This window comes from Salmo salar, chromosome 14, assembly GCF_965601325.2.
Source record: "Salmo salar chromosome 14, fSalSal1, whole genome shotgun sequence".
Lineage (NCBI taxonomy): Eukaryota > Metazoa > Chordata > Actinopteri > Salmoniformes > Salmonidae > Salmo > Salmo salar.
The window spans coordinates 11462971-11607149 of NC_138304.1; the positions used below are offsets into that span (position 1 = coordinate 11462971).

The following is a 144179-nucleotide window of genomic DNA, read 5'->3' on the forward strand; positions in this document are numbered from 1 at the left end:
AGTATTCACACCCCTGAGTCAATACATGTTAGAATCACCACATTTCTTCCATTAAACTCTGTAACTGTTTTAAAGTCACCATTGGCCTCATGGTGAAACCCATGAGCGGTTTCCGTCCTCTGAGTTTAGAAGGATGCCTGTATCTTTGTAGTGACTGGGTGTCACGTCCTGACCAGTAAAGGGGTCAGAGTGTCCGACGACAGTGCCCCGTCCAGAGTGTCCGACGACAGTGCCCCGTCCAGAGTGTCCGACGACAGTGCCCCGTCCAGAGTGTCCGACGACAGTGCCCCGTCCAGAGTGTCCGGCGGCAGTGCCCCGTCCAGAGTGTCCGGCGGCAGTGCCCCGTCCAGAGCTTCCGGCGACAGTGCCCCGTAGAGAGACGGCCCACAGTCCGGAGCCGAGAGAGACGGCCCACAGTCCGGAGCCGAGAGAGACGGCCCACAGTCCGGAGCAGAGAGAGACGGCCCACAGTCCGGAGCCGAGAGAGACGGCCCACAGTCCGGAGCCGAGAGAGACGGCCCACAGTCCGGAGCCGGCGCAGCGAGAGTCGCCCTACAGTCCAGAGCCGGCGCAGCGAGAGTCGCCCTACAGTCCGGAATCGGCGCAGCGAGAGTCGCCCTACAGTCCGGAATCGGCGCAGTGAGAGTCGCCCTACAGTCCGGAATCGGAGCAGCGAGAGTCACCCTACAGTCCGGAATCGGCGCAACCAGAGTCACCTACAGTCCAGAATCGGCGCAGCCAGAGTCGCCCTTCAGCCCGAGGTCTTCAGCGATGCGCCATAGCCCAGAGACTTCGGGAAGGGTAACATTTAATAAGTATTTAGCGGGGGTGGACAGGTTAGGTTGGGGAGTCAGGCCGGAGCCTAAGCCACCTCCATAGTAGGTGGGTTGGGGAGGGGGGGTGTAGCACAAGAACCGTCGGTGACGGTGGCCACCCTCCCTTCCCTCCCGTTAGTTTGGGATTATTTTTGTTTTGGGGTTATTTTTGTGTTTTTTTGTGTGAGGTGCATCCCGGGTCTGCACCTTTGGGGGGGGGGGGGGGGGTACTGTCACATCCTGACCAGTAAAGGGGTTATTTGTTATTGTAGTTTGGTCAGGACGTGGCAGGGAGTGTTTGTTTTATGTGGTTCGGGGTTTGTTTGGATATGTACTTATGTAAGAGGGGTGTTTGCTTTATGTGTTCCGGGGTTTGGGGTTTTTTGGTATTGTTCTATGTTTTGTATTTCTATGGTTTTTCTATGTTGTGTATTTCTTTGTTGGCCTGGTATGGCTCTCAATCAGGAACAGCTGTACATCGTTGTTGCTGATTGGGAGTCATACTTAGGTAGCCCTTTTTTCACCTGTCTTTTGTGGGAAGTTGTTTTTGCACTGCTGTGTTTAGCCTGCAAGACTGTTTGTTGTTCGTTTGTTTTCTTGTTTTGTTATTAAGTGTCTCAATAAAAGTAAATATGAGCACTCAACCCGCTGCGCCTTGGTCTACTCCATAAGACGATCATTACACTGGGTGTATTGATACACCATCCAAGTTGTAATTAATAACTTAATTACAACTATGTACTCAAAGGAATATTCAATATCTACTTTTTTTATTTTTACAATCTACCAATAGGTGCCCTTCTTTGCGAGGCAATGGAAAACCTCCCTGGTCTTTGTGGTTGAATCTGTGTTTGAAATTCACTGCTCGACTGAGAGACCTTATAGATAATTGTATGTGTGGGGTACAGAGATGAGTCCATACAACTTATTATGTGACTTCTTAAGTACAGTACTTATACGCAGAACGAGACAGAGCTCAGTTTGTTGTTTTGGAAAGTTAGTCGTTTTGAATGTCTATTGAAAACATTTGGTTACTAGCTACTTTTTGAGTTTGGATCCTGCAACATCGTTGGCATCAGTTGCTGGGACCACTACTATCTGTCCAGTTCTGAGGAGCTGTTTGGCATAGCAGCTAGCCTCTCTGTCACAGGATTGTCATTATTGATTGTCAACAATATTTTTCTCCACGTCTCCCACACTAACTTAACAAAATTCAAACTTGTAATGCTTTTCTTTCATTATTTGTTTTTTTTATGCATGAGTACAATGGCTCACTGTTTGGTGTTGGCACTTCCTGCCTAAGTTTACCCACTTTGCGAATGAAGTAATCATTAAAATATTGGCAACATCAAATGTTTTTTTCATGAATAAGCCATCTGAGTTGATGAAAGATAGAGATTTCATTTAAAGTACTCCCTTTTTTTCTATAATTCTTTATATCATATGGATCTTGGCTTCATAATACAGTTTATTCTTATTTTTGTTTCTCATTTCTCAATTTGCAGTAAGTCAGCCAGTAAGATTTGCAGCCAGACTTATTAGTCACTCCTTTTGCCCCATCTCTTTCAACCATCCCGTTTTTCAATTCCTTATCAATCAATCCTTAACAGTTATAACAGTCCGTTTCTTAACAGGTGCATGTTTATCAATATTTGAAAGAAGCAATTTCATAAATGTATAACGTGCAGCGTCTGGATGCTCCTCATTAATCACAACAGACCAACAAATATTTTTAACATCGTCCACATAAGAGTCACCAGCAAAATCTTTTGTATGATCTCTTATACACGATTTTAGGCCCAGCTTTTGGAACTTTGCCTTTCCTGGATATATTGTGATCACTGCATCCAATGGATACGGATACAGCTTTAGAACAAAGTTCTACAGAATTAGTAAAAATGTGATCAATACATGTGGATGATCTTGACCCTGTATTGTTTGTAAACACCCTGATAAATTGATTAATAACCTGAACCAGATTACAGGCACTGGTTACAGTAAGAAGCTTCTTCTTGAGTGGACAGCTTGATGAAAACCAGTCAATATTCAGGTCCCCAAAAAAGTAGACCTCTCTGTTTACTTCACGTTAGAGGTCGACCGATTAATCGGAATGGCCGATTAATTAGGGCCGATTTCAAGTTTTCATAACAATCGATAATCGGTATTTTTGGCCACCGATTTGCATTTTTTTTTATTACACCTTTATTTAACTAGGCAAGTCAGATTAAGAACATATTCTTATTTTCAATGACGTCCTAGGAACGGGGGTTAACTGCCTTGTTCAGGGGGGATTCAGGGATTCGTTTTTGCAACCTTCCGGTTACTAGTCCAACGCTCTAACCACCTGCCTTACATTGCACTCCACGAGGAGCCTGCATGGCAGGCTGACTACCTGTTACACGAGGGCAGCAAGAAGCCAAGGTAAGTTGCTAGCTAGCATTAAACTTATCTTATAAAAAACGTTCAATCTTAACATAATCACTAGTTAACTACACATGGTTGATGATATTACGAGTTTATCTAACGTGTCCTGCGTTGCATATAATCGATGCGGTGCCTGTTAATTTCTCATCAAATTACAGCCTTCTTCGACAAACGGGTGATGATATAACAAGCGCATTTGTGAAAAAAGCACTGTCTTTGCACCAATGTACCTAACCATAAACATCAATGCCATTCTTTAAAATCAATACACAAGTATATATTTTTAAACCTGCATATTTAGTTAATATTGCCTGCTAACATGAAATTCTGTCACATCTCTAGCGTTCATTGCACGCAGAGTCAGGGTATTGTCACGATTCCGTAAGGCAGGAGGAAAAGGCAGAGTCAAACGCAGGAGACGTAGTCCAGTTGTGCCGTAGAACGGTATATTTATTTCACCGAAAAAACCACTCGGCGTAACAAAAGGGCATAGGGTGTGCCCAGAGACCACACGGGAACACAGTTAACCCCGAGAAAACAAAGACACGCACGGGGCGCAGCCCGGCAAATACAACATTCCTCTAGCGAGAATCCGCTGGGAAAAAATGTGCAAAAAACACAAAACGTTCACAGACCTGCCCGCTGACGAATAAACAATCCCGCACAAAACACAAACCACAAGGAACAAACTAAATACCCCCCCTACTAATTACAGAAACGGAAACAGGTGCGGACTTAAACAGACACAACACAACGAACACAGAACATAGATCGGTGGCAGCTAGTAGACCGGCGACGACGACCGCCGAGCGCCGCCCGGCCGAGGAGGGGCACCATTTTCTGTGGATACTGTGACAGGTATATGCAACACTTTGGGCCGCCTGGCCGTTGAGAACTAATTTGCCAGAATTTTACGTAATTATGACATAACATTGAAGGTTGTGTAATGTAACAGGAATATTTAGACTTAGGGATGTCACCCGTTAGATAACCTGTCTGGGCAAGGGGGCAGTATTTTCACAGCCGGATGAAAAACGTACCCAATTTAAAACAGGTTACTACTCTGGCCCAGAAACTAGAATATGCATATTATTAGTAGATTTGGATAGAAAACACTCTGAAGTTTCTAAAACTGTTTGAATGGTGTCTGTGAGTATAACAGAACTCATATGGCAGGCAAAAACCTGAGAAAAAATTCAAGCAGGAAGTGGAAAGTCTGAGAATTGTAGTTCTTCTTTTGATTCTCTATCGAAGCTACAGTGTCTGTGGGGTGACGTTGCACTTCCTAAGGCTTCCATTGGCTGTCTAAAGCCTTCAGAAAGTGGTTTGAGCATTCTCCTGTCACTGGGCAGAGTATAGGAGCTCATTCACTGAGTGGTCTGCCTGGCAACAAAGGGATTGGATATCCGCGGTCACGCGAGCACGCCGTTCCTTCTTTTTCATCTTGAATGAATATGCTTTTGTCTGGTTGGAATATTATCGCAATTTTACGTTAAAAATACCATAAAGATAGATTTTAAACAGCGTTTGACATGCTTCTAAATACGGTAATGGAACATTCTGACTTTTCGTCTCTCGTTCCGCCCTCGCACGTTATGCCTTTGGATAAGTGATCTGTACGCATTAACAAAACAGAGGTATTTGTACATAAATATGGATTATTTGGAACAAAAACAAAATTTCTTGTGGAAGTAGCAGTCCTGGGAGTGCATTCTGACGAAGATCAGCAAAGGTAAGAGAATATTTATAATAATAATTCTGAGTTTAGGTTGCCCCGAACTTGGCGGGTGTCTGAATAGCTCACCGTGATGGCTGAGCTATGTACTCCGAATATTGAAAAATGTGGTTTCTCCGTAAAGCTATTTTAAAATTTGACACAGCGGTTGCATCCAGGAGTAGTCCATCTATAATACTTTAAATAATTGTTATATATTTTGTCAATGTTTATGATGAGTATTTTTGTAAATTGATGTGCACATTCACCGGACGTTTTGGTGGGAATACATTTTCTGAACATCACGCGCCAATGTAAAATGCTGTTTTTGGATATAAATCTGAACTTTATCGAACAAAACATACATGTATTGTGTAACATAATGTCCTAGGAGTGTCATCTGATGAAGATCGTCAAAGGTTAGTGCTTCATTTAGCTGTGTTTTGGGTTTTATTGACACATGTCCTTGCTTGGAAAATAGCTGTGGGATTATTTTTGTCTATGTACTCTCCTAACATAATCTAATGTTTTGCTTTCGCTGTAAAGCCTTTTTGAAATCGGACAATGTGGTTACATCAAGGAGAAGTGTATGTTTGAGAATGTTGAAATATGAGATTTTGTTGTTTTTGAATTTGCCGCCCTGATATTTCACTGGCTGTGTCCCGCAGCCCATAGAAGATAAAATACGAAACGGTTCCGTATTTCACTGAAAGAAAAAAAACGTTTTGTTTTCGAGATGATAGTTTCCGGATTCGACCATATTAATGACCTAAGGCTCGTATTTCTGTGTGTTTATTATATTATAATTAAGTCTATGATTTGATAGAGCAGACTGACTGAGCGGTGGTAGGCACCAGCAGACTCGTAAGCATTCATTCAAACAGCACTTTTGTGCGTTTTGCCAGCAGCTCGCTGTTTATGACTTCAAGCCTATCAACTCCCAAGATTAGGCTGGTGTAACCGATGTGAAATGGCTAGCTAGTTAGCGGGTGCGCGCTAATAGCGTTTCAAACGTCACTCGCTCTGAGACTTGGAGTAGTTGTTCCCCTTGCTCTGCATGGGTAACGCTGCTTCGAGGGTGGCTGTTGTCGATGTGTTCCTGGTTCGAGCCCAGGTAGGAGCGAGGAGAGGGACGGAAGCCATACTGTTATACTGGCAATACTAAAGTGCCTATAAGAACATCCAATAGTCAAAGGTATATGAAATACAAATCGTATAGAGAGAAATAGTCCTATAATTCCTATAATAACTACAACCTAAAACATCTTACCTGAGAATATTGAAGACTCATGTTAAAAGGAACCACCAGCTTTCATATGTTCCCATGTTCTGAGCAAGGCACTTAAACGTTAGCTTTCTTACATGGCACATATTGCACTTTTACTTTCTTCTCCAACACTTTGTTTTTGCATTATTTAAACCAAATTGAACATGTTTCATTATTTATTTGAGGCTAAATTGATTTTATTGATGTATTATATTAAGTTAAAATAAGTGTTCATTCAGTATTGTTGAAATTGTCATTATTACAAATAAATAAACAAACCGTCCGATTAATCGGTATCGGCTTTTTTTGGCCCCCCAATAATCGGTATGGGTATCGGCACTGAAAAATCATAATCAGTCGACCTCTACTTCACGTACACTATAAAAAATAAAAAAGCATTGCAAGTTTGATTAGTGTGGTAGAGGTGGATAAAAATATTGTTATCGATCAATAATGACGAACCTGGCATTGACAACTCAGATGGAATGCTACTGAGGATGGTAGCTGACTCTATAGCCACTCCTATCTGTCATATCTTTAATCTGAGCCTACAGGAAAGGCTTTGTCCTCAGGCCTGGAGGGAAGCCAAAGTCTTTCCGCTACCCAAGAGTGGTAAAGCGGCCTTTACTGGTTCTAACAGCAGACCTATCAACTTGCTGCCAGCTCTTAGCAAACTTTGGGAAAAATGTATTACAAATTAACAACAGACTTTCAGCATGCTTATAGAGAATGGCACTCAACATGTACTGCACTGACACAAATGACTAATGTGTCACGTCCTGACCATAGTAAGATGTGATTTTCTATGGTAGAGTAGGTCAGGGCGTGACAGGGGGTGTTTTGTGTTTTTCTATGTATTCTATTTCTATGTTCTTAGGTTCTAGTTTTTGTATTTCTAAGTTGGCTTGTTTGGGATGATCTCCAATTGGAGGCAGCTGGTCCTCGTTGTCTCTAATTGGAGATCATATTTAAGTAGTTTTTTTTTTTTCCTGGGTTTTTGTGGGTGATTATATATTTTGAGTAGGGTTTGTTTCTCTCTACGTCACGGTTTGTTGCTTTTGTTTATTCAGTTATTTATGTTTTGCAAAGTTTCACGGATTTAATAAAATGTGGAACTACAACCACGCTGCACTTCGGTCCGCTCCTTTCGACAGCCGTGACACAATGATTGTATTGAAAGCAATTGATAATAAGAAGATTGGAGGAGCTGTACTGTTCATTTTCAGTGCAGCCTTTGATATTATTGACCATTACTTGTTGTTGAGAAAACAAACGTGTTATGGCTTTTCAATCTCTGCCATATCGTGGATTCAGAGCTATCTATCTAATAGAACTCAAAGGTTTTTTTTATGGAAGCTTCTCTAATGTCAAACATGTGAAGTGTGGTGTACTGCAAGGCAGCACTCTAGGCCCTCTTCTATTTTTTACCAATTAACTGCCACTGGCATTAAACAAAGCATGGTTGTCCATGTATGCGGTTGATTCGACCATATATGCATCAGCAACCACAGCTAAGTCACTGAAACCCTTAACAAAGAGTTGCAGTCTGTTTTGGAATGGGTGTCCAGTAACAAACTGGTACTGATCATCTCTAAAACTAAGAGCATTGTATTTGGTACAAATAATTCCCTATATTCTAGACCTCAGCTGAATCTGCTAATGAATGGTGTGGCTGAACAAGTTGAGGAGACTAAATTACTTGGTGTTACCCTAGATGGTTGTAAAGATGGAAAGAGGTCTGTCTGTAATAAAGAGATGCTCTGCTTTTTTGACACCACACTCCACAAGTCCTTCAGAACCGAGTGGCACATCTTGCTCTTCATTGTAATTAGAGGGCTGATATTAATACTATATATGTCAGTCTCTCTTGGCTAAGAGTTGAGGAAAGACTGACTGCGTCACTTCTTGTTTTTGTAAGAAGCATTAATGTGTTGGAAATTCCAAATTGTTTACATAGTCAACTTACTCACAGCACTGACACACACACTTACCCCACCAGACATGCCACCAGAGTTCTTTTCACAGTCTCCAGGACCAGAACAAATTCAAGGAAATGTACAGTATTATACAGAGCCATGAGTGCAGTGCATGGAGCTCCCTTCCATCTTATAAAGCACAAGTGAACAGCAGACCTGGTTTCAAAAAAACAAATAAAGCAACACCTCACGGCACAACGCCGTACTGACATGTATGTGTAACTGATAGATGCACACACGCACGCACACTACATGTTAATGTTTTTACATGTATGTAAATTGTGAAGTATTTTGTCTGTAATGTCTTTTTCCTTATGTGTTGGACTCCAGTAAGACTAGCCTTCAACATTGGCGTCGGCTAATGGGGATCCTAATAAATCAAATCAAATAACAAAGTGATTGAATACTTATTGACTCAAGACATTTCATCTTTACATTTTTTATTCATTTGTAAAAATGTTTAAAAAAATAAAACATAATTCCACTTTGACATTATGGGGTATTGTGTGTTGACCAGTGACAAAACATCTCTATGTATCCATTTTAAATTCAGGCTGTAACACAACAAAATGTGAAAGAAAATTCAAGCGGTGTGAATACCTTCTGAAGACATTGTAGAAAGGTACCATTATTATTAAGAGACAAGCTAACAGCAGAGCTACTGAGGCTAGAGTCCTTAGATAGACAAAGTAGAAGAGCATACTGAGTGGGTCCACTCACACGTAGTAGTTGAGAAGAAAGACGTCTCGCTCAGACTGTGTATGGATCCAAAAGAGCTAAAAAAGTATGTGAAAAGGGAACAGTTTCAGCTACCTACCAGGGGGAGATATTCAGGGACATAGCAGGGGCTAAATTCTTCTCAAGCTAAATTCTCCTCAGGGTTTTGGCAGATCAATCTAGACAAGGAGAGTACTTTGTACTTTCAACACTCCTTTTGGTAGGTACTCATTTAAAAGGCTCCCGTTTGGTCTCACTTCAGCACCAGAAGGCTTTCATAGGACAGTCCAACAGATAGTGTGAGTGTGCCATGCACAAATATGGGGTCAGACCCTTGAATACACAACACAAGGTTGAAAGCAGCATTTGATCTAGCCAGAGCTAATGGGCTAAAGCTAAATGCAGAAAAATGTGAATTCAGAAATAACCTTCTTGGGTGAAAACCAACATGTGAAGGTGTTCAGATAGACCCGAGCAAAGTGACAGCCATCAAGAACATACCACCGTCAACCGACAAAGAGGGTGTACAAAGGTTCTTAGGTATGGTTAACTATGTGGGAAAATGTGTACCTAATCAGGCAACTCACACACTGATGAGAAGACTACTGTGTAAAACTATCGAGCGGTGTTGGAACAGTAGTCACCAGAAAGAGCTCAAGGCATTAATCATGCAGGCTCCAATACTGAGGTTCTACAGTATGATGAAAAGCGCAAAACCAAAATCTCAGCAGATGCCTCTAAAGCAGGTTGAGGGGCAGTGTTGTTACAGCAGTATGACACTTGATGGCGCCCAGTCGCATATGCCTCAAGGGCTCTGCTCAGATTGAGAAAGAGGCATTGTGACTGACATTTGCATGTGAGAAATTCCATTTGTTTATCTATGGTAAGACAGTGTGGGCCGAAACAGATCATAAACCTTTGGTTACTATTGCAAAGAAGGGTCTAGCATACACACCACCAAGGGTACTGACACTGTTTCTGAAACTTCTGAAATATGACAGGCCACAAGCCAGGGAAGGAATTGTTAGTAGCAGACACATTGTCCAGAGCTTTTGACAGCTCAGAACCAACCCAGATATATGAACGGGACGAGACCATACATGTAAACCTTATCAGAAAGAGTTGCTCAGTCTCAGATGAAATGTGGACAGTTATTTCATGTGCTGCTGCAGAAGATGAGTGTTTGCAAAACGTGATTGAAGCCTAACATGCGGGTGGTCTCTACAATCTATACCACACCCTTGTGGTCAATACAGGAATGAGCTATCTGTACTTGATGGAATTCTGTTTAAGGGTCCAAAATTGTGATACCAAGTGTTAAAGAAAAACATGCTGATCAATATACACAAGGGCCATATAGGCATGGAAAAGTCAAAACGACGTGCAAAAAACTGTGTTATTCTGGCCCAAGGTGAATGCTGATATAGAGCAGACAATCGGAGCCTGTGAAACATGCCAGAAATACAGGTCAAAACAGAGCAAAGAGCCAATGTGAGTTGAGGAAAACAAAGTGTTGAAACCATGGGGCAAAGATCTATTTGCGCTTGACGGCAAGAACTGTATGAACTACTGATGGAGTATTACTCTCATTACCCAGAGAGCTTTGCTGAAGGACACTACTGCTAGTCAGGTGATAACTCACATCAGGTCATTCTTTGCTCGCCGTGGAGTCGTAGAGGTAGTCCGTACGGACAACGCCTCACAGTTCAGCTTTCAGTGATTTTGCTAAACTGTACGGGTTCAAGCATGTCACATCCAGCCCACTGTACCCACAGTGCAATGGGTTCGTCGAGAAAGGTGCCAAAACAGTAAAACTACTGCTTAAGAAAGCTCTCAACTGGAGGACAGATCCGAATCTAGCTTTGTTAAATTACAGGGCTACTCCACTAAAACATGGTCTGTCTCATGCCGAGCTGTTGTTCAAACAGGAAACTCAAAACTAGGTTGCCAGTACCCCTAGAAACAGAGAAGGATGACAAGGTCATTCTTAACGAACAGAGAGAAAAGAGTGAACGGAAAAGGTACTATGACAAAGGGTCCAAGGTGATCAGTGCACTCAGTTCAAATGATGGAGTAAAAATGCATGATGGTGAAACCTGAAGCGTTGAGGCTCGTGTGGTGAAAACCGTGACAACCATACAGGAGGAATAGGAGATGCCTGTGACATGTACCTGAGTGTGAGCAAGCAGACAGGCAAGAGAGTGGCATTACAAGTCAGACAATGTTAAGCCCAGACACTTCTGTGTCAGACCCACCAGGGCAGCCTGTTGAAGTGAGACGGACAGGGAGAGAAGTAAAAGCACCTTAGAGGCTGATTGAGGAAGAGTACATTTGTTATTGAAATGCAGTGTTCACTATGCAAAGACTTGTAACCGGGATTTATAGTGATTTGTTATTGTTTTATCTTATACGGAAAAAGCATATCTTGATAAGGGGGATGTGGCATATTGTATCGGAGGTAATACATCAGTTGAAGAGCGGGATATTCCAGCTCAATGCACTATACTGTATGGCTCCGGTTAGCTTGAATAAAGAATAACTTTTAAAGATAAATCGTTTTCTTTAGTATTTCTTAGACAACAAGTTAAAACAGTTGTGCCTTTAGATTGAGAAAATTAACAACTAAGGAAGAGTTTTTCAATTCTCTCATTTACTTATCAAACCCCAAACCCGGCCTGGTCTGGTTGGTTTGTTTCGCCAGCATTCCCGGATGTCTCGTGATGTTGAGCCTCTGGGTTTAGAAAATCTGTGGCTCTATTTTAGGCTGGCTTTAAGGCGGCACTGGTGTCAAACGCACGTTCGTTGCCAATTTTGACCCGTTAAAGCCAACGCTCTGCTATTTTCAAACTTTTGCACATTCGTAATTTACCCGTTTTATATCTGCTCACTTGCGCTCAGACGGGCGGGGTGGAAATATTTGAGTTGTGTCCTTAAAAACGTGACACAAAGTGCTAATTTCAGGCAGCACTGGTAGGCATATTTAAAACCAACCAGAAGCTGGTTGATGCGGTAACATGGTTGATTATGGAATTAATTTTGACAGCAGAAATGCAGCCTATCCAGCCATGACGCACACTGCCCAAAAGCACATGGAACAACAATAATGTGCTTTTGGTGCCTGAATACTTCACATTTAGGAACATAAAATAATGTTTTTCCCATTCCTTTTTATTTGATTAAAAACCAAGCATAGCCTCCCCTCTCAATGAAAACTGTTTTGTTTTTTTTCCTACTCAAGCTTAATCGCCGAAGCTCTATTAAAAGATCAAGTTTGATAGGAGTAAAACAGTGAGCTGACATTCCCTTTTTATCTACGTATTGTAGGCAGGCCTACAATTATTTTAGCCATGCAGCTTCCGTTTTGGACGTGCATAAAAAACCCTCCTTGACGTAAGCTACATGTATCCATGCCCATCGTGATAGGAGAGATGAGAACCTCTGTGAATACCAGTGAACCTCGTATTTCTAAGTTATTTTCCTCTAAACAATTACTTGTTTTCCATTTCATATGTTCAAAACCCAAGCCCTCCGCATACAACAGCAATGCGTTCTTTTTTTTATCCTGACAATTTTATGATATCATTACATTTTACATGTATTTCTTTCTGTTGTTGTTTTTTAAAAAAACGGATTGGTTTTAATACAATTAAACGAAAAACCAGCAAACTTATTAGAATTATTCACCGTCCTGGTTTTATGGCGAGAACGTCCGTGGCGTGCCAACAATTCAACTTCTAGAAAAGTGTGAACACGATCTGTAAGATGGTTCCAATGTGTTTATAAAACGTTGTAATTGGCAGCAGTTTAACAGAGTGGACATTCCCCCTTTCCCTTTATATTGGATCTTTATCCAGCTCCTGTGAAACGTTAGGATGTGTGAACAACCCTCCATAGTCTACATGGCCTTGTCTGTATTATACGCCCACGGGGAGCAATTATAGTGCCTGGAGCCTAACTGTTTTGAGACATAGCCTATTTAAAACAATGTGCTGTTTCGTTTTTATTAGAATTTGATTGGAATTATACATCTTTTTAGGCCTCGTCAATAGCCTAGTGAATTTAATCTTGCTTATTGACTACGTTTGGCATGTCCATGTCCAGACTGCAATTACAGCAGGCCCCTATATCAGTGTGAATGCTATAGCCTATGTTTAACAACGTCTTTCTTTCCATACTTAAGCAATGCAACTAGAACAATGTGGACTGCAAAAATGTTCAACATATTTTGCAAATATGGGGCAGGCTATTTAAGGTCGATGTCCACGCCCCTGCAAAATCTAATTAGCACAATAATAATATCCCCACCAAAATCCGTCAGTTTAAGATAGAGATATCTGTTTATTTGCATTGGATGCATCTCAGTCCAGTGCATCCGGCCTATGTCGCACTTCCACATCTGCGGTGAAAGGTGATAGCGCTAGAGCGCTGTTTTGTCAGACCATGCGACATCCCGAAAAAACGGTCTTCTCACAAAGTCGTCTGTAGAGTCCGAACGGTTTGAACTATAAACTATTATGACCCCTCTATGGAAAGATGCGACTCTCACCAACGCATGTTCTCCGTTTTGCTCTACGACCTCCAAAAGCGTCTTGGGACTCATCTGAAGTCGGTACAGCCGATCTGCCAACCTCTGTCTGTAGTGTCCGAACGGTTTGGGCTGGACACTAATTTGACCCCTCTGTGCAAAGGTGAGACTCTCACGAACACGTACATCTTTTTCTCTAGTACGCCCACAGACCTCACAAGACTCATCTGAAGGTCCCCCAGTACCAGTTGAAAAAATGTATGGAAGTATATAAGGACTGTAAGGACTGCCAAAAATAAGATTTACAAAAAAAAAAAAAAAAAAAAAATCCTGATCTTTCTTATATCTATAAGTTAAAGGACAGATACTTCAGAACAAACTACCTCTAGATCATTTATTTGGGGACTGTTGTTACATATAGTGAATCTGTTATTCAATGCGTTTGTATGGGCTAACAGCAGTAATGCCAAATCAAATGTTTCATCAAATAATGTTTTTATATATTTTATACTTCAAGGGGTCTTAAAATGCAATATCAAATAGCTAAATGATCCTTGGTATGACCTTCTTAAAACAACACCCCCCCCCCCCCCCCACCCCCACACACACACACACACTTAGACAGGGCTTAGACTCTGTTAACGACCTAAGCTGTAACAGACTAACATTCGAATTGGAGTTGATGACAACTCATTGAATACAATACATGAAAGACCTTAAATACACAACTTGAAGCAACCACATATTTAGCCCTGGAGCAGGTTCTGATTGGCCAATGAGAGGCTAAGCCGCGACACACCCACAACTTGTTTATTCATCAAAACTCAGCCCTTTCCGGCCAGCAACTGAGCCCATAATTATGGTTGTGAAAATAGCAACAATATTTCTGACACACCCCTAACCTATAGAGCTACTGCCAGCACTTAGATTTACCATTTGCTTTACGTTTGTTAAAATACAGCCCCAAGTTTAACAAAAGTAAACCTTGAATTTGGAGGTTTTAAATATCACCCTGGTAGCCAAGTTGATCTATTTTAAGAAATGCCATTGGTTGGTGGATATAAAGTCTAAGATCTTTGATAGGCTGATGTAAAATATGTTACAGGAAATTAACACTGCCCCCTTGTCAGGTTAGCATAGAGCTAAATATGCCAGGTTATGTAATGGGAACAGCTAACATGTAGCGTATTGTCACGTGCAACACTGTTGACAATTTTAATTGGCTGATGTGCATTTTGAGATGGAGAAAAACTTTTTCTAACGTTCGCAAGTATAGACCCAAGATGTTCCCCTACTGTTAATGGAATTTCCATCAGACCTTCACACACACACACACACACACACACACACACACACACACACACACACACACACACACACCTTACTTCTGTGGAAAATAAGCAAAGTGTTGTCTGATAGGCATGAGACACACAGTTACACACAGTCACACATGATTAAGTCCCTCAGTTGAGCACCTGATTCCCCTTTTTATTCAAGCTGGTCTGACGTACATTTTGGGTACGCTTTCATTCTATTAGTCACACATCCCTCTCCGAGGCTTCATTCACACTGTGATATATACATTCACAAAGGGGACAGAGACCACAGACTCCACACCATAACTCTAATTTCCCCCATTTATGTTAACGTAAAGATTTATTTACTCAAGATTTGTGGTGTCATCTGCTCCCTCAGGACGAATGCTAACTAGAGAACCCTATGGATCTGTGTGTGTGGTTGGCATTTTGGCACAAAAAAAAATCCCATTGACAATGAAGTCCATGCATGTTTTATGGGACAGGTTTATGAATCTAGAGAAGATGAATAATGTTCTTGTTTCTCCTTTCTGCTGTTGTTTAGCTTTGCGGTCAGAGGCCATTGTATGAGTGCTAATCGGCTGTCTGGTGGTGAAAACAGTGTTTTCCCCTTGATCGACCCCAGAGTTCACACGGGCCATTGGATTTATTTTTTTACTTCAGCACTGTGGATGTTTTTTGTTGTTCAGTTTTCTGGTATTGCAAACCACACGCATCCTTAGTTTTAGGCAAACAATATATTATTATGGGGAGGTGTGTCCCTTTCTGTCCAATGAGGTAATTTATGCGCAAGATTTCTGTCCCTTTTGGGCAACAATTCTCCCAAGCAACATTTCTGTAAAGCATCTTTAAAAACGTCACTCTAACCTTGCTCACATTTTTCTGCAGTTAAAATTAACCTGCATGAACATTTGCAAATAAACAACTTTATTTTTTACAATAGAAAAACAGATTCTCCGGATTACAATTAGTCCAATGATTTGAGTCAGGGAGAATACCCAGATGTTGGATATAGGACAAATAGTCAAAAGCCCCTAGACACAAAAGCCCCTAGACAAATAGTCAAAAGCCATGGAAATTCTTACAAGTGTCAAATAGGAAGGGAAGGATTGTATGAGCATTAGTCATTGATAGAAAAGAGGGAAGTTGGAAGAGAGACAAAGCCAAAGCTGCGGGTAGATCAAGAAGAGAGGGCCTACTAACTAACTTGTCGTTTTGGAGAATGTGGCTGTATCCTGAGCTTAGCTTCAATGTGGACCATGGGTACTTGGAGGGGCTGGTACGAGGACTGAAGGCCGGGATACTGACTCGGTCCGACTATCACAACCTGGCCCAATGTGACACACTAGAGGGTAAGCCGAGGTCTTTGTATCGTGGACAGTTTTGATTACCAATTATAACCCACTGTGGCAGTTGCAGTATTTGGCTTTACGTATAGTTTGCAATTACACAGATATCCATATATTGAGTAAGTCAAGTGCAATGCGATGTTTGCACATTGCGGTTTGTTTGAATTCCGGCCTAAACTGTGGCAGAAATGTGTGCGCGCGTGGGTGCGTGTGTACATGGAAGCAAGTGTGTGTGTGTCTCCTCGTTAGTCATCCTCCTCCCCAAACAATGGAAGCGAGTTATGGGCAGTTTGACAGGGGTCAGTAATAGTCTTAAAAATAGAGTGATAATGACCCATAACCTTTAAAGGTTAACTTCCAGTCAACAACTGGAATTGACTGGAATTACAGATTTGGACAAACAAAGTCAATGTGACTTATGAAAGACATAAAACGTCATTTCACAGTTTTACAGACAAATAGAAATGCATACATTTTTTTATGTGTCTCGAAATATTTAGAATTCCGTCTTTGTCGTTGACGAAACGCGTTATCATTCTGCAATATTCACTTTTGGGTTTGTTATCATTCACCAACATTCACTATTGAATTGGCTCTAGAATAGTGAACTGGACCAAAATAGTATTTAACGCTTACGGGGGGTGCTATAATTAATATTGCTACACCTAGGGGTACTCAGATTGTTATTGGAGTTGCCAGCACCAAAAGGCACCCTCATGGAATCAATAGTTCAATCTCCTGTCCACATATGACCTGTGTCTTTTAACAATATCTCAATGTAGACATGAAGCTGCACCTGCAGAGTACAGACTACGGCAGCCTCCTGACCGCTGGGAACGAGGACCTGACCGTGTCTCTCATTGACCACAGACTGAAGGAGAACATTCTGACTGAGTTCCGCTGCCTACGCGCTCACTCCCTACCGCCCCTCTCCACCTTCCTCGACTACATCACGTAGGAGTGTTCTAATATACCACTTCTGTCTGGCCATCTATCTGTCTATCTCTGTAGGCCTGCCTGTCTGTCTGTCTGCCGGAATCTATACACCTTCCTTGACTGAATACCTTCCTTGTATGCCAGTAATCTTACAGCCCCAAATGTATTACACATTTTTACAAATCTGAAATATGCGAAACAACATAGCATTTGTACGTCTCACATGAAGTATTACTAGGGGTCAAATGTTTTACTTGTTCTATACTTCATCTCACCAAGTTCATTTCCCCCATTTTCCTCTTCTCCTTCCTCTTCCTGCAATCTATTTGGCCGTCACTGAATATTTTCTAGCGATACATTGAAAAACGGAACAAAAATATAAGGTGTTGTTCCAGTGTTTCATGAGCTGAAATAATCGATCCCAGGAATTTTCCATGCGCACAAAAAGCTTATTTCTCTCATATTTCCTGCACAAATTTGTTAACATCCCTGTTGGTGAGCATTTCTCCTTTGCCAAGATAATCCATCCAACTGACTGGTGTGGCATATCAAGAAGCTGATTAAACAGCATGTTCATTACACCACTACAGCTTGTGCTGGGGACAATAAAAGGCCATTCTAAAATGTGCATTTTTGTCATACAACACAATGCCACAGATGTATCAAGTTTTGAGGGAGCGTGCAATTGGCATGTTGACTGCAGAAATGTCCACCAGAGCCGTTGCCAGAGAATTCAATGCTAACTTCTCTACCATAAGCCGCCTCCAACGCGTTTTAGAGACGCAGGCCTCACACCAGCCTACAACCGCAGATCACGTGTATGGCTTTGTGTGGGTGAGCAGGTTGCTGATGTCAACGTTGTGAACAGAGTGCTCCATGGTCAATGTGGGTTTATGGTATGGGCAGATATAAGCTACAGACAGAGAACACAATTGCATTTTATTGACGGTAATTTGAATGATCCCGAGGCCCATTGTCATGCCATTCTTCCGCCGGGCAGATTTTATTGGTCACATCCACATGGTTAGCAGATGTTATTTTGAGTGTAGCGAAATGCTTGTTCTTCTAGTTCTGACAGTGCAGCAATATCTAACATGTAATATCTAACAATTCCACAACAAATACCTAATACACACAAATCTAAATAAATAGTCATAAGACGATATAAATATAAATATATGGATGAGCAATGACAGAGCGGCATAGGCTAAGATGTAATAAATAGTATTGAATACAGTATATACTGTACATATGAGATGAGTAATGCAAGATATGTAAACATTATTAAAGCAGCAGCATTAAAATGACTAGTGATCCATTTATTAAATTGGCCAATGATTTCAAGTCTGTATGTAGGCAGCAACCTCTCTGTTAGTAGTTTGCCCCTGGAAATGCGTTGTGCAGACCGCGCCACCCTCTGAAGAGCCCTGCGGTTGTGGGCAGTGCAGTTGCCATAACAGGCGGTGATACAGCCCGACAGGATGCTCTCAATTGTGCATCTGTAAAAGTTTGTGAGGATTTTAGGTGACAAGCCAAATTTCTTCAGCCTCCTGAAGTTGAAGAGGCGCTGTTTCGCCTTCTTCACCACACTGTCTGTGTGGGTGGACCATTTCAGTTTGTCAGTGATGTGTACGCCGATGAACTTAAAACTTTCCACCTTCTGCACTGCTGTCCCGTCGATGTAGATAGGGGGTCCCTCCTTCTGCTGATCATCTTCTTTGTTTTGTTGAAGTTGAGTGAGCAGTTATTTTCCTGACACCACACTCCAACAGCCTCACCTCCTCCCTGTAGGCTGTATCGTCATGTTGGTAATCAAGCCTACTACTGTTGTGTCGTCTGCAAACTAGACGATTGAGTTGGAGGCGTGCATGGCCACGCAGTCATGGTTGAACAGGGAGTACAGGAGGGGGCTGAGCACACACCCTTGTGTGGCCCCAGGGTTGAGGATCAGCGAAGTGGAGGTGTTGTTTCCTACCTTCACCACCTGGGGGCGGCCCATCGGGAAGTCCAGAACCCAATTGCACAGGGCAAGGTTAGACCCAGGGCCTCAAGCTTGATGATGAGCTTGGAGGGTACTATGGTGTTGAGTGCTGAACAGCATTTTTACATAGTATTCCTCTTGTCCAGATGGGATAGGGCAGTGTGCGGTGTGATGGCAATTGCGTCGTCTGTGGACCTATTGGGGCGGTAAGCAAATTGAAGTGGGTATAGGGTGACAGGTAAGGTGGAGGTGATATGATCCTTGACTAGTCTCTCAAAGCATGTCATTTAGTTCAGTTACCTTTGCATTCTTGGGTACAGGAGCAATGGTGGCCATCTTGAAGCATGTGGGGACAGCAGACTGGGATAGGGAGAGATTGAATATGTCAGTAAACACGCCAGCCAGCTGGTCTGTGCATGCTCTGAGGATGCGGCTAGGGATGCCGTCTGGGCCGGAATGCCTTGCGCGGGTTAACGCGTATAAATGTCTTACTCACATTGGCCACGGAGGAGGAGAGCCCACAGTCCTTGGTAGCGGGCCATGCCTGTGGCACTCTATTATCCTGAAAGTGGGCAAAGAAGGTGTTTAGTTTGTCTGGAAACAAGACGTTGGTGTCCGTGACATTGCTGATTTTCCTTTTGTGATTGTCTGTAGACCCTGCCACATACGTCTCGTGTCTGTAGACCCTGCCACATAAGTCTCGTGTCTGAGTCGTTGAGTTGCGACTCCTCTTTGTCTCTATACTGACATTTAGCTTGTTTGATTGCCTTGCGGAGGGAATAACTACACTGTTTGTATTCGGCCATATTCCCAGTCACGTTTCCATGGTTAAATGCAATGATTCGTGCTTTCAGTCTTGCGCGAATGCCACCAGCCATCCACGGTTTCTGGTTAGGGTAGGTTTTAATAGTCACAGTGGGCACAACATCTCCTATACACTTCCTTATAAACTCACTCACCGAATCAGCTTACACGTCGATATTATTCTCTGAGGCTACCCAGAACATATCCCAGTCCGCGTAATCAAAACAATCTTGAAGCGTGGATTCTGATTGGTCAGACCAGTGTTGAATAGTCCTTAGCACGGGTACTTCCTGTTTGAGTTTCTGCCTATAAAGTCTTTTGGTCCATGAGATGGAATGGGCTGTTCGCAGTATGAATGTACTGCCAATCTGCAGCAACTGCGTGATGCCATCGTGTCAGCATGGACCAACATCCCTGTGGAACGTTTCTGACACCTTGTAGAATGCCACAAAGAATTCATGCTGGTCTTGAGGCAAAGGGGAAGAGACTGCCTTAAATTTCGGCTTATTTTGGCAGGGTGGAGTTTTAGCCTGCTTGGTGACATCACCTGGCGGTAAATTTGTTAACAGACCAATAAGAAAGAGAGTTCCAAACCATTCTAGCAATAACAGCTAGTTTCAGTTTTCTCCTCCCCACTCCCAGACAATCCTAGCAAAATTCTTGCTTGATAAATTGCTCTTTGCTAAGAAGCTATTTTTGTGAATTGTTTACCATTTTAATTGAAAACAATCCTAGTAAGGTACTTAGTTGTTACCCAGAAATGTAATATTTAATATTGAGATAAAAACGGCTGCATTGGACCTTTAAGTAAATCAGGTGATACATAAGGTGAAAAGTGGACTGGAGTGCGAATTTAAAGCTCAGTAGTCATGGGGATATTCGAATAGTACAGTAGCAATGTTTGAATGTTTCTCAAATGTATCCTTACCTTCTCCCTTCATTGAGGTCATCACTGATCTGTATTTGATTGGATAAGTGGAGGTAAATGTCCATCATAACACGTCCACCCATCAAAACTTAGCAGGTTAAAATCAGGGAATTACGAAAGGTTGGATGGAATTACGAAAGGAGGAAAATTAATCATTTGAAAAGAAGTGGAACGAGGTCCACATTCTCTCCCCTGTCTGTCCTTATCTCCTCCATGTTGCAGCTACAGTTACATGATTGACAACGTGGTGATGTTGATCACCGGTGCCCTGAAGCAGAGGGACGTGGCAGAGCTTCTGCCACGGTGCCACCCACTGGGAATGTTTGACCAGATGGCAGCGGTTGGCATTGCCCGCACACCTGCTGAGCTCTACTGTGCCATCCTGGTGGACACACCTCTGGGTAATCACTACAGTGGGCATATTCTGTGGGCATCATTGGGCATCTGTGCCAGTGGGACTGACTAATAAATATCAGATTGACTATCTATAATGTAAATATCTATGAAAACCTACTTTGAATATCTAGTGTAATATGAATATGAAATCCAAAACATGTTTCATGAAAATTATGTTGGTAAAATACATCAAGCTTTTGCTTGTATTTGGATTCTTATCATTATGCTTCATTATTAATAAGCTATAAGTCATTTATTGACCAGAATGTCCATTCACCTAGTTTTCTAGATCTTACCGCAAGCAATGCATTAAAAGGCAACATGCTTGCATTATTTAGAAGTGAGTAGCCTTCCCCTGAAGAGAGTACGTAATAACTCAGAGGATGGCGTAACATTGCCTCCTGCTGCTCACTAGTATCAACTCTGTGGCTGTAACGTCTCCTATTGTTATGAAGGTTTATGGACGTGTCAGTGTTCTGGGGCTGGGTTTATTACCATTCCATCTATACACTCTCCGAAAAAAAGGGTTCTTTGGCTGTCCCCATAGGAGAACCCTTTTGGGTTCTATGTTGAACCCTCTGTGGAAAGGGTTCTACCCGGAAACAAAAGGGTTCTACCTAGTCACAAAAAGGGTTCTACAAAGGGTTCTCCTATGTGGACAGCCGGAGAACCATTTAAGGTTCTAGATGGCACCTTTTTTTCTAAGAGTGTATGTGTGCTACTTTGTCTTTTCAGCTCTGTTCTTCCAGGATGCTGTGTCTGAGGCCAACCTGGATGAGATGGGGGCCGAGATCATGAGAAACAAACTGTACAAGGTGATGTGGCATCAAATCAATTGAATGTAAAAACATCTCTACATTTCCTCACATTTTGAGCACTACCATACACAGGCATGGAATTAATCTGATCTCCAAAATGTCATGTAAATCAAATCAGATCAAATGTTATTTGTTACATGTGCCGAATACAACAATATCTTACAGTGAAATGCTTACTTAACCAACAATGCAGTTTTAAGAAAAACAAATAGAAATAACAAATAATTAAGGAGCAACAATAAAATAACAGAAGCGAGGCTATGTACAGTCGTGGCAAAAAGTTTTGAGAATGACACAAATATTAATTTTCACAAAGTTTGCTGCTTCAGTGTCTTTAGATATTTTTGTCAGATGTTACTATGGAATACTGAAGTATAATTACAAGCATTTCATAAGTGTCAAAGCTTTTATTGACAAGGACATGAAGTTGATAAAAAAAGTCAATATTTGCAGTGTTGACCCTTCTTTTTCAAGACCTCTGCAATCCGCCCTGGCATGCTGTCAATTAACTTCTGGGCCACATCCTGGCTGATGGCAGCCCATTCTTGCATAATCAATGCTTGGAGTTTGTCAGAATTTGTGGGTTTTTGTTTGTCCACCCGCCTCTTGAGGATTGACCACAAGTTCTCAATGGGATTAAGGTCTGGGGAGTTTCCTGGCCATGGACCCAAAATATCGATGTTTTGTTCCCCGAGCCACTTGGTTATCACTTTTGTCTTATGGCAAGGTGCTCCATCATGCTGGAAAAGGCATTGTTCATTTCCTAACTGTTCCTGGATGGTTGGGAGAAGTTGCTCTCGGAGGATGTGTTGGTACCATTCTTTATTCATGGCTGTGTTCTTAGGCAAAATTGTGAGTGAGCCCACTCTCTTGGCTGAGAAGCAACCCCACACATGAATGGTCTCAGGATGCTTTACTGTTGGCATGACACAGGACTGATGGTAGCGCTCACCGTGTCTTCTCCGTACAAGCTTTTTTCCGGATGCCCCAAACAATCGGAAAGGGGATTCATCAGAGAAAATTACTTTATCCCAGTCCTCAGCAGTCTAATCCCTGTACCATTTGCAGAATATCAGTCTGTCCCTGATGTCTTTCCTGGAGAGAAGTGGCTTCTTTGCTGCCCTTCTTGACACCAGGCCATCCTCCAAACGTCTTCGCCTCACTGTGCGTGCAGATGCACTCACACCTGCCTGCTGCCATTCCTGAGCAAGCTCTGTACTGGTGGTTCCCCGATCCAACAGATTAATCAACTTTAGGAGATGGTCCTGGCGCTTGCTGGACTTTCTTGGGCGCCCTGAAGCCTTCTTCACAACAATTGAACCGCTCTCCTTGAAGTTCTTGATGATCCGATAAATGGTTGATTTAGGTGCAATCTTACTGGCAGCAATATCCTTGCCTGTGAAGCCCTTTTTGTGCAAAGCAATGATGACGGCACGTGTTTCCTTGCAGGTAACCATGGTTGACAGAGGAAGAACAATGATTCCAAGCACCACCCTCCTTTTGAAGCTTCCAGTCTATTATTCAAACTCAATCAGCATGACAGAGTGATCTCCAGCCTTGTCCTCGTCAACACTCACACCTGTGTTAACGAGAGAATCACTGACATGATGTCAGCTGGTCCTTTTGTGGCAGGGCTGAAATGCAGTGGCTCTTCCTTGCTGAGCAGCCTTTCAGGTTGTCGATATAGGACTCATTTTACTGTGGATATAGATACTTTTGTACCTGTTTCCTCCAGCATCTTCACTAGGTCCTTTGCTGTTGTTCTGGGATTGATTTGCACTTTTCGCACCAAAGTACGTTCATCTTTAGGAGACCGAATGCGTCTCCTTCCTGAGCGGTATGACAGCTGTATGTTCCCATGGTGTTTATACTTACGTACTATTGTTTGTACAGATGAGCAGCTGTAAAACATTTTGAGGATCTGAGGACCCATGCCAAATCTTTTCAGTCTCCTGAGAGGGAATAGGCGTTGTCGTGCCCTCTTCACGACTGTCTTGGTGTGTTTAGACCATGATAGTTTGTTGGTGATTTGGACACCAAGAACTTGAAGCTCTCAACCTGCTCCACTACAGCTCCGCCGATGAGAATGGGGCGTGCTCGGTCCTCCTTTTTATGTTGTCCACAATCATCTCCTTTGTCTTGATTAGGTTGAGGGAGAGGTTGTTGTCCTGGCACCACACTGCCTACCACTGTTGTGTCGTTGGCGAACTTAATGTTGGTGTTGGAGTTGTGCCATGGCCATGCAATCATGGGTGAACAGGGAGTACAGGAGGGGACTGAGTACCGACCTCTGAGGGGCCCCTGTGTTGAGGATCAGCGTGGCAGATGTGTTGTTACCTACCCTTACCACCTGGGGGCGGCCTGTCAGGAAGTACAGGATCCAGTTGCAGAGGGAGATGTTTAGTCCCAAGGTCCTTAGCTTAGTGATGAGCTTTGAGGGCACTATGGTGTTGAACGCTGAGTTGTAGTCAATGAATAGCATTCTCATGTGGGTGTGCCTTTTGTCCAGGTGGGAAAGGGCAGTGTGGAGTGCAATAGAGATTGCATCATCTGTGGATCTGTTGGGGCAGTATGAAAATTGGAGTGGGTCTAGTGTTTCTGGGATAATGGTGTTGATGTGAGCCATGACCAGCCTTTCAAAGCACTTCATGGCTACAGAAGTGAGTGCTATGGGTCGGTAGTCATTTAGGCAGGTTACCTTGGTGTTCTTCAACTGCCATTGATAGAGAGTAGTGGATCAGTAGCCCCTGCAGTCTCCTAGCCAACCAGGCTTCATCATGGCCATGGTGGGAGGTGGTGGCACAGGCTAGCTCTGTAACGTAAATTAAAAACAATAAAACATTAGAAAATACCCACAACTGGGCGTGCAGTTAAGCTTAACATTAAATAAATGAAATGCCTCCTCCAAAGGTGCACGTTTGTCGACCCATCTGTTGAGAGCTTTCTCCCAGACAATCGGGAGGAGAGATCAATCGGAGTAAGGATCTAATCATCAATAAGGGGATAAAAATGTTTGTGTAACGTAAAGAAGATTCGTCTTGTGTGTCTCTGTTGAATAGTAAGAAATTGTAAAAAACAATCTGATTTTGACAGAAATAGGCTGGCCGGTCGGGAGGGCACGGCGCTGCCGAGAAAATTCAAAACAAAACAAGGTCAGTCTCGCAAAAATAAGCGTTCTTGCGTTCTAACTACCCGCTATTCAAAGTGCTCTGAACAAATGAAGGGAATCGTTCACAGACATTGGCACATTCTAAGATCCGATGATAGTATCGGTAATGTGTTTTTCGGACCTGCCCTTGGTCGTATTCTCGCGGGGCAGAAACCTCAGAGATCAATTGGTAAACTCTGATTTACCACCCTCAAGATATCCCTGCACAACGTGTATTTGCGTCCCTACTGGATGGAAACTACAAATGTAATGGCTGTGCTCAACGCAATGGCACTTATAAATGTAGATCCTTCAAACACCCCCAAACAGGGAAACAGATCCCAATTAAAGGTGTTATCACGTGCTCCACTAAGGCAGTTATTTATCTTATACCTTGTCCTTGTGGTAACAATTATGTGGGTAAAACAAAGCGCGAATTAAAAGTACGTATCACGGAGTATCGTAGCACCATTAGGTGCAAAAACTCGACTTACCCAGTTGCGGCCCACTTTTTGGAAGAAAACCACTCGATTTCGTCTCTACGTTATATTGGCATCGAACATGTCACCCTCCCTTGGAGAGGGAGCTGCTGCCTGGATCTTTAATTTAAAGACCCTTGCTCCCTTCGGTCTCAACGTAGACTTTGATCTGAAGCCATTCTTGTGATTATGCTATTGTAAATGTTTGTAGGCTTATGTAGCCAAATTGTATCTATGATCGTACGCTATCCATTTATGTTTTTTGTATGCTATTTTAATATATGAGAATTAACCAATGATATCAGGCCACACCCAGCCATGATTACAGACACCTGTGTGTGTCTTTTGACACTATATAAATGAGTCATCCTGCAGTGTTTGTCATTACACCCTGATGAAGACATTTACATTTAAGTCATTTAGCAGACGCTCTTATCCAGAGCGACTTACAAATTGGTGGATTCACCTTATGATATCCAGTGGAACAACCACTTTACAATAGTGCATCTAAATCTTTTAAGGGGGGGGGGGTTAGAAGGATTACTTTATCCTATCCTAGGTATTCCTTAAAGAGGTGGGGTTTCAGGTGTCTCCGGAAGGTGGTGATTGACTCCGCTGTCCTGGCGTCGTGAGGGAGCTTGTTCCACCATTGGGGTGCCAGAGCAGCGAACAGTTTTGACTGGGCTGAGCGGGAACTGTGCTTCCTCAGAGGTAGGGAGGCGAGCAGGCCAGAGGTGGATGAACAGCTTGTCTGTCAAAATGCTGGACATAAATATTTTTGCATCTGAGCTCCTAGAGTGTGCGGCTCTCATTTTTTAAGAAATGGTTCCTTACCTCCTTTTTCTGTTCAAAGACTTAAACTGATCCAGCCTTGAGACTGTTTGCTAGTCAGGGGTGTTGTGGTGGGAAGTCCTGCCACTGACCCACCTTTCCTCCGGCATGGAGAATGTTCCATGGGAAGAAGAGTTGGAGACGGACCCTAAACCAGCCCAGAGAAGGGCACAGCTATGGGGCTCAGAGGAGCCAGCAGGGAGGGGTCAGGCTTGATGGTGGTGGAACCAGCCATGACGTCCATATATCTACTCCTGACACCTGTAACAAAAGCAAACATTTTCAAGCCTTATATTGCTCAGAAATAAACTGACTGAATCATTGTAGCTGACAGAATAAGAAAAGCAGAATTCGCTCAACTCCAAGCACTTACGTTACTTGCTCCCACTTTTATTTAAAAGAATAAAACATGAATCAGCAGAACCACTTCCTCCAGGGGGATCAAAACATTTACATTTACATTTACATTTAAGTCATTTAGCAGACGCTCTTATCCAGAGCGACTTACAAATTGGTGCATTCACCTTATGATATCCAGTGGAACAACCACTTTACAATAGTGCATCTAAATCTTTTAAGGGGGGGGGGGGGGGGTTAGAAGGATTACTTTATCCTATCCTAGCTATTCCTTAACGAGGTGGGGTTTCAGGTGTCTCCGGAAGGTGGTGATTGACTCCGCTGTCCTGGCGTCGTGAGGGAGCTTGTTCCACCATTGGGGTGCCAGAGCAGCGAACAGTTTTGACTGGGCTGAGCGGGAACTGTGCTTCCTCAGAGGTAGGGGGGCCAGCAGGCCAGAGGTGGATGAACGCAGTGCCCTTGTTTGGGTGTAGGGCCTGATCAGAGCCTGACGGTATGGAGGTGCCGTTCCCTTCACAGCTCCGTAGGCAATCACCATGGTCTTGTAGCGGATGCGAGCTTCAACTGGAAGCCAGTGGAGAGAGCGGAGGAGCGGGGTGACGTGAGAGAACTTGGGAAGGTTGAACACCAGACGGGCTGCGGCGTTCTGGATGAGTTGTAGGGGTTTAATGGCACAGGCAGGGAGCCCAGCCAACAGCGAGTTGCAGTAATCCAGACGGGAGATGACAAGTGCCTGGATTAGGACCTGCGCCGCTTCCTGTGTGAGGCAGGGTCGTACTCTGCGAATGTTGTAGAGCATGAACCTACAGGATCGGGTCACCGCCTTGATGTTAGTGGAGAACGACAGGGTGTTGTCCAGGATCACGCCAAGGTTCTTAGCACTCTGGGAGGAGGACACAAGGGAGTTGTCAACCGTGATGGCGAGATCATGGAACGGGCAGTCCTTCCCCGGGAGGAAGAGCAGCTCCGTCTTGCCGAGGTTCAGCTTGAGGTGGTGATCCGTCATCCACACTGATATGTCTGACAGACATGCAGAGATGCGATTCGCCGCCTGGTTATCAGAAGGGGGAAAGGAGAAGATTAATTGTGTGTCGTCTGCATAGCAATGATAGGAGAGACCATGTGAGGATATGACGGAGCCAAGTGACTTGGTGTATAGCGAGAATAGGAGAGGGCCTAGAACAGAGCCCTGGGGGACACCAGTGGTGAGAGCGCATGGTGCGGAGACAGATTCTCGCCACGCCACCTGGTAGGAGCGACCTGTCAGGTAGGACGCAATCCAAGCGTGGGCCGCGCCGGAGATGCCCAACTCAAAACAACAGGAACCTGTAGATGTTCTTGGTCCAGAGTCGGTAACTGGCTGGTCTGGAGTCTGAGTCTTGTTTCCCTGTGGAGATGATTGGTCCAGAGTCCGCTTTTTCTCTACCAGGGTAGACGATTGCTGGCTGTCTTAGCCAGGCTGTCCTAGCTAACTGTAATGAGAGAGCTCAGTATTCCAATTCATTTAAAAAAAAAAAAGGAAACAAAAGAATAGAATAGAAAAACTTTGTTGGAGTGGATCAAAAATAAACAAATGTTGCCAAAGACACAATACTCACACTAATACAGAAATGTTTCACAGAATCTTAACCTTTATATAGGGCTAGGAATGAGTCTGTTCGCTCTAAAAACATGTTGCCAAACAAACTATTTAATAAGGTCCTGTTTTCACATCATAACATTTTCAATCCAAAAACCTACAGTAACCTAGTAGAGAAATCTGTGTGTGTGTACAAAGTCAAAGTTGAAGCAAAGCAAATTTTTTAAGCATACACTCAACTAACAGACGTCACCAACTAGCTTCCACAGTAGATCAAGGATAGTTTAAATCACAGTGTTAAAAATAATTGAGTTAAATTGACTCTACTGGGAGTTATCTTAACCCTCAAGAGAGTGATACGCACCCTGGAGTTAATGTTGATAACTGGAGTTCATTGAGGCGGAATACTTTTTAACCAGAGACAGGGAGTTAAATCTATGGAGTTGTCCACAGATGTGGGAGGGGCCTCAGTGTTTATATTTCCCAGCATGCTTTGTTGCAGGTTGATTTTTAGAATTGTTTCTTTCAATATCTGTGTTTTCGCATTGATTGTTTTTTAGCTTATGCGGCACAAAAATGAAAAACATACATTTTTCTAAACTAATCCAATCTGTAAGTGGTTGGATTTATAACAACCGTTAGTGGGATAGTTGTTTCAGTTAATATTGTATAGGTCAATAATCGCCAACCTTTTCTATGTCAAGATCACTTTTGCAGTCAAAAAGCAAGCTGAGATCTACTGTTCAGATTTTTTTTACCTCACACAAGCAGTTTTATAGGAATGAGGTTTGGTCAGTATGCCTAATACATTATCACAGCATATTGGCTATATGATTGGCCTGACAATATTGTTAATCAGACCATATTATATTTAAAAACTCCAGCTTTGATAACAAAATAGATCAGTTGGTTTAGCACTTGTGAGGCACTGTGGAGCATGAATTGAAGTAATTTGCCTTTTTATTTTACTGGATTGATGGTACCTGCATCTGATGGTCAATGAGGTAAAATCACCACGTTAGTGATCGCTCTGTCATTTCTTGTTTGCAAAAATTATACACTGTTCGCTCAATTTCAGTTTATGTGAGAAAACAAGCACTGAATAGTGTAGGGAATCATTTTACCATCTAAATCGATGTGAAATACTGTATAACAATAATAACAAAATGTACAGCTATTTGATGCTGGTGGGCCAAAAGTAAAAGGCTAGTCTTTGCTATGTTACGGGGAAGTGTTTGCTGTTGCAATTCACCTAGCTTCCACATAGGGGAGAAATTCTAGGTGTAGTACCTTAAACTCATTACCAGAGTAAACACAAAATGGGGGTGGGACCATATAAACCCCAAAATAGTGTTACATTTGAATTAAATTAACTCTTGCGATTTTACTGTGTAGATCCTAAACTTTGATTTGATTTATAGTCAAGCACTGCTAAAATGGTGATTGCTCTTAAGCTTAGTTTCATGACTGTGATCATGTTTATCGTTTACATCATCATTGAGAAAAGTGAATAAAAGGAACAAACTTTTGTTTCTATGGTTTAGATCTGAAAGTGCCTTTTAATTTTAAACAGGCTTATTTGGAGGCATTCTATAAATTCTGTGATGAGAGTGGAGGAGCCACAAAGAACATCATGTGTCCTATCCTGGAGGTATTGTAAACCATTCTTTCCTCTTACCTGAGATATTACCAGTTACAATTCAGTCGTTTTATTGTGTGTGTCTGTGTGTGTTTTGAGAGTGTATATGTACTGTAAACTTATACTGCATGTGTTACCCTCTCTATTTGTCTGTGGTCTATTTGTTTTACCTTTATATGTGACCCTTTATATACTGCTCAAAAGAATAAAGGGAACACTTAAACAACACATCCTAGATCTGAATGAAAGAAATAATCTTATTAAATACTTTTTTCTTTACATAGTTGAATGTGCTGACAACAAAATCACACAAAAATAATCAATGGAAATCCAATTTATCAACCCATGGAGGTCTGGATTTGGAGTCACACTCAAAATTAAAGTGGAAAACCACACAACAGGCTGATCCAACTTTGATGTAATGTCCTTAAAACAAGTCAAAAGGAGGCTCAGTGTGTGTGGCCTCCACGTGCCTGTATGACCTCCCTACAATGCCTGGGCATGCTCCTGATGAGGTGGCGGATGGTCTCCTGAGGGATCTCCTCCCAGACCTGGACTAAAGCATCTGCCAACTCCTGGACAGTCTGTGGTGCAACGTGGCGTTGGTGGATGGAGCGAGACATGATGTCCCAGATGTGCTCAATTGGATTCAGGTCTGGGGAACGGGCGGGCCAGTCCATAGCATCAATGCCTTCCTCTTGCAGGAACTGCTGACACACTCCAGCCACATGAGGTCTAGCATTGTCTTGCATTAGGAGGAACCCAGGGCCAACCGCACCAGCATATGGTCTCACAAGGGGTCTGAGGATCTCATCTCGGTACCTAATGGCAGTCAGGCTACCTCTGGCGAGCACATGGCGAGCGCTGTGCGGCCCCCCAAAGAAATGCCAGCCCACACCATGACTGACCCACCGCCAAACCGGTCATGCTGGAGGATGTTGCAGGCAGCAGAACGTTCTCCACGGCGTCTCCAGACTCTGTCACGTCTGTCATGTGCTCAGTGTGAACCTGCTTTCATCTGTGAAGAGCACAGGGCGCCAGTGGTGAATTTGCCAATCTTGGTGTTCTCTGGCAAATGCCAAACGTCCTGCACGATGTTGGGCTGTAAGCACAACTCCCACCTGTGGACGTCGGGCCCTCATACCACCCTCATGGAGTCTGTTTCTGACCGTTTGAGCAGACACATGCACATTTGTGGTCTGCTGGAGGTCATTTTGCAGGGCTCTGGCAGTGCTTCTCCTGCTCCTCCTTGCTCAAAGGTGGAGGTAGCGGTCCTGCTGCTGGGTTGTTGCCCTCCTACGGCCTCCTCCAGGTCTCCTGATGTACTGGCCTGTCTCCTGGTAGCGCCTCCATGCTCTGGACACAACGCTGACAGACACAGCAAACCTTCTTGCCACAGCTCGCATTGATGTGCCATCCTGGATGAGCTGCACTACCTGAGCCACTTGTGTGGGTTGTAGACTCCGTCTCATGCTATCACTAGAGTGAAAGCACCGCCAGCATTCAAAAGTGACCAAAACATCAGCCAAGAAGCATAGGAACTGAGAAGTGGTCTGTGGTCACCACCTGCAGAACCACTCCTTTATTGGGGGTGTCTTGCTAATTGCCTATAATTTCCACCTGTTGTCGATTCCATTTGCACAACAGCATTTGACATTTATTGTCAATCAGTGTTGCTTCCTAAGTGGACAGTTTGATTTCACAGAAGTGTGATTGACTTGGAGTTACATTGTGTTGTTTAAGTGTTCCCTTTATTTTTTTGAGCAGTGTATTTTCTCTCTCTCTGTCTGTGTTTTATACCTGTGTATGTGTGTGTGTTTGCCAGTGAGCTTCTGTGTTTACCCCTCTGTGGGTATTTGTGGTTTACTTCCTGTGTGTATGTTGCAGTTTGAGGCCGACCGGCGTGCGTTCATCATCACAGTGAACTCGTTCGGGACAGACCTGAGTGGGGGGGGGAGGAGCGCCCTGTACCCCTCCTGTGGGAGACTGTACCCCGAGGGGCTCCGTCTCTTGGCCAGGGCAGAGGACTACGAGCAGGTCAAAGCTGTGGCTGACTACTACCCTGTGAGTTTCAAAGCAATGGAAAAATGTCAATAAAATTACAATGGAAACCCAAACTAGGCATTACATATAGGACAACTCTAGGCAGTCCCTCCCTGTTTCAGGGTTCTTCTGTTCGGTGCCTAATGAACACAACCCTCATCAGTTGGACTACTACTGTACAATTAAAGTCAGATTTATAATGCAGGGTTCAACTTGACTCGAGAATTAGACCGTTTCTGCTTTCATGGACTTATTATAATATTTGTTTTATTTCTATACTCTCTGTGCTACTGCGTTTTGTATGACTACACCCTGTTTATGCAGTGAATCAGACTACTACAGCATGGTTTAATCTGACTACAGTCTGATACTATGTTGTATTAGATATATCATGTCTTATTATAGTTATGTCTTATTAGTTGATATGATTTTGATATCCTCCAGGACTATAAACTCATATTTGATGAACCTGAGGCAGGATCCTCCAGAACCCTGGAGGACAGATTCTTTGAGCGGGAGGTAAGATTAATCTCATTAAGTATTGTATGCAATACATTCAGACTGAGGATGTGGTCTATATGCACATTCTACACTACCGTTCAAAAGTCTGGGGTCACTGAGAAATGTCCTTGTTTTTGTAAGAAAAGCATATTGTCCATTAAAATAACTTCAAATTGATCAGAAACACAGTGTAGACATTGTTAATGTTGTAAATGACTATTGTAGCTGGAAACAGCTGATTTTTTTATGGAATATCTACATAGTTATACAGAGGCCCATTATCAGGAAGCATCACTCCTGTGTTCCAATGGCACGTTGTGTTAGCTAATTCAAGTTTATCCTTTTAAAAGGCTAATTGATCATTAGATAACCCTTTTGCCTTCATGTTAGCACAGCTGAAAACTGTAGTCCTGATTAAAGAAGCAATAAAGCAACTAGTCTAAAACTTCTTTAGACTAGTTGAATATCTGGAACATCAGCATTTGTGGGTTCGATTACATGCTCAAAATGGCCAGAAACAAAGACCTTTCTTCTGAAACTCGTCCGTCTATTCTTGTTCTGAGAAATGAAGGCTGTTCCTGCGAGAAATTGCCAAGAAACTGAAGATCTCGTACAACGGGGTGTACTACTCCCTTCACAGAACAGCGCAAACTGGCTCTAACCAAAATAGAAAGAGGAGTGGGAGGCCCCGGTGCACAATTGAGCAAGAGGACAAGTACATTAGAGTGTCTAGTTTGAGAAACAGATGCCTCACAAGTCCTCAACTGGCAGCTTCATTAAATGGTATCCGCAAAACACCAGTCTCACCGTCAACAGTGAAGAGGCGACTCCGGGATGCTGGCCTTCTAGACAGAGTTGCAAAGAAAAAGTAATATCTCAGACTGGTCAATAAAAATAAAAGATTAAGATGGGCAAAATAACACAGACACACAGAGGAAGATTGTAAAAAAGTGTTATGGACAGATGAATCTAAGTTTGAGGTGTTCGGATCTCAAAGAAGAACATCCGTGAGATGCAGAAAAAATGAAAAGATGCTGGAGGAATGCTTGACGCCATCTGTCAAGCATGGTGGAGGCAATGTGATGGTCTGGGGTGCTTTGGTGGTGGTAACGTGGGAGATTTGTACATGGTAAAAGGGATCTTGAAGAAGGAAGGCTATCGCTCCATTTTGCAACGCCATGCCATACCCTGTGGACGGCGCTTAATTGGAGCCAATTTCCTCCTACAACAGGATAATGACCCAAAGCACAGCTCCAAACTATGCAAGAACTATTTAAGGAAGAAGCAGTCAGCTGGTATTCTGTCTATAATGGAGTGGCCAGCACAGTCACAGGATCTCAACCCTATTGATATGTTGTGGGAGCAGCTTGACCGTATGGTACGTAAGAAGTGCCCATCAAGCCAATCCAACTTGTGGGAGGTGCTTTAGGAAGCATGGGGTGAAAGCTCTCCATATTACCTCAACAAATTGACAACTAGAATGCCAAAGGTCTGTAGGGCTGTAATTGCTGCAAATGGAGGATTCTTTGACGAAAGCAAAGTTTGAAGGACACAATTATTATTTCAATTAAAAATCATTATTTATAACCTCGTCAACGTCTTGACTATATTTCCTATTCATTTTGCAACTAATTTCATGTATGTTTTCACGGAAAACAAGGACATTTCTAAGTGACCCCAAACTTTTGAAAGGTTCTAGATTGTTCTCTCCTCTCTCTCTCTCTCTCTTTCAGGTGCAGCTGAACACGCTGGCCTTCCTGGAGCAGTTCCATTTGGGCGTGTTCTATTCCTACATCAAGCTGAAGGAGCAGGAGGCTCGCAACATCGTCTGGATCGCAGAGTGTGTCACACAGAGACAGAAGTCTAAGATCAACAACTACATCCCCATCTTCTGAAGGACGAACACGCTGTCTGTAGTAGCAGTTACACACCTGTTTGTATTAGTAGTAATATTAGCAACGGTTGTCAAAATTGATAAAAAGTAAAAAAATACAGTTCTGATAAATGTAACAGCTGCATAGATACTCAACTCTTTTTTTTTATAAACAAAAGGCTTCAAATATTGACTCTATTATAGCACATGAACAATTGTATAATGAGTGACAGAACAATCTATGGAATCCAGACATTTTGGTGGGACTTCAGGTATACAATTGAATGTCAAATATATAAAAATAAAACAATTGCAAATCAAATCAAATTGTATTCGTCACGTACAGTCCTAACTCCCTCAACAATGCAGCACATTAGTCAATATCAATAATAACAAAATGAGTCAAAAGTAACAAGTGATAGAAGTAATAGGAGAGGACTGTATTACACTGTATTTACAAATATAAAGTCTGTAGAATATATAGTATATAATAGAACTGCAGCGTTGACTGTTTATGTGTGTGTGTGTGTAAGGGTTGGATGTGTGGGTAGTCAGTGCCAATAATATTTAGGTGTAGATAGTCTCTAAGGTGTAGGTCTGTCCAGGGAGACAGCTAGGGTTAGCTCGGCAGTCTGATGGCCTGGTGGTAGTAGCTGTCTTGGAGCCTGTTGGTCCGAGACCTGATAATCCGATACCGCTTGCCAGATGGTAACAAAGTGAACAGTCTTGGCTAGCTCGGGTGACTGGAGTCCTTGACGATCTTTCAGGCCTTCCTCAGATACCGTGTAGATGTTAGATGTCTTGGAGGGCAAGGAGCTCACCCCTAGTAATGTATTGGGCTGTCTGCACCATCTTCTGTAGAGCCTTTCGTTTAAAGACAATGCAGGTGCAGTACCAGGCGGTAATGCAGCCGGTCAAGATGATTTCGATTGCGGAGCTGTAGCACTTCTTGAGGACCCCTCGGGTCCATGCCTAATTTCTTCAGTCGCCTGAGGTTGAAAAGGTGCAGTTGCGCCTTATTCACCACGGTGGTGTGATTGGACCATGTCAGGTCATCTGTGATGTGCACGCCAAGGAACTTGAAGTGTTTGACCCGGATGCAGTTGCAGAGGGAGGTGTTCATGTCGAGGGTCTTGAGCTTAGTGTTTTTTTAAATGACATATGCAGTGGTGGAAAAAGAACCCAATTGTCATACTTGAGTAAAAGTACAGATACCTTAATAGAAAGTTACTTAAGTAAAAGTGAAAGTCACCCAGTAAAATACTACTTGAGCAAAAGTCTAAAAGTATTTGCTTGTAAATATACTTAAGTATCAAAAGTAAATGGAATTGGTAAAATATACTTAAGTACCAAAAGTAAAAGTATAAAACATTTCAAATTCCTTATATTAAGCAAAGCAGATGGCACAATTCTTGTTTTTAAAATGTACGGATAGCCAGGGGTACACTCCAATGCTCAGACATCATTTACAAACGATGCATTTGTATTTAGTGAGTCTGCCAGATCAAAGGCAGTAGGGATGACCATGTGTTCTCTTGATAAGTGCGTGAATTGGAACATTTTCCTGTCCTGTTAAGCACTCAATGAGTACTTTTGGGTGTCAGGGGAAATGTATGGTGTAAAAAGTAAAAAAAAATTAGTAATGTGGTGAAGTAAAAGTCAAAGTCAAAAACATAAATAGTAAAGTACAGATGCCCAACAAAACTACTTAAGTAGTACTTTATTTGTATTTATTTTATTTAACCTTTATTTAACCAGGTAGGCAAGTTGAGAACAAGTTCTCATTTACAATTGCGACCTGGCCAAGATAAAGCAAAGTAGTTCGACAACATACAACAACAGTTACACATGGAATAAAACAAACATACAGTCAATAATACAGTAGAAAAATAAGTATATGTACGATGTGAGCAAATGAGGTGAGATAAGGGAGTTAAAGGCAAAAAAGGCCACGGTGGCAAAGTAAATACAATATAGCAAGTAAAACACTGGAATGGTAGATTTGTAGTAGAAGAAAGTGCAAAGTAGAAATAGAGATAATGGGGTGCAAAGGAGCAAAATAAAATTAATAAAATAAATAAATACAGTAGGGGAAGTAGTAGTTGTTTGGGCTAAATTATAGATGGGCTATGTACAGGTGCAGTGATCTGTGAGCTGCTCTGACAGTTGGGGCTTAAAGCTAGTGAGGGAGATAAGTGTTTCCAGTTTCAGAGATTTTTGTAATTCGTTCCAGTCATTGGCAGCAGAGAACTGGAAAGAGAGACGGCCAAAGGAGGAATTGGCTTTGGGGGTACCAGAGAGATATACCTGCTGGAGCGCTTGCTACAGGTGGGTGCTGCTATGGTGACCAGTGAGCGGAGATAAGGGGGGACTTTACCTAGCAGGGTCTTGTAGATGACCTGGAGCCAGTGGGTTTGGCGACGATTATGAAGCGAAGGCCAGCCAACAAGAGCGTACAGGTTGCAGTGGTGGGTAGTATATGGGGCTTTGGTGACAAAACGGATGGCACTGTGATAGACTGCATCCAGTTTGTTGAGTAGGGTATTGGAGGCTATTTTGTAAATGACATCGCCGAAGTCGAGGATCGGTAGGATGGTCAGTTTTACTAGGGTATATTTGGCAGCACGAGTGAAGGATGCTTTGTTGCGAAATAGGAAGCCAATTCTTGATTTAACTTTGGATTGGAGATGTTTGATGTGAGTCTGGAAGGAGAGTTTACAGTCTAACCAGACACCTAGGTATTTGTAGTTGTCCACATATTCTAAGTCAGAACCGTCCAGAGTAGTGATGCAGGACAGGCGGGCAGGTGCAGGTAGCGATCGGTTGAAGAGCATGTATTTAGTTTTACCTGTATTTAGGAGCAGTTGGAGGCCACGGAAGGAGAGTTGTATGGCATTGAAGCTCGTCTGGAGGGTTAACACAGTGTCCAAAGAAGGGCCAGAAGTATACAGAATGGTGTCGTCTGCGTAGAGGTGAATCAGAGACTCACCAGCAGCAAGAGCGACATCATTGATGTATACAGAGAAAAGAGTTGGCCTAAGAATTGAACCCTGTGGCACCCCCATAGAGACTGCCAGAGGTCCGGACAACAGGCCCTCCGATTTGACACACTGAACTCTATCAGAGAAGTAGTTGGTGAACCAGGCGATGCAATCATTAGAGAAACCAAGGCTATTGAGTCTGCTGATGAGGATGTGGTGATTGACAGAGTCTAAAGCTTTGGCCAGGTCAATGAAAACGGCAGCACAGTATTGTTTCTTATCGATGGCAGTTACGATATCGTTTAGGACCTTGAGCGTGGTTGAGGTGCACCCATGACCAGCTCTGAAACCAGATTGCGTAGCGGAGAAGGTGCGGTGGGATTCGAAATGGTCGGTAATCTGTTTGTTGACTTGGCTTTCGAAGACCTTAGAAAGGCAGGGTAGGATGGATATAGGTCTATAACAATTTGGGTCAAGAGTGTCCCCTCCTTTGAAGAGGGGGATGACAGCAGCTGCTTTCCAATCTATGGGAATCTCAGACGACACGAAAGAGAGGTTGAACAGGCTAGTAATAGGGGTTGCAATAATTTCGGCAGATAATTTTAGAAAGAAAGGGTCCAGATTGTCTAGCCCGGCTGATTTGTAGGGGTCCAGATTTTGCAGCTCTTTCAGAACATCAGCTGAATGGATTTGGGAAGGAGAAATGGGGAAGTCTTGGGCGAGTAGCTGTTGGGGGTGCAGTGCTGTTGACTGCAGTACGGGTAGCCAGGTGGAAAGCATGGCCAGCCGTAGAAAAATGCTTATTGAAATTCTCAATTATAGTGGGTTTATTGGTGGTGACAGAGTTTCCTATCCTCAGTGCAGTGGGCAGTTGGGAGGAGGTGTTCTTATTCTCCATGGACTTTACAATGTCCCAGAACGTTTTTGAATTTGTGTTGCAGGAAGCAAATTTCTGCTTGAAAAAGCTAGCCTTAGCTTTTCTAACTGCCTGTGTATATTGGTTTCTAACTTCCCTGAAAAGTTGCATATCACGGGGGCTGTTTGATGCTAATGCAGAACGCCATAGGATGTTTTTGTGTTGGTCAAGGGCAGTCAGGTCTGGGGAGAACCAAGGGCTATATCTGTTCCTGGTTCTACATTTTTTGAATGGGGCATGCTTATTTAAGATGGTGAGGAAGGCATTTAAAAAAAAAAATAACCATAAAGTATTTTTACCTAAGTACTTTACACCACTGCAGATATGGCCCTTTTACATGTTTTGTTTTTATATTGATAGAATAATAACAACTCATTTTCATATACATGTGGGCATAATTTAATAAATCAGTATAAAATTACTCTATCCAACTAGCTCTGAAGTTTATCTCTCCTTCACTTTGAGCAATGAGAGATTTACATGCATATTATTAATGTTACCTCTCCGTGTACATTTGTACATTTAAGGGCCAGCTGTGCTGCTCTGTTCTGAGCTAATTGTAATTTTCAGAGGTCCCTCTTTGTGACCACACGACTGAACAGTAGTCCAGCTGCGACAAAACTAGGGCCTGTAGGACCTGCCTTGTTGATGGTGTTGTTAAGAACGGAGAGCAGTGCTTTATTATGGACCTAATTATTATCATTTGCTATTCCTTTTTCCTCATCCCTCTCAACCATGCAATTTTTCAGTTCCTCGTCAATCCACAGCGATTTAACAGTTTTTACAGTCATTTTCTTAATGGGTGCATGCTTATTAGTAACTGGAATAAGTAAACTTTCCACCTTCTCCACTGCTGTCCCTTCGATGTGGATAGAGGGGTGCTGCCTCTGCTGTTTCCTGAAGTCCATGATCATCTCCTTTGTTTTGCTGATATTGAGTGAGATGTTGTTTTCCTGACACCACACTCCGAGGGCCCTCACCTCCTCCCTGTAGGCTGTCTTGTCGTTGTTGGTAATCAAGCCCACTACTGTTGTGTCGTCTGCAAACTTGATGATTGAGTTGGAGGCTTGCATGGCCACTCAGTCATGGGTGAACAGGGAGTACAGGTGGGGGCTGGGGCACACACCCTTGTGGGGCCCCAGTGTTGAGGGTCAGCGAAGTAGAGATGTTGTTTCCTACCTTCACCACCTGGGCACCGCCCGTCAGAAAGTCCAGGACCCAATTGCACAGGGTGGGGTTGAGACCCAGGGCCTCTAGCTTGATGATGAGTTTGGAGGGTACTATGGTGTTGAGTGCTGAGCTGTAGTCAACGAACAGCATTCTTACATAGGTATTCCTATTGTCCAGATGGGATAGGGCAGTGTGCAGTGTGATGGGGATTGCGTCGTCTGTGGACCTGTTGGGACGGAATGCAAACTGAAATGGGTCAAGGGTGGCCGGTAAGGTGGAGGTGGTATGATCCTTGACCGGTCTCTCAAAGTACTTCATGATGACAGAAGTGAGTGCTACGGGGCGGTAGTCATTTAAATCAGTTATCTTTGCCTTCTTGGGTACAGGAACAATGGTAGCCATCTTGAAGCATGTGGGGACAACAGACTGGGATAGGGACTGATTGAATATGTCCGTAAACACACCAGCCAGCTGGTCTGCACATGCTCTGAGTACACAGCTAGGGATGCCGTCTGGGACGTTTAAATGTTTTACTCACGTCAGCCACGGAGAAGGAGAGGGGGGGTGCAGTTCTTGGTAGTTATCCTCAAAGCGGGCAGTCCGTGATTTCCTGTAGACCCTGCCACATAAGTCTCGTGTCTGAGCCGTTGAATTGCGACTCCACCTTCCCTGTACTGGCATTTCGCTTGTTTGATTGCCTTGCAGAGGGAATAACTACACTGTTTACATTCAGTCATATTCCCAGACCTCTTTCCATGGTTTAATGCGGTAGATCGCGCTTTCAGTTTTGCGCGAATGCCACCATCCATCCATGGTTTCTGGTTAGGGTAGGTTTTAATAGTCACAGTGGGTACAACATCTCCAATGCACTTCTTTATAAAAACGTACTCACCGAGTCAGCGTATAGGTCGTTGTTGTTCTCTGAGGCTGACTGGAAACATATTCCAGTCTGCGTGATCAAAACAGTCTTGAAGCATGGATTCCGATTGGTCGGACCAGCTTTGAATGGTTCTCGTCACTGGTACATCCTGTTTGAGTTTCTGCCTATAAGACGGTAGGAGCGAGATTGTGTCATGGTCGGACTTGCCGAAGGGAGGGCAGGGGAGGGCTTTGTATGCATCGCAAAAATTAGAGTAGCAGTGGTAGAGGTTTATAGCCCATGCGTGTAGCGCAATCAATATGCTGGTAGAATTTAGGTAGCCTTGTTCTCAAATTTGCTTTGTTAAAATCCCCAGCTACAATAAATGCAGACTCAGGATATATGGTTTCCAGTTCACATAAAGTCCAGTGAAGTTCCTTGATGGCCGTCTTGGTGTCTGCTTGAGGGGGAATGTACACAGCTGTGACTATAACTGACGATAATTGTTTTGGTAGGTAAAATGGCCGGCATTTGATTGTAAGCAATTCTAGGTCGGGTGAGCAGAAGGACTTGAGCTCCTGTATGTTGTTATGATTACACCATGAGTCGCTAATCATGAAGCATACACCCCCGCCCTTCCTTTTCCAAGAGGTGTTCATCTCTGTCGGCGCGATGCATGGAGAAGCCCAGTGGCTGAACCGATTCCGACAACATATCCCAAGAGAGCCATGAAACAGGGAATGTTACAATCTCTGATGTCTCACTGGAAGGCAACCCTTGCTCGAATTTCGTCTACCTTGTTGTCAAGAGACTGGACATTGGCTAGTAGTATACTCGGGAGCGGTGTGCGATGTGCACGTCTACAGAGCCTGACCAGGTGGCCGCTTCGTCTGCCCCTTCTGCGATGCCGTAGTTTTGGGTCAACTACTGGAATTAGATCCATTGTCCTGGGTGGTGGTCCGAACAGAGGATCCGCTTCGGGATCGGCTTGTTAAACGTCCCACAAAAAAATATTCTGCCCTCCGCTTTATGAATGCTATTCTACACATTTTTCCCTTGGTAGCAGTTTGTGATTCCGTTGCCGACCTATATTAATTATCTTAATACAATATACTGGAGGATATGTGTGCCGTTTCTGTGTTCTGAAGGGAACAGCTGTAGAGAAAGGTCAATGGCACTCGTGTGTATTCCTACGAGTCAGGTTTTGAACCCAGAACTGAAAGTCAGACAAAGAACTCCTGTAATGGGTGTTAAGGGGCTGTCTGTTTTGTCACTTTTGACATCCTTTGATTTGGTTCAAGCAAGAGTGCCCGATTACATACACTGTTTTTCTTGGGTGGCAAGAACTATGATGTCGTTGTGGGTTAATAGTAAGTACCACAAAATGACTTGGTACATAGAGAATGTGTCATTCAATATCCTTCTCTGCCTTCATCTGGCCCAGAATGTGAGGAACTGAGGCTTATTGGGGATGCCCATGAAAACGTGTAAATCATTTTGGTTGGAGAAGGCACTACCACTTTACAGGAAATAAATGATGGAAAATGTGATGTTTGAATGTAAAGACACCTTTGAGGCTCTGGCGAAACCCAAACGCACTGTAAAACATGTTGCAACATCTGAGGGTGTGAGTCCTTTAGGAAGACCACTCATCAAAACAGTAGAGGAAGCCGATTTCCTAGCATTGTGTAATGTGACTCTAAAGAGACTAAAAGAGTGCTTTTTTTTTTAATAATGCTTTCGCTGTAAATAGGTTAATTGTAACAGATGTAGGAACTGGTTCCAGTTTAGTTTTTAAAGCACACTTACTTCTCAGCAGTCCCAAACCCAGAATTTCTAACCTGTGGGGTGAAATCCTGGGACATGTTACAGCCATTCCCAGCTTCTGAAATAAAACAAAAGTGTTTTGTTTTTCTGTGCGAAAGTTGCATGTTGACTATATTGTTCGATTTCTCAACCACTGAGGTAATCACATGAATGAGATTTAGGACAAAACGTACAACAGCATATCCATGACGTATGACCCAAACAGCTTGATCAAATGTGAAGCAGAGCTCGAAATTAGACTTGGCTTTTTTTCCATCTCTCTCTACCATTCTTCCAGAATCTTCCCAAAGTAAATTTTCAGCCGTTCCAAACTGTGCATTCTTTTTCAACATGGCTCTAGTACCTAGGTCATTCACAAAGCTTTACAAGTAGGCTAAGTGTAGACCTACAGGCTGAGCTGTTAACTGAGACAGAAATGTACATTGTAATATTTTATGTAACTCATTGTGTGCATTGCGGCCTAATTAGCTCAGTTGATTGCTTCCTATGCTTTTTTGTTTTACTCCTCGTCTTTAGAAGGTCGGATCTCAGCCTCAGAATGTCATAGAGATGAACCAAAGACATCCCCATGTGCATAAGAATCACGTCTTTGTCGTCATGCTTTATATTATCAGGAACCAATTTTTCCTCTTCAAAATCTTAAACTACTAACAAGGGGTATGCTTTTTGCCCTTTTAAGGGGAATTGCATACCCTCCACAAACCCCATCCATTTGAGCCATGGTAGTAACACAATTTCTGAAGTAGCAACACACTTCCTGTAGTATTAGTAACACACTTTTTGTAGTAACTTAATACTTTTATGGTTTATATCTTTGGACATCAACTATTTGGTGCAAACCTTGAAGTGCAAATTTAGATGATGAAAACCTGTCACATTTAAGTGCAAATGACTTGTGTCTGCAACCAACTTTTAATAATTCACAGATGACTATACAACATTTTGGTTTAGAGATACATTCACCATAAAACATTTAATATCCAACAGATTAAGGTTAAAGGGGCAATCTGCGCTGCTATTTGTTGTCGTTATAAATTAATGATAAACCCATTGATTGTTGAAGAATATAACTTAAATGTCTCATGAGCTTAGTTCAACTGTCGTACACCATCAGAACCCAAAATATAAGCTCGTTTTACTCCAATGTTTTGTAAACATTGTCCTTTCATCCATATAGCTCTGTCTATGAATTTGAGAGTGGTTATATTTCTCCAGCCCATCCCTCAGCTTTTTACAGAAAAATAGACGGGTAGAACACTTTGTTTCAACTGATGATTGGCCCTTTAAGGAACAATGTTTAATACTCTTTAGGATTGTCCACTTTATTACCACATTGACGAAGGTTTCATAAATGTTACTATCTAAACAAAAATGACTGTACATAATTATAGAAGGTACACAAAAACATCAGCAGTTTTACAAGACAAAATAACATGGTAAAAAAAACTAACACAATTGCATAAAGGATGTTCAAGTGGGGTGTCCAATCAAAGACATCTTTCGACCGATGGGTAAAATAATGTTTATTGTGTACCAATGGTCCAAACCCCATGTCTCTATCCCAATCCATTCAAAGTTATTGGCGTTTTTACTCTTGTAGGATGGCCCGAACTAGCGACTAAATCAATGGTGCCCAGAGAAAAAGTGGTCAAAAATCTGGAAAATTGCTTTGCGTTAGCTAGGCTGGATTCTGTGCAAGAATTAAGGCTACTGGCTACCTGAAAGGCTCACTTTCACGTTAAACTTGTCATCTTTCTTCTGAAATCCGCAGGACATAAACCAGTATAGAGGTGGCAGGTAACCTAGCGGTTAAGAGTGCTGGGACAGTAACCCAAAGAGCGCTGGTTAGAATCCCAGAGTCGACTGTGAAAAATGTGCACTTGAGCAAGGCACTAAACTTTAACTGCTCCTGTAAGTCACTCAAATAACTAAGATGGATATCTATTTTTGTTCTTTTTTAAAGATTTCTCACAAAAACAAGTGTATCTCGGTGAAATGTCAATAAAGCACTGAGCGTATGCCAAGCTTTTTACTTTCAAAGCCTTTTATAATTTACTTTAGCTCGTGTCATGCAATTTTTTTTTTTGTGACCTGGGTAAACAACTTTTAAGACGACGCCCACAAAATGTTAAATCCTCAAAAGTTGTTAAGAGAAACGTGCATCACAATGTCAGATGCATTAGGTTACAAAATCGGACTTTTGGGATATAATGATATGTTAGAGAAAGAATCCACTGAACGATTCAGAACATGAATAATCATATTTGTCTTGGTAAAATGCATTTTATGACAAAGAAGTGAAATTTCATCACCAAAGTGCATTTTAACCCACTCTGGACACCCTACAAAAAGCAACAAACATAATTGCAGTACTGTTAAAGATGGATGCCGCAGTAGCGTCACTGTCTGCCCCACCGCCGTTGTTATTATTTTGTTGCCTAAGCGGAGGTGTGGAGCCTCACACATATTCTGGTGTTCTATCGCGCTGCAATGATTCCTAAACTTAATCGTAACTTGGAACATTATGGAAGTGCCTCATACTCGAACTGAAAAAAAGAGAAAAGAAATACAACCTAAGAATAGCATTTCGCAATATAAGGTTATTATGTATTGTCATAAGACCGTGGTTGCCAGGTTATTCCAATCCCTCGTCACTGCAACTATGGAGTTTGCTATACATCATACTTACTGCATTGAACAGGGAGCTCTAACGGGACGTAGTTTCTCTGGCAGAGGTATACAAAAGCAGCAGCTAGCTTACAGGCTGCTCCGGAGCGGCCCGAGACAGAGCCACAATGGCTTCTCTCACACACCGATAAGAACTGGCCTGGGTCCACCTGAGAGAGAGGGCGAAAGAGAGCAAGAGAGGAGAGCGAGAGGTCATGAGCAGATAAGCTCCCGCATTTTTCAGCATGTTTTTTTTTTTTTTTAAAGATCAACTTGGATTATTTGGCAGAGACATATACAGGATGTTACCCTCCACAACATAACCTTCACTCCAAATCAAAACTTCAAACCTACAGCCTGATTTGGACGGAATTACCTGGAAGCTTTCCTACTACGAAGGATTATTATTCCCAAGCTATACAGCAAATGCTCTGGCAAACAAACAGAAACCTGAAAACACCCTCCAACCTGGAACTGAGTGAGTAATGTTCAGTCTGAAGCTATTTTTTATTTTAAAAAGACAAGAAAAATGGATTACAATGATATATTTTACTTTATAAGTTCTGAATGCTAAGATAAGGCTACCAAGCTTGCTAGGACAAAGAGATACAACTTCAATTAGCACTGACGTGAATTGAGATGTCAAAGCCCTTGAGCCCAACAATGGCAGAAGAGTCACACAGTCTACCCCAACCAAATGCAGAGGCCTTTAAAGCCGCCTCCTGCTGTTCAGAGGTAATTAAAATACAGTACCCTCAAATTGTAAAAAAATAAAAAAATTATAAGCCACGAAAAGAGTACAAAATGAAGCTCCTTATGGAAAATCAAGAGACACTTTTTGCTGACTTATAAAAATGGGAACATCAGCAAATTCATCTTCCACACAGACCATCCCCTGGTATGGCACAGTGCTATATTAACACACTACCCATCTGTTAAGAGGGCGGGTGTTTCCGATGGGTGGAAACTCAGGATACTAGACAACGAGGACTCGGGGTCAAATAATGTGAACGTGTACAAATCTGGAACAGTAATGGTACAGGGAAACCCCAAACATTTTCAGCTGGACTTTCGCATTAACAAAAAGATAGCTCAACAGGATCTCTTGAGAAAGATACCCCGAGCTTGTCAGACCAGACCTCTTCATTAAACAACCCCACAGACGAGCAACCCCAAGCAGAACGTCAACCTCCCAGCACAGAGTACTACTCCCTCATTGAAATTAAGGATAAATTCACCCAGCTGGAGGTAAGGCAGGTGGTCCTGGAACAGGAGGTGAACACACTTCAGTCAGCACAAAAAAATCCTCCAGCTCAACAACACCCCCTCAACCAGACCCGGAGAGAGACATATCTGCACTCTGGACGGTGGTGAGACAACATCAACGGGAGAAAGAGCAGGAGAAGAACAGAGCACTAGATGAAAGGATCAGAGTGCTGGAGGAGAGGGTGAGGGGGATGGTGTGTGACAGAGAACAACCCATTAGAGAGGTGGCCACCACCGCAGAGAAGCCAGCAGAACAGCCCACCTCAGCTCCCGACGAAAGTCTTGACACCACAGCAGGACAGTCCACCCCAGACCCTGACCATAGTGTCAACATCACAGCAGAACAGTCCACACCAGACCCTGACCATAGTGTCGACATCACAGCAGAACAGTCCACACCAGACCCTGACCATAGTGTCGACATCACAGCAGAACAGCCCACCTCAGCTCCCGACGAAAGTCTTGACATCACAGCAGAACAGTCCACCCCAGACCCAGACCATAGTGTCGACATCACAGCAGGACAGTCCACCCCAGACCCTGACCATAGTGTCGACACCACAGCAGGACAGTCCACCCCAGACCCTGACCATAGTGTCGACACCACAGCAGAACAGTCCACCCCAGACCCTGACCATAGTGTCGACACCACAGCAGAACAGTCCACCCCAGACCCTGACCATAGTGTCGACACCACAGCAGGACAGTCCACCCCAGACCCAGACCATAGTGTCGACACCACAGCAGAACAGTCCACCCCAGACCCTGACCATAGTGTCGACACCACAGCAGAACAGTCCACCCCAGACCATAGTGTCGACATCACAGCAGAACAGTCCACACCAGACCCTGACCATAGTGTCGACACCACAGCAGAACAGTCCACCCCAGACCATAGTGTCGACACCACAGCAGAACAGTCCACCCCAGACCCTGACCATAGTGTCGACACCACAGCAGAACAGTCCACCCCAGACCATAGTGTCGACACCACAGCAGAACAGTCCACCCCAGACCCTGACCATAGTGTCGACACCACAGCAGGACAGTCCACCCCAGACCCAGACCATAGTGTCGACACCACAGCAGAACAGTCCACCCCAGACCCTGACCATAGTGTCGACACCACAGCAGAACAGTCCACCCCAGACCATAGTGTCGACACCACAGCAGAACAGTCCACACCAGACCCTGACCATAGTGTCGACACCACAGCAGAACAGTCCACCCCAGACCCTGACCATAGTGTCGACACCACAGCAGAACAGTCCACACCAGACCCTGACCATAGTGTCGACACCACAGCAGTACAGTCCACCCCAGACCCTGACCATAGTGTCCACATCACAGCAGAACAGTCCACCCCAGACCCTGACCATAGTGTCGACATCACAGCAGAACAGTCCACCCCAGACCCTGACCATAGTGTCGACACCACAGCAGGACAGTCCACCCCAGACCATAGTGTCGACACCACAGCAGAACAGTCCACCCCAGACCCTGACCATAGTGTCGACACCACAGCAGGACAGTCCACCCCAGACCCTGACCATAGTGTCGACATCACAGCAGGACAGTCCACCCCAGACCCTGACCATAGTGTCGACACCACAGCAGAACAGTCCACCCCAGACCCTGACCATAGTGTCGACACCACAGCAGAACAGTCCACCCCAGACCCAGACCATAGTGTCGACACCACAGCAGTACAGTCCACCCCAGACCCAGACCATAGTGTCGACACCACAGCAGGACAGTCCACCCCAGACCCTGACCATAGTGTCGACACCACAGCAGAACAGTCCACCCCAGACCCTGACCATAGTGTCGACATCACAGCAGGACAGTCCACCCCAGACCCTGACCATAGTGTTGACACCACAGCAGAACAGTCCACCCCAGACCATAGTGTCGACACCACAGCAGAACAGTCCACCCCAGACCCTGACCATAGTGTCGACATCACAGCAGGACAGTCCACCCCAGACCCTGACCATAGTGTTGACATCACAGCAGAACAGTCCACCCCAGACCCTGACCATAGTGTCGACATCACAGCAGTACAGTCCACCCCAGACCCTGACCATAGTGTCGACATCACAGCAGTACAGTCCACCCCAGACCCTGACCATAGTGTCGACACCACAGCAGAACAGTCCACCCCAGACCCAGACCATAGTGTCGACATCACAGCAGAACAGTCCACCCCAGACCCTGACCATAGTGTCGACACCACAGCAGGACAGTCCACACCAGACCCTGACCATAGTGTCGACACCACAGCAGAACAGTCCACCCCAGACCCTGACCATAGTGTCGACACCACAGCAGAACAGTCCACCCCAGACCCTGACCATAGTGTCGACATCACAGCAGTACAGTCCACACCAGACCATAGTGTCGACATCACAGCAGAACAGTCCACCCCAGACCCTGACCATAGTGTTGACACCACAGCAGAACAGTCCACACAGACCCTGACCATAGTGTCGACATCACAGCAGAACAGTCCACACCAGACCCTGACCATAGTGTCGACATCACAGCAGAACAGTCCACACCAGACCCTGACCATAGTGTCGACATCACAGCAGGACAGTCCACCCCAGACCCTGACCATAGTGTCGACACCACAGCAGGACAGTCCACCCCAGACCCTGACCATAGTGTCGACACCACAGCAGAACAGTCCACCCCAGACCCTGACCATAGTGTCGACACCACAGCAGAACAGTCCACCCCAGACCCTGACCATAGTGTCGACACCACAGCAGAACAGTCCACACAGACCCTGACCATAGTGTCGACACCACAGCAGAACAGTCCACACCAGACCCTGACCATAGTGTCGACATCACAGCAGAACAGTCCACACCAGACCCTGACCATAGTGTCGACATCACAGCAGGACAGTCCACCCCAGACCCTGACCATAGTGTCGACACCACAGCAGGACAGACAAATTAAGAACCCCAAGCCCAGGGGATCCAATCCCCGCTCCTGACAACACCCACTGAGGACATACACAAGCCACAGATTGTACTCCTTATGGACTGAAATGGGAAATATATACAAGAAAATAAACAGTGTCTAAACTCTGGTGTCCAAACACCCAGTGCGCCCTAGACCTTCTGGCTGAGGACCAACTAGGGTCACCCAGCCACATAATAATACACACAGGCACAAACGACCTGAGAGCACAGCAGGAAAGGGTGGCCACAGCACTAAAGGGAGTGATTAAAAAAAGCTTCTTCTACTTTCCCCGACGCACAAGTGGTTATCTACACCTTGCTACCACGAAAAGACTTCCACCCTGCTACCATACAGCAGGTAAACTGTGCCTCAAAACCAAATACCTGGCCCACCACTCCATTCTGGACTTGAACAGTCTTTACGACCAGGTCCACCTATACAAGGCAGCAGTGCGCACCTTCGCCCAGACCCTAAATGAAATTGCCCTCAAACCAGCCCCAACACTTCACACAGGAGCAACAGATCAATAGACACCCCGCCCAGACCAGCAAGACACTCCCCCCGGACCTACACCTAGAGGACCCACGCCGAGAAGACCCACCTCAAGACCACAGCACCACCAGCCACATCCATACCCCAAATTTAGGCCCCCTCAGATCAGATCTATGCCCCTCCTGCCCACCCAATTTCCCCCCCACTCCCGCAAAGAGGGCCTCAACATGGAAGTCACACATACGCCCAGGCCGTGAGCAGGCATACAGGCCCAACCCCCACTAGCCCAAGCCAATGGCATGTACCAGATGCTCAGCAGGCTCTTCTCACACTTTCTGGCCTGAGGCCAAACCACACGACCAACAACATTAGACACTTTATGGAACACAAAGCCTTCACCATCTCATCCTGGAATATCCAAGTCCTGAGGTCATCTGCCTTTGGCCTAAAGAGCAGGAACCTGGACTTCATCCTACAAGAAATATGGAGGAGACGGACCCACTGGTTGCCCTATAGGTTACAGAGAGCTGGTAGTCCCATCCACCAAACGTAGAACAGGGAAGGGACTCGCAGTATGCTAATTTGGTATAGAGCAGACCTAACTCACTCTATTAAATCAATCTGTCACGTTTGTTGGAATGATCGGACCAAGGCGCAGCGTGAGTAGCGTTCCACATAATTTATTAGAAAGTGAAAATACAAAACAATAAACGAACCGTGACGACAATGCAACTACACATAAACAATATCCCATAACCCACAAGTGGAAAACAAGCTACTTAAGTATGATCCCCAATTAGAGACAACGATTACCAGCTGCCTCTAATTGGGAGTCATACACAATCACCAACATAGAAAAACAAAACCTAGAACCCCACATAAACTAGACTAACCCCCCAGTCACGCCCTGACCTACTCTACCAGGACGTGACACAATCAAAACAGGAACATTTTACATTTGGCTAGAAATTCAAAAGGAAATGATCTTAACAGAGAAAAATGTCCTCCTTGGTGCTACCTATATCCCCCCACTAGAATCCCCATACTTTAATGAAGACAGCTTCTCCATCCTGGAGGGGGAAATCAATCATTTCCAGGCCCAGGGACATGTACTAGTCTGTAGTGACCTAAATGCCAGAACCGGACAAGAACCTGACACCCTCAGCACACAGGGGGACAAACACCTGCCTGGAGGTGACAGCATTCCCTCCCCCATGTGCCCCCCTAGGCACAACTACGACAACATAACAAAAACGGGTCACAACTCCTGCAGCTCTGTCGCACGCTGGATATGTAAATAGTCAATGGTAGGCTTCGAGGGGACTCCTATGGTAGATACCCCTATAGCTCATCTCTTGGCAGTAGTACTGTAGACTACTTTATCACTGACCTCAACCCAGAGTCTCTCAGAGTGTTCACAGTCAGATCACTGAAACCCCTATCAGATCACAGCAAAATCACTGTCTACTTAAACAGAGCAATACTCAGTAACCGGAAGGTTGCTGGATTGAATCCCTTAGCTGAAAAGGTCAAAATCTGTCATTCTGCCCCTGAGCAAGGCAGTTAACCAACTGTTCCCCGGGCGCCGAAGACATGGATGTCGATTAACCCTCCTGTTGTGTTCGTTTCATGTTAGTTAATTCTGTGTTCCCAGTCCAAAATGACAGCCCAATTATAGCTGATTATAAATCCATAATAAGAGATATCATCACCTAACGTAGTGTTAGATCTTTTTATCAACTTAAGTTCTTGTGAACATTAGACGTTTTGAACTTCTATTTGCTATGGAAGCCAAGAAGGGGAGTGAGGCGCGTGCCTGAACTACATTTTATACACTAATTGGAGTCTCACCCATTCATTTCTAATGACTGGTCATTTTTGACTGGAAACACCATAGGTGTACAAAAGTTAAATAAAACACCCAAAATGTTATGAAAATTATCAAAATGTATTTTGTGTGTTCAGATGCCCTGTGTGGACAAAGTCATGGAACCTTATGACAATCAGATTAAATGAACTACATTTTCCAGAGAGAAAACTTGGAAATCGGTCCAATTCAACCAGAACACAGCAGGAGGGTTAAGTCAGCCCCCTGCACCTCTCTGATTCAGACACATTTCAATTGAATACATTCAGTTGGACAACTGACTAGGTATCCCCCTTTCCCTTGCTCAATCATGAGGCATCAAAGCCAAAGGAACTGAATAATATTAAGAAATGCTATAGACAGAAGGAATGTAGTGTGGAAACCTACCAACAAATTCAGACAACTTCCTGGACAAAACATTCCACTGTAATAGTGAAGGTGTAAACTTGGCAGTAGAACATCTAAACAGTGTATTTGACCTCTCAGCTTCCCTATCAAATCTAAAAATGTCAAACAGAACACCAAAGAAAATTAACAATAATGACAAATGGTTTGATGAAGAATGCAAAAACTTAAAGAAATTGAGAAACCTATCCAACCAAAAACAGAGACCCAGAAAACCTGAGTCTACTCCTTCACTATGGTGAATCAGTAAAACAATACAGAAATACACTACGGAAAAAGAAGGAACAGCACATCAGAAATCAGCTCAATGTAATTGAAGAATCCATAGACTAACCACTTCTGGGAAAATTGGAAAACACAAAAAAAATAACACAAAGATTTATCTATCCAAAATGAGGATGTATGGGTAAACCACTTTCCAAATCTTTTTGGCCCTATAACAAACAATAAACAGCAAAAACATATACATGATCAAATTAAAATCTTAGAATCAACTATTAAAGACAACCAGAACCCACTGGATTCTCCAATTACATTGAATGAACTACAGGACAAAATACAAACCCTCCAACCCAAAAAGGCCTGTGGTGTTGACGGTATCTTCAATGAAACGATAAAATATTTAGACAACAAATTCCAATTGGCTATACCTAAACTCTTTAACATCATCCTTAGCACTGGCATCTTCCCCAATATTTGGAACCAAGGACTGATCACCCCAATCCACAAGTGGAGACAAATTTGATCCCAATATCTACCATGGGATATGCGTCAACAGCAACCTTGGGAAAGTCCTCTGCATTATCATTAACAGCAGACTCGTACATTTTCTCATTGAAAACAATGTCCTGAGCAAATGTCAAAATGGTTTTTTACAAAATTACCATACTAGAGACAATGTACTCACCTGCACACCCTAATTGACAAACAACCAAACCAAAACAAAGGCAAAGTCTTCTCATGCTTTGTTTTTTATATATATATTTTTTTACCCCTTTTACACCCCAATTTCATGGTATCCAATTGGTAGTTAGTCTTGTCCCGTCGCTGCAACTCCCACATGGACTCGGGAGAGGCGAAGGTCGAGAGCTGTGTGTCCTCCGAAACACGACCCAGCCAAGCCGCACTGCATCTTGACACAATGCCCGCTTAACCCGGAAGCCAGCCGCACCAATGTGTCGGAGGCAACACCGTACACCTAGCGATCGTGTCAGCGTGCATGCGCCTGGCCTGCAACAGGAGTTGCTAGAGCGTGACGGGACAAGGACATCCCGGCCAGCCAAACCCTCCCCTAACCCGGATGACGCTGGACCAATTGTGCACCGCCCCATGGGTCTCCCGGTCGCGGCCGACTGTGACAGAGCCTGGACTCGAACCAGAATCTCTAGTGGCGCAGCTAGCACTGCGATGCTGTGACTTATACCACTGCGCCACTCGGGAGGTCTTCTCATGATTTGTTGATTTTAAAAAGCCTTTGACTCAATTTGGCATGAGGGTCTGCTATACAAATAAATGGAAAGTGGTGTTGGGAGAAAAACATACAACATTATAAAATCCATGTAAACAAACAAGTGTGTGGTTAAAATTGGCAAAAAAACACATTTCTTTCCACAGGGCCGTGGGGTGAGACAGGGATGCAGCTTAAGCCCCACCCTCTTCATCATATATATCAACGAATTGGCGAGGGCACTAGAGCAGTCTGCAGCACCCGGCCTCACCCTACTAGAATCTGAAGACAAATGTATACTGGTTGCTGATGATTTGATGCTTCTGTCACCAACCAAGGAGGGCCTACAGCAGCACCTAGATCTTCTGCACAGATTCTGCCAAACCTGGGCCCTGACAGTAAATCTCAGTAAGACAAAAATAATGGTGTTCCAAAAAAATGTCCAATTGCCAGGCGAACAAATACAAATTCCATCTAGACACTGTTGCCCCAGAGCACTCAAAAAACGATACATACCTCGGCCTAAACATCAGCGCCACAGGTAACGTCCACAAAGCTGTGAACAAGCTGAGAGACAAGGCTAGAAGAGCCTTCCATGCCATCAAAAAAAGATTTTGCTACTGCTTGACTAAAGAAATCTCGGTCGACCAACAGCCTATCGACCAAACAATCGACCAGTGGACTAAACGGGGTCAGCCCTAGTTATGTTATACATTATACACCATTACAATTGTTTCATGAACAAGAGCCTGATTAAAGTGTGTTTGTGTAAAGCTGTCCTCACCACTCGGAAGCAGGAGCCCAGTGGAGAGTCACGGGCAGAGAAGAGAAAGTCACAGCTCAGAGAGTCGGCAGTCGACTTAGAACAAGGCTCTGCTATCTGTGGTTCACTGCCACACTCAGGACTGATCTGTCAGCACAAACACATGAGAATGAAAAGCACATTCATACATTTTATTATTTATGTAGGCTGCTATAACTGTAAAGCCATAATGTGTCAAATGTCTTGTCCTACCTGCCAGCTGTGCATAAAGTCAGCCATGTTGTCAGCCTGGGAGCCATCAGGAAGAGGGAAGTCATTTCCTGCTTCATTGTCATTGGTCCCTAGGACACCAGTGGACACACCTGCATAGACAATCAAAGACAATGAATGACATAGAGACAGTGAAGGGGTCACTAATTACTTCTGCTTGAACTAAATACTAGTACCATACACCGGAATAAATATGACATGGGATTCTTTGAAAACAAAAGCTTTAGGTGGAAGTCTGTACTCAGTAAACCAAAACAGTAATTATTGTTATCAAAAGGTTAATGGTGCGCAAATGTCTTCTTTTGAATCACGTTCATACCATGTAGCCAGCCATCCAGAGTCAGGCTGCACAGGTCGAGCGATAGGTCACATGACACCCGCACTCCATTCCGATTGGAGACCTCGACAACATTCCCCTCTTTCCTGATGACCAGTCCATTATCACTGTAGGATGTCTGTGTGACATGACAATTGAATTTCACCTGCAATAGTAGAAAAATAATACATGTTTTATCAAATCATCCTTTTGAAAATGTAATTATTTGAAATAATGTATAGAGAACAGTTTATTATAAAGTCCTGTACCTCTCCATTGTGGTGGATGGCAACAGTGCTGTTATTCATCCGCACCAACAGAGTGCGCTGTGAGCTGGAGTCTGAACCTAGCAGCACAGTGAAGGATTCATCCTGAGTGACATCGTGGGCTAGGATGACTGGACACGGGCCTGGCAGCTCATATAGGTGGCCGTCGAACGACACCACAAACTGGTTGGCCACCAACAGAGCTTCATCTGGTGGAAGGAGGGAGGGACGGAGAGAGGGATCAGCCAATATCACCAAGGATGGATGTGACCAAAGATGCATTTTAGAGGTATTATAACAACGGCCCAATAAATACACAAATTCTCAACGAATCTTTCCTCAATCCCTCGCGTCCTGTCTCCTCACCTCCTTCTCAACGCTATTGGAGGAGAAGGTCCAAGGTTGGCAAGAAGATGAGGCGAGAGAACGCAAGGGAACATACATTGAGAAAGAGTCCACAGCTCCAATCCCTATTCAAAATGGCGGCCTAGCTCACGGCAGAAGGGGCTGTCCGTGATCTTCCGTTTCAGGCGGTAGAGCTCGGCGGTGGGCCTGAGGGAGGTGAGGGCCTGCAAGGGCCTGAGGAGCCACTCCTCCAGAAGGACCTCCACCACCCCAACCTTCTCCATCCTGGACCAAGGGCCCCGCGCCAGGGGCAGGGGTATAGTTACGGACACAGAGCAGTCACTGGGGGAGTAGAATAGAATGAAAGAGATACTTTCTTGTCTATTTTTGTAAGAACAGAAATGTGTCTTCTGCCTGTCTCAACAGAAACATGCAACAATCATGTTCCTTGTAGCTCAAGTACATGATAAACCCAGTCCAGGAAATGTTTAAGGGTATTCTTTAATTTAATACAAAAATAATATGGTTAACAAACAGAAACAGTAGCTCGGGTAGAGTTCATACCTTGCAGAGAGTTTGTACACAGAGGCCAATCGTCTTCTGACCCCCGCCAAGGCTACTGCCAACCTCAACTCTGCCCAGTGGCCAGTCTGATGGCTCACCTGGTACAAATATGCAAGCGTAAATTGCCAGAAATAAACTCCTTCGTTACTCCTACAACCACACAGTTTTCTACAAAATGGCTGCCATAGCAATCGAGTATTCCCCTTATCTAGTATTGTGTCTCTCTCCACCATAAACTCACCACATCCAGGACAGTGCTGAGGGTAGTGAGGGTGAACTGGGCTACTGGTCTAAGATGAGGGTTCTCCTGTAGGGAGGGTAGGAGCTCCACCAGTCTGTCAGTCCACATGGACACAGCCTCCCTCCATACAGAGTCTACCTTCTGGCCTGTCACATCATGGTACGCCCCAGCTATAGTGGCCAGAGGTCCTGGGAATGGGCATAATGGAGGTGGCAAAGTTAGAAGATGTAGGTATGTACTGTACACACATATGCACACACACAGACACAGACACAAACACTCATTCACTCACTCACTCACTCACTCACTCACTCACTCACTCACTCACTCACACAGAGACACTGAACCTTCATAAACTTCATAAACAAGTGAGTGACATTACCAGACTGATAGCATAAACCCTAGTGGTTAGGTAAAGATACGTTCATGACAGGGTTAGACTCCTAACAATAGGTCAAAGTTCACTCACTCCTGAGCTCATGCTGTCCAAGCTGAGAGGCGTGCTGTAGGAGGAGGAGGAGGTGTGGCAGACTGTGAGTCAGAGCGTGGCGTAGTCGGCTGGTCCTCCAGGAGCCCCACGCTCCTCCCTCTCTCTGCCCCAGCAGGGCCTCTGTTCGCTGGGTAAAACGTAAGGCTGCGCCGCTCAGCTCCTGAAGCAATTCAATGTCCTTAGACTAGTAGCAGGAGGATGACAGGGCATAATCGTTAGAAAGCTGTTTAGAAACATTTGTGGATTAATCTACGGAGTATTAACATTTGATTTTGACAGATGCTCTTTTCCTGAGCTACTTAATAATACCACTAGGGCATTCAAGTAAAGGGCTGTGTATTTAAGTACTCAAGTAAGTCATATACCACGGAAGTAAATTAATTTCCAAAGCAAACCTGCCGCCCGAATTCTGTCAGGAGATGCTGTAACGTCTGCACTCTCTCTAAGATCTTCTTTCTCATCTGAGAGCCCAAATGGTGGACCTGAGCCTTGAGACGGCATTGAAAGAGTGGGATAATCAAGAAACTGGTTTCAGGAAGTCTGATAGGATGTCTCGTGTTTTCATGAGACAGATCAACGGTCGCTTTCTATTGGGTGTAAATCTCTTACCTCCACTGCCAATAGGCTCTCTGCACATCCCCTGGCCCGTAACAACAGGCTCTGATTGGCTGTGCCCACGGAGACGGATGTGAGTGACTCAAGCAGAGTCCCGTCCTCTCGTCTCAGTACTTCAAGGGTTAGGCCTAACTTCCGCCGGCCCTCCAGACACAGTGCCACTGTGAGGTCCTGATCTGGTCCTATACCTGCACACACACACACACACACACACACACACACACACCACACACACACACACCAAACACACACATACACACACACACACACACCAAAGACACAATTATGAGCACCAAAGTCAAGTAAAATCTTAGATCATGACATGATCTATTGAGATGAAAGCCCAATATTTCCAGCCACAACTTATTTTGTCCTCAATCTTCAAGCCTACTGTATATTACCGTTCCCATATCCAGCTGTGGCGTGTAGACAGCGTCCCTCTAGCGCCCCCCTCAGCCACACCTGCTCACTGTGGTCGAGTCTGACCTGGATCTGCAGCCCAGGACCCAGCAGGGAGGAGAGGGTACTGCCCCCTACCTTCACACTCCAGTTACCCACCTTAGACTACAGCACAGACAGGCAGACAGACGGACAGACACACACACACACAGGTAAAAAGGTAAATACTTTTCACGGTGCAGACACAGATGGCTATAACCTCCAATGGTATGAACACATGACCTTGCCCCATGCCCTTGCTATAATACAGTCATGCATATTTAATATAACAAACATACAATGCCCATAATGTACATATTTTGCAATAACGTCAGTGCTCACCTCAGTTACCAGTGATATGTTGGTGCTGTGTGCGGTAGAGGAGTTGGTGAGAGCCAGGGTGAGGCTGCAGTGTGGCTGTCCCGCCAGAGAGAGACGGGTCTTGGTGTACAGCAGCTCTGTCCCTATGTTCACTCTGTGGTACCCAGACCAGCCAAGAGACTGACATATAGGTACAGACACACACACACAAAAGCTAACTGGTTGTACTAAGTGCTTACTCTGTCTCTGTATAACAGTATAATAATTAAGTTAGGTCGACGATGACCTAACACGATGACATACTCACCAGGTGCGGGGGACAGAGGCCCACCTGTATGTGGTGCTCCATCCTGTCTCTGAGGTTGGTGTGGAACTGGGCCAGCAGGGTGTGTGAGGGACAGGGGGCGGGAGACACGTTCTCTGCTCCAGCCTCCAGCTGGAGGGTGTGTAGTCCTGTGGCACTCCACTGCGGAAACACACGACACACACTCTATAGACTACACCATTAACCCTTTAAATGGAACAAGAGGCATCGATGATTTGCGTCCCAAATAACCACTCGTTATGTGATCCAGATTAGCGATTTCTCGGCACTGATCACGTGAAGAAAAAATAAATGGCGTGCCTCTATTTAACCAGGGAAGTCACAGAGAACACTTGATCTTTTACAAGAATGACCTGAATTCAGTACCTGGTAGTTCATGCTTTGTCTGAGGCTCTTGTCGCCCCACTTCAGCTCAGCATTCTGGGAGTAGGAGTTCCCTTCCTTGGCCACTGAGACACATCCCTCAACAGCCACCAGGGAAGGGACCACTTCCTGTAGGTCACACACGCGCATACACTCCAGGTGAGCTCCAGATGAAAGATTAGAAAAAGGAAACACATCTTGGGTGTAGCATTAAAATCCTCTTATGTCGAGTGTTGTTCACCCACTGCCTACCAATCTTAACGTTTTGGGAAATGCATCCCTGTTCAACCTTTATTAACCAGTGGGAACCGTCAACAACAGATGGTACTAGAGTGGGAATTTGTACCCGCGGGCTTAAATGGGACATGACATTGTATGTCTATGGTTGTACCTGCGCAGGAGAGAAGCGGGCACAGGCCTGCCCCCTGCTGAAGCTGTCCAGCCACTGCTGGCTGAGGGTGAGGGAAACATTCACAGGAGACCCACTGTCCCAGGAGACATGGGTCTGAGCTCGCAGAGAGAGAGAGAGAGAGAGAGAGAGAGAGAGAGAGAGAGAGAGAGAGAGAGAGAGAGAGAGAGAGAGAGAGAGAGAGAGAGAGAGAGAGAGAGAGAGAGACACACACACGTCAGAAATCAATTATATTGATGCGTGCGTGTGGTGTGTGCACGTGTGCATCTTGCCGGTACCTGATGGTTGCTTCTTTGCTCTGTGGCCGAGGCGTGTGAGATTGTGTGGAGGTAGAGTTGGGAGAGTGTTGGGGTGAATGGCTGTCTCAGCTCCATTGTTGTCTCACTACTCTCCCCCTGACCCCTCCACAAGGAGAGAGCTCGAACCTGAACAAACACAGACACCATCAGGTCCACAATAACACATTCCAGAAAGACAAAACAAAGCACTACAATCATCCTATACAGGCAGATAGGATGAGATTGTCTCCTTCAGGCATCCTCTCTGGGGATTTAAGGTTGCAAAATTCTCAAAAGCTTTCCTAAAAGGCCCTGTTATTTCAAGAATCCCAGTTGGAGGATTCTCCTGCAGCTTGAAAAACCCTACTGGGGATCAAACAGTATACTCATTCATTCATTCACGCATCAATTCATTCCAATGATCCAATACATTGTTGACTCTCAGCTCATAGCTCAGTAGTGTAACCAGTCTCACCTCCTCCTGTCTTCCATGTCTGTTCCAGCCCAGCACAACACTGTCCAGTCTACCATGGAGGGAACGCTCTAACGCCACATCCAGACTGCACCCGTGACGCAGAGACGCAATCTGAACTGAGGACAAGGAAACATGTCACATAGGTAAAGAGCGCAGGTATAATGTTTTCTAAGTTCTTATAAGTATATAAGAGCCTCGATGATGTCTTATAATAAGGCATGATGTTATTATTTATAATGTACATTCCAACAGACTCAAAATGGCTGGTATTTAGTCAAGTATTATTATAACGTGATTATAAGACATTATAATCGGGTTATACACGTCTGGGAAACTGGCCCATAGTGTATAGTACCCTTGAGTGTGCGGTCTCCCAGCTGCGGTCCTGGAGGGGCAGAGTAGAGGCCTGCCATGTTGAACTCCTGACTGCCCCACACGGCCCAATGCCGCAGCTGGTGGCTCCAGTTCCTTGCCTCATACAACACTTTCACCGCAATGTTCCTGGGCAGGGGCTTCAGCTAACAACACAACCAATCGCACGGTCAAAAACATTTCAACGGAGGAACGAAACTGATATTGCAATTTCATCTAATGTTCCAGTGACACTGAGGTACATTTGAATTTCAGTTTAACCTCCTGAATTGACTGAATTGAAATAAAAACTGACCTCGACACGTGGTTTTAATGTGTGAACTCATAACCAGGAGACCGCTAGTACGGTGAATGAGTGCCTACCTGTGGGTAGGTGTGGTTGAGCTCCAGGGCTTGACGGTAGCCGCCCTGAGTTACAGCCAGCTCCCCCAGAGCCCACAGCTTCCTCTTGCCCGACTGCAGCTCCACCATCCCCCTGACACTGGAGCCTGACTGGTTCAACTGAACACAGAAACAGGGGAACTCTGTTAGACTAAGCCACATTTGTCAAACACAAGGCCCGCGGGCCTTCCATTGCCGCCCGCGACACGCTATGCTACAAGTCCCAGCAAGAACGTCCAGCGTGCTGCACACCAAAGGCAGTGCGTTGCCATACACACACACACACACACCCCTCTTCCCAGACCAACCCACCTACGAGCCAGCCAGTGTGCTGTATCATATCGTTACTAAACATTTGCAGCAGCCCAAGTGTTTAAAGACAGTGCTACCCATTTTCCTTGGAACTTTTCTACCCTAAACCCTAAGGCATTTTTATACTGAAACAGGTAAGGGTCTTCCCCAAACTGTTGCTACAAAGTTGAAAGAGCAGAATCGTCTCGAATGTCATTGTATGCTGTAGAGTTAAGATTTCCCTTCACTGGAAGGGGCCTAGCCCGAACCATGAAAAACAGACCCAGACCATTATTTCTCCTCCACCAAACTTTACAGTTGCACTATGCATTGGGGCAGGTAGCGTTCTCCTGGCATCCGCCAAACCCAGATTTGTCTGTCAGACTGCCAGATGGTGAAGTGTGATTCATTACTCCAGAGAACGCGTCTCCACTGCTCCAGAGTCAAATGGTGGAGAGCTTTACACTACTCCAGCCGACGTTTGGCATTGCGCATAGTGATCTTAGGCTTGTGTGTAGCTGCTCGGCCATGGAAATCCATTTCAATAAGCTCTCGACGAACAGTTCTTGTGCTGACATTGCTTTCACAGGCAGTTTGGATCTCGGTAGGGAGTGTTGCAAGCGAGGACAGTCAATTTTTACATGCTACGCACTCAGCACTCCCGTTCTGTGAGATTGTGTGGCCTACCACCTCGTGGCTGAGCCATTGTTGCTCCTAGACGTTTCCACTTCACAATAACAGCACTTACAGTTGACCGGGGCAGCTCTAGCAGGGCAGAAATATGAATCAACTGACTTGTTGGAAAGGTGGCATCCTATGAGGCTGACACGTTGAAAGTCACTAAGCTCTTCAATAAGGCCATCCTGCTGTTAATGTTTGTCTATGGAGATTGCATGGCGGTGTGCTCGATTTTATGTCAGCAATGGGTGTGGCTGAAATAGCCGAATCCACTCATTTGAAGGGGAGTCCACATACTTTTGTGTATATAGTGTTTACTAAGCAGGACGCTAGATACTCTCGTGCATGCAGACAATATCGGAGAGTAAGTATCGAGTGACACACACAGCACTTGATTAAATGTTATCTGCTGGTGATGAGCAGGACTCGCAGGAGGTACAGTATGTTTGTAAATGATTTTGATCGAGCTATGTAGCCTATTGATTCCTTCTTGATGAATAAATAAAATGAAAATGTTTTGTCGTTTCTCTGTAATACTAGCCACCTAGCAATTTTATGAACTTTACTTTAGGTAACCAGCTTTTTAGGTTCCCAATATCGCAACCTCATAACTAACTACCAAGCCAAGTTCAGAAATGAGACACCGCGTAGAAATATGTTGAACCATTTATTAAAGAAAGAATCATGCAAGTCTTGGCAATATAGGCTCTGCTCCTTCAGGGTAGCTCACTGCCCAAGCAAAGCTTCAATATATAAAATGATCTACAAGCAGTGAGTGCGGTAAGCTATACCAATCCCCCAGCAGGAAAACAGAACCTAACAGGTGGAGGCTGGGGTGGTGGTGGGAGCAAAAGAAGCAAACGCATACTAGCAGTAGCAGCAAGCGGCAGAAGGATGTGTGAGCAGAACCGGCCAGCTTAAATGAACCGCCAAATATGGTAGGTGTGATTGCTACTAGCATCGAATTGATGCAATCTCAGCTAATGAGTCTGATCTGGCTTTGCTTTATTGAGAGTAGCTTGTCTAACTATCTCAGCTGGCATGCCTGCTAGCAAGGTTACTAGACTTTAGAAAATACAAAAATTGCTTTAATTCTTGGGTTATGATACTATATACCATTGTGGCAGTTGTACTAAATGCCTAAGGCATAAAAGTTCTTAAAATGACAACTAAACAGGTCAAGAGGTATGCTTAGATAACCTATGCAGAAAATAGACATATTTTTTTACATACAATTAGGCACAATGATTATGACTCTAGATTGCAGGAAAAAGCTGTTTCAGGTGTTTGAAAAATGAAAAATGATCCGGCCAGCCCCCTCCGGAAATGACACTAGGACACACACACACACACGAGTATAAATAAGTCAACAGTTGAGCCTACTTTAGGAAGTGACAAGTATGGTTAAATGCATACTTGGAGTGTGTCTCAAAGTGGGCGTGACGAAAGAAGTGGGTCTAACATCAGCGCTCCGTTATTGGTTAGACAGTTTTGATTGAGTGGTTTGTTTTTTTGCTGTGCAACTAGCGAACCACGAGAGTTAGTTTGGACTTCTGTTTTAAAGCCAGAGAATGAGTCAGTCGTATTTCACTGTTAGTAATAATTGTAGATTTTCACATAGTTAAACAGATTATTATTTATTTTTATTAAAAGTACTGATGCTCGTATGCTTACTGTGACTGTCACCCGGATATTGGCTACACTGGGTAGCTACTTTCCACGCCGTTGTAGAACAACAGTCCTTGGCAAGCGGGAGCAAAGGACACTGTCGGTGTCGTTTCTGTTCATGCCCTCCCCATTGAGTAGACTGTATCAAGGTGACAGCTAGATGGTTATCAATGTTATTTATTTCTTGTGTAGGCTGCTATCCTACTTGAAATAAAATAAAGGGTGGGGGGGAATACATTTTAGCTACCAAAGGCGACACCGTTGCTGCCCAGTAGGAAGAACCTCTATGCAACACCAGTACTTGTCACGGGTATCGTCGGTGAACGAGGACCAAAATGCAGCAGGACTGTGTTTGTTCATTTTCAACATTTATTAAATCAAAATGAAACACAAAAACAAAACGAACGATCCACTGACAGTCTGGCAAGGCACAAGGCTAAACACAGAACAATTTCCCACAAACACACAGACAAACCCACCCAACTAATATAGGACTTCCAATCAAAGGCAACACCACACAGCTGCCTTCAATTGGAAGTCCACCCCAATTAACTCCACATAGAAACACACTTACTAGGCTACACATAGAAATACATAAACATAGACCATAAACCAAAAACCCGGAAATACTAAATCAAACACCCTTTTACCAAAACACCACCCCGGACCACATAAAACAAATACCCTCTGCCACGTCCTGACCAAACTACAATAACAATTAACCCTTATACTGGCCAGGACGTGACAGTACTCTAGTTGCCATGTTAGCTAATGTTACCAACGGCAACTCTGTGATAAAGCTGCCCAGTGGGAAACCTCAGGTCGGCAGGCACCTCCATAGAACACCAGTGCTCTGGTTGCCATGTCAGATAATGTTACTGCCAGTGGGAAGGAGCTCAGGTCGGCACTAGTCATTCACACCGGTTTATCGACTTGTCGTGCAACCCAGTCAGTCATGCAAAACGGTCTTCAGTGGCAACAAATCTGCCCAATTAGCTAGTTCGCATTTCATACACCCACTTGTGTTGATCCTCCCACTTCTTTCGCCACGCCAACTTCCACACTCTATGTGCGCAGTTACCCATGACTCTAATTTTACAGCCTGATGCATCGGTGTATTCAACATCAATTGCGCTGCTTACAGGGGTTTTGACGATATAAGCCGGTACTCTCCTAGCTATGCTAGCATCACCCTAATGTGGGTACTAACAAGCTGTCTGCAACACTTGTCCAGCCTGGTGTAGCTGTGGCTCTCCGGCAGACATTTGCCAAAGCAGGCTTGAAAGAGCAAAGAATTACATGTGAATACTGTCCATTTTTAACGTTGATCTACTGTATATAGATTATGTCAACCCTTATTTCTGTGTTTGTATACATCAAATCACAGTTTTGTCCTCCAAATATAATTATGACACCATGTTTTAATGAATAAAGTAGACTGCCTAGTACAACCAGTATGAGGAATCATTCCAGTCTCCCTGCTGATGCCTGGGCTGGGGTCAAAGGCCATTCATTCAGAGTTGGCACTCAAACAGGTATAGAAAAACAGCACATCAAGTAACAATAGCCTGCCGACAGGTGTCATTTGAGCAACTGCTAAACAAATGGTTGGACTGCTTAGGATACGCATTTGAACTGGACATCTATACAAATTGCTCTGTCCATATGATCATACAAATGGATCGTACAAGGGGTCAGGTCATGGGCAAACAGTCATTTCTGGGACTACAAGTGTAGCATCCAACATCTGTGCTTTTCATCTAAAAACAAAAGAAGAAGATTAGGTCTACACCAGCATCCTACCATCAACAACACTCAATAATGATTATTGCCAAATACTATTAATAATTTGACATTGACATTTTAGTCATTCATCAGACGCTCATAACAATGATAAAAAATGGAAAAATCTTACCATTCCATTTCCTGATGCGCCAGCAGGGTATCTCAATGGACAAGTGTCTTCCTCGAGTAAAGGATTTCTGCTGAGGACCCCTCAACTCTATTTAAATCATTAAAGCGGTCTCTGGTGAAATCAACATGACATGGTTTCTGATGAAGAGGTCTCATCCTGGCAAACAAATGTCAACCATCTGCAATGTGCAGCGGGGAGTCGAGACACACTCCGAAACAACCAACTCTTTTACAGTTTCCTCTTTGATCAAACCCTTATTTCTGAGCTTATGCCTTACAGAAAGGTTTTCGATTTTAGCTGGAGTTGCACTACAAAACTGTCTAAACGCAATCTCTCTCTAGCTAGCATGACGGCGGTGAAAATGGCAGCAGCAGGTGTGAGAATGAAAGCTCTCACACAAACACACACACACACACACACACACACACACACACACACACACACACACACACACACACACAAACACATTATACCACACACACACACACACACACACACACAAACACATTATACCACACACCTGAGATCTGGTGTTGAGTTGAGTGGGCAGATAAAGCAGCAACTGTGGGATATTCTGGACCACCTTCACCATCAGCTCCTTACTAGACACGAGCACAACCATCAACCAAGCGCATGTTACTTTGTGTTTGTGTGTCCGTGTGTGTGTGTGTCATCATACCTGTCTGGTAGATGATGTCCCTGAATGATGAGAGCCACAGAGGAGCTGAGCTCAGGGTTCACAGCTACAGAGCACCTGAGCTGAGAGTCAGTCAGTCTTCCCCAGGCCTCCACCTGCACACAGACACACAGACACACACGTGTCAGTCTACCTTACCAGTACGTCTGTTAGCGAAGCATTGTGTGTGTGTGTGTGTGTGTGTGTGTGTGTGTGTGTGTGTGTGTGTGTGTGTGTGTGTGTGTGTGTGTGTGTGTGTGTGTGTGTGTGTGTGATGTGTGTGTGTGTGTGTGTATCAGACAGCCTACCTGTAGAATAGGGCTGGTCTGACCCTGTAAGCTGTGTTGTATTGTGGCTCTGGCCTCCCTGGATCCTCCATAGCTTCTCCAGCCCCTCAAATCCCCAACAAAACGTACCCGTCTCCCCTTACAGTGCAGGTCCACTGACACACTCCTCATGGGCCCTATGGAGGGGAATGAATTAGGGCACTAAGGAGAAGTAGGCTAGTGGAGAAAAGGCATAACTGTGTACATTCTGAACTTCAAGGAGATTCCAGACATGTCACAGATTGGTTATGCCAGAACGTTACATAGGACATGTTTGACCGATAGCGAACGTTACAAATAGGTCCACTTTCTGTCATTCCGTGACGTTAGCTGGGTTAGCGTGCTAACCTGTGAATTGGGCGGTCAGGGCTGTGTCCAGACTATATGGCAAGTCTGTACGCGGTGATGAGAGAGGGGTCAGAGAGAACAGCATGGCTAGATGTCCATCGGCTACACTGACGTTCAGGCCAAGGCCCAGCAACCTGTGACCATCCACAGAGAGGTGAGCCATGGACCTCAGCTGAGACAGCACCCTGTGTGTGGAGCATTGGGCCTGGGAGAGGGAGGAGAGGAAAAGGGGAGGAAAGACAGTGGGGTGGGGAGCAAGTGAAAGGGGGTTTGATTACACCAAGGATAGATCATTAGACCAAGGATCCTTGTCTTCTTTCCTTCTTCTGCACTGTTTTCAGGGCCAAGTTTCCCGAAAATCATTAAGCATGAAGTTCATTGTTTGTTTTTGGGAAACTCACCCCTAATCAGTAAAGATGAAGATAATTGAAATGTACTGCAGGAACACCCACACAGGCAAATACACTCAATTCACCGAAGATATCGGCAGAGATATTCAGACTGGGCGTAACTCTTTACCTCCATCGTCTGTGGAAAGCCTCTCTCTTGAAGCCAAAGCCAACTGTGCCACAGGTTGCCTCTCAGTTCAGTAGCCAATGGACTGTCCTTCAGCTGAAGCCCCAGTCCTGCTAGCTGAGCTCCAAATTGGGACTGAATGTTCAGGTTCCTCACCTGTCCAGAACCAAGCTCTAGCTGGAAGCACAGCAAAGGCATCATACTGAATACTTATCTAATAAGATACAGTAGAAAAACAGATCGATATATAAGCCAAGGAATCTAAACCTCTAACCCACTTTTTACACTAACATGCCAACCTGAACCGTACTGTGCTGGCTTGGATCTAGTTTTTTTTTCTCACATTGTCCTTTCCAGCCCGGTTCCAGCAACTATGGTCAACCCAGTACAGCTCGGCTCAGGTTGGTTTGGCTTGGCTCAGCAATCTGACGTCTCTAACCTGGATACTGTTGTTCTCGGGCAGTCCCCAGTTCTTCAGAAGTTCCATAGTGTGATTGGCAATGCTCTTCACCCTCACCATCCCTTGGCTCCTCTCTACGGTCATCTCCTCAATGAACTAAAAGTAAAAGTGTTTACCATAAAGACGGACATGTACACATACCAAAGACACGTGAAATTGGCTAAAATGAATCTGGTGGATAATCATTATATTGCATTCACTATTACATTCATAATGACTACAAAGAAGGACACATCTTAGGGTACATCTCAAAAGTGGAAAATTGCTCCTTTTGCATTCTTTCCCTGATGTACGCTGGTATAAAAAAAAAAGATGCAATGTGTTTACAGACCAGTGCAGATGAAGGAGAGGAGTCTAGGAAGCGACTTTAGACTATTGGGGATGCACCCCGCCCACCCCCTAGTCTACAACAGGACAGTTTTCTCCGTTGAGATACAATATCATACTTAGGGCCCTGTGTTTTGCGCAATTATGTGCCATGCCTGGATTTAACCTTTATTTCAAGCTTTTTTATCTAACTGTTCCCTTTTCTTTTGGTCCAGTACCATCCTCAGACAATTGCTATATTTTTTGGGTGAAATTCTCATTTTTGGATAAGGCTTAACATGCAGGATAAAATATTGATATGTCACATGATTGCGCAAAACACAGGGCCCTAAATAAGTGTTATATTTAATGATGTGGTTTCCTCTCTAAACAGCCGCTGTTAATCAGGTTACCTGTTGGCTACCCACGATGCAGTGGAGGAGCCAGTGGTAAGAGCCGTTGCCATGGCTCTCTGAGCGCGTCGCCATGGCAGAATTGGCGGGGAGACCCACCCTTTCTAGCAGGGGCACAGAGTGGTTGAGATGGGCTGATGCTTCCTGCCAACCCTGGCAGACACAAACAGAAGTAGACACAGTACTTGGAATGTGTTCATTCATCTCTATGTTTATCAGTCAATGGACATGCATTGTTCGGAAGAGGCCGTTCGGAACACTGAAATGTTTGTAATTGTGAAATGTACGGAAAAAACAGTAGCCTACCTTTGTTGTTTTCAGTGCCATCAAAGCCTGTAGTTTCTTTTCATCCATCGCCATGGAGACATGGGTGTCTAGGAGTGTCTGGGTGATGACGAAGGACCAAGAAACTTCCATCTTAACTGGACTACCCCATTCCTATAAAATATTCGGTATACAACATTATAGACCAACAAATCAAACCTTGGTTGAAAATGTATGAAGAGTTAGTAGTTATTAACATAACAGTGTGGGATTAAGTTGCACCTAAGAGCTGATCTATGTTCAGGTTCGCACTTTTCACCCAAATAGTTCAGGTTACGACATAGGGACGGGAAGCTGATCCTAAATCTGTGCTTAAGGGAAATCTGTACCCAGTGCGAGACAGTGCCAAAGCTGTTGGTAGTGGAATAGAATAGAATACTTTAATCAAAATGTGCCGGTACCTGTAGTGCAGTGCAGTTGTTGTGGTACACCATTGCCCCCTTCAGGTTGTCCCTTGTCATCACCGTCGCTGAGCCTCTCACAGCACATTCCCCCAGCTGTAGCTCCACCTCTGTATCGTAGCCCTGTGAGTCTGCCCTACCACTACCGGTCACCACTATCCTACTCTGGCCCGGTATCCCCTCAAGGGCCGTGACGTTGTGACTGAGGTGTCCCTCTAGCCTCAGCCCAGACCTGGCCCCTGCGGTCAGCCTCAGGGAACCCCTCTGTTGCCCCTCCACACTGGCATCCAAAATGGCCACCCAGACATTGTGGTCATCTGTTCCCACAGAGCCGTTAAGGTGGACCTGGGAGGGGAGGTCAAGACCCTGGGGAAATAAAAGTTGGATGGGAGTGTGATTTAGTGATTTAACTGCATGGATTTCTTCGGGCATGGCTATTCAGTAAGAGAGTGACTTACTTGCTGTCCCAGATCTATTTGTAGGTGTTGGCTATGCAGCACAAACAGATATGGGACCAGGCTAACTAGATTAGGCTACATACAGTAAGTTGGATATGAAGACTACAAACTTTCAACATGAAATCAAACCAAATGTTATTAGTCACATACACATGGTTTGCAGATGCTAGTGCGGGTGTAGCGAAATGCTTGTGCTTCTAGTTCCAACAGTGCAGTAATATCTAACAAGTAATCTAACAATTCCTCAACAACTACCTAATACACACAAATCTAAAGGGATGGAATAAGAATATGTACATACACACATATGGATAAGCGGCATAGGCAAGGTGCAATAGATGGTATAAGGTACAGTGTATACATATGATTTGAATAATGTAAGACATGTTAACATTCTTAAAGTGTCATTGTTTAAGGTGACTAGAGATCCATTTATTAAAGTGGCCAGCGATAGTCCCTATGTAGATAGCATCCTCAGCCCCTCTGAGTTAGGGACTGCCGTTTAGCAGTCTGATGGCCTTGAGATAGAAGCTGTTTTTCAGTCTCTCGGTTTCACTGTTGAAGTCATAGGCATGCAATGAGGATCCTCTCTGTATAACGTGTTGCATTTCAATATTTGAAAAAAAAAGAGGATAGCCTACCTGTAGCAACGGACAATCTGACTCCGTAGCCCACTGTGTCCGTCCATTAGACCCCATGTCTCCTTTAGCTCTGATATGACACGAGTCAGCTTTAATCAACAGGGCCCCAAACTGTCCGGGGCCCTCAGGGGCCCAAGCCTCTATGCTGGTCTTCAGGGGGAGGCCCCTGGTCCGGAGCCCAGGGAAGGAGTGTGTCAGGGAGCCAGAGAGGTGTGATGCCGGACTGCAGGACTGGCCCAGCTCCAGAGTAAGATCACGGTTGTCCAGCTTTAGAGTACAGTGAACGGCCAGCTGGCAAGGGACCAATGAGAGGAGGCCCTGGAAGGCCAGGGATGCAGGGAGTCCTGTGCTCTGTGGAGAAATGTACATATATGGACATGTGTGGCTCATGCGCATGTAGACACACAGGCATGTTCACGTGCACGCACATACACACCCGCTGTAAAACACACATGTGCAGTTCCTCAAAGTATATACACACAAACCCTATCTCTAACCACACATGCCAACACTATAAAGCACTATCATGAATGCACACTTCCCAAAAACCCCTGCAGTTTTCAATTATTCTAACAAACAAACATTTTACAACACAAAACCTTTCTTCTATCCATACTGTCGACTCAAGGCAACCCCTCTCCCTTCACTCTCACTCCCCCTCTCCCTTTACTTTCACTCCCCCTCTCCCTTCACTTTCACTCCCCCTCTCCCTTCACTCTCACCCCCTCTCTTTCACTTCCCCTCTCCCTTCACTCTCACTCCCCCTCTATCTTCACTCTCACTCCCCCTCTATCTTCACTCTCACTCCCCTTCTCCCTTCACTCTCGCTCCCTCTCTCCCTTCACTTTCACTTCCCCTCTCCCTTCACTTTTACCCCCTCTCTCCCTTCACTTTCACTCCCTCTCTCCATTCACTCTCACTCCCCCTCTATCTTCACTCTCACTCCCCTCTCTCCTTTCACTCTCACTCCCCCTTTCTCTACCTCTCTTCTCTCCCCCTCTCCCCATCCCTCGACAGTAAACAAAGCAAAGCCCTCTTTCCAGCTGCATCCACAAAGCTCTGTCAATCACACACATACGAACACACACACACACGCACACGCACGCACGCACACACACTGCTCACAATTAGAGACAAGGAGCTCCCGCTGCTAGTACAGACACCACGGGCCACTGATCCAGACAGAACACATATGGTCTCGCAAACCATCCTATGGGCTACGTCCCAAATGACAACCTATTCAGGACACTATTGTTAACCAGCATTCCCTATATCGTGCGCAGCTTTTGACCGCGTTAGGGTGCCATTTGGGACGCAGCCTTGGTGTTCTATCACAGCGACACCCAGTTAAAAATGAGCCCCCGAGGTTTGCCTTTGATGAAGACTCCTTCTGAAGTTCTTCAAAGGAGACGGGTGTGTTGATAATTTATAGGCACCCCCCTATTATTATCAAAACCATCTCTTAGCTGGGGTTCCAGCTAGCACAATCGAAGTGGTCATAACTCAGATATCAGGCTGTACCATAGTGGTGATTAATAGCTTAGTCAATGTTATTGTAGGGCGTGGTTATAACCGTAATATTTGCGGTAGACAGAGAGAAAGACTTTGTTGATGCATCAGGGTTGGGGTCAATTCCATTGAAATTCCAGTCAATTCCGGAAGTACACTGAAATTCCAATTCCAATTCTCTTCAATGCATTTCAATTGGGAAAATGTGGAATTGGAATTTGGTTTACTTTCTGAATTGACTGGAATTCAAATGGATATTGAACCCAACTCTGCGGTAGGTAGCCTAGTGGTTAAGAATGTTGAGCCAGTAAACAAATGGTTGCTGGTTGAAATACCAGAGCCGGCAAAGTGGAAGAAATCTGCTGTTCTGTCCTTGAGCAATGTAGTTAACCCCCAATATCAACTGGTCCTGGCGTGTGCTGATGATGTCGATTAAGGCAGCCCCCCGCACCTCTCTGATTCAGAGGGGTTGGGTTAAATGCGGAAGACACATTTTGGATGAATGCATTCCGTTGTGCAGCTGACTAGGTTTCCCATTACCCCAAAAGCTGGCCAAGGCAGAAACATGCAGGCACTCACAATGGAACTTAGCCCAGCACTAACACATCAGATTCCACTGATCGGTAAGCGGAATCAGATTTGTTTGTGCTCTCCTAGCCAGTGTGTTCTTTACCTGTAGTTCTGGGCAGTAGTGGGTCACATTGACGACCCAGTTAGCCTTATTCTCCCCAGAATCAGCCCTGATCCGGCACTGCCCCAGCTCCAGCTCCACCCCTACCCCAGGGCGTTCACCAGTCGAGATACCCAGGACCAGGGCACTGCGAGGGGGGAGGCCCAGGGCATGGAGCCCCACCAGGGAGTGACGGATGGAGCTCCTGAGGCTGAGCTGGGGGAGGCAGGAGGATAAGGCCAGGCTGGCGGCCCCCCTCTCCTCTCCCCCGGTGTGGAGGTGTGTGTCCAGACGCGTGGTGCAGCCGGAGCGGACCAAGGAGCCGTTCACCGAGAAGTACGGAGGGAGGAGAGTCTGTGGAGGAGAAACCAAAAGTCAGCAACGACAGCCAAAATATCAAATCAAAGTTTATTTGTCACGTGCTCCGAATACAACAGGTGTAGACCTTACAGTGAAATGCTTACTTACAGGCTCTAACCAATAGTGTGAAAAAGCTATTAGGTGAACAATAGGCAAGTAAAGAAATAAAAACAACAGTAAAAAGACAGTGAAAAATAACAGTAGCGAGGCTATATACAGTAGTGAGGCTATAACAGTAGCGAGGCTACATACAGTAGTGAGGCTATATACAGGCACCGGTTAGTCCGGCTGATTGAGGTAGTATGTACATGTAGATATGGTTAAAGTGACTATGCATATGTGATGAACAGAGAGTAGCAGTAGTGTAAAAGAGGGGTTGGTGGGTGGTGGGTGGCGGGACACAATGCAGATAGCCCGGTTAGCCAATGTGCGGGGCACTGGTTGGTTGGGCCAATTGAGGTAGTATGTACATGAATGTATAGTTAAAGCGACTATGAATATATGATAAACAGAGAGTAGCAGCAGTGTAACAGAGGGGTGGGGGGGGGGGGGGGGGGCACACACACGCTGAGCTGTAGTCAATGAACAGCATTCTCACATAGGTGTTCCTTTTGTCCAGGTGGGAAAGGGCAGTGTGGAGTGCAATAGAGATTGCATCATCTGTGGGTCTGTTTGGGCCGTATGCAAATTGGAGTGGGTCTAGGGTTTCTGGGATAACGGTGTTGATGTGAGCCATGACCAGCCTTTCAAAGCACTTCGTGGCTAAATAAGACAGTCAAATTTGCAATAGTCTTATTTTGTGTGTGTTTTTGTGCTGAATTCAAATCATTCTAAAAGATACATATGAACTGACACATCATCAACAACATCACACACCTATATAGCCTGTGTATATAGCCTCGTTATTGTTATTTTATTGTGTTACTTTTGATTCGATTTTTACTTTAGTTTATTTAGTAAATATTTTCTTAACAATTTCTTGAACTGCATTGTTGGTTAAGGGCTTGTAAGTAAGCATTTCACAGTAAGGTCTACACCTGCTGTATGTGGGCGCATGTGACAAATAAAATGTGATTTGATTTGATTGGTCCTGGGTTCTAAATGTGAGACAGCATTACCCCATGTGTCAGCGATATGTCATGCTGTAAAGGAAAGCGGAGGCTCATCTTTCTGGTGAAGATTCCTCACTTCCTGCTTTCTGTCGCTGGCAAACATGTTTGAGGTCACTTGTAAAATCAATTTGATTGATTGATTTCCTGTTGCCGCCATGTTTCCACCGCTCTACTCATAGAAATAGAATGACTTTGATTAGAATGGGTATGCCCGTTCTAGTAATTATATTTCTATGTCTCTACCTTAAGTAGGTTACAGCGCTGACGGACAACCAGGGTCCATGTCCTTCTGTGTTCCCCTCTATGTAGATTAGTCCCGTGGGTCAGCATGGAACACGTATCACTCTCCAGCTCCACCTGTGCCTGAGTGGGCCCCGCAAACACGCTCAGGGTGGCGTCCTCTGGTATCCCAGCATGCTTTAGGGTGGCAAGGTCATGTTGGAGGACGGCCCTGAGGGCGGTGTTTGGGGATTGGCCGAGGGGCTCCCAAGTCGCCGTGACGTCCAGGTTGGCCGAGTGGGCGTCCAAGGAAACCCGGGCGTTCCCGGAGAGGGAGGCGCGTCGGAGCTGGGCTGACCCGTGCAGGTCAACACTTTCTGGGATGGAGGAGGCGGAGAGAGTGGCCCATTGGTGGTGGAGGGTCCAGCCCAGCTCAGCCCGGCTTTCTCTCAGTAGCAAGGATAACAGGCAGTGGAGAGAATCCTGGTTCTTTTTAAGATCCACAGTACCCCTGAGGCCATCTTTCACAGCACTTCCTATTATGGTCATAGATGTCCTGCCTGGTGCTAGTGCCCCTTCCCCTTCAGTGATCCGCACCCAGGCCACCCGCACCTCTCCCCCGCACTGTGTCGACACCACCAGGCTGGATCTGACCGAGTCACACACCCCGCTCACTTCCACCCATAGGTAACACCACCGCTCTGCCCTAACACGACCTCTAACCTCGGCCTTGTGTGTAACATGAGGAGTCCCATACTCAACCAGGCCGTGCCATGCATAGAGCCCTGCCGCCTCCTGCCTCAGCCCCCCACTAAGGTCCACCCTCCAGGGGCCAACCACCAACCCGAACCCCAGGCCCCATCGCTTTGGCCCAGGCCGGAGCAGAAGCCTGAGGCTAGAGTGGGAGGGTAGCCCCAGGGAGAGCTGCAGTAGCCGGGAGGAGTGGGTGAGGTTAGCCCTGAGCTCGGCCTGGCCCGTGGGGCTGTAGCAGCCTTTGGCCTGTGCGGTGATGCTAGGGTAGGCTAACGCTAGGCCGTAGCAGAGCCTGCTGCTGTGTGGTCTCTCGGAGCGAAAGGCGCGTACCTCCACAGGTCGACCGGCGACGCTTCCGGAGCACTGGGCCGAGAGGCGGTCATTAGCGGCACCGTTGGTGGCGTACCCCGTGCAGCTCATCTGTGAAAACAGAGACCCCGTCGACACAGTTTGTTTATTAAAGGGGGAGCAGTGGGAGAAGATGGAGGAATTTAACAAAGGCAGTATGGCACATGAGTTGGAGCGCACGGTTCCTATTCTTCCTTGGAGTGAAAACAACTCTGATATCAGAGGCTCTTCACTACAGAACTAGTAGCAATTGAGCAAATGCATTTGCCCTTTTCAAGTCAAATTTGCATGGCTTACAAAAGTGGCTACTTGACTACTGTAGAAACACTGTTGGTATGGTACTGAGGGATTATAGAAATGGAATACAATTATGCTAGAAATGGAATACAAGTGTTGTGATATTTGAATTTGTTGCAATGTTGTAAATGTGTTTTTGAGTGATTTTCCAATGTAAAAATGTGTTAGTCACCTGCAATGATGTAGGTATGATTCCTTTGAGTTGCCTCAGGTGGTGAAATAGAGACACAGTCAGGTTGGCAGCGTTGTTCCCCTTGCCAGCTTCCACTAGGACGTCCACCTTCTTGTGCTCTTCAACTGCTATGGCCAACCCTGCACTCAAACGCTCTGTCTCCTCCTACAGTCAGAGGTCATGAAAATACATTTGCTCATTAAATATTCAACTGAAAATACTGTAGTACATAGAAGTAAAGACTGAATTATGAATGTCTTTCATGGCTTGAAACCTCAAAATCAAATGAATTTCTATTCTTATAATTATAAAAGCCTTAGCTTGAAGCATCTTTGATACATCTTCTTCGATATCTTTATAAGTTATCTTCAGGAATATGTCCAAAATCAAGTTCAATGCAGCATTCTTAACAACAATAGAGTAGCGAGAAAAAAGAGAAAGGATGAGGAAGAAGAGGATGAAGCTGCACCTGATAGTGCCCTGTAGCCTGGATGGAGCTGGGCAGGCCTCTTTGGACCAGGGCCTTGCTTTGGTGCTGTACCCTGGTTTGGAGCTCCCATCGTGGGGAGGCCCCGCCAGTCCTGGCCCTCTCAAACTCAGCCTTCAGGCCATGAGCCCCGGTCTGTAGTTCTGCCAGCATTGAGAGCCTGCCCTCCTCCTGGGTCCAGCTCACCTGGGCACTGCTGTTACCTGGTATACCTAAAACATTGGTGACAGACAATGGTACACAATGTATGTGTGCGGATTTCTGTCATTTACCAATACTTGAAAGGGTATGTAAGACTTATGATAAACAGGGCATGTGACACATTCTTTTTTTTACAACAGATTACGGTTTCATATTATCATATTAATTGAGGACATCTAAGGAGACAGAAAGTGTGGAGGTGAAAGGAGCATAGAAGGACATCTGAGGAGAGGGAAGAGGGAATGGGGGAGTAGAGACTTAACGTAACTATAATCTGTGACGGACGGAGGGGGTCACCTGCAGTACGGAGCCAGCGGGAGGAGTGAGAGAGCTGGGCGTTGACTCCACCCCTCGCCTGACTGCCCAATCGGCGGCTCACATTCACACACAGAGACTCCTCCCCTGCCCGAGCGCACAACCAATCACTGGCCGCGTCAGGCTCTTTCCCCAGCATGCCATCCTCTTCCTCCCAGGTGTCTCCTTGGTCCTGTTGATGACTCAGCTCCACACTGTACACAGCCTTACTCACTGTCACTCTCAGCTGCCCTGCAACACACATGTACACTTCATAGTACTGAATAATACATTTCTGTGTGTGTGTGTGTGTGTGTGTGTGTGTGTGTGTGTGTGTGTGTGTGTGTGTGTGTGCGCGCGCGTTTCACCATTTATACAGCATTAACATGGAAAATACACAAACCTGGGTTCGCCATGGCACTTCTCGAGACAAGACCAGATGAATGAGTCTCAATCACTTCTTATGTCAAATAGATCCATACCTTCAGTGAGCCAGTCTGACTGCCCCAGGGCTCCTTCCAGACTCAGGGCAGGAGGCAGAGCAGTAAGGCTGGGTAAGGAGTGCCTCAGGCCGCCCGTGACAGCCATCCGGAGCCACGGGGAACCAGGGGAGTGCTCCAATGAGCCAGCCACCTGGGCCTGCAGGACCTCCCCTCCCTGGTCATAGGAACCATGCATGGAGAGTCTGGAAGGAGATAGACAGGGAGAGATGAGAAGGTATGGAGGTACTATGAACGATTACAATTAGGATACAGAGTGAGAAAGCATGGGGAGGGATACAGCAAAACTGTGGTTAAGACAGACAGACCTGTACTAAGTACACACTGTATGTAGCTACTTGATAGACTAGTATTTATATATTCTTAATTCCATTCCTATACTTAGATTTGTGTGTATTGGGTATATATTGTTAGATATTACTGCGCTGTCGGAGCTAGAAGCACATGCATTTCGCTACACCTGCAGTAACATCTGCTCACCATGTGTATGTGGCCAATAACATTTGATTTGATTTAGTGAGAATGCACTCACTTATCTGAGGATATGTTGGCAGACATGTTGAGTTGCAGCTCAGCGGCTGAAGTAGGTAGTAGAGTCTGGAGCAGGGCCAGACGTATACTCAGGGCTCTGGTGTCTCTAAGTAGGGAGTGGGAGAGCTGGGCCTCCAGCAGGGCTCTGTCCTTCCCATCAGCCCTCACACACAGAGAGCTGCTCACTCCGCCGTCCACCATAGACGTGTCTGCAGTGAGCCGGGCCTGGAGAATACAAAACGTAAAGTTACGAATACTAAACCCATTAGAAACCACGAGATACGCTGACCAAAAAACTAAAAAGCAACATATTTTTTTTAATTTATATACCTCGTCAATTAAGGGATTCAATTGTCAACCTTTGAAAAAGCACATTAAGCAACCCACCTCCAATGTTTTAAGGATCTTGGATTGGAAGGGATGTGTGAGCGAGGAATACAGACCAATTCTGTCTGATGAGCCATTCAGATTAACAGAAAACTGATGGAGAAAAAAAACACATTGTTAATGATTGATAAGTGCTGTAATCATAAATAAGCAATATTTATTTATGTAAGTGGTGAATGAATAGTTACTCTTACCTGACACTCCTGCCGGTTGATTCCTACTTTGCCTCTCACTAGGTAATCAAACACACTGTTATTTTTAGGATTCCAGGACACATCTCCTTCCAGAATGGCCGACGAAGGGAGCTTCAACTGAAATAGCTAAGAAAGTCATGGGTCCATCACAATAGTTTTTTCCTCTCCTTGTCTCCCTTCCTTGGAAAGATGAAATCAAATACCCAGTGGACATCCATCATATTCCCCTATTGTTTTTATGATATCACTGCACAAGTGACAAGATGAAGAAGTCTTTTCACACTATTGGGATGAAACTCCACACTTCCTTTCTGGTAATGTCAACACAAACAGTGCATTCGGTAAGTATTCAGACCCCTTCCCTTTTTCCAAATGTTTTACGTTACAGCCTAATTCTAAAATGAATTCAATAAATAAACATCCTTATCCATCTACACACAATAACCCATAATGACAAAGCGAAAACAGATTTTTAGACACTTTTGCAAATGTATTAAAAATGAAAAACAGAAATACCTTATTTATATAAGTATTCAGACCCTTTGCTATGAGACTCAAAATTGAGGTGAGGTGCATCCTGTTTCCATTGATCATCCTTGAGATGTTTCTACAACTTGATTGGAGTCCACCTGTGGTAAATTCAATTGATTGGACATGATTTGGAAAGGCACACACCTGTCTGTCTATATAAGATCCCACAGTTGACAGTGCATGTCAGAGCATAAACTAAGCCATGACGTGGAAGCTCCGAGACAGGATTGTGTCGAGGCACAGATCGGGGGAAGGGTACCAAAAAAATTCTGCAGCATTTAACGTCCCAAGTGTCCCCTTTTATGGTAGAATGGCCAGACGGTAGCCACTCCTCAGTAAAAGGCACATGACAGCCCGATTGGAGTTTGCCAAAAGGCACTTAAAGGACTCTCAGACCATGAGAAAAAAAATTCTCTGGTCGGATGAAACCAAGATTGAACTCATTAGCCTGAATGCCAAATGTCATGTCTGGAGGAAACCTGGCACCATCCCTACGGTGAAGCATGGTGGTGGCAGCAGCATCATGCTGTTGGGAAGTTTTTTAGCAGCAGGGACTGGGAGACAAGTCTGGATCGAGGGAAAGATAAACGGAGTAAAGTACAGAGAGATCATTGATGAAAACTTGCTCCAGAGGGGTGAGGACCTCAAACTGGGGCAAAGATTCACCTTCCAACAGAACAATGACCCAAAGCACACAGCCTAGACAATGCATGAGTGGCTTCGGGACAAGTCTCTGAATGTCCTTTTGTGGCCCAGCCAGAGACCTGAAAAATAGCTGTGCAACGACGCTCCCCATCCAACCTGACAGAACTTGAAAGGATCTGCTGAGAAGATCCTCAGCATCATACCCAAGAAGACTCGAGGCTGTAATCGCTGCCAAAGGTGCTTCAACAAAGTACTGAGTAAAGGGTCTGAATAATGTGATATTTGCTTTTTTTTTTAAATACATTTGCAAAAATGTAATTATAGAGTATTGTGTGTAGATTTTAGAATAGGGCTGTAACGTAACAAAATGTGGAAAAAGTCAAGGGGTCTGAATACTTTCAGAATACACTGTATAGGGCTCTATTTTTGGCTGGTGTTAAGGCGGCACAAGTGTCAAAAGATGTTAGTTTGAAATTTCGTCATGTGAAAACTGGTGGGGCAGAAATATTTGAGGTGGTCGAATTGCTGCAAAGAAACCCCTACTTAAGGACACCAATAAGAAGAAGATACTTGCATTGGCCAGGAAACACGAGCAATGGACATTAGAACGGTGGAAATCTGCCCTTTGGTCTGAGGAGTCCAAATTTGGGATTTTTGGTTCCAACCGCCGTGTCTTTGTGAGACGCAGAGTAGGTAAACGGATGATCTCTGCATGTGTGGTTCCCACTGTGAAGCATGGAGGAGGAGGTGTGATGGTGTGGGTGTGCTTTGCTGGTGACACTGTCTGTGATTTAATTTGAATTTAAGGCACACTTAACCAGCATGGCTACCACAGCGATACGCCATCCCATCTGGTTTGCGCTTAGTGGGACTATCATTTGTTTTTAAACAGGACAATGACCCAACACACCTCCAGGCTGTGTAAGGGCTATTTGACCAAGAAGGAGAGTGATGGAGTGCTGCATCAGATGACCTGGCCTCCACAATCACCGACCTCAACCCAATTGAGATGGTTTGGGATGAGTTGGACCACATGGTGAAGAACAAGCAGCCAACAAGTGCTCAGCATATGTGGGAACTCCTTCAAGACTGTTGGCAAGGCATTCCAGGTGAAGCTGTTTGAGAGAGTGCCAAGCGTGTGCAAAGCTGTCATCAAGGAAAAGGGTGGCTACTTCGAAGAATCTAAAATGTAAAATCTAGTTTGATTTGTTTAACATTTTATTGGTCACTTCATGATTCCATATGTGTTATTTCATAGTTTTGATGTCTTCACTATTATTATACGATGTAGAAAATATTAAAAATAAAGAAAACCCCTTGAATGGTGTGTCCAAACCTTTGACTGGTACTGTATATATATATATTTGTTTATTTTTTTCTTTACAAAAAATATATTGGTGATTGGAAATCTATCTGGAATATTAAAGCTGATCTACCCCCCCCCATATTTTTTTGAAAGAGGGTGTGACATAGCCAAGTTGTTGTTGTTTAGCATTTCATTAGAATTATTCATTCTCTTTTTAGGGCTTATCAATAATTTGTTTAATCTTGCTTATTGACCATGTCCATGCTCAGCCATAATGCAATTTACAGTACATTTTACATTTTAGTCATTTAGCAGACGCTCTTATCCAGAGCGACTTACAGTAGTGAATGCATACATTTCATACATTTTTTCTCCGTAATGGTCCCCCGTGGGAATCGAACCCACAACCCTGGCGTTGCATACACCATGCTCTACCAACTGAGCCACACAGTAGACCTAGACCCTATATCAGTGTGAATGCTATTGAAGCCATGGAATTACTTAGAACAATGTGGACTGCAAATGGGTTCAAGTTAACCTATTCAGCAAAGATAGGTCTACATTTTGTTATTTCGTTTCTGTCAGCTATTTATTAACCTGTTGGGGGTAGTGGGCAGTATTTTCACGGCCGGATAAAAAACGTACCCGATTTAATCTGGTTATTACTACTGCCCAGAAACTAGAATATGCATATAATTATTGGCTTTGGATAGAAAACACCCTAAAGTTTCTAAAACTGTTTGAATGGTGTCTGTGAGTATAACAGAACTCATATGGCAGGCAAAAACCTGAGAAGATTCTGTACAGGAAGCGCCCTCTCTGACCATTCCTTGAGCTTCTTGAAGCTTTATTGAAGACTGAGGATCTTTGCTGTAACGTGACACTTCCTACGGCTCCCATAGGCTCTCAGAAGGCAGGAAAAAGCTGAATGATGTAATTCCAGCCACTGGCTGAAAAACATTAGCACTTTTGGTAAGTGCTCTATCAGAGGACAATGGGCTGAGGCGCGTGCACGAGTCAACCCCATATTTTATTTTCTTTCGTCTTTCAACCTAAACACGCTTTCCCGGTCGGAATATTATCACTTTTTTTACGAGAAAAATTGCATAGAAATTGATTTTAAACAGCGGTTGACATGCTTCGAAGTACGGTAATGGAATATTTTGAAATTTTTTGTCACGAAATGCGTCGTGCGCGTCACCCTTCTTTACCATTCGGATAGTGTCTTGAACGCACGAACAAAACAGAGGATATTTGGATATAACTATGGATTATTTTGAACCAAACCAACATTTGTTATTGAAGTAGAAGTCCTGGGAGTGCATTCTGACGAAGACAGCAAAGGTAATAACATTTTTCTTATAGTAAATCTGATTTTGGTGAGTGCTAAACTTGGTGGGTGTCTAAATAGCTAGCCCTGTGATGCCGGGCTATCTACTGAGAATATTGCAAAATGTGCTTTTTAAAATCGGACATAGCGAGTGCATAGAGGAGTTCTGTATCTATAATTCTTAAAATAATTGTTATGTTTTTTGTGAACGTTTATCGTGAGTAATTTAGTAAATTAACCGGAAGTTTGCGGGGGGTATGCTAGTTCTGAACGTCACATGCTAATGTAAAAAGCTGGTTTTTGATATAAATATGAACTTGATTGAACAAAACATGCATGTATTGTATAACATAATGTCCTAGAGTTGTCATCTGATGAAGATCATCAAAGGTTAGTGCTGCATTTAGCTGTGGTTTGGGTTTATGTGACATTATATGCTAGCTTGAAAAATGGGTGTCTGATTATTTCTGGCTGGGTACTCTGCTGACATAATCTAATGTTTTGCTTTCGTTGTAAAGCCTTTTTGAAATCGGACAGTGTGGTTAGATTAACGAGAGTCTTGTCTTTAAAATGGTGTAAAATAGTCATATGTTTGAGAAATTGAAGTAATAGCATTTCTAAGGTATTTGAATAACGCGCCACGGGATTCAACTGGCTGTTGAGTAGATGGGACGATTTCGTCCCGCCGACCCTAGAGAGGTTAACAAACTATACCGGACTAAAATTGGAATTGGAGTTGATTCCACGGCAATACATAAAAGACCATTGAAGCAACCACATATTTCGCAATGGAGCGTGTTCTGATTGGCCAGCGAGGGGCCAAGCCTGGACACACCAACAACTTCTTTATTCATTAAAACCTAGCCTTTTCGCGCCAACAAGTGCGGCGATAATTGTGATATTGAAAAACCTATAGCACAACCTATAACCTATAGCACAATCGCCTGCACTTAGATTTAGCACTGCTTTAGGTTTGTTAAAATAGAGCCCGTATTAACACTGCTCAATGGAATACAGTACCAGTCAAAAGTTTGGACACACCTACTCATTCAAGGATTTTTCTTTATTTTTTACTATTATCTACATTGTAGAATAATTGTGAAGACATCAACACTTTGAAATAACACATATGGAATCATGCAGTAACCAAGCTGTCATCAAGGCAAAGGGTGGCTACTTTGAAGAATCTAAAATCTAAAATATATTTTGATTTGTTTAACACTTTTTTGGTTACTACATGATTCCATATGTGTTATTTCACAGTGTTGATGTCTTCACTATTATTCTACAATATATAAAATAGTAAAAATAAAGAAAACCCCTTGAATGAGTAGGTGTGTCCAAACTTTGACTGGTACTGTATATTATATGATAATTATATATTATACTGTTTATATTATTTAAAGTCCCTCTTATAGAATCTGCGTTACCTGGAGTATATGGGTGAGGTTGGCTCGAACTTTGACCATATGCTGAGGTAAATCTGAGGGGTTCAACTGAATTTGTCCAAGGAAGGTCAGTCTGTCCTTCTTCCCGATCCGAACCCTCCCTCGCACCTCTCTCTGCGTCTGTAGGGAAATATGGCGGCCATAGGATTTTATAGAGAACTTTTTCACCCACAGGATTTCTATGGGTATAGCAGACATAAAATTGGACTCAAGTACAGTGCTACCAACTCATTCTCCACATGTGCTCTGCTACAAGCCTGTTTTGTTAGACTGAAATTCAATTTAGTCATTTAACAATTTAGTCATTGTTTTTATCAAAACAGACTGTATCAGAGGATCTGTGTTGATGTCTTGAAGTGTGATGTGTATCAATCACCCTACCTGATTGCTAAACATTGTGACACACACTTCAGAGTCCGGAGGGATGATGTCATAGCTGAACGGGTGGGTCAAGGAGGAACACACCTGCAGAAGATACAAATAGAAGATACCAATAGAAGACAACATCACTGAGAAAGATTGACTAATGACTGTTGTATTAACCTTTCCTATGGCAATTCAGGGCTTGTATTCAAAGAGCGTCTCAGACTAGGGCTGCTGATCCAGGATCTGTTTAGATTTTTAGATCATAATGAATAAGGGTCGTTCTTGAATTGCGGCGGCATTTTGCGTCCCTTGCCTTTGCAACCATGAAAAAAACACTTTAAAATAGTAAATAATTACACATCATACATGTTTTTGTTTGTATTGAACTGTTTACCAATGACAATAATCCAAGTTGGTTATACTACAACACTTTATGTTTATGCAATGTTAAAATAGTTAAGGTAAGCAAATTGGCTTGTCCCAGTAGTGATGTGTAGAGTCATAGTGATATTTTGGGGATTTAGAGATATCTACAGGCAGTCAGTGAATTATTTGCACCTTTGATAAAGATGAGAAAGAAAGACTGTATAAAATAAATAATACAAATACTGAGCTCCTGTCACGCCTGCTTCCGCTCTCCCTCTCTGGTGCTCGAGGGCACCAGGCTGCCCTTCATTACGCACACCTGTCACCATCATTACGCGCAGCTGCGCTCATTGGACTCACATGGACTCCTTCCCTTTGTCGATTGACCTGTCTATAACTGTCTGCTCCCCCGTTTGTTCCCTGTGTCTGCATTAATGTCGTGTGTTTATGGCCAGACGCTATCCTGTCCTGTTCCATGTCCATTGATAATTAAACGTTCACTCCCTGTACCTGCTTCTCGTCTCTACCAGCGTCGATCCGTACAGCTACATTGTATTCCCCCCAAAAAGAGAAAAGTATATTATTTTATTCTAATACAATTGCTCAGAGAAATATACTGCTCAAAAAAATAAAGGGAACACTTAAACAACACAATGTAACTCCAAGTCAATCACACTTCTGTGAAATCAAACTGTCCACTTAGGAAGCAACACTGATTGACAATACATTTCACATGCTGTTGTGCAAATGGAATAGACAACAGGTGGAAATTATAGGCAATAAGCAAGACACCCCCAATAAAGGAGTGGTTCTGTAGTTGGAGACCACAGATTACTTCTCAGTTCCTATGCTTCCTGGCTGATGTTTTGGTCACTTTTGAATGCTGGCGGTGCTTTCACTCTAGTGGTAGCATGAGATGGAGTCTACAACCCACACAAGTGGCTCAGGTAGTGAAGCTCATCCAGGATGGCACATCAATGCGAGCTGTGGCAAGAAGGTTTGCTGTGTCTGTCAGCGTAGTGTGCAGAGCATGGAGACGCTACCAGGAGACAGGCCAGTACATCAGGAGACGTGGAGGAGGCTGTAGGAGGGCAACAACCCAGCAGCAGGACCGCTACCTCCACCTTTGTGCAAGGAGGAGCAGGAGGAGCACTGCCAGAGCCCTGCAAAATGACCTCCAGCAGGCCACAAATGTGCATGTGTCTGCTCAAACGGTCAGAAACAGACTCAATGAGGGTGGTATGAGGGCCCGACGTCCACAGGTGGGGGTTGTGCTTACAGCCCAACACCGTGCAGGACGTTTGGCATTTGCCAAAGAACACCAAGATTGGCAAATTCGCCACTGGCGCCCTGTGCTCTTCACAGATGAAAGCAGGTTCACACTGAGCACGTGACAGACGTGACAGAGTCTGGAGACGCCGTGGAGAACATTCTGCTGCCTGCAACATCCTCCAGCATGACCGGTTTGGCGGTGGGTCAGTCATGGTGTTGGGTGGCATTTCTTTGGGGGGCCACACAGCCCTCCATGTGCTCGCCAGAGGTAGCCTGACTGCCATTAGGTACCGAGATGAGATCCTCAGACCCCTTGTGAGACCATATGCTGGTGCGGTTGGCCCTGGGTTCCTCCTAATGCAAGACCATGCTAGACCTCATGTGGCTGGAGTGTGTCAGCAGTTCCTGCAAGAGGAAGGCATTGATGCTATGGACTGGCCCGCCCGTTCCCAAGACCTGAATCCAATTGAGCACATCTGGGACATCATGTCTCGCTCCATCCACCAACGCCACGTTGCACCACAGACTGTCCAGGAGTTGGCGGATGCTTTAGTACAGGTCTGGGAGGAGATCCCTCAGGAGACCATCCACCACCTCATCAGGAGCATGCCCAGGCGTTGTAGGGAGGTCATACAGGCACGTGGAGGCCACACACACTACTGAGCCTCATTTTGACTTGTTTTAAGGACATTACATCAAAGTTGGATCAGCCTGTAGTGTGGTTTTCCACTTCAATTTTGAGTGTGACTCCAAATCCAGACCTCCATGGGTTGATAAATTGGATTTCCATTGATTATTTTTGTGTGATTTTGTTGTCAGCACATTCAACTATGTAAAGAGAAAAGTATTTAATAAGATGATTTCTTTCATTCAGATCTAGGATGTGTTGTTTAAGTGTTCCCTTTATTTTTTTGAGCAGTGTATATTTTATTTAACAAGTAATAGAACAAAATTCTCAAAAAGATAGGGGTCAAGATTATTGGCACACCTGTTTCAATATTTTGCGTCCACTAGTCCTGGGCCCTTGTTAAGGTCAACGGCATTATGAACTTTACCCAGTACCAGGACGTTTTAGTTACCTCTGTCAGGAGGCTGAAAGGAGGCTGAAACTAAGCCGCAAGTTAACTGACCACATAATCAACATTTTCTCTGGACATGACCCCCATTGAAAACATGTGGTTTGAATTAAAGAGGGCAGACTGAAAGCACAAATGAAGTATATCAAGGATCTGGGAAAATTCTGTATGGAGGAATTGTACAAGAACCCTCCCAATGTGTCCTCTAACTCTCATAAAACATTTTAGAAAAGGCTCAGTGCTGTTTTCCTCGCAAGTTGAGGTATTGAAAGATACTGAAACAGGGGTGCCAATAATTATGACCCCTATCTTTAAAAATATATTACTTGGTAAACAAAATCTCTTTGTCTGAGCAATTATATTAGTATAATACAATAGAATAAAACTTCATTGTCCATCCAGGAAGGACATACTTCTTTGGCATCACCTTCCATTAAAAGAATCACATACACATACATTCTCACATCATACACATTTAAACCAGTCAGTCCATCATGTTGCATACACTAACAACATAGAGGACATTAATACATTCCCTCACAAGCAACCGCTGTCTCAACTGCACTAGATGGATAAGTACATATACCGATACAATTGACCTTGCATTTAGTAGTCCAACAGCACAAGGAACGAATGAATGTTTGAACACGTTCTTCTTGGCCATGGGCATTCTGAAGCGCTCGGCCAGAGGGAAGCCACTCAAACTGACGGTGTAGAGGGTGGGAGGGGTCGCCAACGACAGCCAGTGCCTTCTTTTTGGTTGCCTCGTGGAACAGAATGCTCAAATGTGCCTGTGGTCGACCAATTACTTTGCTGGCTGTGCTTACTATTCTTGTGAGTTTGCTTCTGCTCCTCACACTCAGATTACCATACCAGACTGTCATATTGAATGTGAGGATGCTCACCACCAAGCTGCTGTACACCCTCTCCAGAACATCCTGGCTGACCCCAAACCCCTTTAATTTCCTGATTAAGAACAGACGTTGCCTTGCTTTTAAAAAAATACACTCTGCAATCTCTGTAAAACTCAGCTTGTTATCAATTTGTGCCCCTAGGTATTTAAAAAACTCAACCACCTCCACTGGTTAGTCGTTCAGAGAGAGTGGTTGGGGACAGTTGTTGCCATTGATGATCAGCTCCTTTGTCTTTTCCACATTGATGTGGAGGAAACTTGACTGGCACCATTCTTGAAGGTTGTTGGTCTGTTTAAAATAGCTGTCCCCATCTGACGTAGCATCTTTTAAAAAGAGTCCTACCAGAGCCATGTCATCTGCGTACTTAAAAAGGCTTACATTGTTTCCTTGGCTCTTCATCTCGTTAGTGCAGATAGAGAACAACAACGGTGAAAGGACACACCCCTGGGGCGCCCCTGTGTTCAGGGTCAGTTCATCAGAGTTGGCCCCATTCATGGGGACCCTCTGTGGGTGGTCAGTTAAAAAGTCCTTGATTCAATTTTCTTTTTTTTGCATACAATATATCTCAGTATTTGTATTATTTATTTTATACAGTCTTTTCTGCTCATCTTTATCATGAGTGCCAATAATTTTGGACCTGACCGTGTTTATTATTTTGAAAGCTAGAAAGTGAACAAAATGATTTAATATATTGTATAAATCAATAAAAATAAAGAAGGCTATTAAAATACTTATTTTTTTACTAGTATGTCTGTCCCTCAGTTTTATGTCATCGGTGTTACCGCCTTGAAAATCACTTATTACAATGATATACAAGTACCTTATGTCACGTCCTGACCAGTAAAAGAGGTTGTTTGTTATTGTAGTTTGGTCAGGGCGTGGCAGAGGGTGTTTGTTTAGAGTGTTTCGGGGTTTGTTGGGCTATGTTCTATGTTAGTCTATTTCTATGTTAGTTCTAGTATGTCTATTTCTATGTGGTGTTTATTGGGTTGACCTTCAATTGGAAGCAGCTGCTCCTCGTTGCTTCTAATTGAAGGTCCTATTTAAGAGGGGTGTTTTTTCTATGGGATTTGTGGGTAGTTGTTTCCTGTTTAGGGTTTGTTGCACCTGACAAGACTGTTTTCAGCATTCTTTTTGTTCAGTGTTCATTTTATTTAATGAAAGAAGATAATGAGCATTCATATTCCCGCTGCATTTTGGTCCAATTCTTACGACACCTTGAGCATTCCCTCCAGTGGAAAACTGTTATTGGGGGAGGGGTATATGTTAAATAAAATTATTAGCTAATCACATCCTTTTAGTATGTCTTCAATTTGAGGATTCCATTGATAATTTGGTGTCCAAATCCAAAGTGTCACTTGCGTGTTGCTCAATTTAAATGAAGGGAAATAACAATGTGAGCAAAATTATGAATCATATCACTTTAGTAAATCATTTTTACAGGGTTAATGACCTTACATTTGACCATCTGTGACCTCCACTTAAGAAAATCCTCAATAACCTAACATTTCTCATGGGTGTTACCATCATTGGTGTTACTACTCCTACTGGTGGCACAATGTTATCATAAAGGTCAAAATTATTTAAAGTCATTAAGCTTCCATATTGGTTGATTTAGAATGGGAAGGTGTACCTAAATACATTTAAATAACTACAAATTCAAGAACGACCATATGATTATATTGACATTAGTAGGACCTGATCCTAGATCAGCACTCCTACTCTGAGACCTTTGTGAATATGGGCCCAGAAACATGAGTGGTCCTGGACTCACAAAAGGGCTGGGTTGCTGGTATCCCAGGGTGAGAGTATGAATGATGTCTCTGTTGCTATAGAGATGGGCTTTGGATTCCAGGATGTAAAGGCCCTTGTGGAGGTCGACAGTGAAAGTCTCCTGGAGAAGGAAGCTCTGGAGAAAGTTCTGGAACGGTTGTCTGTTAGCGGGATGGGAGGGGTAATTCTAACTTTATTTTTGTCAGGATTACAATGCAATTAACCATCATTCTTCATCCTCATCACCATTCTTATCATCATCATCATCATCATCAAGTTATATTCAATCACACTCATAAAGAGCACCAGTAAGTGGATACATACCGAAGGAGTAGCAACGCTCTCTTCTGATAAATCTGTTTGTCCTTCCTGAGCTCCTCCACTCCTCCCTCTAACTCCAACTCCATAGTCGGGCTTTTGGGCTCCGATAAGGTCATCTTCATCATCACCATCCTCTTCCTTAAATTCTGCAATGAGTCATACGCCATGGTGTCAGGCTATGTTAGATATGCAAAGAAAACTGTAGCTGAAAAAAAGATTGTCAAACAATATGACTGGTTGATGACTGTCAATTCTTGCATGACGCTAGCTAACTTAATCCCTGTGGTGTGGTGTTCCTTTTAGGACACCCTGAGCCTCAAGCCTCACCCCTCCTTCAGTGGAGGCTGGTGGGAGGAGCTATAGGAGGACGGGCTCATTGTAAATGCCTGGAATGGAATAGTGGGAGCGGAGTCAAATGGGGTTTCCGTATGGTTGCTGTGTTTGATACCGTTCCATTCATTCCATTCCAGCCATTACAATGAGCCTGTCCTCCTATAGCTCCGCCCACCAGCCTCCTCTGCCCTCCTTAATCGTCAACCATAAATCAACAAATCATTGCCAAAAATATGAACAGTTGATGACTGCCAATTTGTGCATGATGCTAGCTAGCTTACTCACTTACTGTACGTACGGTGTACATTTTAGGACATCCTAATCCTCACACTTCATCCTTCCCGCCTACCTTGTCCAGGGTAGTGAGTCCTGCGGTGAGGCTGAGGTTGTGTTTGCCGTAGCTGGAGGCCAGCTGCAGGGTCCTGCCCTGCTTGGTGTTCTCCAGGGAGAGGTCTCCCCTCAGGGCAGGGCTCCACACAGAGCTGATGGTGCAGGAGGCCTTCAGACCCTGTTTAGCCACCATACCCCAGCCAACTGCCTGGAACACAACAGAACCAGCACAAAATCGCTCTTAGGGTATGGGTTCTACATGGCACCTTTTTCCACAAAAACTGGTGAATACAGGTATGGTCCAAATTTGATGACTGTGTCTAGAGATGTAGCCAGTCCAGTAAGGTATCCCTTGCTTTGAAATAAATGCCATTGTTGAATATGTCAAAGACTAGCAGGAAGCTTCATACTTTGAGGTATGTGACAGCGGGTGCATAGAGGTGTAGGCGGGCCTCTCTGTCCTTGCTTCTGTCTCTATAATAGCCCTCCAGGGCGAGGTTACGGACGGTCAGCCACTTGCGGGCAGTGAGTTCAGAGGTCAACTGGTATGTGTGGCGCTCGGGCTGACTCAGCTTGTGCGTGGTGTACATGTAGAGCCAGGGAGTGTCCATGTTGAACATACCTGGAGACAGCACACTCACAGTTACACACACGGACGGCCACGCATAGAGACACACACACATGACATTGCATAGCACAGTAAATAAAGCCCTTCAATCTTTCATTACCTTCCCAATTTCTGAACATGGCTTTGGAGGTGTCTTTCCAGTGTAGTCCAGCCACCAGAGGCATCTGGTCGTTGTAGTTCACTTTGAGGTGGGTGCTGCTCTCGGCCCCCCTCTGCCTCAGGTGAGAGTGCATGAGCTGGGTCTTGTAGTTCAGCCGCCTGTCAGGGACCTGCAGACTGAACTGGAGGAAAGGTAGGGTGGCGTATTGTATAGTGGTGAATTACATTTTTGTTTTGTTATTGCTGAATGTACATGAGACCTGCCCATGCCCAAGGATAAGCCGCTCATAATCTCAAAGTACAGACAACACACCAAAAACCTGAGGCATTTATCACTCGACTACTCTAGTTGACAGAAACTCTCAATTGTCATTAATTGCGTTAAATTGTCCCCTGATGATTAATATTGGAGGTAGAGAAAAAGAGATGATAGATACGATAGATAGAGATAGCACAGCTTCTATTATCTCTATTTCTATCTCCAGGGCGCAACAATGCAGTATGTTACTTGCTGTATTCATTATGGTAAACCGGATGATTTGCCATGTCACAAGATCATATACCACGGTCATAGAAATAGACGTACTAGATAGTAGATCAATAGAGATAAACCTGTGGTGTGTACCTCCAGGACATAGCTGGTAAGGTTGTGTCTGGACTGGTTCCTGAAGGACTGGCTGAGGAGGAGGCGGTGCTTGTTGTTGATCTCATCCCAGTGTTTCCCATAGCTCACATCCACACTGGACTTGGTGTGGCTGGGACTCTCCTCGTGTCTCAGCTGGACCTGGAAGAACAGAGAGGGATAGGATGAGTGGTGAGAGGAAATTATTATATTCTAGTCTATTCTATTCCTATCCTTTGACAACTTGAGTAACTAGTGAGTAGATGGTGCATGGCTCCAATGGCTCGGTCAGAGCATAATGTTTGCAACACCAATAACAACAGATAGTGAATGAAAGCGCCTAAACATTTGAGTCCTGCCCGACCAGGTACTGTAGGCCTATGAGGTAACAATTCGAACAAACCTAAAACACGGTATGACATTAAACATGTCCTTGCGGTTACCGATGGTTACCTTGTGGTTAATGTGGGCTGTGGTAGAGCAGTAGAACTCGTGTTCAGCCCTCATGCGGTACGTCTGGTTGGGCTCCCTCTCACTCCTCAGGCTTTGGGACGTGTGGCACTCCTGACGCAAGTGTCGGGAGTCCTCTGTGGAAGGTCAAAGTTCAGCAAACCCCAAAGTGACAGATAGTGGCTTCAGAGCGGAGCTCCACGGTGTGCCTTAGAGAGGCTGCATGGCAAAGTACCACTCACCTCGCAGGCCATATTTGAGCCTCAGTGCAGAGCTCCACAGTGGGCCCTTCTGCTCCATCAGCCCTAGAATCCTGCTGCCCACCACTCCAGGCAGTAGGAGCTCCGCCTCCACTGAGTACTGTCTCCGCCCATCATCCAGCCTCCTCTCCAAAACCACTGTGGATAATCAACCAATAATGATGGCTTTACTATTACCTTACAGTAACAGGCTTATAAAACACTCAATAGACAGTATTGGATCAAGTATTCAATAGTCTATAACCTGAGAAGGAGGCAGCTTCTTTGAACACATTCTTCAGAGTGGCAGACAGGCTGGTCTTTCTGCCCAGTCCACGAGTGAGGTTAGCAGAGAGGATCATGGGACGGCTTTCCGCACCCACTTTGGCCTCCAGATGATAACGCAGCCTTTGCTCTGAGAGGAGGGTCTGGGAGTCAATCAGTCCCTGTGGAAACCAAATGCACCATATGTGAAATAAACATTGATAGTGATAACCGCATTGTTTACATTGATACCTGCATTGCTGGGTTTAGAGCTTGCAAGGAATTTCACTGTACTTGCGCCCGTGACATTAAAACTTGAAACTTGAAAAACTGTTAAAGGTTGATTCAGGACACTCCACAAGACAACAAAATCTCCAAACCTCCTCCTTACCATGATGTAATACTGATGAACGTTGTCTATCAGAAGCTCAAGTTGACCGGTCCATATGTTCCTCACTTGGTCAAGTTGCCCTGACAAAACAACACCATTGGTGTCAAGTGTTGCAATCGCAAGTCAGTTTAAGATCATTGTATCTAGTTCAGAACTGGGTTCAAATTGAAATGGAAATGTTTTGCATACTTTAATTGTTTGCTTAAGCCTGCCAGATGGGCATAATTTCACTTTTGGGACCATTCTACGAGTTTGTTTGTGCCAAACAAGCAAAGCTGAAGTACTTGACATTTTTCAAATACTACTTGAACCCGGGTATGAACTAGTTCCCTACGGTTGACCCTGGAAGAGGATGAAACAGCAATAATCCATTTAAATACGCTGAATCTAGTTCTCTACCCTGGATGGTGAGGGTCTTAAGTGGGTGGGTCATCTTGAGGAGCAGCCTGTGGGGGCTGAGGGCCAAGTCCAGAGACATGTCCCTGGGGATGGAGGACTGGGGGGTGGCCAGGAGGAGGTGGAGGGAGGCCTCTCTGGGGAGCCAGGAGCCACTCTGAAACATAGAGGAACAACATGATCATTTATCACTTATATTAATTGCGTTTCCATTACAGATGCTATAATTTGTGGTAATAATGTGTTGCAATAATGTGTTGTAATAATATGTTGTAATAATGTGTTGCAATAATATGTTGTAATAATGTGGTGTAATAATGTATAGTAATTGCAGACCTGGGTTCAAATAATATTTAGCGTTTGAGTGTGCCAGATAGGCAGGGTTTCTACTTTTAGGACTGCTCCATTTGTTCCATTGTGCCAGGCAAGCTCAATAAAGCACAGATTGAAATCTCAAATACTATTTGAACACAGGTCTGTGTAATTTCCATGGCACCTATGCCAAAGGTTAACAAAGTGTTATTAGATAGCCTCTTGTAACAAAGCAGGACAATTAGCAGGACATTTAGCAGGTTAATAGGTTGGATTGACAGTACCTGTGTCAACAAAGAGTATGCTGCCTCTAGTAGGTACTGGTGAAGGCCTCTGTCTAGCTTCAGTAGCCTGAGGGAGAGGTGCACAGGACCGGGAGGGAGGAAGGTAAGCCCCGTAGAGGATAAAGGGTAAGAGACATTGGAGCACAGCTGCCACCCCACCATCTTAGACCCTGGGAGAGAAATACAAAATGGCTGCTCATCCTCTTACTTCAATATACAAAATACTGGACATCTTTAAGATAGAATCTAGGCAAGCATTGGCGATAAATACTGGTCTCAGATCAACTAATAGCGTTTAGTTATTTAATCCGAAAGGAACTTACTTTACTTCCACATACAGCTTGACACTAGAATCTTCGCACAAATAGCCTAATAATTACACACAATTATTTCCAGTAAGGACCTGGACATTTCCAGGCTTGACCTTAGATACCGCCCTTGAGTTTTGCTGGGATGAACTCACAGGTCTTTGGCGTGCAGATGGTCCTCTCTACACGACTCTTGGGGCCTCTCATCTCCTCTCGGTGGTCTCCGTTTACATGGTACATTCTGGAGCTGTGTCACGCAGGGAGACATTGAAAATCAATCAATCATTGAATTGGAATATCAATTGGCTAAATGGAACGTGCTTTTGGCCCCAACCTAGTTACCTAACCAACGAATACAACTAGAAAAGGTACATTTACTGAAGATGATGTGTGTGCTTGTCTAAAAAATGAACATGTAAAATAACAGTTGTGTTCTTTCAGCAAGAACACTAATCACAGCTCCTCTCACCTGAGAGAGACTATATCCATGAGGTCTTCAGGTGTGTTGAGGGCCACTCTCAGGCCGTGGCCCTCCTGGAGATGCACACTCCCATCCAGACTGCTGGAGGTCCTGAGCTCTGTGGCCCACTCCACCCCAGCCCGACCCAGGACCCCGTCCACCCCCATCCGGGCTGACAGGCCCACATAGGCACTGTGAGAAGATAAAAATACCATTATATGAGAAAGAAACTGAGGGACATTCCCACAGTGTGCAAAAGTACAGAGATCTTCACAAAAATTACTTTATTATTTCAAATTCTTAATGTGCCACTAAGTGGTGACCTCTGTTTGGCTGAAACGCAGTCATTGGTGAAACACTAACCAGGGATAAGAAAATTAAGAGGCCGTCAGATCCAAAATGGATACCGACTTACTTGGGCTTGATGTGACCTGCCAGTGAGAAGTGTGACCAGTCTCTGTAGTTGGCACTGCCCTTGAGGTGCAGGGAGAGGAGGGAGGTCATGTTGATGCCCAGTCTAATGGGTAAGCCTGACAGAGAGGGCAGGACCAACTCCTCTGTCATCAACACTGCCCTGTGGTGGAGCTGCACCCCCTGACCCTGATGGAGAGAGAGAGAGAGAGTGAGAGAGAGAGAGAGAGAGAGAGAGAGAGAGAGAGAGAGAGAGAGAGAGTCCCACATTAGCCCATCCATTCTTTCTCAATACAATATTATACGAAGAAGAGCAAAACATGAAACTAATGTGTATGAGCATTGCTTAAAGGTAACAGACTAGAAAGGTATTACACAGGATTTCATCAAACTACATTCCTCTGAGATGATCATATGGAGTCATATCCCGTATGAGTCCCACAGCCCCGCTATCGCAGAGGTCAGAGGTCACAGTCGCCTACCTTCAGCAGTCTGACGGCAAGCCCAGCCATGCTGAGTGACAGCTCCTTTATCTGAGAGTAGAGGTCAGCACAGGTCACCACGCTCAACTCATTCCCAAACACTTTGACACCAAGCCAACAACGTGGTCTGGCCTCCTCCAGTCTCCCTCCTGAGAACTACAATTAAAAACATCAATCATCATCCATGGTCATTGAAAAGCTATTTACATCTACAATTGGAGTGAAGTGACCCATTATTTAGGCTACACTATGAAACCATCAGATCTAATGTAATTCTCTAACTTAAATGTGCAAAAATAGAATTGGCACATAGGCTAGCTAGGCTTAGATAGGCTAATGAATGTAGCAATGGTCAAATACTGCTGTGAAAGTCTCACCATAGTCCTGACCTGGCTGAGGTAACCGTAGATACTAGGTGAACAACCAGAGCTGTCTCTTTCCCCAGCTTTTCTCCTTCTCCGCTCCTTTATCTGTCCTTTATTTCCTTCCCCTGCTTTTCTTCGTCTTCTCTCCTTCATCGGAGACTTCTTTCCATCCTCCTCTTCATCCCGAGTTGTAGGCTCCTCATCGGGAGAAGTTGATTTGTGGCCAAAAATGTGTTTCAGAAGTGGTTCAATGTTTTCCACACGAAGATCGACCTGTGGAGGAGAGCAGACAATTTGATTTCCCGTTGTCCATTTGATTTGAATCACATACAGCGTCTGTTCCTCAGATATGTTGTTTTACGTCCCTCTCTCGGTAATTCAATGCTTCAGAGCATTGAGGAAGAGCAGAAAATTCCCTCAAAAACGCATTCAGTTGCTCACAGAATGAAAACAATGAGATATGATCTAACTACTCACCTCAAGCAGATTGAAAGCTCTTCCGTGGATGTAGACGGTCAGGTTAGCCATGGCATAGCGCGGCACAAAGGACTCGGAAGAGAAAACCAAGGCTCCCTCCATATTTGCAACTCCAAATCCTGAGACACACAAAAAACACTTACTGTATTCTTTTGCTCTTCAAAGGACAACCAAGTGCAAAATGTAATCACTTCTGAAACAATTATCACTGCAAGTAATTGAAGAGGGTTATCCTAAAAAGACAAAGCTACCCTTTCACAGGTAACCTGCTGTATATTATAACATATGTATGAACCATATTAGCATATTCATCCAATGTTGTTAATGTTACTACACAGGTACAGTGCCTTCAGAAAGTATTCATACCCCTTGACCTAATTCACATTTTGTTGTTTTACAGCCTGAATTCAAAATTGATTAAAAATATATATATTCTCACCTCATAATGACAAAGTCAAATCATGTTTTTAGACATTTTTGCTAATTTATTGAAAATGAAATACAGAAATATCTCATTTATATAAGTATTCACACCCCTGAGGCAATACATGTTAGAATCACCTTTGGCAGTGATTACAGAGTCTTTCTGGGTAAATTTCTAAGGCCTGGATTATACAATATTTTCACATTATTCTTTAAAACATTCTTCAAGCTCTGTCAAGTTGATTGTTGATCGTTGCTAGACAACCATTTTCAAGGCTTGCAAGTTGATTAAAGTCAAAACTGTAACTAGGCCACATTCAATGTCGTCTTGGTAAGCAACTCCAGTGTATATTTGGCCTTGTGTCTTAGGTTATTGTCTTTCTGAAAGGTGAATTTGTCACCCAGTGTCTGTTGGAAAGCAGACTGAACCAGGTTTTCCCCTAGGATTTTGCCAATGCTTAGCTCTATTTCATTTATTTTTATCCTAAATAACTCCCTAGTCCTTGCCCATGACAAGCATACCCATAACATGATACAGCCACCACCATGTTGAAAATATGAAGATTATTACTCAGTGAAGTATTGTGTTGTACTTGCCCCAAACATAATGTTTTGGATCCAGGACATAAAGTTAATTTGTTTGCCACTTTTTGCAGTTTTACTTTAGTGCCTTATTGCAAACAGGGTGCATGTTTTGGAATATTCTTATTCGGTACAGGCTTCCTTCTTGTCACTCTGCCATTTAGGTTGGTATTGTGGAGTAACTACAATGTTGTTTATCCATCCTCCATTTTCTCCTATCACGGCCATTAAACTCTGTAACTGTTTTTAAAGTCACCATTGACCTCATGGTGAAATCCCTGAGCGGTTTCCTTCCTCTCCGACAACTGATTTAGGAAGGACGCCTATATCTTTTGTAGTGACTGAGTGTATTGATACACCATCCATACACCAAATGTAATGAATAACTTCACCATGCTCAAAGGGATATTCAATGCCTGCCATTTTTTATACCCATCTACCAATAGTTGCCCTTCTTTGTGAGGCATTGGAAAACCTCCCTGGTCTTTGTGGTTGAATCTGTGTTTGAAATTCGCTGCTCAACTGAGGAACCTTACAGATAATTGCATGTGTGGAGTACAGAGATGAGGTAGTCATTCATTATGTTAAATACTACTATTGCACACAGAGTGAGTCCATGCAACTTATTATGTGACTTGTTAAGGCTTGCCATAACAAAGGGGTTGAATACTTATATATACTTATATACTTATAAACAAAATTCCACTTTGACATTATGGGATATTTATTCTGTGTAGGCCAATGACACAAAATCTCAATTTAATACGTTTTAAATTCAGGCTATAACACAACACAATGTTGAAAAAGTCAAGGGTGTGAATACTTTCTGAAGACACTTTATAAGAGGAACTTAATGTAAATTACCTGAGTCTGCAGTGTAGTCTGAATAAGAGGAGTATTTCCAGGGTTCAGCCTCAAAGTCTTTGGTAATGATGTCATCAGGCAGTGCCTCCATCAGGGCCTGCTTCATGGGGTCCTCAGTTCTCAGGACCTGGGTCAGGTGACTCCACACAAAAGAGCCCACTGAGAATGAAATTCAGAGCAATCATCAATATATCAATCAGCATAACTTCTTACTTGTAGGATGTGTAGGTGGAGTCATTTGGAATCTCTCAGAGTAGTGAACCTGTATGGTTGATCCCAATTTGCACGCTGTCTCTGCTCTTTGGCCCTAAACCATCGATATTTGTGGTTCTGAAAGGTCTGGATAGGTATAAGCTGTCACGTCCTGACCAGTAAAGGGGTTATTTGTTATTGTAGTTTGGTCAGGACGTGGCAGGGGGGTGTTTGTTTTATGTGGTTCGGGGTTTGTTGGGTTATGTGTTTATGTAGAGGGGTGTTTGTTTAGAGTATTCCGGGGTTTTTGGTTATGTTCTATGTTTTATATTTCTATGATCTGTCTATGTTGTGTATTTCTTTGTGTTGGCCTGGTATGGCTCTCAATCAGGAACATCGTTGTTGCTGATTGGGAGTCATACTTAGGTAGCCCTGTTTTCACATGTCCCTTGTGGGAAGTTGTTTTTGAATAGCTGTGTGTGTAGCCTGCAATACTGTGCATTTGATTGTTTTCTTTTGTTCAGTGTTCAAATAAAGTTAAGATGAGCACTCAACCCGCTGCGCCTTGGTCCATTACGTACGACGACCGGTACATAAGTGGTGTAGAGGTGGAGCTTTTAACATATTGCTTCCACCTTACAGATCTGCAAAAACTGAAGGGCCAAGACCACACTTTTAGAAAAAAATGTGCTATCCAGTTCTTCATTTGAGCAGCATCCTGCCAGAACAGGATCTGGCACCTCTCAGTTTTGGACTGTTTAGTTCCGGAACCCATTTGCCAGGATCCGGTACCTCTTGTGGCATGAACAATTATTTTCACTTTTTGTCATGTAAAAATTAGAATAAAAGCAATCAGAGTTCATTCAAGTAGACTCCTCTCCTGGCTGCTCCCTAAAAAAACGCAATGTGAAAATGTGCCTGATATTATAAGAATTGATTCGTGTTGGGCCCGCCCAGGGTTTATGGTACGGTCAACAGTGTAGCCCATATACATGTAGACCAACGAGTGGCCATTACTGCGGCGAGAGAGAGAGCGAAGCGGGCCTGTATTTCTCACAGAGCTAGAACGAGTGTTCGCTTTCATTGATCTCTCTCTCTCTCTAACTCTCTCTCTCTCTCTCTCTCTCTCTCTCTCTCTCTCTCTCTCTCTCTCTCTCTCTCTATCTCTCTCTCTCTCTAACTCTCTCCCTCTCTCTCCCTCTCTCCCTCTCTCTCTCTCCCTCCCTCTCTCTCTCTCTCTCTCCCTCCCTCTCTCTCTCTAACTCTCTCCCTCTCTCTCTCTCCCTCCCTCCCTCTCTCTCTCTCTCTCCCTCCCTCTCTCTCTCTCTCTCTCTCTCTCCCTCTCTCTCTCTCTCCCTCTCTCTCTCTCTAACTCTCTCGCTCTCTCTCTCCAACTCTCTCTCTCTCTCTCTCTCTCTCCCTCTCTCTCTCTGCTCTGATAGACATGAGCGTTGCACTTCATCATTTATTTCCTTATAGAATCTTGGCAGCGGGAAGGGTGCTGGTGGTGGCCGCTACACCACTGACCCATTTAAATACATTTGCCAAAGTTAAAGAATTACTGACGTCTGTTCATAAATAAATTAAATGACAATACACCAGGAGTCGGCCTATCATTTAGCAACAGACAATCAATATCTTCAAAAAAGAATAATAAACAGCCTAGCTGTATCATAACACAGCCTACATTGTTGTCACCATATTGTCTAACGTCAGTCAACATAGCTACTAGAACTAACGCATTAGTAAACCCGCTAGCTACTGCCCCAGTGGCAATAAATTAATAAAGCCAAAAGCTTACCTTGACTTGGAAGAGTTCCAGTGTTGGATAGCCAGAGCCAACTAGGTAACATAGCATTCACTTATACTGCAGTTTCAAAACTGCAATCTTTTTTGTAATGGAAGTGAAAGTAAAAGTATTTATATATATATTACAAAAAAGACATAGATATACAGTTGAAGTCGGAAGTTTACATACACTTAGGTTGGAGTCATTAAAACGTATTCGTCAACCACTCCACAAATTTCTTGTGAACAAACTATAGTTTTGGCAAGTCGGTTAGGACATCTACTTTGTGCATGACACAAGTAATTTTTCCAACAATTGTTTACAGACAGATTATTTCACTTATAATTCACTGTATCACAATTCCAGTGGGTCAGAAGTTTACATACACTAAGTTGACTGAGCCTTTAAACAGCTTGGAAAATTCCAGAAAATGATGTTATGGCTTTAGAAGCTTCTGATAGGCTAATTGACATCATTTGAGTCAATTGGAGGTGTACCTGTGGATGTATTTCAAGGCCCACCTTCAAACTCAGTGCCTCTTTGCTTGACATCATGGGAAAATCAAAAGAAATCAGCCAAGACCTCAGAAAAAATATTGTAGACCTCCACAACGTTGGTTCATCCTTGTGATCAAATTCCAAATACCTGAAGGTACCGCGTTCATCTGTACAAACAATAGTACGCAAGTATAAACACCATGGGACCATGCAGCTGTCATACCGCTCAGGAAGGAGATGCGTTCTGTCTCCTAGAGATGAACGTACTTTGGTGCGAAAAGTGCGAATAATTCCCAGAACAACGTCAAAGGATCTTGTGAAGATGCTGGAGAAAACAGGTACAAAAATATCTATATCCACAGTAAAACGAGTCCAATATCGACATAACCTGAAAGGCTGCTCAGCAAGGAAGAAGTCACTGCTCCAAAACTGCCATAAAAAAGCCAGACTACGGTTTGCAACTGCACATGGGGACAAAGATCGTACTTTTGGAGAAATGTCCTCTGGTCTGATGAAACAAAAATAGAACTGTTTGGCCATAATGATAATCGTAATGTTTGGAGGAAAAAGGGGGAGGCTTGCAAGCCAAAGAACACCATCCCAACCGTGAAGCACGGAGGTGGCAGCATCATGTTGTGGGGGTGCTTTGCTGCAGGAGGGACTGGTGCGCTTCACAAAAAAGATGGCATCATGAGGAAGAAAAATTATGTGGACATATTGAAGCAACATCTCAAGACATCAGTCAGGAAGTTAAAGCTTGGTCGCAAATGGGTCTTCCAAATGGATAATGACCCCAAGCATACTTCCAAAGTTGTGTCAAAATGGCTTCAAGACAACAAAGTCAAGGTATTGGAGTGGCCATCACAAAGCCCTGACCTCAAACCTATAGAAAATTTGTGGGCAGAACTGAAAAAGCATGTGCGAGCAAGGAGGCCTAAAAACCTGACTCAGTTACACCAGCTCTGTCAGGAGGAATGGGCCAAAATTCACCCAACTTATTGTGGGAAGCTTGTGGAAGGCTACCAGAAATGTTTTACCCAAGTTAAACAATTAAAGGCAATGCTACCAAATACTAATTGAGTGTATGTACACTTCTGACCCACTGAGAATGTGATGAAAGAAATAAAAGCTGAAATAAATCAATCTCTCTACTATTATTCTGACATTCACATTCTTAAAATAAAGTGGTGATCCTAACTGACCTAAGACAGGGAATTTTTACTAGGATTAAATGTCAGGAATTGTGAAAAACTGAGTTTAACTTTATTTGGCTAAGGTGTATGTAAACTTCCGACTTCAACTGTATATATACATTTATATATAGCTAGCACTCTCTCTCTCTCTCTCTCTCTCTCGCTTCACCTTCATTTTTGAAGAAATTAATTTGTTCAAAACTGTTCAACTATTGTCTTTCTCTCTCTTTGAGTCAACTATTCAACAGATTTTATTCACTGCAGTGCTAGCTAGCTGTAGCTTATGCTTTCAGTACTAGATTAATTATCTGATCTTTTGATTGTGTGGACAACATGTCAGTTCATGCTGCAAGAGCCGTGATACCAGGGGACCTTGCATGAAATGATTTGCATGAAATGCGTTTATAAAAGGCAACAATTTCCCCGGAACCTAGGCTACAAAACATTTTCCTCATGTGTGCCTCTTCTGCAAGCGCCTCTATACTTCTCCTCTATGCTAGTACGCAAACGCGATGATAATGCATGCAGTGCTTTATTTTAAAGATGATTTTTTTTAATGCTTTCAAGGACCACAGAGCCTCCTAAGTCACCCTCCTCTCTGGCTCACGTTTTGTTCCGGCACCTCGCAATTTACAAATTAGGCACTGGTGTGATTTAGAACCTAAAATAGAATCGTCTGAGGATTCAACATGGAACCCTAAAGGGTTCTACATGGAACCAAAAAGTCCCTATGGGGACAGCTGAAGAACTGTTTTGGAACCCTTTTTTTTCAAACCTTGGCTGGAGGTCTCATGCCTCAGAGTCGTCTTCACTGCTCGAAGCACTTCGGGGTCGGGGCAGTGCATTATCTGCTGGTATGCAGCAATCCTGACCTCCGCCTCCTCCTGGTGGTCACGGTAGAGCCGCAGCACAGACCCCCTCTGGAGAAGCAAAGAGCTGTCAGTCACAGACCCCTCGCCCCAAGGTCACCTCAACATCCCCACAACGTCAGCGTGAATCCACGTGAAGAGAATCAGACTGAACCACAGGAGGCTGCTGAGGGGAGGACGGCTCATAATAATGTCCGGAACGGAGTGAATGGAATGACACCAAACACACAGAAAATGTGTATTTGATACCATTCCACTTACTTCACTCCAGTCATTACCACGGGCCCATCCTCCCAAATTAAGGTGCCACCAACCTCCTGTGGTATGAACAGTATGCCGACTGAATCGTTTTAGTACAACAGGATACTTCACACAGTTCAAGTGAAATTGTATTCAAGTCAAATCATGTTTGAACTGTAACGTTATTGTCCTCTTGGACAATAACGTATTGTCTTGTATCGTATCCCTTCAATGGGACTTCTGCTACTTGAAATGATTAAATCAAGGCTTTATTCAGTGAGAGACGGTTTCTCAGCTTATTCCAATTAAACACAAACCAGGCTTCAGAAGAAAAAAAAAAACTATTTCTATACATTGAACTGAGCAAAACAGTTCTTTGTTCTAAAGTTCAGTTCATTCCCAGAGGTTATGCCTAGAAACTTGACCATTATCTGCCATCCTACTCACGTCAGCATTGCAGGGGATGCGTCTGAAAGCTTGTACGGCAGTGAGTCTCAGCTCCAGAGGGGTGGAGTGGCTCTGTATACAGAGGTTTAGCTGAGGGATGAGAGCTGAAGCAGCCACGCCTGCATTTCCCACTGCTTTCAATGCATAGAGCAGCTGTAGGAGGAATCATCACTTTACATCATCAGCATCATCATCAACCTGCTTGTTGCTGCTATCTTTATCATCATCATCATCATCAGCAGCAGCAACCATTGAGATGCTCAGGTTCAGGAGTCAGGACAAGTATGAACCACGCAATACACACTGTAATATCACATTTTAAATACAGCACAATCACCAGACGGTGATAAAAACTCCAGTACCAGCACACCATCATAATCTGTGTATATGGAGTCGGATCTAATTCTGTGTACCTCTGTTTTGTCTCCTCCACAGCCCTCTCCCAAGGTGTCTTTCAGTGCCTGTATGAAGCTCTGGACCTGGGGGATGAGACTGCAGGGAGACTGGCTCCTCCGACATAGCTGATGGACCAGGGAAGAACCAGTCAACAGGGCCTTGGTCCGCACCTCAGGTGTCTTCAGCAACACCTGAGAGAAAAGGAGGGGGGAAAAAACAACAGTTTTATATTATGGACCCATTGTATTTGTATGTTTATCTCCGATCATGTGTTTAATGGGTGACGCCAAAGCATGCGTTGTTGGATGTGACCTCAACAACGTTGCGGAGTAAAGGTGTCGGTTGAGTTTCCTGCGACGATTTTGAATCATCTGTGGAGCTATATTGAAAATTCTCAGCCATATAATTCAATTGAGATGGCGAATAAAATAGGCACGGTATACTGTATCTAAACCTCGGTGTTTTGTTCAACCCAAAGTCAATATCCCCATAGAACGTCCCATCAGACCGACGTACGTTGACGGAGCCGACGATGTGTGGTGAGGGGTGAGGGATGAGGGCGATGGTGGTGAGAAAAGAGTGGGCCCGCTGCTGCTCTATCTCCTCGTCCCGGATGAGGTCTGTTAAGAGGGCGATGCATTCCTCTGAGCCACACGCTGGTAGGCCGTCCAAGAGAGGCTGCCTGCAACGACAACACAGTCGACAGAGTAATCAACTGCCGGGAATGGACAGCACCGATTCAGTCGCACCTTCTCACTTCAGGACGGTTCTTATAAAAGCAATGTATAAAAAGCATTATAAATAATTATTCATCAAAAGCATCATTTCATTGATATACACGATATGCATTCTTGTAAAGGACATCTAGTGTCTTTGGGTGTGTTATAACGGAAGCGCTTTGTGACTAATGAACAAAAAAACCTGATCTCAGCTACAGAGAAGAATATGGCAGAGAGGACGCCATTTTGATTTTGCCTGTACTGTAGTTTCAATCAATCTAGGGATGACTAGTAAGTTGTTTCAGGGAGGAGTTATAGATGCAAAGATGGCTGCTATCCCACAGACAGACTCCTCTCTGTCCATACCTTGCCCCAGAGCTGTGTATTTTTCTCATTAGGGAAACCATAAACAAGCGTTCCACTGCCTCTATTGCATTAAAATGCTGGTACAAGGCGTGACAGAGTCAGTCCAGTCAGTATATTTTAGGGTCTTGTTCAGTAGGGAGGAAACGTTTTGAAACAGAATGAAAAAGGGAGCTACTGTCCAATAAGAACACATATGTACATTTTATACGGCAAAGCATTTTTTTTATAGTGTGCCCTACATAACACAACCCAGGATACATTTAGGACAGAACAGTGGCTGAAGGGAACTGACCAGTCGTTACGGCACTTGAAGGAGGCGTCGTGCCACAGTGTTCTGAGCTGAGGCAGGGACAGGGCTCTCAGTTGAAAGGCCAAGTGCAGGAACAGCTCCGACAGCTACATACAGGGAAGACGATACATATGAAATGTCATATAATAATGTTTTTCCTGAAATTAAAGAATTGTCTTTTTAAGGAGCATTATTGACATAAATGTAGCATCCTAATACATTTAAAAAAATCTCTCCTTCATTTAAATTTCTTTGCGCTAAATCTCACGAAAATACAACATTTTGACACTGAATAGCCTAACGACAGGGAACTTCCAATTAACATGCCTAAATTTGGAAAGCTGCAGCCAGGGTTATGATTTCATAAGAGCAGGACAGAGACAGACCCAAAACAGAACCAGACTCATTGATCTTAGCAATCATCTGATAACCAAAAAGAAATTATAATTTCAGAGAGAGAGAGAGAGAGAGAGAGAGAGAGAGAGAGAGAGAGAGAGAGAGAGAGGGGGACTGACAGGATGCCAGGTTGGCCCCCTATCTAAGGTTGGCCCCCTATCTAAACAGGTCATGATGGTTGCCAGATTGGTTTGACTGAGCTCCTGTGTAAGAGCTGAGGAAAAAAAGGGAAAGGGCCCAGGGAGAGCCAAACCACAGCACACAAACACAAACAAGCCACATTTGGTTTGGCAGGGAACACACTACTGAAGGAAAGACACTCTGACCTTGGGAAGGGGGTTTTCACCTTTATGCAAGTAAATAGAACCTTGGAGTACTTAATTACATGTATTACATTAGGTTAATTACATTGCTACACTGTTGGCATTGCCATCATTTTATGATAAATGTAACCCAAAATGTTAAAGTAAAGAGAGTATTTAATCAATGAAAACAAGTGTATCCTTCTATCTTTGGGAGCAGCTGTCATTCTTGCCTCACCACATATGGCGTAAGCATTAGTGACTTTGTGGTAAATAAATACAGATGTTGGTATGAAACGTTGTATGAAAGGGGAACGGGGGAACGTTTTACTCAATGAAGATATAATGGTATAATAATGATTTATGATGTTGTTTTGTTCTAAATGTTTTTCCTCATAATCCTGGACTATCGTACCATCATCTTATTACGTTTGAAATTGCAACAAATAATCTGCTCAGACCCCAACCAAGGATTATCAAAAGCCGCAAAATAAATTCTCGGACAACCGACTCCTAGATGCCCTGACAGACTCCCTCCACCTGCCCAAGGACTTCAGAGTACAAAAATCAGTTAACCACCTAACCGAGGATCTAAATGTAACCTTGCGTAATACCCTAGATGCAGTCACACCTCTACAAACAAAAAACAAGAAATTAGTTCCCTGGTATACAGAAAATATCCGTAAATTGGAACGTAAATGGCGCTCCACCAAACTGGAAGTCTTCCGATTAGCTTGGAAAGACTGTACCGTGCAAAATCAAAGAGACTTCACGGCTGCTTGGTCAGCCTACTTCCTCAACCTGATTGAGGAGAATAAAACAATCCCCCCAAAATGTATACTGTCGCATAATATGGTCTGATTAACATATAGGCAGACCAATCATATAGGCAATATGCTGTGATAATGTATTAGGCCTACTGCCCAAACCTCATTCCTACAAAACTGTTTGCGTGAGGTTAATGTAAAAAACAAATCTGAGCAGTAGATCTAGGCTTGCTTTTTGACTGCAAAAGTGATCTTGACTCAGAAAAGGTTGGTGACCACTGCTCTACAACCACTGTGATTACTGTGAGACCCTGCTGGTCATCTATGAATGTTTGAACATCTTGAAGAACAATCTAGCCTTAATGACCATCTACTCTTGTAAATCTCCACCCGGCACAGCAAGAAGAGGACTGGCCATCCCTCAGATCCTGGTTCCTCTCTAGGTTTCTTCCTAAGTTCCTGCCTTTTCTAGGATGTTTTTCCTAGCCTAGGGTTTCTCTATAAGCACTTCGTGACATCTGCTGATTTAAAAAGGGCTTTATAAATAAATATGATTGATTGATTATAACGCATTGTAAGACTTGTCATAAGCGTGAATTACTCCCATATGATGTCTTAGAAAATTGGGGTCCTACCTGTTGCTGGTCAGAGGTAAGACCACACAGCTTCCTCACGGTGTCTGTGGCCTCTTGGGGGGAGGACGTCCTGCCTCGGACTTGGCCTTCAGCCCCCTCCTCCACAAACTGGAGGTCACTCAGGACACCTGGACCCAGCGTATCTGAGGGAGGGAGAATATCATTGAAATGAATATCATATTACTGAGAGAGTGGGGTCTAAGGGACCAAGTTAAATTCATTTGAATAAAAGTTTGACCTTCCAGCGTCTCAATTTGAATGGCTGAGATAATTACATTCTCAAAGAATGATTGAGAACGTACTTAAGGTTTGCAACAGCCATAGTGGTACCAGCAGTAGTAGTCGTAGTAGTGTGATGAAAGTAACATCAATATGACTGCTTCCTAGCTAATAGAAGTGTAGTAATAATAGTTTATTTTGGCAGTATTCGCTTTTACACAGACACACACTACAACACCTTGATGTCAGACGGGTACACAGTGACACAGTCATTCAGGTACACTACAGTATAGCCTATACTCACCCACTCCTGAGGGTGTGCCTTTCTGGGCTCTGAGCAGCGTAAGGGTAGAGATGGTCTGGGTCTTCACCACTCCTGTTGACCCTGACAACGGTACCATGGAGATGATCTCTGTGCAGTTGACCTCCTCCATCACTGTAGTCCCATGCCGCTGGGTACACTGGAGTTTGGAGTCCACTGTCTGAAGAGGACATAAGAGATAAGAACACCCCTTGGAAGTGTTAACTGGCTTGAGGTTACACAAGAAACTAGTGGAAGGTACGGCATTTTGCTTATTTGACACAAATGGTTTAGCCTGAGTCCCATATCTGTTTGTGCTGTCTACTCGATTGCTGTCATTGTCACGCCATGACAGCAATGGAGTTGGCAAGACAGTACAAGACGATCTGGGACTCAGGCTACCAATTTTTAGATCAATCTGAAACCTACTGACACTCTAACAGATCCTTTATGAACCAAACCTGCACTAGAAGGTTTCCAAGTCACAGAAATGGGCATCAGTCCCTAGCACTTCTGGATTTCATTATGCACTGCATGTCCCAATATCAATGCAAGAGAAAGACATCAGTGATTGGTTGTGACTATGGTAACCATAGACTGTTCCATGTTGAGGGGGGGAGAGGATGGTAGAAGATCTCACCGTGTCCTCTCTCAGAGGGGTGGAATTGGGCCAGAAGTAAGCCAGTCGGTCCTGTTGACACTGCCTGAGGTTCCTCGTCTTCACCAGTAAAGGCCCTCTCCTCTCATACTTACTAGCGCAGGTCCCGTACAGATCCGTCTGAAGAATTGACACGGGAAGGAAAAAAGGCAGAGGATTGTCCAATGTACAATATGATATGAAGACCTGGTGTCCAAACTTGACTCTGGAGAGCTACAGAATGTGCAGGCTTTTGTTCCAGCCCAGTTGTGACACACTTGATCCAAATAATGAATAAATCATGGTATTCAATGCAGATGATAATTACTTAGTTAACTGGGTTAGTGCTGGGCTGGAACAAAAGCCTGCACCCGCAGTAGCCGTGCAGAACAGACTTTGGACACCACTGCAATATGTCGTCCTCCTACTGCAAATACTAACCTAGTGTTTCATGCATGGCATATCCTGCTATTACTCATATTGGGAGACGGATCATTCCCTCCTCACCTCCTTCACTACTTCCTGCTTCTCGGCGGTGCGGGAGGTCTGGAGCATGCTCAGTAGAGCTCTCTTGATGTTCAGAGTCCACAGCTGCTCCCCCTCCTGTGGACAGAGGGCCGTGACCTTTCCCCCCTGGAGGGAGAACTTGAGGCGACTCCTCTCCAACGACTCCCTGGGAGAGTAACCAAAACACCAGATGAGACCCCCAGGACCCCAAGACCCCCAGGACCCCTAGACACATGATGGTGTTGTCGGAGCAGAGTATCACATTCTCAGGAATAACAATCTGGAATGATCTGGGACTAGTGTGCTTGTATCATTTCTGCACTATTGTGCTATCAAAATCATGCATTATTGTAGATCATTTGTGCTTTTGTAACTCAAATCATCCATCATAAATCATGATTTAATAGCAGAAACACTTAAGAAATGATCGATGTGCACATTGTAATATGCCAACTTTTTTGTAATATGCCAACTTTAATTTGGTCTGAGACGCAAAAGGTACGAAGAATAAGCAGAACACATGAAATCCGGGGGGAAACCCGCACATGAGCAAGGAAAAGAAAGATCACACACATGTACAAAAATACACACAAAACACACACAAAACGCACAATGCTAGCAATATTGATGCAGTCATTTCAGATTACCTCAAACTCTTTAGGCGTTGCACAGAATGTTCCTTCTGGGGAGAAAGACGCTTTATCTGTGGATTCCTGATCTACAGGGAGCATAGAAAAGAACATCACTAAAAAGTCCCATATGTTTTTTTTTTTTACATCTTAGTCATTTTAGCAGACGCTCTTATCCAGAGCGACTTACAGTAGTGAATGCATACATTTCATACATTTTTTTCTGTGCTGGCCCCCCGTGGGAATCGAACCCACAACCCTGGCGTTGCAAACACCATGCTCTACCAACTGAGCTACAGGGAAGGCTATAAATTTCCCTTTTTTTTATTATATTCAACGCTGGAAATGGGGAGGAACCAGGGGGAACTGGAGTTCCCAAAGTGACTTTTTCAACAACAACAAAAATCACCATATTGGCGTAGTTTTTCTGAATATCTGACCTGCATCATAAGGTGACACTTGGAAATCACGTCAATATCCACCACACAGTCGAGAGCCAGTCCATTTCGGCCTGAGGTAGAGCCTTGTAGAGTAGTGGCTATCGTAGTGCTGTACCTGTACGTGTACCTCACCCCTCTCTGGTACGAGATGTCAGGGGACGAGGAAGCTGTAGCCAGCAAATAATATACCTATTTTGAATAATCATTATCTGGTAACATTTTATAATAACTTTCATGTATAAAGCCATTATAAATGCTTTATATTATAAAGGTGTACATATCATGACATAATTATTTATTCATAGTTTATTAAGGCTTTTGATCTATTGTCCAATCATGGAAAACAGATACTGAATCTCAACAGAGGTAGCTCTAAAATATAATTTACAAAATGTAATATGTTTCTGTGAATGCATAAATAAACCCAAGGTAATATTTATCAAGGGGAAAGCATTGTGACTATATCATAAAATATAAATTTACTTCAGCTTAGAATAAGATCATGAATTATCACTAAATGATTTGCTCTCACCAATGCATTCTGGATGGCAGAGTTGTTGATCCATCTGAAGGCAATTACAAACTACAGAAAAAAATAACAATCACAATATCTACACACAAAACCTTGAAAACTCATTGAAAATCTCAGATGTAACTTTTAATTCGCTCCATACCGATGTCTAATTTGCAAATACCGGTAGTCATAATGAATTAGCTCATGTTCTCCTCTTTCAAAAAGTATCATCAGTTATTGTCCACTATTCACTGAAAAGTACAGTCAGTCATCCCTGTCTGAAATGCGAACTAACTATATGAATACGTCAAATCACAAATCCAATCACAAACCATAGAGAACTTACTGTGTAGTAAAATGAGAGCTGTGAAGATAAGAGAGAGCAGTAATCCAAGCTGGGGCATGGCCATAGCAGTCTCAAGTCACTGCAGCAGCCCAGGCTTCCAAGACTCCACATGTAAGTAGTTGGGCTGAAGAACAGTCACTGTTCTCACACAGCCAGTGAATGGCTATGCTTGTGCCTGTTCCTGCTGCCACAGTGACCCGCACTGGTCAAAACATCCAATCAGGAAATACCTTCCAGCCTGGAGCTACAAACATCCACTGAGCCAATCACTTGACATAACATTGGGCCCCCACTCAATGCAAAGCCTCTTTATGGTATATAAACCCCCATATGGCGAAAGAAGTGTTCCAGACAGAAAAGCACAACACACTTTGGGATTTAAAAGTTTTATATCTGTTGTTTTCTAGTGAGAATCAACAACGCTATGGCAACTTGGTTGTCAAAGTGTTGCAAATACGATACAGTAGACTTCTTCTCTGTGACCCAAGTCTTACAGCTATGCATCTTTGTCCTCATAACCCACCCAATTACATTGTAAGTAATGTTTATTATGGGTTTATTAGGATGGGGGGGCTGTACATAAAGGTCTATCCGATTAATCTTATTGCGTATATGCCCTATTATATGTCTATTACAGCATGATATCCACTATTATTGAGGTCAGATTTGCTTTAGTGAGTAATTATTGTGTGACAGATGGCTTCACAAACAGACAGCCAGAGAGCATGTGCTGTGACTGGATGATGTGAAGCTACAGTATATATGGAGGATGTCATTGGCTGAAGTAGAGGGACATCTAGTGTCCTTGTCTTGCCTCATCTCTTACGTAATAGACCTCAAATAGAATAGGGACATTCTCAGATGAATTGAAAGAGGAACCGAAACCATTGATTATTTTTACAGTGTATAAATGATGATCTACTATGGGTGAAATGAAGGGAAAAAAGCATCATACATTTTCATGGTTGTTGAAATATCATACCATTTTTTTTTCATGTACTCTATGTACACTGAACAAAAGTATAAACACAACATGGAACAATTTCAATGATTTTACTGAGTTACAGTTCATAGAAGCAAAACAGTCAATTTAAATAAATTCATTAGGCCCTAATGTATGGATTTCACATGACCAGCCATGGGTGGGCCTGGAAGGGGACAGGCCCACCCATTGGGGAGCCAGCCACAGCCAATCAGATTATATTTTTCCACACAAAAGGGCTTTATTACAGACAGAAATACTCCTCAGCACCCCTCAAACAGAGACAAAGTGGAGTCGCAATTCAACGGCTCAGACATGAGATGTATGTGGCAGGGTCTACAGACAATCACAGATTACAAAGGGAAAACCAGCCAATTTGTGGACTCCGACATCTTGCTCCCAGACAAGCTAAATACCTTCTTCGCCCCGCTTTGAGGATATAACACAGTGTGAACGAGGCAGCCCACTCCCAAAGCATGTGGGCTCTCGTTCTCCGTGGCAGGCATGAGTGAGACATTTAAGCGTGTTAACCCTCGCAAGGCTGTCGGCCAAGATGGCATCCCTAGCCAGAGCATAAGCAGACCAGCTGGCATGTTAACGGACTTGCTTCAAGATGTCCACCATTGTTTCTGTAACCAAGAAAGCAAAGGTAACTGAACAAAATGACTATCGCCCTGTAGCACTCACTTCTGTTATCATGAAATGCTTTGAGAGCATAGTTAAGGATCATATCACCTCTACCTTACCTGACACCCTAGCTTACTTCAATTACCCCCACAATAGATCCACAGACGATGCAATCGCCATCACACTGCCCTATCCCATCTGGACAAGAGGAATAAGAACGTCAGAATGCTGTTCAATGACTATAGCTCTGCCTTCAACACCATAGTACCCTCCAAGCTCATCATTAAGCTCGGGCCCTGGGTCTGAACCCCGCCCTGTGCAACTGGGACCTGGACTTCCTGACGGGCCGCCCCCAGGTGGTGCCAGGGCCCTGGAAGTGTGGTACCAGGAAAATAACCTCTCACTCAATGTCGACAAAACGAAGGAGCTGATTGTAGACTTCAGGAAACAGCAGAGGGAGCACGCCCCTATCCACATTGACAGGACCGCAGTAGAGCACATGGAAAGCTTCAAGTTCGTCTGTGTATTTTTTTATTTTATTTAACCTTTATTTAACTAGGCAAGTCAGTTAAGAACAAATTCTTATTTACAATGACGGCCTACCCCGGCCAAACTCTAACCCGGACGACGCTGGGCTAATTGTGCGCCGCCCTACACTTCACTGACGATCTGAAATGGTCCACTCACACAGACAGTGTGGTGAAGAAGGCACAACAGAGCCTCTTCAACCTCAGGAGGCTGAAGAAATTTGGCTTGGCACCTAAAACCCTCACAAACTTTTACAGATGCACAATTGAGAGCATCTTGTCGGGCTGTATCACCGCCTGGTACGGCAACTGCACCGCCAGCAACCACTGGGCTCTCCAGAGGGTGGTGCAGTCTGCCCAACTCATCACCGGGGGTAAACTGCCTGCCCTCCAGGACACCTACAGCACCCGATGTCACAGGAAGGACAGAAATATAATCAAGGACAACAACCACCCGAGCCACTGCCTGTTCACCCCGCTATCATCCAGAAGGCGAGGTCAGTACAGGTGCATCAAAGCTAGGACAGAGAGACTGAAAAACAGCTTCTATCTTAAGGCCATCAGACTGTTAAATAGCCATCACTAGCCGGCTACCACCCGGTTACTCAACCCTGCACCTTAGAGGCTGCTGCCCTATATACATAGACTTGAAATCACTGGCCACTTTAATAATGGAACACAAGTCACTTAAATGTTTACATATTTTTGCTTTACTCATCTCATAGGTATATACTGGTTTCTATTCTACTGTATTTTTGTCAATGCCACTCTGACATTGCTCATCCTAATATTTATATATTCCTTAATTCCATTATTTTAGTTTTAGATTTGTGTGTATTGTGTGTACTATTGTGAATTGTTAGATATTACTTCACTGTTGGAGCTAGAGACACAAGCATTTCGCTACACCCGCAATAACACCTGCTAAACATGTAATGTGACCAATAAAATTTGATTTGAACACCTAGGGTAGGTGATGATTCAGGGGAATATGACAAGCCCTAATTTGCAATATAGCCTAAGTCATTATGTTGGATTTTATAATGTACACCTGACGGTAGGGGTGAGTTGGCGGTGTGCCCAATGATGTGGGCTGGTGTACATAAAATGCCAGGGCCGAATTCTTGTTCCAGTCCGACACTGGCTATGGCTCCCCATCAACTAAACCACCACACCACGCTGTTTGTATCGGTCGTTTGCTTCAACCACGCCCGCAGTTCACGTCAGTCCGTAACGTAAGTTTGTGCGTGGTGCTCTGTACAGGGGGGCGTAGGTTTGACCGGCTTTTCAGAGGCAGACACAATGAACCGTCGGACGATGTAAAGTACGCATGTAGGCTGAAGGCACGGGCAAGTTTTGGCAGTATATATTATTATTTTGTTTGATATAATTGGATGTTTTCGAGCATACTTCTCAGACTTTTTGACGGTTTGGGGATAGCTAGAAAGGTCGGTCCAACGAGTTAGTCTGCTAAAACGAGGTCGACATCTCTGGCTCGTCCGCTTCGAAAACGACTGAAAACAAGACGGAATTTTACAAGATAAAGGACTTGCTAAAGTCAAAGGTAAAACATTATGTCGATGATGGACTATTCCGATTACTTCGCCGCCGAATGTCTGGTGTCGATATCTAGCGGTCCCGTCCTACACCGACCCACCCCAGTTGCAGCCCAGGCCCTTCTTCCTGGGGAGCCTGAAGGGTCGAACGAGGACAGGGAGGTGCGTGAGACAATGAGACTCGAGGGGGCCAACATGATGAAGGTGGCCGGGATCCTCACGGACCTCCACAGCAAGTTCCGGCCCATGTCGGCCTACTCGGAAAGCAGCAACTCCTCGTGTGGGGAGAGCGGCTACACCACGTTGTCTGACTCAACTACCCCTACCATGACCCCCTCTGCTACTCCAATTCCTGGACAGTACAATGCCACTCAGCAACAGTGGGGAGGAGGAGCGCCTCGGTCCCCAGTAAAACGACACCAGTGCACTTTCGACGGCTGTGACAGAGTTTATGGGAAATCGTCTCATCTGAAAGCCCATATCAGAACCCATACAGGTACAATTATGTAGCTAGCTCTAACTGTAAAAAAAAAAACGTTTTTGGCATGTAATCTGAACAAACAACCCTTTATTATCCAAGTTGTTCCAGAACTTCTAGTTTGGCCATACTCAGTAAACACTCCTCCTTTTTGTGTCACTCTCCTCTCTACAAATATCCTTTTTTTTTTGTTGGTCTCCTGAAGAAAGGTGTTTTTTCTTCACGGGGATATACTGTACATTGGGGTGGTTGTCGTTTACCCGCGAGTTTGTACAATACTCCCCGAAAGAGGGGAAAAACTCCCAAACCAGAGGGCTCATAACAAAGAAGTAAAGGAACAAAAGAATGGGGCTGGACGAAAAAGCATAGTGACTAGTGACGAACATGTTACATCTAGGCTCGATTTGCATACGACGAGTGAGTTCGAGAGGAAAAAACGTTGCGTTCGGGGGCGTTTGCGCAGGCACCGCGGTTCTTTTAGCTTGAGCTGCCAAATCGTTTAATCCCCACTTCGCATCAATGTGGCCATTAGGTGAGAGTTCAGGTCTTTTGTAGAAAAAACACAGTGTTCTTTGTTGAAATCATCCACGTCTGTCATCGTTTTTCCCACGTCAAATGTGTATGTTTAGCGCTGTTACTTTGTGTACATGCATCAGGTGTCCGCGCAGTCTTGAGGTTCAGGGTCAGTGACATGAACAGGCGCAGATGGATTAGAAGAGGGAACCGTACTGAATAGAATAAGTCGTCAGGGAACGCCCCCAAAACGGGAGTTTTTTTGGGGGGGGGGGGGGGATCCCGCCTAGCACAGACGAGTTGGGCGTGTTGCAAAACGCTGGTCCGCTTTGCGGTCTTGAATATAGCCCCTGGCACCCCCTCGTTTGACTCCTATTACTCGATTAAGGCACTGTTCAAGGGCCACGAAATAGCCTTACAGATTTCACATTGAGGTTATCATCTTATATAACGTTAATAGTCAACGTAAAGTGTCCTCACCCCTCCTCAAACCATTTTACTGTAGGTTATTAGCCTGGCTATTACCCATTTGTGGAAAATGGTAGTTTGGGAATGCCTGCTTTAAATTAACATTTTCACACTTTGCACACTTTTTTAATGTGGATAATTCAAAGGTATTTCACAACTTTTGTGTCAAGTTAATCACTTTCGAAACAAGGCAGCCCTTTGAAGGTTTCACATGTCTGAGCCCAGTTAGAGCCTTTCCTAGGAGACATGTGGAGGTGTCGAGGGAGGCCTCTTCTAGGGCCGCCCACCATATGTTGGAGGTAGCCTACCATGTGAGTGTCAATATCTATTGCAGTCTACATTTTGCATTCACTTTTCTAAATGTCACTCTTCACTACCCATATGAACCATGACCAGATAGATTCAAGTTTTTCTTTTCAAAATAGGTTGATTTCCTTGCATTAAAAAAATGGTGCTGATAATATTGTAAACTTTTTTTTAAACTAAATTGATGGGTATATAAGGGTCTCCCAAGAATTGACCTTACTACCAACCGCTATATGTATTTCTAACTTAATGGCTTGTGTTAGTGATTGGCATAAGCAGGGCAATGCTTGACCCCCAGTCTGACTGGGCTCAGTATTTGAATTCAAAAGTTTGGTGTAGACCTAGACTCTTTCTGTCTACCTTCACCAGGTGAACGACCCTTTCCCTGCACCTGGTCCGACTGTGAGAAGAAATTTGCCCGCTCCGACGAGCTGGCTCGCCACATGCGCACCCACACGGGCGAGAAGCGCTTCCTGTGCCCGCTGTGCGACAAGCGCTTCATGCGAAGCGACCACCTCATCAAGCACGCCCGCCGCCACCCCGACTTCCAGCCGTCCATGCTGGGCCGTAAGAGCTCGTCCTCCGGGGGCCCGGGGGTGTCCAGCCCCGCCATGGGCCAGTAGTGTGGAGGGGTCAGTGGGTTCACTCCCACATCTAGGGCTGGGATCAGCAAGGGTCACAGGGCAATCAGATCCACGAGCCAGGCCCCAGCCTGTCCACCACTCACCACAAACAGGACCTGGATGGGGGGCGCATTCACCACCACCCACCTCGACGGGCGAAGGCGACACTACTCTCAATGCTCAACACAACCTCAATTCTCTCCAACCCTTTCCCTGAAAAATCACGCATGCAGGGAATTCTCAATGTCTTCAGTCCGCAGTCTCAGCACGCAGCAGCCAAATGTTTTCCTCCTTTCTCTGCTTATTTTAAAGAGATGGCGCTACACACTTTTTTTACTGTGCCCGTTTCCCTTTTCTGTTAGCGCCATTTTAGTGATATTTAGCTAGAGGCGTAGCAAGGCAGAGGTCGAGTATAAGGGGAGAAGCTTTGCTGATCCCATATCCACAGTTTTAGAGGTTGCACATTCCATGTGTTTTTGTCGTATGGGTTTGTTTGTCGTTGAAATGAATTTAGCTGGCTTAGGTATGTCATGTTTTTTGCAATATTGTATTTACTGCATTATTATCATTTAAATTTGCAGGCCAGCTTCACTTTCATAGTACTGATGATGAATGGTTTAAACCGCTCAAGACTAGCAGTTTGCAGGCCATCCTTATTAGTTCTAGATCAACTTTTACACTTTTTTTTTTTATTACCATCCATGAAATGTTGACACATGATACACGTCGTATTATGTAGGATATTGACGCAAATGCTTTAAGCTTCTATTGTAGAGAATATCCTTAAATTCTATTAGAGGAAGTAATACTTGTGATGAATTGTAGTCCTTATATTAGGGGTGACGGAGTATACGCTTGGATAGGATAGCGCTGCTTGCGAGTGTGTAAGAGAGTTAGTGTCTGTCTCTATTTCCGTTTTGTTATAGAAAGACACTTTCTACTATTTCCACTGTCTGTCCAGCAAATGGACATTCTTACTTTATTGTCTCAGTGAACAACACTTCAGGAAACTCAGAAAGCCTTAAACAATTTCATCCTTTTTTTTCTTCTCTCTTTTCTTTTTTTGAACCATGTTTACAGTCTGAATCAATTCTACAGGTTTACTCCGACTCGTCGACACATTACAAATACACAGATGCAATATGACACTTTTTTTCTTACACGTATTTTGAACGCTACTTGGCTAATTTATGTGATAGGTATTCACTGTATTAATATGCTTCTACAATTGAACACTGTGGAATTTGATAAAGATACAAGTTATCTCATTATATTTATTATAACCAATGGTTAGTAAGCCACATTTGTCCGAGTGCTTTAGGAGGTGCTACAAAGGATAGATTGGGGTTATTACATGTCTTTTTGTTTTGTTTATTTTCTGGTCATTCAGGTCCTTCTCTCTCATCATTATGACTTGATTCTATATATCTGGCTTTTCTCAGACACAATAACACTGTACTCTGCTCTCGTAGCCTTGTCAAAACTGTCATTTCTTCCACAGGAAGATTGAATTGCATGACTAAGGCACCTCCTCACAGAGTCCCCCCCCCCCGATGTCTTCCTTCTCTCACGTCTCCACTAAACAGAATGACTTTAATTGTTCATTTTTTTGCCGCATTATTTGAACACCGTTCATTCTATTGTAATGGGATGTATTCAACTTTTTAGTTGAAGCGCTTTTTGCCATTTGTACACATTTTCACAATCTGACAGCTGTTGGTAACTGCTGGCAGTTATCTCAAAACAAACATGGACTATATAACTTCAAAAGGCACAATATTGCTTAGCAAATACTTTTACAATGTTTTCGAATGAATTGTGAATGTCTCCATGGATCTCATCATTTTCCAAATGTTTATGTTTCATTTTCTGACATGGTGACTAAGCAAGTCTGCCTCGTCAAAATGCCGACTTACTTCACAAAGAGTAACAATAACTTACCTCACAGTTTTGTTTTGTGTAATATTTGTCTTCCCTTGGAAAGTAGTCGGATCAGAATGCTTCTAAAGCCAATCGAGCCTTAGGTTTGAACAACTTCTGTTCTTCAATTGAAAACTATGCTCCGCCAGAGAAAAGGTCTCTTTAGTTTGTCTTGTCTATGTTCTCATGTATGCTGTGTGTACAGAGTTTTTGACTGTGCTTTAACACTTTTTGTTTTTCATAGTATTTTTACTCGCCCCTGGGTGTTCAGTAGTGCTGATCATCAGTTTTCGCACGCGTCTTATACAAATGTGCTGTTATGTATCACCACCCTGCACAATATTGAAGATTTAAATTTGGACCTACTGCGTTTAGGTGTGTTAATAGATGAATTCTGTAACCTACTTCATAACACGCCCGTAACCCATACATTTCATCAACTCTTAACGTCAACAACCACAAGTTGATATCTGTTATGTCACTATTTGCCGTTTTAACATAGGCATTTATGAAATGCTCATTAACCGCTTACAAATGTGTAATGTATGGGTTATGAAGTCCTGATGTAGATGCCCTTCAGATTAAAGTTACCAATTAATCGATAGAGATTTGACAAACCACTTTAACTGGCTTTGGGGGACACACAACCATATCTCAAACTATTTAATTCACTTCGCTGAACACCCTAGTGCAAACAATGCCTATTGTTTCCCACCGTACACTAATACAAAATAATAGGCGCAGCTGCATTGTGCATACAAAACCAATATTATAATTTTTTTTATTTTTAAGCTACATTATTCATGTCATTATTTAAGAAACTTCTTATTACAGCTTTGCTTTACGTCGATGAGAGGAACTGTGGAAATAATTGAATACAGCCGCGACATTGCTCTCTGATATTTATACTCTCAGGTGTCTTCTAAGAATTGAGCGCTGGAACTTCCATATTTCCTCAGTAACACCCAAGTGTAAGCATGTGTTTCTATTATTTCGCTGATTAATTTATTATGACTTATCATTTGTGTGGTTTAATGATTTTTTTCTTCATAGCTCATTATTTTGGTGATATGGAACAATGCTAATAATTTGGTTCCATTGTTTGCTTGATACAAAACTGCCAGTGCTTTTTTAAAATAATAAATACGAACCTTAAGTTGAATGTTTTGGTCGTGTGGGTCATGTTCTTCTTAATAGGTGACTTAACAGATACTATTAACTTGAAACTGTATTTAAATGTTCAGTTATACTTAACAATATTGACAATTAAGTGTATATGTGAACATTAAAGGGAAGGTTGTCTGAGATGGTTTTTAAAGTAAGGAACATTTGATCAATCCCTTTTTTTAAATGGATAATTCACCCAAATGACAATATTACATTAGACTGCTTACAGGGTAAGAAACCCATAGACAAAGTATGATATGAACGTTTACTTGGTTGTTTACTTGGCCAGTGCTAATTTATTTGCATCTGTGGCACAATCCAATGCAAATCAATGGTACCTATATTAGCATTGTTTACGCTTTGTCCAAATCATGTAAGTAATGCCGAGCGATTAACCGAAATGTAAGTTATTTTTCGTTTTTTAAACAACTAATTTGTGAACATTGGTTCAATTATTAGTATTCCATTTCTTTGTTCGTTTCTGTGAGCGCAATGCGCACATTGCACTGCGGTTTCTCGAAAAATATCAGATCATGCCTGTACTGTGCAATGTAGTAGGGAGTTGTAGTTTCCAACAGGCCAATGTTGTACATAGTTTAGAACAGCACATGTGATAATTAACTACATTGACCATAATCCACTGCACGGCTACATGTCCGGTCTGTGTTGAGGAGATGCATAGAGAGCAGTTGCTTCGTAAGATATTGGTATTCAGCCGTCATAAAAGTATGCCTTATTTACTCCGAAGAACTACTAAAATAGTGTTTTTGAGATGACTTGGAATTAAATAATAGTCATCAAATAAAACAAATGTAATATACACAACTGAAATATTTTATTAAAGTGATAAGCAGTCATGGGCAGTCACTACCATCATGGGACATTTATGAATTGTTTTATTCTGTGTTGTTACAGCATTCAACCCACATGATGCATTTAATGTTTCAAAAAAAATAATCGAAAATCGTAATTCTTTTTTAATAATCGCACCGACCTCAAAAAGCACTAATTGCTCAGGACCATCTATAAGTAACTTCAATGAGTTACACAATACATTTCGGGATGATTGTTTGTGACCTTAACCTTGTCGTCAGGCTCAAATTGCCGGGGGCATAGAGCCTGGTAACAATGTGGGACTGTTTGGAACTTTTGACAAAGCCAATTTTGACTTTGTGGCTGTGGAATCTGACTTTGGCTATGGAAGCGAGTGGAAATGGAGAGGGATCGAGCCGGCAACAGTTGCATTAGATGAGACTTCACAATATATTATTTTGGGGAAGCCCAATTTGATTCTGAGTTCGGGCATATCATGTTTATTTGTGTGAACTATTTCTAAGATGCGTAAACCTACTTTCAGATTTTCCAAATTCACTTCCTCGTTTAAATCACTTGCGCTTTGAAGTCCACAATGTATGGGGGAGGTCGCGCTAGATGGTGATGCTCTGAGAGATCAGCCAATTACATTCTTTTCTGAATGCTTAAACACTAACAGTGATTCTTGAAGCACTATCTCTGAAACCATTAACACTTGTAGCCAATGCATTTACCAAGTGTGCCAAACTGAATGCACGTTCTCTGCGTGGGTAATTTTATAACACACGTTTTTCAAAACTGTAAACGCAACTCACTGCTTTACTCTCAGTTTGCAATTTAATAACACACCTCTAGCAAAACTGTAAACATTGGTCTCGACATTGCTACACTATTTCGCCAATTGCCTTTCCACATTGACACACATGTGAAAACACTTTTAGATAATGAGTTCACTCACAAATCAGAGGTTGAACACTATAAATAAGCCACAGGTAAACATAAGGTTTGGACAACAATGGAGGCCAATATTGGACAGAGAGTAAGAGGGGTGAAAACAATTAGAGGAGGACGAGGAGGTGAAGAAATAAGAGGTGGAGTAGGACGGCGAAGAGGAAGGGGAGTCAGGAACACAAACTGATGAAATCAGAGCGACTGTGGTTGACCATGTTGTCAACCATGGGATGAGCATGAGGGAGGCTGGGCAACGGGTTCAACCAAATCTGAGCCGCTATACTGTTGCAGGTATCATCCGGATATTTTGAAATGAGAACCGGTAAGTAACTAAGTGCTGTAGTCTTACTGGTACAGTAATATGTACTGTGCTTTCATAATGAGAAGGATCTATCACTGAAACCGTTCAACTGTTTTTACAGAACTGCAAGAAAACCAGTATCTGGTGGAAGAGGTCGACTGTTCACCCCAGAGCAGGAGACCCACATTGTAAATATGGTCATTGCAAATAACTGCATCAGACTCAGAGAACTGCAGGACCACATAATGGCAGATAATACCATGTTCCAAAACGTCAACACAGTGAGTCTCTCTGCACTGTCTCGTCTACTGAAACGCAATAGAATTAGGATGAAGCAGCTGTACAGAGAGAGTCCCCTTTTGAAAGAAACTCAGACCGTGTAAAACAACTGAGATATGAATATGTGCAGGTAAGTTATACTATCCTATCATTGGTACTGGATCTGGAAGTGTATGGTGCTACATCATATTGACTGATCCCTGTCTTTTCCTACTGTGCTACACTGTTTTGTCTTGTCTCTTTCAGAGAGTCATGGAGCTAGAAGCAGATGCTGTGCATCATGAGCTAATATATGTGGACGAGGCAGGTTTCAACCTTGCAAAAAACAAGGGGCTGCGGCAGAAATATCATCGGACACCGTGACATCATCAACGTCCCGGGACAACGTGGTGGCAACATAACAATGTGTGCGGCTATTAGTCAAAACGGCGTCCTTCACCATCATGCAATCCCAGGCCCATACAACACTGCACGACACTCCACGCGATACTTTCCACGCTGCCTAGCTCAAGACAGCATCGCATGTGATGCGGATGAAGTCTTATGGTCAGACCCACAAAGAAGGCCATTTTTTGTCGTTTTTTTTTCTAGCACAAATGTTTTGGTTTTCTTCTACTGCACTTTTGTTGTTTGAGGAGTGTTAGAACATTTGGAGAGAAAAAAAGATATACTTTTGCCCCTTATTTCTATTGATAGTGTGTTATGTTCGGAATACACATCCATACTTTACACATTTGGATACCTGCGTTTGTGTGTTTACTACATGTATGACAAACCTTTATTGCAAACTGCTATGCCCTGCACACAGAAAAAGCAAAAGCCACAAGTGTTTTTCATTTATACTATCAGTGCCTAGTTGGTGCTTCGTGTGCTTATACAAATGATGGTTTGTGTGTACTGTATTGACGCAAAACACAATTTTTTTAAAGAGTTTGAAGTGTTTTGCAAGAATTGTTTACTTTTGCAAGAGATGTATACTGTTTTGCTGGTTCGGTGTAAGGTTTTGTGGTTAGTGCGTCGAGTTATGAAAAAATTGCCTATAGTTTCAAAGATAGTGCCTACGCAATCAGAAAAAACTGTAAAACCGGCGGCTGTTTTTTGCAGCAGAATACTTTCCGAATGCACTGTAGCTGAGGGAGAGAGGGAGAACCTTGTTCCATTCGTTTTATTTAGCATTCCTAGAAAAAGAAGCCATTTTAGACTATTGAGCTGCGCTGCCTGTCTATCTGGGTGTGTTCGCGTGTGTGTGTGCGCGCAGCCAATCAGCCCTCACATCAGATCCCAATCCAGTCCCACTTGGTCCACGTTCTCCATGATGGTCACCAGTCTGCTGCGGAACCGCTGCTCAAACCTCACATCGTACTCCAGCACCAGCACACGCTGCAGTCCCTGTTTCAACACCCAGAGGGTGACATTCACCACAGGACAGCCACTGAGCCAGGGTTCGAATCTCCAAATGCTTGATATATTAAAACAATTTACATCGCCTTCTACACTATATATACACACGTATGTGGACACCCCTTCAAATTAGTGGATGCGGCTATTTCAGCCACACCCGTTGCTGACAGGTGTATAAAATCAAGCACACAGTTCTGCAATCTCCATAGGGAAACATTGACAGTAGAATGGCCTTACTGAAGAGCTCAGTGACTATCAACGTTGACCCGTCATGGGATGCCACCTTTCAAACAAGTCAGTTCATCAAATTTCTGCCCTGCTAGAGCTGCCCCGGTCAACTGTAAGTGCTGTTATTGTGAAGTGGAAGCGTCTTTGAGCAAAGTGGTAGACCACAGAACGGGACCGCCGAGTGCTGAAGTGCGTGACGCGTAAAAATCATCTGTCCTCGGTTGCAACACTCACTACCGAGTTCCAAACTGCCTCTGGAAGCAACAGTCAGCACAATAACTGTTTGTTGGGAGCTTCATGAAATGGGTTTCCATGGCCGAGCAGCCGCACACAAGCCTAAGATAACCATGCACAATGCCAAGCGTCTGCTGGAGTGGTGGAAACGTGTTCTCTGGTTAATCACGCTTCACCATCTGGCAGTCCGACGGACAAATCTGAATTTGTCAGATGGCAGGAGAACACTAACTGGCCTAATGCATAGTGCCAACTGTAAAGTTTGGTGGAGGAGGAATAATGGTCTGGGGCTGTTTTTCATGGTTCGGGCTAGGCCCCTTAGTTCCAGTAAAGGACAATCTTAATGCTACAGCATACAATTACATTCTAGACGATTCTGTGCTTCCAACTTTGTGACAACAGTTTGGGGAAGGCCCTTTCCTGTTTCAGCGTGACAATGCCCCCGTGCACAAAGCGAGGTCCATACAGAAATGGTTTGTCGAGATTAGTGTGGAAGAACTTGACTGGTCTGCACAGAGCCCTGACCTCAACCCCATCGAACACCTTTGGGATGAATTGGAAAGCCAACTGTGAGCTAGGCCTAATCGCCCAATATCAGTGCCCGACCTCCCCAATGCTCTTGTGGCTGTGGAAAGCATTCCAAAAAGAATGGAGGCTGTTATAGCAGCAAAGGGGGGGACCAACTCCATATTAATGCTCTTGTAATGAGATGTTCGACGAGCAGGTGTCCACATACCTTTGGTCGTGTAGTGTATCCTGTATCTTTCCATCTATCAAGTAACAAACTAATTGTAGTAAAGTAGTTTGAGCACTGTTACAGATCCTTAACACAATCAATAAAAGTAGCAGCTATCAATGTTTATTAGGGTTTTTATGCAATGTTTTGCAGGTGTATAGAATCGATTTGCATGTATAGACTAGATTTGCACCTGTTTCCAGATGTTGTAGTGACTGAGGAAGCAGCTGGGTCAGGACACGCCCCGAATACGCGTCTTTGTACTCAGGCAACATGTCTATGCCCATTGCCTGCAGCTGGGAGGTGTTCAGAGCTCTGAACAAAAGAGAAGAAAATAAAAGATTAGTAAACATCATTCCAAATGTTCAAACCCAGCCCAGATGCTTAGGGCTAGATTTACTTCAGGTTTGCACCTGTGCAGCATTGGCACCTGTTCTTTATCAGACAAAATGTAGCACAAACGTTCAAAGAAAAGATCAAAGGAAGATTACGATATAGATAATAAATCGAAGTTTCACGGTTTTTATGAATCCATGCTTCACTAATTGGAGCAACAGTGGAGTGAGGATTCGGTATGGATAGCAGGCAATGTCTTTTATTCCCTTCTGAAGTAACAGGTGCAGGCATTACGTAATGTGCTTTTTGGTTGTGGTGTCGTACTTGCCATCCACCACCTCTGTCAGTGTAATATGGATGCCCAGAACGGAGAGGGTGCTCAGCATTCGATCCCGCCGCTCAAAGCGCCACTTCAGATGAATCCGAAAGATATAGAATGAAGGTGGGGAGAATAGGTCACGGAAATCAGACAGTTCCATCCTTTATCCCCTTTCTCATGATTTGTATGAAATGAATAACAGTGGATGACTTAAGACACAGTACACAGTGGATGTACTGTAAGGGCATTCTCAGAACCTCATCAAATCCCAGCTTTTCCAGGTTTAGGTGTATGGTGCATGCATTTGTACGGCTTCATGATCAACCTTTGAATGATCGGCTATGAAATGTCAACTGACATTTACTCCTGAGGTACTGACCTGTTGCACCCTCTACAACCACTGTGATTATTATTTGACCCTGCCGGTCATATATGAACTTTTGAACATCATGAAGAACTATATAGCCATGTACTCTTATAATCACCACCCGGTACAGCCAGAAGAGGACTAGCCACCCCTCAGAGCCTGGTTCCTCTCTAGGTTTCTTCCTAGGCTCCTGCCTTTCTAGGGAGTTTTTCCTAGCCACCGTGCTTCTACACCTGCATTGCTTGCTGTTTGGGGTTTTAGTCTGGGTTTCTGTATAAGCACTTTGTGACATCTGCTGATGTAAAAATGGCTTTATAAATACATTTGATTTGAATTTGATTTGACAATCGACTGAAGAAAAATATCTGTATTAGACTCTTATTATTAAATAAAAGCAGGTCACACTGTGTTAAGACATTGGCCATCTATGATTTCCAAAGAAATTCCTCAGTCTCTCATTAATGACCATTTTGGGGATTCTCTCAAGAGAGGGGGTGTGATGAAGGAGAGAAAGAGATAGCTAGTTAGCTATAACGGAGGAGTGGGCATTCTGACAAGGCTGTTAGACTCCCTTCACTTTAACAGCTTCACAGGGACTGGTCTGTAGGCGTGGGGAAAGCACGAAAGAAAGTAGATGGCAAGCGTGGAGGGATATATTTATAGACAGTGAGGGTGGTGTGTGTGTGAGAGAGAGAGAGAGAATATCCTAAACTAAATCAGAATGCTCAGACTTTGCTCGAACGTTCATGGTATCATGCATTAATGTCATTCCAAGATTTGTGCAGAAACGTAAGAAAGGATTCGTCTCACTCAGAGCCTCAGTCACGGTGTGGCTAAATCTCTCCACCTCCTCCTGACCTTGCTGTTGCGTCGGGGGCCGCGGCAGATACCCATAGTGCTCTCTGTTGCATATGTACATCTGCACGGAATCACAGGGTCATAATATAACATAATACATTAGACACATACACGTTACATGTATTGCATGTTTGATTGAGTCTGCCTGGAGTGGCAGATACTGTAGGTGGCGTGTGCACTTTTGGGACTATTCTATTGTGTGTATTGCACCAGAAAGAAAGCAGAAAGAAATGCTATTTAAACCCAGATCTGCCCCCCATTCAATATGCAGTAATGAACGGTGCATTTCAACACAATTCATTACGACTCCATGTCTGACCTGCCCGCCGCGCAGAGAAGGCGAAGACCATGATGTCATCCAGGGGAAAGGTGTAATCGTGGTGTGGTAGGGTGCAAGGCCAGCGCACGGGCGGCGCCCTGCCTCAAGACCACCAGGAAGGTAGAGTGCACCATGGGAACACCGAAGCAGCCCTGGTTCTTCCAGTTTCTGATGGGGATGTACTCTGGGGTGCACTTGTAGTAACCCTGAGAGGGCAAGCAGAGATGCAGTAGACTAAACTGAGCATTAAGTAGCAGCCCAAGGGCCAAATCAGGCCTGTCTATGACATTTTATGTAGCCCTTGAAATGAAAAAAACTTCAATAATATCCTCCCTGGTCATTTGCATATTTCAAGTCTTCAAATACAATGGTGGGCACTGAGCACACATGAAAGAACATGATGTAATACAATGAATCAAAAAGGAAACACATTTAATTAGCATTAATTGTATAAATTATCATGCGTTACAAACATTGTTGACGTCTACATAAAAAAAAAAGACACACTCGCTAATTGAATTGAATATTAATGTCATAGATAGAAAACTGAATGCAAATCACACTGAAGTGGCAAACAAACCAGCAAAACTAAAATGAAATTGGGAAAGGACAGAAGAGCTAGCCATACGGTCACATAACACTGAGGGACAGTGCCAAGGGAGTGGTGGTGTGAAGCAAGATGGCAGAAGGCAAATCATCAAATGGCTCCATCTGTTTCCCTGCCCTCTAACAATACCCTTACTCATCATGCCACTAACAGAGCCAGGCAAGACAGACAGAGACAAGTGCAATGCTTCAGATTGAATTAACATTCGGATGTTCGGGCGGCGTTCGGCGGTCGACGTCACCGGCTTACTAGTTGCCACCGATCGATGTTTCACTGTTCGTTTGGTTTTGTCTTTATTGTGTACACCTGTTTTTGATTTTCCCTAATTATGTTCATTATTTAAACCTCTGCATTTCCTGTTTGTCTTGTCGGTGATTGTTTGTCTGTTTTGTGTAGTTGGAGGTGTTTCTCCAAACTATGTATTTTTCGATGAGAAGATTTATTGATAATTTTAGTAAACACGTTTTTTTACCTTTATCCCTGTGTCCTGCGCCTGACTCCTCCACTTCTCTAAGAAAATCATTACAGAATCACCGACCACGCAATGGAGTCAGCAGGAGCAGCCAGTTCTCCTATTCATATAGAAGAGCGCGTTCAGCAGCAGGCGAATATGATCCAGAATCTTATGACTGCCATGGATTGCGTGCTGCTGACCATGGAGAGAGTGGAGAGGAAAGGATGTCCCGTCGACCCAGCCACACCACCGCCCGGCACACCTCTGGATCATATCCAACCTCCGTCTAGATCCGGTGGGATTCGGCTCTCGCTCCCGGGAGTGTATGACGGAGCAGCTGCCAGGTGTCAGGGGTTCCTACTCCAGCTGGAGCTCTACCTGGCGGCTGTCCAGCCGCCGCCCTCGGGACGCGAGAGAGTGAGCGCCCTCATCTCCTGTTTGACTGGTAAAGCCCTAGAGTGGGCCAACGCCATCTGGGAAGTGGAAGACCCGACTCGGGATAACTACGAGGACTTCTCCCGCCGCTTTCGGGCAGTATTTGATCATCCACCAGAAGGAAAAGCGGAGGGAGAGCGCTTGTTCCATTTAAGACAGGAGATGAGGAGCGCTCGGGAGTTTGCACTGGATTTTAGAACTCTGGCGGCTGGTGCAGGATGGAATGAGCGGGCCCTGATCGATCACTACAGGTGTGGTTTGCGAGAGGACGTTCGTAGGGAGCTAGCCTGTAGGGACACCACCCTCCACCTGGACCAGCTGGTGGACTTATCTATCCAGCTGGATAACCTGCTGGCCTCCCGCAGACGTCCGGATCGGGGTCCGTTGGTTCCATCCTCCAGTCCCTTAGACCCAACACCAATGGAGTTGGGCGGGGCTGGTACTAGGGAGACCGGAGGGGAAACCGTTCCATGCACCAGAGGTGACCGCAGAGGACACACTGCTGGTCGGTGCTGGGGAGGTTTTCCAGGTAGTCGAGGTGGTAGGCGGAACACTGGTGGTTCATCTCAGGTGAGTAGGCACACGACTCACCCAGACCCCCCTGTTGCTCACATGTGGTTATCTATAAGATTTCCGGGGTTTTCCCCGCATTCCCAGCATAAGGCGCTAGTAGATTCAGGCGCAGCTGGGAACTTTATTGATCGGTCTTTGGCCAATAGATTAGGGATTCCTACTGTTCCCGTTGATGTTCCCTTCCCTATACATGCCCTAGATAGTCGTCCTTTGGGGTCTGGGCTGATTAGGGAGGTCACAGTTCCCATTACTATGGTGACGCAGGAGAGTCATGAAGAGAGTATTAGTCTTTTTCTGATTGACGCTCCTGCGTTTCCCGTTGTGTTGGGGCTTCCCTGGTTGGCTTCTCATGATCCTATTATTTCGTGGCAACAGAGGGTTCTCAAGGGATGGTCCTGTCAGTGTTCAGGGAGGTGTTTAGGTGTTTCCTTAGGTGCCACTACGGTGGAAAGTCCAAACCAGGTTTCCACCATGCACATTCCTCCCAAATATGCCGATTTGGCAATCGCCTTCTGTAAAAGGAAGGCGACTCAATTACCACCCCATCGTCCGGGGGATTGTGCGATAAATCTCCTGGAGGGTGCTGCACTTCCCAGGAGTCACGTGTATCCTCTGTCACAGGAGGAGACAGCGGCTATGGAAACATGTGTCGCTGAATCTCTGGGACAGGGATACATTCGGCCCTCCATTTCACCTGTCTCCTCGAGCTTCTTTTTTGTGAAGAAGAAGGATGGAGGTTTACGCCCGTGCATTGACTATCGAGGTTTGAACCAGATTACTGTGAAATACAGTTACCCGCTACCTCTGATCGCCAGTATGACAGAGTCATTGCTCGGGGCGCGCTTCTTCACAAAATTGGACCTCAGGAGCGCGTACAACCTGGTGCGTATCAGGGGAGGGGATGAGTGGAAGACGGCATTTAGCACTACTTCTGGGCACTATGAGTACCTCGTCATGCCGTATGGGTTAATGAATGCTCCTTCCGTCTTCCAATCATTTTTGGATGAGATCTTCAGGGACCTGCACGGGCGGGGTGTAGTGGTGTATATAGATGATATTCTCATATACTCCACCACCAGCGCTGAGCATGTGTCCCTTGTGCGTACGGTGCTTGGTCGACTGTTGGAGCATGACCTTTACGTCAAGGCGGAGAAATGTCTGTTCTTTCACCAGTCCGTCTCCTTCCTTGGGTACCGTTTGTTCGCGTCAGGGATGGAGATGGAGACTGACCGCATTTCAGCCGTGCATAATTGGCCGACTCCAACCACGGTAAAGGAGGTGCAGCAGTTTTTAGGGTTTGCCAACTACTACCGGAGGTTTATCCGGGGCTTTGGCCAGGTGGCGGCTCCCATTACCTCCTTACTGAAGGGGGGACCGGTGCGGTTGCGGTGGTCGGCTGGGGCGGACAGAGCTTTTGGCAACCTGAAGGCTCTGTTTACCACGGCTCCAGTGCTGGCGCATCCTGATCCCTCCTTAGCGTTCATAGTTGAGGTGGATGCATCCGAGGCTGGAATAGGGGCTGTGCTATCTCAGCGCTCGGGTAAACCACCAAAACTCCGCCCCTGTACTTTCTTTTCGAAGAAGCTCAGCCCGGCGGAGTGAAACTATGACGTGGGGGATAGGGAGTTGTTAGCTGTTGTCGGGGCTCTGAAAGCGTGGAGACATTGGCTTGAGGGGGCTAGACACCCTTTCCTCATTTGGACTGACCACCGAAATCTGGAGTATATTCGGGCAGCGAGGCGACTGAACCCTCGCCAGGCTAGGTGGGCTATGTTTTTCACACGCTTTTCTTTCACTCTTTCCTATAAACCAGGTTCCCAGAACGTCAAGGCAGACGCACTGTCCCGGCTGTATGATACAGAGGAGCGGTCCACAGAGCCCACTCCCATAATTCCAGCCTCATGCCTGGTGGCACCGGTGGTATGGGAGGTGGACGCGGACATCGAACGGGCGTCACGTGCAGAACCCACTCCCTCCCAGTGTCCCGTTGGGCGCATGTACGTGCCGTTTGATGTTCGCGATCATTTGATCTGTTGGGCCCACACATCACCCTCATCTGGTCATCCTGGTATAGGTCGGACGGTGCGCTGCCTTACGGGGAAGTACTGGTGGCCCACGTTAGCCAAGGACGTGAGGGTTTATGTCTCCTTCTGTTCGGTATGCGCACAGTGCAAGGCACCTAAACATCTGCCCAGAGGGAAATTACAACCCCTTCCCGTTCCGCAACGACCGTGGTCACACCTATCGGTGGATTTCGTGACAGATCTTCCCCCGTCACGGGGTAACACCACGATCCTGGTCGTTGTGGATCGGTTTTCTAAGTCCTGCCGTCTCCTTCCTTTGCCCGGTCTCCCTACGGCCCTACAGACTGCGGAGGCCCTATTCACCCATGTATTCCGGCACTACGGGGTGCCTGAGGATATAGTCTCTGATCGGGGTCCCCAATTTACGTCTAGAGTCTGGAGGGTGTTTATGGAACGCCTGGGGGTCTCGGTCAGCCTTACCTCAGGGTTCCACCCCGAGAGTAACGGGCAGGTGGAAAGAGTCAACCAAGAGGTGGGTAGGTTTCTGCGGTCCTATTGCCAGGACCGGCCGGGAGAATGGGCATCATTTATCCCTTGGGCGGAGATGGCCCAAAATTCCCTACGCCACTCTTCCACTAACCTTACCCCTTTTCAGTGTGTGCTAGGGTATCAGCCGGTCCTGGCACCATGGCATCAGAGCCAGATCGAGGCTCCTGCGGTGGATGAATGGTTTCGGCACTCGGAGGAGACATGGAACGCTGCCCATGTACGTCTTCAACGAGCCATCAGGCGGCAAAAGGCGAGTGCCGACAGCCACCGCAGTGAGGCCCCGGTTTATGCACCAGGGGATCGGGTCTGGCTCTCGACCCGAAACCTGCCCCTTCACCTGCCCTGCCGGAAGCTGTGTCCGCGGTTTGTGGGGCCATTTAAAGTCCTGAGGAGATTGAACGAGGTTTGTTATAGGTTACAACTTCCCCCTGATTATCATATTAACCCCTCGTTCCATGTGTCTCTCCTCAGGCCGGTGGTGACTGGTCCGCTCCAGCAGTCGGAGGTACGGGAGGTTCCTCCGCCCCCTCTGGACATCGAGGGGGCCCCGGCATATACCGTACGAGCCATTATGGACTCCAGACGTCGGGCGAGGGGCCTTCAGTACATCGTGGAGTGGGAGGGGTATGGCCCGGAGGAGCGAAGCTGGGTACCGGCGGAAGACATCCTGGATCCGTCGTTAATCCAGGATTTTCACCGCTTCCGTCCGGATCGCCCTGCTCCCCGTCCTCCGGGTCGTCCCCGAGGCCGGTGTCAGCGCGCTGCTGGAGCCGTGCGTCGGGGGGGGGGGGGGGGGGGGGGGGTACTGTCACGACTCCCGCCGAAGTCGGCCCCTCTTCTTGTTCGGGCGGCGTTCGGCAGTCGACGTCACCGGCTTACTAGTTGCCACCGATCGATGTTTCACTGTTCGTTTGATTTTGTCTTTATTGTGTACACCTGTTTTTGATTTTCCCTAATTATGTTCATTATTTAAACCTCTGCATTTCCTGTTTGTCTTGTCGGTGATTGTTTGTCTGTTTTGTGTAGTTGGAGGTGTTTCTCCAAACTATGTATTTTTCGATGAGAAGATTTATTGATAATTTTAGTAAACACGTTTGTTTACCTTTATCCCTGTGTCCTGCGCCTGACTCCTCCACTTCTCTAAGAAAATCATTACAATGAACTCCAGCTCAGTAATGTAACTGAGGATTTTTTTCAGTTCAAAACTCAAATTTACCAAAAAATACGTATTGTGGTGTCATCTGGAACTGATGGGCACCAATGAGACAATATTATGTGACTGCTTTACCCTACATCACTCCATGCATTATCCATACTCTAGCTAACCATGGATGTGAGAGATCATTTTAAGGGTTTTGAAAAAGGGTTCAACTTGTAAATTAAAAAGCAATATGGAACAACAGGTTCAAATTCATGCGTTTTACCAGATGGCAATACGATCCATAGGATACTCTAACCTGTCAACGTAGCCCAAGAAGTAGGGAAGACTGTGCTCTGCAATGTGCACCAGGATAGGCTACTGATCAGAACTTTGGGCTTCAGCAACAAAAACTTGTGCAGGACAGGTTCAAGCATAGCCGCTGGAAGTAGGGGTGCTGAGGGTGCTGCCTCTGAAAAATCGAAAATAAATAAATAAAAATATGCATTTTATGGAAAATTTCGCAAAAGTAGTGCATTGGGCCTTTACCAGTCCTGTATTAGCGGTTCATATAGCCACTTGTAGCGTGCCCCCCCCCCAAAAAGATTTTTGTCTACTTTTTTGTTGTTGTTAACCTTGTAAGCCTTGTTGTAATCTGATAGGCAGGTGTTGTTAATTTAATTGGATATTGGGAGGTGGGGAGCACTCCTTTTTGTTGACCATTTGAAACCAAAAGCTATTTTATTGCTATTAACATATACAGTGCAATCGGAAGGTATTCAGACCCCTCTACATTTTGTTAAGTTACAGCATTATTCAAAAAAAAAAAAAGATTTATTTCATCAATCTACACACAATACCCCATAATGTCACAGTATCCACAGAAGGTGGCGCCCCTCCTCGGTCGGGCGGCGCTCGGCGGTCGTCGTCGCCGGCCTACTAGCTGCCACCGATCCATGTTTCTGTGTCTTTTGGTTTTGTCTGTCTGATCCGCACCTGTTCCTTGTCTGTCATTAGTGGGGGGGTGTATTTAGTGTGTCTTTTCAGTTCAGGATTTCGTGCGGGATGTCTATTCAGGACAGACGTTAGTGAGCGCTGCTCCCTATTCTAGTTTAGCCGGGCTGCGCCCCGTGCGTCATTTGTTTTGGGAACGTGTTCCCTCTTTGAGTATTGTGTGCGCCCTGTGCCTTTCGGCTTCTTGCGTTGTTTTCGGGTTGTTATTAAACGCTATCGCACTACCGGACCTCTGTCTCCTGCAATTGACTCTGCCTCTCTACTGCTCCTGGTAAATCGTGACAGAATCCCGCACCACTACGATGGAGTCAGCAGGAGCAGAAGCGCCGTCCATGGCTGAGCAGGTGTCGCAACACGCCAGCCTCCTCCACCGCCTGGGCTCGGCCATGGACCAGGTGCTAGCCCGGTTGGAGAACTGGGAGAGAGGTGCTTCCCCAGCCAGACCAGCTCCGGTTCCTCATCCTTCGCCCCTACCAACACCCACTGAAGTGGGCTCAGGTGGAATCCGGATTACACCTCCCAGGGAATTCGATGGGACGGCCGCTGGGTGCAAGGGGTTTTTGCTCCAGTTAGAACTGTACCTGGCGACCGTCCGGCCCCCACCCTCTGACGAAGAGAAAGTGAGCGTCCTCGTCTCGTGTCTCACGGGTCGAGCCCTGGAATGGGCCAACGCGGTCTGGGATGGCCCAGACTCGGCTCGGGGCGACTACCCAGAGTTCACCCGCCGCTTCCGGGCGGTATTCGATCATCCCCCGGAGGGCAGGGCAGCGGGGGAGCGGTTATTCCACTTGAGCTCAGGATTTCGCGCTGGAATTCCGGACTCTCGCCGCTGGATCGGGGTGGAATGAGTGGGCCCTGATAGATCACTATAGGTGCAGTCTCCGTGAGGACGTCCGCCGAGAGCTGGCTTGTAGGGACAACACCACCACCCTAGACCAGCTGGTGGATTTGTCCATCAGACTGGACAACCTACTGGCTGCCCGGGGACGTTCCAGTCGGGGCCTGTTCGTTCCACCTCCCAGCCCTCCTGCTCCACTGCCCATGGAGATAGGAGGAGCTGCCTCGAGGAGGACCAGAGGGGGGGCCTCTCCTGCACCCACTGTGGGCGCAGAGGACACACTACCGGTGCTGGAGAGGTCCACCCGGGAGTTCGGATGGCAGGCAGAGCACTATATCGACCCCCCAGGTGAGTCAGCACCAGCCACACCCAGAGCCCCCTGTCGACCACATGTACACCTCAGTTTGTTTTCCTGATTTTTCCCCTCACTTCCAGTATAAGGCACTAGTCGATTCAGGTGCAGCTGGGAGTTTTATGGACCGTGGGTTAGCCAAGAAGTTAGGGATTCCCTGGTTCAGCTGGACCACCCCTTCCCTGTGCACGCCCTAGATAGTCGACCGCTAGGGTCCGGCCAAGTAGGGGAGGTCACCGTGCCACTGGTTATGCTGACGTGGGGGGGCCATGAGGAATGTATCAGCTTATTCCTCATTGACTCCCCGGCATTTCCAGTGGTACTGGGAATCCCCTGGCTAGCCACTCACAACCCTCAGATTTCGTGGAGGCAGAGGGCTCTTAAGGGGTGGTCGAGGGAGTGCTCAGGTAGGTGCATAGGAGTTTTCCATCGGTGCAACCACGGTGGAAATTCCAGACCAAGTCTCCACCGTGCACATTCCCTCAGAATATGCCGATTTGGCTATCGCCTTCAGTAAAACGAAGGCGACTCAATTACCACCCCATCGACAGGTGGATTGTGCGATAAACCTCCAGGCCGACGCGGCCCTTCCTAGGAGTCACGTGTATCCTCTGTCTCAGGAGGAGACAGCGGCTATGGAGACATACGTCGCTGAGTCCTTGAGACAGGGATACATTCAAGTCACCCGTCTCCCCGAGCTTCTTTTTTGTGAAGAAGAAGGAGGGAGGTCTGCGCCCGTGCATTGACTATAGAGGTCTAAATTCTATCACAGTGGGTTTCAGTTACCCGCTACCTCTCATTGCTACGGCAGTGGAGTCATTTCACGGGGCGCGCTTCTTCACAAAATTAGATCTCAGGAGCGAGTATAACCTGGTGCATATCCGAGATGGAGACGAGTGGAAAACCGCATTTAGTACCACATCGGGCCATTATGAGTACCTCGTCATGCCGTATGGGTTGAAAAATGCTCCCGCCGTCTTCCAATCCTTTGTGGACGAGGTTCTCAGAGACATGCTCGGACAGGGTGTGGTGGTGTACATCGATGACATCCTGATCTACTCCGCCACACGCGCCGAGCATGTGGCTCTGGTGCGTAGAGTGCTTGGGCGGCTGCTGGAGCATAACCTATACGTCAAGGCTGAGAAATGTGAGTTCTCCAAACGAGCCGTCTCTTTTCTGGGATATCGCATTTCCACCACGGGGGTGGTGATGGAATGTGACCGCGTTACGGCTGTGCGTAATTGGCCAACCCCAACCACTGTGAAGGAGGTGCAGCGGTTCTTGGGGTTCGCCAATTATTACCGGAGGTTTATCCAGGGTTTTGGCCAGGTGGCAGCTCCCATTACCTCACTGATGAAGGGGGGTCCGGTGCGGCTACGGTGGTTGGCAGAGGCAGACAGAGCCTTCCATCGTCTGAAGGCTCTGTTAACCAACGCTCCTGTGCTGGCGCATCCAGACCCCTCTTTGCCATTCATAGTGGAGGTGGACACGTCCGAGGCTGGGGTAGGAGCAGTGCTGTCGCAGCGTTCGGGCGCTCCTCCGAAGCTCCGCCCCTGTGCATTCTTTTCTAAGAAGCTGAGCCCGGCGGAGCGCAACTATGATGTGGGGGACAGGGAGCTGTTAGCCGTGCTAAAGGCTTTGACGGTGTGGAGACATTGGCTTGAGGGGGCACGTCACCCTTTTCTCATCTGGACCGACCACCGTAACCTGGAGTATATCCGGGCAGCGAGGAGACTTAATCCTCGTCAAGCCAGGTGGGCCATGTTCTTTACGAGGTTTCAATTTACCCTCTCATACATTCCAGGTTCCCAGAACCGGAAGGCTGACGCACTGTCGCGTCTCTACGACACCGAGGAGCGGACCATCGATCCTACTCCCATACTCCCCGCCTCCTGTCTGGTGGCGCCGGTGGTATGGGAGGTGGATACGGACATCGAGCGGACGGGTCAGTCAGAACCCACTCCACCTCAATGTCCCGCGGGTCTGAAATACGTTCCGCTTGGTGTTCGCGATCGCCTGATCCGATGGTCCCACACTCTACCCTCCTCGGGTCATCCTGGGGTAGAAGGGACAGTGCGGGGCCTGAAGGGGAGGTACTGGTGGCCCACCTTGGTTGAAGATGTTCGTCATTATGTCTCTTCCTGTTCGGTGTGCGCCCAGTGCAAGGCTCCTAGGCACCTGCCTCGAGGGAAACTACAGCCCCTCCCCGTTCCACAACGACCTTGGTCTCACCTCTCGGTGGATTTCTTCACGGATCTCCCACCGTCTCAGGGGAACACCACGATCCTGGTCATTGTGGATCGGTTCTCGAAGTCCTGCCGTCTGCTCCCTTTGCCCGGTCTTCCTACGGCCCTACAGACCGCGGAGGCCCTATTCACCCATGTCTTCCGGCACTATGGGGTGCCCGAGGACATCGTATCTGATCGGGGTCCCCAGTTCACGTCCAGGGTGTGGAGGTCGTTTATGGAGAGGCTGGGGGTCTCGGTCAGCCTGACCTCGGGTTTCCACCCTGAGAGTAATGGGCAGGTAGAACGCATTAACCAGGATGTGGGCAGGTTTCTGCGGTCGTATTGCCAGGACCGGCCAGGGGAGTGGGCGCGGTTCGTGCCATGGGCCGAGATGGCCCAGAACTCTCAGCGCCACTCCTCTACTAACCTGTCACCTTTCCAGGTTGTATTAGGTTATCAGCCAGTCCTGGTGCCATGGCAGCAGAGCCAGACAGAGGCTCCTGCGGTGGAGGAATGGGTGAAGTGCTCGAAAGAAACCTGGAATGCTGTCCAGGAGTGTCTAAAGCGGGCTGTAGAACAACACAAGGAGAGCGCTGACTGCCACCGCAGTGAGGCCCCCGTGTTTAACCCGGGGGACAGAGTCTGGCTCTCGACCCGGAACTTGCCCCTCCGCCTGCCCTGCCGGAAGCTGGGTCCGCGATTTGTGGGGCCGTTCAAAGTCCTGAGGAGAATAAACGAGGTGTGTTATAGGTTACAACTTCCTACATATTACCGCATTAACCCCTCGTTTCATTTGTCTCTCCTCAGGCCGGTGGTAGCTGGTCCGCTGCAGGACGCTGAGGTGCGGGAGGTCCCTCCGCCCCCCCTGGACATCGGGGCGGCCCCGGCGTACACAGTCCGGGCCATCCTGGACTCCCAACGTCGGGTAGGGGGCCTGCAGTACCTTGTGGACTGGGAGGGGTACGGCCCGGAGGAGAGGTGCTGGGTTCCGGCGGGGGGGACGTTCTGGATCCAGCTATGCTGCAGGAATTCCACCGTCTCCGCCCGGATCGACCGGCCCCTCGCCCTCCGGGTCGTCCCCGAGGCCGGCGTCGGCGCGCGGCCAGGGGGTTACTGTCAGAGTATCCACAGAAGGTGGCGCCCCTCCTCGGTCGGGCGGCGCTCGGCGGTCGTCGTCGCCGGCCTACTAGCTGCCACCGATCCATGTTTCTGTGTCTTTTGGTTTTGTCTGTCTGATCCGCACCTGTTCCTTGTCTGTCATTAGTGGGGGGGTGTATTTAGTGTGTCTTTTCAGTTCAGGATTTCGTGCGGGATGTCTATTCAGGACAGACGTTAGTGAGCGCTGCTCCCTATTCTAGTTTAGCCGGGCTGCGCCCCATGCGTCATTTGTTTTGGGAACGTGTTCCCTCTTTGAGTATTGTGTGCGCCCTGTGCCTTTCGGCTTCTTGTGTTGTTTTCGGGTTGTTATTAAACGCTATCGCACTACCGGACCTCTGTCTCCTGCAATTGACTCTGCCTCTCTACTGCTCCTGGTAAATTGTGACACATAATGACAAAGCAAAAACAGATTTTTAGAAATGTTTGCAAATTTATTACAAATAAAAAACTGAAATACCTTATTTACATAACTATTCAGACCCTATGCTATGAGACTCGAAATTGAGCTGATATTCATCCAGTTTCCATTGATCATTCTTGAGATGTTTCTACAACTTGATTGGAGTCCAATTTATTGGACATGATTTGGAAAGGTGGTCAAAGCAACTGTCCGTAGAGCTCTGAGACAGGATTGTGTCAAGGCACAGATCTGGGGAAGGGTACCAAAAAATGTCTGCAACATTGAAGGTCCCCACGAACACAGTGGTCTCCATAATTCTTAAATGGAAGTTTGGAACCACTATTTAATCAACCAACTATTTAATCAATTTTACAATAAGGCTGTAACATAACAAAATGTGGAAAAAGTCAAGGGGTCTTACTTTCCGAATATACTGTAGGTTGTGATAGCTGTAAGCCTAATTGTTATTTTAATTTATTCGCCCAGTAGACTAGTGCAATTTTGGTTTCATGTAGCCTTATTGGTATGAAAATAAACAACTGAACAACTTGCTATTTAGAGCATTTCCCCAAAATACGTCTTGTTTTTGGCTTCAAAGACAATAACAATTGTAGGCTATAACAAATGTGCACTGTCATGCAGTGGCAGAATGATAATTGAGATAATGTAAATAATTAATGATTACCTAGTTGGGCTAACTTTTTTAACTTCTTACTGTAGGCTTACATCATCATCGTCTGCCTTCATCCTTACCTGTAGCCTAGCTGCCTCTGGTATAATGCATTTCCACCTCTCACTCTTATTCGTCTTGCTTTTCCATCTTCCTGAATTAAAATGAGATATTCTAACAGATCAATCTTGCTGGCAAAACGTCATTAAATATTGCTACGTTAATTAGCTATAGTGTGAATGTAGGGCTGTTTTTTTTGCAAATAATGAGCACCCAGATGCTGCGTAAGCAACACAAAAATATCAGACAAGCTGGCCGGGAGAAACATTTCGCAGGCCGCCTCCGCGTTGGCTACTATGTTGCAAAATTACTAGTCTTCGAGCAGTCTTGTTTATACAAAATGTTTCAACATTCTCCGAGAAACACCTTGTTGATGCAATGCTTCAATATTCGCAGAATGTTTCCCTTCCCTGACAAATAATGCAGACGGGCAAATTTAAAAATTAGCTGGGTGTACACATTATAAGGAACATCTCTGAATGCAGGGCAACAATTTTGGAGGGGAGCGAACGAGACAATGACACTGTCATAGTACACGTATGCACAGCTCCACAAGGATGACTTCATGTAGCCTATAGCAGGGGTCGGCCTTTTTCATATGAGTGGCAATTTACAATTGATCCTACAATTTCTAAAGACTGCGTGCCACTTATGATTTTCATATAAGCATTATAGTCGACTCAACTGTGCCCAGAAAAGGTCTAACGGCCCACTAAGTGGAAAGCCTAATTTTAGCTGTCTACACTGTAAAACCGAATACGTTCTGGCTACTCAAACATTTTGAGGAAACCGATTACCTAAAAAAAAAAAATGTTTTTTTTTAACTTGAGCAGTAATACCTTCATATTAGTAGTACAAATGCAGTTTTTTTTTGTAAGGTATACTTCAATTTAATGCCCCCACTAAGCCACGCCTCCAATAATTTCCCAGTGTGCCTTGCCTTTTCAAATCAAAATCAAATCAGATCAAATCGAATGTTATTGGTCACATACACATATTTAGCAGATTTTATTGTGGGTGTAGTGAAATGCTTGTGTTCCTAGCTCCAACAGTGCAGTATTATGTCACAATTCACAACAATACACACATCTAAGAGTAAAATAATGGAATTAAGAAATGTATAAATATTAGGACGAGCAAGGTCGGAGTGGCATTGCCTAAAATACAGTATAGACATATGAAATGAGTAAAGCAGTATGTAAACATTATTAAAGTGATACACCAAGACAGTCGTGAAGAGGGAACTACAAAACCTTTTTCCCCACAGGATACTGAAAAGATTTGGCATGGGTCCCCAGATCCTCAAAACGTTCTACAGCTGCACCATCGAGAGCATCCTGACCGGTTGATTCACCGCCTGGTATGGCAACTGCTCGGCATCTGACTGTAAGGGGCTACAGAGGGTGGTGCGTACGGCCCAGTACATCACTGGGGCCAAGCTTCCTGAAATCCAGGACCTATATAATAGGCGGTGTCAGAGGAAAGCCCATAAAATTGTCAGAGACTCCAGTCAACCAAGTCATAGACTGTTTTCTCTGCTACCGCACAGCAAGTGGTGCCGGAGCGCCAAGTCTAGGACCAAAAGGCTCCTTAACAGCTTCTACCCCCAAGCCATAAGAATGCTGAATAATTAATCAAATGGCCATCGGACTATTTACATTGATCCCCCCACATTTGTTTTGTACACTGTTGCTACTCGTTGTTTACTATCTATGTATAGTCACTTCACCCCTACCTACATGTAAAAATTACCTCAACTAACCTGTACCCCCGCACACTGACTCGGTACCGGTACCCTCTGTATATAGTCTTGTTATTGTTGTGTTATTGTGTTACTTTTATTAATATTTTTTTTATTTTAATTTTAGTTTATTTGGTAAATATTTTATTAACTCTTCTTGAACTTTACTGTTAGTTAAGGGCTTATAAGTAAGCATTTCACAGTAAGGTCTACACTTGTTGTATTCGGTGCATATGACAAATAAAGTTTGATTTGATTAGTGTTGACATTATTACAGTTTTTGACAATTGCTTACACATGATTTCTGAAACTAGGGCTCCTTTTCTCTAGACTCTACACACAAAACCATAAAACACACACACAACATGCAAAACGTCACACATCTCTTGCAAAACCAAACACTTAATTATTTTAACTCTTCTTAAAATTGTGTTTTTGCATCACAACTCTACACACAAACCATCAAATGATTAGCTCTTATACACGCCAACTACACACGGATGTGACAAATGTAAAACACTACTATCTTGCATCTTTTGCAGTTTTGCAGTTTGTCATAGCACTCACACGTACATGTATGCACACAAATATATACAGTATGTATGCATATTCAATATATATTAACACTATATACAGAAATGCCAGGGGGGGAAAAACGTAATGTATTTCTTTCTCAAAACATTGTATTTTCATCCAGATTTCGGGATGAACAGTATTAGACAAAACAAATACAGTAGAAGATAAACAAATAGGCTTGTTACTATAAAGAAAAAAACTATTAGGGTGCATCATGTTTGGGTCTGGCCACAGCACCTCATCAACATCACAAGCGATGTTCTCTCTGGCTAAACAGTGGGGTAAGTATCGTCTGGAGTGGCGTATCCAGCCCTGGCATGCCCCCTCATCCTTGTCCTCATCCCCCAATTCCTCTCACTCCTCTTCCTCTAACTCTCCAAAATTGGCCTCCTTTGTTGTCCAAACCAAGAAAGCCAACCTGAAACCTATTTATAGTGCTCAAGCTCTGATTTCTAAGTGAAGAAATTAGCTATATATCAGGATTAGGTAAGACCCAGATGTAGACCGTCGAAGTAACAATGTTTATTACAGCAACAGGGGCAAAGGTACACGACGGCAGGCTCATGTCAGTAATCCAGAGATGGGGCAAAGGTAAACGACAGCAGGCAGGCTGAGGGGCAGGCAGAGTGGTCAGGTGGGCGGGCTCAGGGTCAGGACAGGCAAGGGTCAAAACCAGGAGGACAAGAAAAGAGAGGCTGGGGAAAAGCAGGAGCTGAGACAAAAACGCTGGTTGACTTGACAAACAAGACGAACTGGCGACAGACAAACAGAGAACACCGGTATAAATACACAGGGGATAATGGGGAAGACGGGAGACACCTGGCGGTGGGTGGAGACAATCACAAAGACAGGTGAAACAGATCAGGGTGTGACATTATAATTGTTTTCACACGTGAATACTGGGTCGTAGGTAATTGGTAAATCAATGTGGCAGATGGAATGGCAGTGGTTTACAAATGAAGCACAAGACCTGTTAGTTTTGAATGATGTGTCTAATATAGAGCTGTTTTTTACAATTGCAACTTAGTGTAAAGCAGATAATGTGCTTGCAGTTTTGCGGGCTTGGTCTGAATTTAGGTACATGAGTTAATGGTTTCACTGAGTGTGCCACAATACCACTTTTAGTGTGTAAGAGATTGTAAAAAAGCTGTAAAGTGACCAATGATTCCATGTCTATGTATACAGGGCAGCAGCCTCTAAGGTGCAGGCTTAAGTAACTTGGTGGTAGCCGGCTAGTGATGACTATTTAATAGTCTGATGGCCTTGAGATAGAAGCTGTTTTTCAGTCTCTCGGTCCCACCTTTGATGCACCTGTGCTGACCTCGCCTTCTGGATGATAGCGGGGTGAACAGGACGTGTTCGGGTGGTTGATGTCCTTGATGATATTTTTGGTCTTCCTGTGACATCGGGTGCTGTAGGTGTTCTGGAGGGCAGGCAGTGTGTCCCCAGTGATGCGTTGGGCAGACCGCACCACCCTCTGGAGAGACCTGCGGTTGCGGGTGGTGCAGTTGCCGTACCAGGCGGTGATACAGCCCGACAGGATGTTCTCAATTGTGCATATGTAAAAGTATGTGAGGGTCTTAGGGGCCAAGCAAAATTTCTTCAGCCTCCTGAGGTTGAAGAGGCACTGTTGTGCCTTCTTCACCACACTGTCTGTGTGGGTGGACCATTTCAGATTGTCAGGGATGTGTACGCAGAGGAACTTGAAGATTTCCACCTTCTCCACTGTGGTCCCGTCAATGTGGATAGGGGCATGCTCTCTCTGCTTTTTCCTGAAGTCCACGATCAGCTCCTTTGTTTTTCTTGACGTTGAGGGAGAGGTTATTTTCCTGGCACCACTTTGCCAGGGCCCTCACCTCCTCCATGTAGGCTGTCTCGTCATTGTTGGTAATCAGGCCTACTATGGTTATATTGTCTGCAAACTTATTTTAATAATAATAATTGAGTTGGAGGAGTGTGTGGCCACGTAGTCATGGGTGAACAGGGAGTACAGGATGGGGGCTGACCACGCACCCTTGTGGGGCCCCTATGTTGAGGATCAGTGAAGTGGAGGTGTTGTTTCCCACCTTCACCACCTCGGGGCGGACCGTCAGGAAGTCCAGGTCCCAGTTGCACAGGGCGGGGTTCAGACCCAGGGCCTCGAGCTTGATGATGAGCTTGGAGGGTACTATGGTGTTGAAGGCTGAGCTATAGTCATTGAATAGCATTCTGATGTAGTTATTCCTCTTGTCAAAATGGGATTGTGCAGTGCAATGGAAATTGCATCGTCTGTGTATCTATTGGGGCGGTAAGCAAATTGAAGTTGGTCTAGGGTGTTAGGTA

At 44.7% G+C, this 144179-nt stretch overlaps 3 protein-coding genes and 1 long non-coding RNA gene across 4 annotated transcripts in view; 3 read left to right on the forward strand and 1 right to left on the reverse strand.

Annotated features, from left to right (window-relative positions):
- LOC106568755 (agouti-signaling protein) overlaps positions 1-971 on the forward strand; it is a 4242-nt gene extending 3271 nt beyond the window's left edge. Inside the window, exon 2 of the long non-coding RNA XR_014380282.1 lies at positions 1-971. This exon is cut by the window's left edge and continues 2047 nt beyond it. This is a non-coding gene — a long non-coding RNA (agouti-signaling protein).
- Positions 972-15900: 14929 nt separating this feature from the next.
- On the forward strand, positions 15901-34728 carry LOC106568806 (V-type proton ATPase subunit d 1). The gene is made up of 8 exons (XM_014139470.3): positions 15901-16106; positions 16886-17057; positions 20975-21153; positions 21884-21963; positions 29934-30011; positions 31887-32063; positions 32487-32561; positions 34277-34728. The coding sequence occupies exons 1-8, from the start codon at positions 15977-15979 to the stop codon at positions 34436-34438; spliced, it is 1053 nt and encodes a 350-aa protein (XP_013994945.1). The 5' UTR covers positions 15901-15976; the 3' UTR covers positions 34439-34728.
- Positions 34729-43041: 8313 nt separating this feature from the next.
- apoltp (apolipoprotein lipid transfer particle homolog) lies at positions 43042-110879 on the reverse strand. Its single transcript, XM_014139386.3, has 74 exons — positions 110732-110879; positions 110404-110454; positions 109872-110038; positions 109450-109520; positions 108803-108968; positions 108299-108436; positions 107662-107839; positions 107139-107281; positions 105042-105145; positions 104181-104346; positions 103682-103855; positions 103269-103421; positions 102488-102632; positions 98042-98200; positions 96173-96291; positions 95708-95968; positions 95331-95486; positions 94853-95037; positions 94447-94629; positions 94133-94224; positions 93670-93839; positions 93077-93230; positions 92678-92757; positions 92288-92468; positions 92026-92181; positions 91787-91920; positions 91337-91495; positions 90713-90893; positions 90395-90606; positions 90004-90192; positions 89325-89467; positions 89002-89161; positions 83615-83698; positions 83216-83353; positions 77974-78090; positions 77780-77872; positions 77394-77617; positions 76844-77046; positions 76365-76613; positions 75849-76078; positions 75380-75544; positions 74893-74982; positions 72122-72472; positions 69940-70290; positions 68841-69206; positions 68422-68553; positions 68116-68268; positions 67376-67492; positions 66940-67113; positions 66421-66625; positions 66055-66209; positions 65750-65862; positions 65591-65672; positions 60501-60638; positions 60121-60283; positions 59766-59881; positions 59291-59437; positions 58995-59108; positions 58607-58732; positions 58223-58381; positions 57937-58095; positions 57558-57720; positions 57151-57344; positions 56937-57029; positions 56521-56725; positions 56052-56239; positions 55811-55908; positions 55398-55588; positions 54905-55110; positions 54639-54801; positions 54302-54411; positions 54071-54196; positions 44859-45006; positions 43042-44715 (listed from the first exon to the last, which is right to left on the reverse strand). The coding sequence occupies exons 1-74, from the start codon at positions 110793-110795 to the stop codon at positions 44705-44707; spliced, it is 11604 nt and encodes a 3867-aa protein (XP_013994861.3). The 5' UTR covers positions 110796-110879; the 3' UTR covers positions 43042-44704.
- Positions 110880-114118: 3239 nt separating this feature from the next.
- On the forward strand, positions 114119-119893 carry LOC106568757 (Krueppel-like factor 13). The gene is made up of 2 exons (XM_014139389.3): positions 114119-114919; positions 116558-119893. The coding sequence occupies exons 1-2, from the start codon at positions 114442-114444 to the stop codon at positions 116809-116811; spliced, it is 732 nt and encodes a 243-aa protein (XP_013994864.1). The 5' UTR covers positions 114119-114441; the 3' UTR covers positions 116812-119893.
- The last annotated feature ends 24286 nt before the right edge of the window (positions 119894-144179 follow it).

What these genes read in the sequence shown, in the direction of transcription:
- LOC106568806 (XM_014139470.3), top strand. Translation starts at nt 15,977, where the DNA reads ATGTGGCTGTATCCTGAGCTTAGCTTCAATGTGGACCATGGGTACTTG. An exon ending in CCAATGTGACACACTAGAGG is followed by an intron (nt 16,107 to 16,885) that starts GTAAGCCGAGGT and finishes ATCTCAATGTAG; the next exon opens with ACATGAAGCTGCACCTGCAG. An exon ending in CCTGGTGGACACACCTCTGG is followed by an intron (nt 21,154 to 21,883) that starts GTAATCACTACA and finishes TTGTCTTTTCAG; the next exon opens with CTCTGTTCTTCCAGGATGCT.
- apoltp (XM_014139386.3), bottom strand. Translation starts at nt 110,795, where the DNA reads ATGGCCATGCCCCAGCTTGGATTACTGCTCTCTCTTATCTTCACAGCT. An exon ending in CATCTGCACGCCAAAGACCT is followed by an intron (nt 93,840 to 94,132) that starts GTGAGTTCATCC and finishes TTTCTCTCCCAG; the next exon opens with GGTCTAAGATGGTGGGGTGG. An exon ending in GACATGGAAGACAGGAGGAG is followed by an intron (nt 59,438 to 59,765) that starts GTGAGACTGGTT and finishes GTGTTTGTTCAG; the next exon opens with GTTCGAGCTCTCTCCTTGTG.
- LOC106568757 (XM_014139389.3), top strand. Translation starts at nt 114,442, where the DNA reads ATGTCGATGATGGACTATTCCGATTACTTCGCCGCCGAATGTCTGGTG. An exon ending in CCATATCAGAACCCATACAG is followed by an intron (nt 114,920 to 116,557) that starts GTACAATTATGT and finishes TACCTTCACCAG; the next exon opens with GTGAACGACCCTTTCCCTGC.